The 132,416-nt window shown below is 43.8% G+C and overlaps 5 protein-coding genes and 1 long non-coding RNA gene across 9 annotated transcripts in view; 2 read left to right on the forward strand and 4 right to left on the reverse strand.

Moving 5' to 3' along the window:
* Window positions 1-5,795: 5,795 nt before the first annotated feature.
* On the reverse strand, window positions 5,796-28,001 carry LOC138800723 (lactase/phlorizin hydrolase-like). 2 transcript variants are annotated; one of them, XM_069982648.1, is made up of 15 exons: window positions 27,966-28,001; window positions 26,255-26,351; window positions 24,785-24,863; window positions 22,504-23,179; window positions 21,161-21,806; window positions 19,420-20,973; window positions 18,726-18,994; window positions 17,538-17,828; window positions 17,241-17,439; window positions 15,570-15,769; window positions 12,161-12,270; window positions 11,790-11,927; window positions 11,487-11,707; window positions 8,794-9,030; window positions 5,796-6,058 (listed from the first exon to the last, which is right to left on the reverse strand). In XM_069982648.1, the coding sequence occupies exons 2-15, from the start codon at window positions 26,343-26,345 to the stop codon at window positions 5,835-5,837; spliced, it is 4,935 nt and encodes a 1,644-aa protein (XP_069838749.1). In that variant the 5' UTR covers window positions 26,346-26,351; window positions 27,966-28,001; the 3' UTR covers window positions 5,796-5,834. The 2 variants fall into 2 exon arrangements, with proteins under 2 accessions (XP_069838749.1, XP_069838748.1); XM_069982647.1 differs by having other exon boundaries at window positions 5,796-6,061.
* An 8,434-nt stretch (window positions 28,002-36,435) lies between these two features.
* Window positions 36,436-61,793, reverse strand: LOC138801753 (lactase/phlorizin hydrolase-like). Its single transcript, XM_069984848.1, has 17 exons — window positions 61,241-61,793; window positions 55,710-55,780; window positions 55,367-55,447; window positions 53,807-53,903; window positions 51,942-52,020; window positions 50,362-51,037; window positions 49,435-50,080; window positions 47,699-49,252; window positions 47,062-47,330; window positions 46,544-46,834; window positions 46,243-46,441; window positions 44,077-44,276; window positions 43,621-43,730; window positions 42,994-43,131; window positions 42,685-42,905; window positions 40,375-40,611; window positions 36,436-36,677 (listed from the first exon to the last, which is right to left on the reverse strand). Exons 1-17 carry the CDS (start codon window positions 61,791-61,793, stop codon window positions 36,436-36,438), a joined length of 5,664 nt encoding a protein of 1,887 aa, XP_069840949.1.
* A 2,985-nt stretch (window positions 61,794-64,778) lies between these two features.
* Window positions 64,779-80,802, reverse strand: MCM6 (minichromosome maintenance complex component 6). The gene is made up of 17 exons (XM_069982650.1): window positions 80,577-80,802; window positions 76,648-76,794; window positions 76,452-76,562; window positions 74,178-74,427; window positions 73,877-74,042; window positions 71,728-71,873; window positions 70,838-70,988; window positions 70,613-70,754; window positions 69,759-69,900; window positions 69,282-69,389; window positions 69,034-69,189; window positions 68,781-68,909; window positions 68,360-68,521; window positions 68,143-68,269; window positions 67,906-68,061; window positions 67,498-67,637; window positions 64,779-66,032 (listed from the first exon to the last, which is right to left on the reverse strand). Exons 1-17 carry the CDS (start codon window positions 80,681-80,683, stop codon window positions 65,910-65,912), a joined length of 2,463 nt encoding a protein of 820 aa, XP_069838751.1. The 5' UTR covers window positions 80,684-80,802; the 3' UTR covers window positions 64,779-65,909.
* Window positions 80,803-80,805: 3 nt separating this feature from the next.
* On the forward strand, window positions 80,806-88,243 carry LOC138800729 (uncharacterized). The gene is made up of 3 exons (XR_011364508.1): window positions 80,806-81,019; window positions 84,903-85,014; window positions 88,013-88,243. It is a non-coding gene; the product is annotated as an uncharacterized lncRNA (long non-coding RNA).
* An 8,975-nt stretch (window positions 88,244-97,218) lies between these two features.
* LOC138800727 (zinc finger protein 436-like) lies at window positions 97,219-112,371 on the forward strand. 3 transcript variants are annotated; one of them, XM_069982652.1, is made up of 5 exons: window positions 97,219-97,249; window positions 101,574-101,680; window positions 108,689-108,871; window positions 108,940-109,063; window positions 111,056-112,371. In XM_069982652.1, exons 2-5 carry the CDS (start codon window positions 101,606-101,608, stop codon window positions 111,922-111,924), a joined length of 1,251 nt encoding a protein of 416 aa, XP_069838753.1. In that variant the 5' UTR covers window positions 97,219-97,249; window positions 101,574-101,605; the 3' UTR covers window positions 111,925-112,371. The 3 variants fall into 3 exon arrangements, with proteins under 3 accessions (XP_069838753.1, XP_069838754.1, XP_069838755.1); XM_069982653.1 differs by lacking the exon at window positions 97,219-97,249 and adding an exon at window positions 97,260-97,515; XM_069982654.1 differs by lacking the exon at window positions 97,219-97,249 and adding an exon at window positions 97,538-97,647.
* Window positions 112,372-115,181: 2,810 nt separating this feature from the next.
* The window catches only part of DARS1 (aspartyl-tRNA synthetase 1), a 74,129-nt gene continuing 56,894 nt past the window's right edge, over window positions 115,182-132,416 (reverse strand). The window contains exons 10-18 of the mRNA XM_069982651.1: window positions 123,481-123,592; window positions 122,427-122,561; window positions 118,671-118,818; window positions 117,739-117,885; window positions 117,140-117,182; window positions 116,931-117,011; window positions 116,039-116,150; window positions 115,722-115,793; window positions 115,182-115,647 (exon numbers count right to left, since the gene is read on the reverse strand). Of these exons, the coding sequence (XP_069838752.1) occupies window positions 115,556-115,647; window positions 115,722-115,793; window positions 116,039-116,150; window positions 116,931-117,011; window positions 117,140-117,182; window positions 117,739-117,885; window positions 118,671-118,818; window positions 122,427-122,561; window positions 123,481-123,592 (942 nt within the window). The 3' untranslated portion in view covers window positions 115,182-115,555. The remainder of the gene's footprint in view (window positions 115,648-115,721; window positions 115,794-116,038; window positions 116,151-116,930; window positions 117,012-117,139; window positions 117,183-117,738; window positions 117,886-118,670; window positions 118,819-122,426; window positions 122,562-123,480; window positions 123,593-132,416) is intronic.

Below are 132,416 nucleotides of genomic sequence, written 5' to 3' on the forward strand. Positions count from 1 at the left end.
GTATAGCTGTGGGTGGGGGCAGGATGGCGGTGGGTACACCTTACCTATTATAGTGGTCCATTCAGAGGTGTAGCTAGCTTTTCCTCCACCCGGGGCAAAGGTACAGATTTGCGTCTCTACCTGTCACCCTACACACTGAGAGCCGTAACTGCACACAGGACTGAAGGCCACAATACAACACCTACTGAGTATTGTGCTGAGATCTTATTCTTATCAATGAGATGAAGGCACAACAGTCAGTGGCCTCAGCGACTCGACTGTCCAGCGGCCTTGCAGGGCCCCTCTCTCACTCCTGGGGTTGGCGCGTGGGGAAGGGGGGTGGGGATTAACTTGAATGTCTGTATTCTGATATGTGTAAGTCTGCCACCTGCTTATTGGAGCTGATCTGTCTGGGTTTCTTTCCCTATCTCAGCCTATCAGATCTTAACCAAAATCTACTTACCCCCCTTAGCCAATGGGCTGTCAAGTTTCTTTAGGCCTCTCTCCACCAATGAGAGCTTGTTCCCTGTAAGATAAAAGGGTAGTGAGAGACAGAGAGTCTTCTTCCAGGGGCCTGACCGCTGGCCAGATCTCATGCTGAGCTGCTGGACTGCTGTTGTCCATCTTACCTGAGAACCTATAGCATTCTGTGCTAAACCACCAAGGGTGCAACTAACTCTGAGGAACTGGCCTATCCTTGCTGCAAATGTCATTGTCTCTACTCAAGTCCTGCAAACTGCAGAGGAACTACACAAGTCCAGTCAGGGGTACGAGAAGTTGCCTCTCACCAAAAGGACCCCCCTGCTTCCCATTGAGTCATGTTTCCTGCTAACTCCAAGGACGACTCCAACAAGCTTTCATGTTGATGTCAAATACTCCTGCATGCGCTTTATGTGTGTCGCGTGAAAACGAGGTTGGATTCTCCGTAAGTACTGGTTGTTTCCTCTTTCAAGTCTGCAGCGCAACCAAAGCTGTACAGACCCCTGCCAGCAGAGTCCAATACTTCCTGGACAGTTCCTGTCATGTAGTCGTCTTTCTATTTATCACCCTATTCCAAAGACTGTATCCTATCTGTAAATTGTCCCAAATTCTAAGGGGAAGTGCCTGACAGACTTGCTCTGAAGTTATTTCGCCTTGTACAAGGATTTTGTATTGTATGCTGTATCACATTTTAAATATTATTCAGTAAAAAATTTAGTTTTCCCCAGAGTCCTTGTGATTGATGTCCTCTGCCAACACAGTGAAGGAAGGGGTTAACTGAGTTCTATTGTCAAAGTGTCTGCTCAGGGCCCTGTGACAAGTGCTGCAGCAGTACCGCCCCATGTGCTACCTCTACCTTAAAGGGGTACTCCGGCGGGGGGGGGGGGCATTTTTTTGCTGGGACCGGGGAGGAGGTGGCTGAGGGAAAAGACATCTACTCACCTCGCCGGTTCCAGTGGCGGGTCCCGCGGCGCTGCGCTCCGGTCCCCGTCCGCTTCCTGGTGTCTGACGCGGGCCCAAGATGATACGTCTCAGGTCCGCTCAGCCAGTCAGTGACAGAGGTGGAATCTGAGCAGACTTGAAACGGATCCCGCCTCTGTCACTGACTGGCTGAGCGGACCTGAGACGTCACGTTTCGGGCCCGTGTCAGACACCAAGAAGCGGCCGGGAACCGGGGACCGAAGCGCTGTGATGCGGGACATAGTCATAATAGGAATCAGTGAATGAGAACCCTCATGTTTATGTCCAGAGGCTTCAAACCTGTATATACCTGGTCCTGCTGTCAGTGAATACAGAAGAAGTGTACGCTGATGTATATTCCTTTGGGACAATATAGATCCGTGTGTTGTACTGACGGCTCATACACAGAACATACAGATCAATCATAATGTGAAGGAGACACAGGGTGGTTATAAATTCCTTGTATGAGTATGTAGCGCCACCTTGTGGTAGAATAGAATTGTTGTTGTTTAATTGTCAGGTCTGCAGCTCCCCCTGATGTTAGTAGATGGTATTACTCATGATGGGAATCCTGTAGCTCCCCCTCATGTTAGTAGATGGTATTACTCATTATGGGAATCCTGTAGCTCCCCCTCATGTTAGTAGATGGTATTACTCATGATGGGAATCCTGTAGCTTTCCCTTCATACATAGTCACTATAGCAATATAAATGGAGCACCCGTATATATAGCAGTTTTATGTAAGGTTTGTTGGCAGTTTTTGTTGTTGTGTGTTTCCAATTTGAAGATATCGTTTATGGAGGTGATCTGTTAGCACTATCTGGTAGCGAACCTCTGCTGCCATTATTACTTACTAATGGGTATTTGTTTGTCAGTATTTTTAAGGTTCTGCTGGCATTATTGTTGGGCATGTTAAGGGCAGTATTTTTTATGGAAGCCCCAGGGGTGTAACTACCACCATAGCAGCCATAGCACCTGCTACGGGGCCCGTAACATTAGGAGGCCTGGTGACCTACTCCTGCAATACACTGGGCCCCCTGAGTCGTCCTCATTTGCAGCACACAGTAGCTGAGCGAGCTTTCAGGGTGCTGCAAATGTCCCTTTAACTGCAAGTGCTCCTGTTTATGGAGGCACTCTGCTGGTTATATATTTGTTGGGCACATTGATGGCAGTATTGTTTATGGAGGCTTTCTGCTAGTTATATATTTGTTGGGCACGTTGATGGCAGTATTGTTTATGGAGGCACTCTGCTGGTATAATATTTGTTGGGCACAATGATGGCAGTATTGTTTGTGGAAGCACTCTGCTGGTATAATATTTGTTGGGTACGTTGATGGCAGTATTGTTTATGGAGGCACTCTGCTGGTATAATATTTGTTGGGCACGTTGATGGCAGTATTGTTTGTGAAAGCACTCTGCTGGTATAATATTTATTGGGCACGTTGATGGCAGTATTGTTTATGGAAGCACTCTGCTGGTAATATATTTGTTGGGCACGTTGATGGCAGTATTGTTTATGGAGGCACTCTGCTGGTAATATATTTGTTGGGCACGTTGATGGCAGTATTGTTTGTGGAAGCACTCTGCTGGTATAATAATTGTTGGGCACGTTGATGGCAGTATTGTTTATGGAAGCACTCTGCTGATAATATATTTGTTGGGCACGTTGATAGCAGTATTGTTTATGGAAGCACTCTGCTGGTAATATATTTGTTGGGCACATTGATGGCAGTATTGTTTATGGAAGCACTCTGCTGGTATAATATTTGTTGGGCACATTGATGGCAGTATTGTTTATGGAGGCACTCTGCTGGTAGTATATTTGTTGGGCACGTTGATGGCAGTATTGTTTATGGAAGCACTCTGCTGATAATATATTTGTGGGGCACGTTGATGGCAGTATTGTTTATGGAGGCAATCTGCTGGTAATATATTTGTTTGGCACGTTGATGGCAGTATTGTTTATGGAGGCACTCTGCTGGTATAATATTTGTTGGGTACGTTGATGGCAGTATTGTTTATGGAGGCACTCTGCTGGTAATATATTTGTTGGGCATGTTGATGTCAGTATTGTTTGTGGAAGCACTCTGCTGGTATAATATTTGTTGGGCACGTTGATGGCAGTATTGTTTATGGAGGCACTCTGCTCATAATATATTTGTTGGGCACGTTGATGGCAGTATTGTTTATGAAAGCACTCTGCTGATAATATATTTGTTGGGCACGTTGATGGCAGTATTGTTTATGGAAGCACTCTGCTGGTATAATATTTGTTGGGCACGTTGATGGCAGTATTGTTTATGGAAGCACTCTGCTGGTATAATAATTGTTGGGCACATTGATGGCAGTATTGTTTATGGAAGCACTCTGCTGGTATAATATTTGTTGGGCACGTTGATGGCAGTATTGTTTATGGAAGCACTCTGCTGGTATAATAATTGTTGGGCACGTTGATGACAGTATTGTTTATGGAAGCACTCTGCTGGTAATATATTTGTTGGGCACGTTGATGGCAGTATTGTTTATGGAAGCACTGTGATGATGTAATTTGAGTTTGTGATGATGTAGGTCCATCTCCCCTCCGAGAAGTGAGTAGATACATTATGGGATATTGTGTGAAATCTAGTCGGTACTGAAAGGAGAGCGCTCCCGTTTTTTTGTTTTTTGCTTCCTTTTGCATATTTGTGCCGGAGACTGCTGGAATTGTCCGGAGGGTGTAGTGATCCCAGCTGAATCATTTGCGACTAAATGTTAGGCGTTGTACTGCAGTGAGTGGTGGGGTGTCACCACTCACCAAGTGTAAGTCAATAAAGTGTCACTGTGGTAAATTTTTATTTTTTTTGCAGAAATCAATAGTCCAGGCCATTTTAAAAAACTTTGTAATTGGGTTTATTAGCCGAAAAATGCATTTTTATCATGAAAAATCTGTTTGAAACTCTTCCCCCTGTCTTCATTGTTCTCCTATGGAGAGAGCTAAATAAAAGACCAAAACAGGACAACAAAGAGTTAATCTACAAATACCCCACCCTCTATCTCCTCTGACAGTCACCACTGACCTCTCTGAGCTCTGATTACAGCTGTCCCAGCTCCGTGCCTGTAATCCTCTGTTATCTGCTTTCTGCTGTCAGCTAACTCCCTCCTCCCCCCTCCCCTCTCCCCAGAACAGACAGAGTATGTCTGATGCAACAATTTCCTGATTTTTTGCAGTGGATGGAAAAGAGGAGGGAGGGGGGACCTGGGAAAAGGCTTTTTAAATGCAGATAATGGCATATTTGGCTAATAAACCCAATTACAAAGTTTCCTAAAATCGCCTGGGCTATTGATTTCTGCAAAAAAAAACAAAAAAAAAAAAACACGACAGTGACTCTTCAAGTTTTATCATTACACACACATATATATATAATATATGTTTTTTGGCAAGAACCTCGCCGCTCCCGAAGTGTTTTTTTCTGTTTTGTTGTTTAGAGCAGTGATTTTCAACCAGTGTGCCGCGACACATGGTCGCGTGTGCCGTGGGGAAAGTTCCCCAAACTATGGTGCCCCTGTGAAACAGGAGAAAACAATGGGGGAGAGACACCTGGGGATGGGGGAGAAACAGGGCAGAGAAGCAGGGGGGAGAGAAACATGGGGATGGGGGAGAGAAACAGCGGAGAGAAGCAGGGGGGAGAGAAGTTTGGTGGAGAAAAGCACAGGAGAGAAGCATGGGGGAGAGAAGCACAGGAGAGAAGCAGGGGGGAGAAGTATGGTGGAGAGAAGCACAGGAGAGAAGAAGGGGAGAAGTATGGTGGAGAGAAGCAGGGGAGAGAGAAGCACAGGAGAGAAGCATGGGGGAGAGAAGCAGGGGGGAGTAGTATGGTGGAGAGAAGCACAGGAGAGAAGCAGGGGGGAGAGAAGCACAGGAGAGAAGCAGGAGGGAGAAGTATGGTGGAGAGAAGCACAGGAGAGAAGTAGGGGGGAGAAGTATGGTGGAGAGAAGCACAGGAGAGAAGAAGGGGGGAGAAGTATGGTGGACAGAAGCACAGGAGAGAAGCACAGGGGGGGAGAAGAAAACAGGCCCAGGTTTCACACTGAGTGAGTATAAATACATTTAGAATCTATATTATGAACTATATGTATAATATGTACTGTTTTAGTGTCATTTTGTGCCATTTTGGTTGGTGGTGTGCCCCGGGATTTTTTAAGTATAAACAGTGTGCCGCGGCTCAAAAAAGGTTGAAAATCACTGGTATAGAGAATCAGTAAAATGACCCTTGTGCCTCAGGTATCTCTTCTTATAGCCAATGTCACATGACTTAGTACCGCTCAGGTCTGACCTCTATCACGCACACACATATAAAGAGAGAACATCTTTTTTTATATAGTTTATTACACCCCACTCATTTACATCCATATTTTACATGATTCTACGCTCACAACTAAAATTTATCTGCTACTTTTACTTTTTTCCGCAGTTTAACATTAAGAATGACAAACAATATGACAATCAAAACGGCGGCAAGTAGGAGCGCAAATTCCACATATAAGGCGGTCATTGCATCCGAGGTGGAGACTTTCAGGCCAAGAAAGTCTACGACTGGCGGTTCCTGCACTTCTGGGGGTGCACCCGTGGTGGTGGCGGCTGTGGGCCTGGATGTTGTGACTGCTGGAAGGAAAGGAACTCTGGGTAAATACCAAGATGAAGAAGAATGGAGATCCTATTACTATGACCGGGGTTCAGACTGACCCACTTATCAGCTGCTGTATGTTCTGCAGGAAGTGTTGTATTCCTTCCTGTCTGGAGAGCAGGAGAGGTTTTCTATGGGGATTTGCTGCTGCTCTGGACAGTTCCTGACATGGACAGAGGTGGCAGCAGAGAGCACTCTATAAGGGTGGAAAGAATACACCACTTCCTGCAGGACATACAGCAGCTGATAAGAACTGGAAGACTTTTTTAATAGAAGTAAATTACAAATCTCTGGCACTTATGAAAATATGTTTCATGAACAACTCCTTTAAGGGTAGCTTCACACGGGCGGGCTCGCAGCGAGATTCTCGCTGCGAGCCCGGCAGGTCCTGGCAGTTCCCATAAACTACATACTTGCTGCGGACCGCAGCGAGTATGTAATTGTTCCGCGCTTAACTCCTTCTACTCCCGCCGGCTCCCCCGCTGTAAGCAGCATACATTACCTGTCCTTGCTGCTCGGGTCCGGCATCCTGCTCTCCCGTCCGGCCAATTAGTGTGTTGCCCAGCCGCAGCCACTGATTGGCCGGGCGGGAGAGCAGGACGCCGGACCCGTGCAGCAAGGACAGGTAATGTATGCTGCTTACAGCGGGGGAGCCGGCGGGAGTAGAAGGGGTTAAGCGCGGTACAATTACATACTCGCTGCGGTCCGCAGCAAGTATGTAGTTTATGGAAACTGACAGGACCTGCCGGGCTCGCAGCGAGAGTCTCGCTGCGAGCCCGCCCGTGTGAAGCTACCCTAAAACTACATAAGCTGTTGAGAAATTTAGCCGTTTAACTCCACCCCCTGTGAGTCATGTGACCTAACAGCTAAGCTCTGTGTAACTGTCATCTAAGCTCCCACAATGCACTGCTTCTCTAGGAACTGGAACTAAGCAGACATTTGAATGCAGCTCTGAAGGAATATAAGGCAGCATGAAATTCTTTACCTGTACACAGATGAGGTAAGGTATGTAGTACATTAGCCTGCAGCCTACCAGGCCCATCTCTTTATGCTGGGTGGAGATATACCAGGGATTGGGAACCTTTGGCCCTCCAGCTGTTGCAAAACTACAATTCCCATCATGCTCGGACAGCCAAAGCCGAAGGTTGACTATCCCTGAGTTATACTATGATGTCATCACACTCCCTTGCATAGAGCTGCAGGCCCAGTCAAAAGAGCCATAGCGCTTTTATTTTTCCACCTACAGGGCTGGTTGGGGTCATTTTTTGCGCCATGATCTCTAGTTTTTATTAATATCATATTGGTGTAACAGAAAATTTTTGATCACTTTTTATCAATTTTTTTCTGATATATAATTAAAAAAAAAATCAGCAATTCTGCTGTGTTTTCTTTTGTTTTTGTTTAAGCTGTCCACCGTGCGGGAACAATAATGTAATATCCTAATAGATCAGCCAATTCTGCACGCTACGATATATAATATGTTTATTTAAATTTTTTTTTTTTTTTTTTTATATAATGGGCAAGGGGGTATATTAAACTTTTATTGGGGACGGGGGTATAAGGTTTTTTTTTTATAATTTTTAAAACTTTTTTTACTACCCTTTTTTTTTTTACTCTTTTTTTCACAGTAAAACATGCATGATTTAATCTATGCTATGTCATAGCATAGCACAGATCAGTGTTATCGGCGATCTATGTATAGAGCCTGCCTGAGAGCAGACTCTATGCACAGATCGCCGAACTGACAGGAGGTAAGAGGCTTACCCCCGCCCATCGGTACATGAGATCGGGATATAGCTGCGGGGGACCCGATTACTCAGTAACAGATGCTTGTTCTGTCACTGAGTACCTTAAACACCGCGATCACTATAGACCGTAGCATTTAAGGGGTTAATAAGAGGCAGCTGCGGGATCGCAGCTGCCTCTTATTACCGCCGGCCTTGGACACACTGATGTGTGCGGGACCGTTCTCACTGCAGCGGTCCAGCACACATTAAACCCCTCCACTTGGCATGTGCAGCACGAACGTATATCTATGTATTGCTGACGTGAAGGGGTTAATGAGGAGTACACACACATCTATTTGGGGCGGCATACAACACATGGGGTCTGGCCCCTCAAACGGGATGTGCTGGGATCTTATATTACTCTGTTAGATAAGCAAAACATAATGGAGCCCCCTGTAGTCTTTTTTTTTTCCCCTAGTCAACTTGATATATATGTTAAGTCCTGGGAAAAAAGAAGAAGCTGCTTTTATTGCGCCAATTCTTATTGTAGCAGGAATCAATCTATCCGTGTGAAAAAGGACGCGGGGATCTGACATAGCTACTGAGCATGTGTGACCACTAGCACTGGATACATGAGATGGATATTCTAAGAGGGAAAGTAAAGAACAGCAGGGGGCGCTGTGACTAATATGTAACAGCAATCTCTAGGCGCAGAAACACTTTTTTAAAAAAAATTATAGATAAAAACTTTATTGATAGGTCAAGCTCTTTTTTCCAACCCTGTATACACTGCCAATGTGGAATGCAAACAATTATTTTACCCATGAGCCCCCCCCAAACTCTGATTTAACAAACCACCGCCTGGTAATAAGTCTAGAAAGCTGATGAAAAACTAAACAGATCACTTTAGTAAAGGACAGCTGAGCATTATTACCAGCTTGTACCCCTCATATGGGCTCCTCTATAGAATCTTCTGCACTAACCTTCAGGTTCCGGAGCTAGACAAGGATGAGACCCGTTATCTGGATCAGGGAAGCCATTGCACCGAACCAGAGATCTGTAGTATTTCACAGACGCTTTAGGGAGGCGAGGCAGATTTGGGTCCGAAAAATTCACATAATATAAACCAAAGCGTTCAGCGTAACCTGATGCCCACTCAAAGTTATCCATCAGACTCCAGGCCGAGTATCCACGGAGATCAACATCATCGTACTTTACAGCTGAGGAACAGAAATGTAAGAGATAGAAGTATAATACTAAGCAACATTATAGTAATTACTTCTATATAGGAGCCGTAATATAGTAGTCATATTCTTGTATATAGGGGGCAGTATTATAGTAGGTATATCCCTGTATATAGGGGCAGTATTATAGTAGTTATATTCTTGTATATAGGAGCAGTATTATAGTAGTTATATTCCTGTATATAGGAGCCGTAATATAGTAGTCATATTCTTGTATATAGGGGGCAGTATTATAGTAGGTATATCCCTGTATATAGGGGCAGTATTATAGTAGTTATATTCTTGTATATAGGAGCAGTATTATAGTAGTTATATTCCTGTATATAGGAACAGTATTATAGTAGTTATATTCCTGTATATAGGAGCAGTATTATAGTAGTTATATCCCTGTATATAGGGGGCAGTGTTATAGTAGTTATATTCTTGTATATAGGAGCAGTATTATAGTAGTTATATTCTTGTATATAGGAGCAGTATTATAGTAGTTATATTCCTGTATATAGGAGAAGTATTATAGTAGTTATATTCTTGTATATAGGAGCAGTATTATAGTAATTATATTCTTGTATATAAGAGCAGTATTATAGCAGTTATATTCTTGTATATAGGAGCAGTATTATAGTAGTTATATTCCTGTATATAGGGGCAGTATTATAGTAGTTATATTCTTGTATATAGGAGCAGTATTATAGTAGTTATATTCTTGTATATAGGAGCAGTATTATAGTAATTATATTCTTGTATATAAGAGCAGTATTATAGCAGTTATATTCTTGTATATAGGAGCAGTATTATAGTAGTTATATTCCTGTATATAGGGGCAGTATTATAGTAGTTATATTCCTGTATATAGGGGCAGTATTATAGTAGTTATGACACGAACTGGAGAGAATGGAACGGCTGCACATCCCATCTATGGCTGATACTAATGCCGCTAGGCTTATATTAAAAATCAACACCAGAGTGTCTGTATATGAATTGATCGAGCCATATTGCCCCGTGTACCACCGCGCAGGTCCTCTGGTCCACACGGGTCCCTACGCTAACTCCACACCGTGTCGGTCAGCGACCGCCAACCCCGCAAAGCGTGCACGTGCAGGGAAGGGAGGCCATGGAACGGCCCTGCAACCCCAATGTCACAGGACCAGCACCACCGGCGGGGAAGGCTGCCCCCAAACGACACAAGTATGGATATGGTATTACACTTACCATTGCTGCTCTCACAGAATGGGGAAAACATAGGGTCCAGACATGTGAGCACAGGCATATCCTGCTAATTTTGGTCATGTGGGTCTTATAAAGGAGTGCTAGCGGCACTAGTATCAGCCATAGGTGTGAGGTGCAGCACTCTGTTTCTTCCCTGAACCGCATTATAGTAGTTATATTCCTGTATATAGGAGCAGTATTATAGTAGTTATATTCTTGTATATAGGAGCAGTATTATAGTAGTTATATTCCTGTATATAGGAGCAGTATTATAGTAGTTATATTCCTGTATATAGGAGCAGTATTATAGTAGTTATATTCTTGTATATAAGAGCGGTATTATAGTAGTTATATTCCTGTATATAGGAGCAGTATTATAGTAGTTATAGTCTTGTATATAGGAGTAGTATTATAGTAGGTATATCCCTGTATATAGGAGCAGTATTATAGTAGTTATATTCTTGTATATAGGAGAAGTATTATAGTAGTTATATTCTTGTGAGGGGTGTGAGCGCCCGCTATCCATCTGTCCTCCCTCACCTTTGGATTGATGTCGCATTGAGATAAATTTACTCAGCTTGCAGCATTGGGTGAGTGCCCCAGTCTTTTTTCTACGTTTTATTGCATTATAGTAGTTATATTCTTGTATATAGGAGCAGTATTATAGTAGTTATATTCCTTTATATAGGAGGCAGTATTATAGCAGTTATATTCTTGTATATAGGAGCAGTATTATAGTAGTTATATTCTTGTATATAGGGGCAGTATTATAGTAGTTATATTCCTGTATATAGGGGGCAGTATTACAGTTGTTATATTCTTGTATATAGGATATACAAGAATATATAATAGTCTGATTGTGGCCAGCTCACCCGCTATATCCCCGCAGTTGGTGCACGGCAAAAAACGAGAGCCAGGGTAACAAATTGTGAAAAGGAAATTTAGCACCAGATCAGCAGAAAATAGCAAGATAATTCTTCTTTATTGGAAAATCTTCACATAACAGGAACAGTATATACAGTATATACTGTTCCTATTATGTGAAGATTTTCCAATAAAGAAGGATTCTTTGCTATTATCTGCTGATCTGGTGCTAAAATTCCTTTTCACAATACAAGAATATATATATTGCTCCTGTGTGTAATTTATGTATAAGTGAGGATTGGATTTGGGTGACTGACATAATTCGCAGATCCATTTTGCTAGCGTTCTATATAATTCTGTACCTTTTAGCGCCTCGTTTATATAATGCTTATAATAATGTATTCTCCATTCATCATTCAGGTTTGTCCCGACCTCAGATATGCCATTTTCTGTGATATATATAGCGGGGTTGTTCAAATCTTCTTTTATCCAGCGTAATAACCTTCTTAGGCCAAATGGTGTCACTTTCAGCCAAATGCTTCCAGATCCAAGCCAGCTCCGATCTCTCAATAAATAAACCCCCCTGTAATCATATAGAAAAAAAAAATCCATAAAATCTTTGTTTTTTGTTAGAACCAAATCATCTTCTCTCTGTCAGCCATCACCTGTCCCCTTCATAAGCCTGGTAGTCTATATCATAGCCCAATACTTCTCCAATCAGAACTGTAGTGTAGTGGTTGAGGCCAAAGAAGTCGTACGTCCCTTTAATTCTTCGCTTCTCAGCTTCAGTAAATTCTGGGAGCCTGGGGATAAAAATATGGAAATTACAATAAGAGGAAAATAATTCAGCCTTGGTGGGGATCATAGATGTGTATCTAAGCCCGTACCACCTCCAGACCAAAAAACATTCCTTACATTTACTATTTCTTCATGCCCAAATCAATTGTAATGCTACTCCATCCATCATAATAAGATTTTATTTAAAGAAGCGGTTACAAGGTTAAAGCTGACCTCCCGTCATTGTCATTATACTCACCGGCTCTGGTTCAGACCTCCAGCCAGGCTCCTCTCTCGGACTCTAGACTTCATAATTTCTGGATAGTCCCCAGTTTTAAAAATCGGATATGCAAACCAGCCGGTGAAAAACTGTCGGTGAAAATAAAAGAGACTATTGTGTGATTAGTACAAAGAGACTATTGTGTGTGACTAGGAATATGCATGGAATATACATGAATATGTATTTATGCAGGCCAAGTGTTCTACAATTTATAAGACTTGTTTTCAACAAATAAAAAGTAAAACAAAAGTACAGAAACTTATACATAGCAAATCCATTGGGCAATTTCCAATGGGCTTCTTATATATGTGATATGATACAAAAAGATAACTATAATACTGCTCCTATATACAAGAATATAACTACTATAATATTGCTCCTATATACAAGAATATAACTACTATAATACTGCTCCTATATACAAGAAAATAACTACTATAATACTGCTCCTATATACAAGTATATAACTACTATAATACTGCTCCTATATACAAGAATATAACTACTATAATACTGCTCCTATATACAAGAATATAACTACTATAATACTGCTCCTATATACAAGAATATAACTACTATAATACTGCTCCTATATACAAGAATATAACTACTATAATACTGCTCCTATATACAAGAATATAACTACTATAATACTGCCTCCTATATACAAGAATATAACTACTATAATACTGCCTCCTATATACAAGAATATAACTACTATAATACTGCCTCCTATATACAGGAATATAACTACTATAATACTGCTCCTATATACATGAATATAACTACTATAATACTGCTCCTATATACAAGAATATAACTACTATAATACGGTTCAGGGAAGAAAAAGAGTGCTGCACCTCACACCTATGGCTGATACTAGTACCTCTCGGCTGCATAAAAAACATCAAAATTCTGTATTTGAATTGATCAAGCCATACTGCCCCATGTACCTCGTGCCGGTATCTCATACACATGGGTCCCTACACTAAGTCCACACTGTGCCGGTCAGGGACCACCACCCCCGCAGGCGTGCACAGTCAGGGAAGGGAGGCCATGGAACGGCCCTGCAACCCCCATGCCACAGGACCAGACCCAAAATTGCCACACCAAAACCCAGCCAGCACCACCGGCGGAGGAACCTGCCCCCAAACAGCACAAGTCTGGATAAGGTATTGCACTCACCATAGCTATCAAAGACAGAATGTGACAGACAGGAGGGATTAAAACCATGAGCACTCAGGTGTCTCCTGCTAATTGCGGTCATGTGGGTCTCACCAGGAGGAGTGCAAAACACGGAGAAAAGAGAGAAACAAAATACGGTTCAGGGAAGAAAAAGAGTGCTGCACCTCACACCTATGGCTGATACTAGTACCTCTCGGCTGCATAAAAAACATCAGAATTCTGTATGTGAATTGATCAAGCCACACTGCCCCATGTACCGCGTGCAGGTATCTGATACACATGGGTCCCTACACTAAGTCCACACTGTGCCGGTCAGGGACCACCACCCCCGCAGGCGTGCACAGTCAGGGAAGGGAGGCCATGGAACGGCCCTGCAACCCCCATGCCACAGGACCAGACCCAAAAATGCCACACCAAAACCCAGCCAGCACCACCGGCGGAGGAAGCTGCCCCCAAACAGCACAAGTCTGGATAAGGTATTGCACTCACCATAGCTATCAAAGACAGAATGTGATAGACAGGAGGGATTAAAACCATGAGCACTCAGGTGTCTCCTGCTAATTGCGGTCATGTGGGTCTCACCAGGAGGAGTGCAAAACACGGACAAAAGAGAGAAACAAAATACGGTTCAGGGAAGAAAAAGAGTGCTGCACCTCACACCTATGGCTGATACTAGTACCTCTCGGCTGCATAAAAAACATCAGAATTCTGTATGTGAATTGATCAAGCCACACTGCCCCATGTACCGCGTGCAGGTATCTGATGCACATGGGTCCCTACACTAAGTCCACACTGTGTCGGTCAGGGACCACCACCCCCGCAGGCGTGCACAGTCAGGGAAGGGAGGCCATGGAACGGCCCTGCAACCCCCATGCCACAGGACCAGACCCAAAAATGCCACACCAAAACCCAGCCAGCACCACCGGCGGAGGAAGCTGCCCCCAAACAGCACAAGTCCCTGAACCGTATTTTGTTTCTCTCTTTTCTCCGTGTTTTGCACTCCTCCTGTAAGACCCACATGACCGCAATTAGCAGGAGACACCTGAGTGCTCATGGTTTTAATCCCTCCTGTCTGTCCCATTCTATCTGTGATAGCTATGGTGAGTGCAATACCTTATCCGGACTTGTGCTGTTTGGGGGCAGCTTCCTCCGCCGGTGGTGCTGGCTGGGTTTTGGTGTGGCATTTTTGGGTCTGGTCCTGTGGCATGGGGGTTGCAGGGCCGTTCCATGGCCTCCCTTCCCTGACTGTGCACGCCTGCGGGGGTGGTGGTCGCTGACCGGCACAGTGTGGACTTAGTGTAGGGACCCATTTGTATCAGATACCTGCACGCGGTACATGGGGCAGTGTGGCTTGATCAATTAACATACAGAATTCTGATGTTTTTTATGCAGCCGAGAGGTACTAGTATCAGCCATAGGTGTGAGGTACAGCACTCTTTTTCTTCTCTGAACCATAACTACTATAATACTGCTCCTATATACAGGAATATAACTACTATAATACTGCTCCTATATACAGGGATATAACTACTATAATACTGCTCCTCTATACAAGAATATAACTACCATAATACTGCCCCTATATACAAGAATATAACTACTATAATACTGCTCCTATATACAAGAATATAACTACTATAATACTGCTCCTATATACAGGAGTATAACTACTATAATACTGCCCCTATATACAAGAATATAACTACTATAATACTGCTCCTATATACAGGGATATAACTACTATAATACTGCCCCATATATACAGGAATATTACTACTATAATAATGCTCCTATACACAAGAATATAACTACTATAATAGTAAAAGACTCATTATAAAAAGACCACTATAATATAAAAGACTTGTTATAACTTGTTATCACTCAATCCTTGTTTATTCTTGGCTAAGGAGTCCAGTGGGTGGTCCTACTCACTGACTGTTTATCTTTACATGTACTGTACACTGTCATCTGAAAAGCTGTCAATACCTCCCCTGTATGCGTGTGCATACAACTATAACTGTCAGTGAGTAAGACCACCCACTAGACTCCTAAGCCCAGAATGTGCAAAGGATTGAATGATATAAGTTGGTCTTTTCCCTCAAAACTATATCTGTTCTATAACATGGTACATGTAACCAGTGTAACTGGTTCCCTTTAATGCAGTTATATCCCTGACCCCCCCCACCCCACAGATGTTACATACCATCAAATACCTCCATGTCGCCTCCACATCCTCTTGTTTATAAGGATTAATAGGTTCGCCCCAGTCACAGTTGAGGGTGATGGAGATCAGACCGCCCTGAGAGGCTCTGTACTTATCATTATACAGGTGCCATACCTCTGCATGGGCTTTAATCAGGTTATGTCCCACCACATACACACCAATCCCTGGGGATACGACTCCTAAGAGGAACAACAATTTTCAACAACTACAAAGGATTGTGGGAAAAGAATTTAAAACCCAATGGGTCACAGAAAATATATATAAACATAGGCTGTTATATAGGAGACTACTACCCAGGCAACAGGATGAGAATGGGCAACCTGTGGGGTGCAATAGTGTGATGTGAAGGCCACAACATCTCTAGACTTGGCCGGAAGCCCTAGAAGGTCCTATATGTGCTACGGGGCTCCTGTACAACTTCTCCCTACAGCCTGGTTTCTGTGTTGGTCTCTCCTCCTTGGTGATGCCTAAGATTGGACTAGGAAGTGATGCTCCAGGATACTTTCTTGCGGGAGAACACTGAGGCCTAACTAATAGAAGGAGGTAGTTACGTCCACCTCAGCCTTCCTCACTCTACCACTAATTCTACTAGACTAGACTCCCACTCTGACAATGAACGTTTCCATCATGCAGTAGTATCGGGGAGAGTAGTTGGCCATACAGGCACCACTTGTTGAGTTCTCTGGAAACCATTTTCAGTTTGTGCATCTGAGTGTTTGCGAGCCGCCTCCCGCAAAGAGGGAAAAAGGTGGAAAGTTGCAAGAACCAGAACTGGTGAACATGACCTTAAGATGATGCTAGACAGGTGCGGCCAATTGGTGACTACAGTGTCATCTGGGTGGTTGGAAGCTGATCTCACAACCTGTGCTGCTGGGACTATTTTAGTTGCCTGTCTCTCCTGGCTGGAGATGACCAGTAAAGACGTCATAACAGCACCGCAGTTCTTCATCTGTTTCCTTATGGCCGCACTCTCTGAAACCTGGCTGTGACCATCTCCTCACCTGGCTAGTCATACGGCTTTGCCTCCAGACTGTACTGTGCCTGCATTTGTTGGACACCCCTATGTTTGTGCTTTATGGCAATTACAATAGGGTCCATTGGTCAAAAAAAGTGCCTACAGTCCATTATGAAACTCTAAGAGACCAGGGGGAGGTAGAGTTGCTGCATAAAGAATCTTACCTGCATGTACAATGTTACTATCTTCCCCTGCCTAGGCCTAAAGCACTACAATAAAGATGTCATCTTTTATTATTTCTTTCACTCTCTAATGATAATGAGATGACTCTGCAGACTTGGCTCCAGTCTACACAGCAAAGCTTAAAAGTAGTGTGCAGAAAACAGAAAACGCCTGCCTATTGTGTGCAACCCAGTGTGAAATCTGGTATACTTCAGGGTCCACTTTGATGATCACCTATGTCTTTATAACAAATATACCATGTACTCATCCCTTTTGATGATGTCTGCCGGGCTATTATGTGTTATTGTGCATTGCTCTTCACTATACATAATAAAAGCATATTGGTGGCATTGTATGGAACACATACATATCCCATTAAACCAGTAGACACCTCCTAAAGTCTGGTATGAGAAGGGTATCAGTTCTCACTGGAGTTTTTTTTTTTTTAAATAACTATAATGTATAGTGATTACCTGGTGCAAGGCCTCCTTCTCCATAGCCCACATTGGCAATGATATACGGCTCATTCAGAGTGATCCAGAATTTCACTTTGTCACCCAGTCTTTGGAATAGAACTTCAGCATAGTCCTTAAACCTGTCTATTATGGTCTCGTTCTCCCAACCACCGACATTCTGCAAAGCTTGAGGAAGATCCCAATGGTATATAGTAACCTGCATAGACGAAAGCATGTTGAGTATTGTCAATGGATATAGTCACCTACATTGTGGATTGGTTAACAAATTGGAATCACGTATGGGGGTTGAATTACCAGTGGTGTAATACCAGCAGCCATCATGCCATCGATCAGGCGAGAGTAGTAACTTAGTCCGGCTTCATTTATGTGATTTGTGGTCCCATCAGGAAGAATTCTGGGCCAGGAGATTGAGAATCTGTAATTTGAGACTCCAAGATTCTTGAGAAGTTCTATGTCCTTGTCAACCCGGTAGTAGCTGCCGCACGCCACGTCTCCGTTACTACCATCATGAATCTTATCTGCTGTATGAGAAAACGTATCCCAGATACTGAGGCCTTTTCCATCCGCCCTCCAGGCCCCTTCAATCTAAAAAGAAAGAAAATATTTTCTTTTGAATTTTTTCTTTAATATCATTTTCTCGCCGGAAGCAATTTCGAATGGGAAAAAAAATTGCTAAAGTTTTTCAATGCATTCACCCAAAAAGACAAAAAAAATTTGCGCAACACTGTAAACTGCGTAAAACAAGAATTTTACAATTTTTTAAAACAATTTTACACCAAAAGCCTTGATAAATTACCCTACAGATGGCAACACTGAGCACAACAGAAGATCCTTCCAGGGTGAAGTATGAGATGCATATAGCTGCAGGTAATAAAATGTCAAGTACTCACCTATCTTATTCCCATCCACTCATGCCCTGATGTTACTGTGGACCCTTGCTTGCTTTTGCTTGAGCATTACATCATTGCTCTGGCTGGCGAATAAATGTGTTGGTCACACGTTGAGTACGTCAAGACCAAGGAACCACAATGTGGCAACTTAGTAAGCCTCGGTTCACACAGCATTTTGCAATCTGTTTTATGCAAATAAACTGATGAAAAAAAACAGATGCACTTTAAGAAAAGGATCAAAAAACAGATCAAAACGCATCCTTTTTTTAGCATACACAAAAACGGGGTCAACCACATTTCTGTGTACGCTAAAAAAGGATGCGTTTTGATCGTTTTTTTCATTCTTTTCTTTATAATGGACGTCAATGGGAAAACGGATTAAAACGGATGCACACAAATGCATGCGTTTTTTTTGTTGTTGCATAAAACGGATTGCAAAAACACATTGTGAACCCAGCCTAGTATACATATATATACCGTGTGGGAATTTGGTATTTTCAGCCAGATGCAACGCTGAGGTTTCCTACCAAATCTAGATAACTATTCAGCCTAAAGTTAAGACGTCTCCTATAGCTCCCTTTACCTACTTTACCTGAAAAGCTGAGGAGGCTACACCCCAAGCAAAGCCATCCCGGAACTCTCCATATAGAAATTCCTCATCCTTCTCCATGGGGATGCCATTATTACCAATGACTTCAGCATAGTAAATAGCTGTGCGTTTTGCAGCCCTTGCACGTGTAGGGTGATTGAAATCCACATGGTGAAGACCAAACCGGAATCTGTATCCTTGAATCCACTCGAAGCTGTCCATAAGAGAGTTGATAGAGTAGCCTCTCAGATTCACACCGTCTAAACTGAGAGCTTATAGGGAAGAAAACAGAATCATTGTAGTTGCATCCCGTACTGGGATCTACCTATGTATAACTAGCAAAGAAAGTCTCTCCACATCTACTCAACAAAAAATCTATCACTTTATTATTATAATAGCCTCTAGCAGGGTGTAATAGGTCAGTAGGCCGTTTCATGGCCATGGCTGACATCACAGCTTAACCTAACTCATTGATTATGTCACTGAAGTGGGCGTTTGGGGGGGAGGGGTCCAGCACAAGGAATCTGTCTAGAAGATGATGCCGCTACTACTGACCATAAGATTTAGACAATGAAGTATCTGAGATATCTCCTATCCCAGCTGTTTGGACAGCAAATGTCAATTTTTGACGGAACCATTGTTGTTTGACATTTGACACTCTACATTATATCCTCGCTTGGTGAACTTTGCTACTAACCTTTAAGAGCTTCATCAATATATGTCTTATGATAAGAAATTCGAGCAATGTCATCAAAATCGGTGCTCCTGTCCATTGCAACTCCATTCTCAGTGATATATATAGGGGCATCTTCGTACTCTTCTTTCACCCAGTTAAGAAGCCTCCTGAGGCCCCAGGCTACTGCTTTGACGTTCTCATCAGCCGTGTGCGGCCAGCTAGCATCAACCTCTTCTGTAATGTCAATGTCATTTTGGAAAGATGGGGAAGAAAGGATTGCAGTTTTATGTTGAACTATTTTTGTGGAGTAGATGTTTATGGAGAAAACATCAGCTGTCCCTTGAATGTAGGCCTTCTCCTCATCAGTAAAAGCTGGAAGTCTGGAAGATTGGAGACCTTGTAGCTCACTCTTGCTGGCCATCTGCCATTTCATTACCTCTGGGTAGTCACCATTTTTGAAGATTGGGTGTGCAAACCATCCCAAGGTGAATTGCAGGTAGCGATCTGCAGCTTCTATGTCCCTTGGTTCTGTGTGGTCTTTGGGTTCCACCCAGTTAGTGTTGAGGCTCAGAGAAATGACACCTCCTTGACTTTTTCGATGTTGCTCATCGTAGGTATGATAGACTCTGGCATGGACTTTGATAAGATTGTGAGCCACTCTGTACGGAGCATAACCAGGATCATCTTTCACTCCAGGTGGATAGAGACCAGTCCCATAACCAGCAGTAACAATGGTGTGGGGTTGGTGAAAAGTCATCCAGAACTTGACCCTATCTCCAAATGTTTTAAAACAATAGACTGCATAGCTGTGAAATGCCTCAAGGACTATATCACTCTCCCAGCCACCGATGTCCTGGAGAGCCTGAGGGAGGTCAAAGTGGTAAAGGGTGACCATTGGTGAGATGTTGTTTGCCAGTAGACCATCAATGAGCCTGTTATAATACTCCACACCCTTAGCATTGACCGTGCCCTGTCCAGTTGGGAAGATTCGAGACCATGAGATGGAGAAACGGTAACTGTTGACGCCTAGACCCCTAAGCATGTACAAGTCCGCATCTAGCTGGTGGTAACTATCACAGGCAATGTCTGCGTTGCCATTATCGAAAATATTTCCTGGGATATGTGTAAAAGTGTCCCATATACTTGGTCCTTTTCCATCTTCATTCCATCCTCCTTCAATCTGAAACGCTGAGGTCGAGACTCCCCACTTAAAATCACTTGGAACAGTAGAATAATGGTACATGTCCCTTTCAAAAGCCGATTGTCCTGAGAACCTCTCCCATACCACTTTAGCCTTTGAGGGGACTTCTGATGCTGGTAGAGCTGATGTGTTTCTCATACCTGCCCATTGTGCATGATAAACTTTTTTGGCCAGTTTCGTGATTGGGAAGCCATTATTTTCAGCAATGCTGGAAATGAGATAAGCCGATTGCTTGGGGGTTCTTGGTCTGTTTCCATTTTCAAAATCTACATGATGTAAACCAAATCTTTGACTGTATCCTTGAGGTCCCTCAAAGCCATCCAGGAGGGAGCGGACTATATAGCCATGTACAGTCACATTGTCAGTATGTACAGCTGTAACAAAATTAGAATTTATGGAGTGAGAACAACACACAAAAACTAACATGAATTAAAAATACTAAAATATGTATATAATAATAATATAATATATTATTAATAATATATGTATATAATCTATTTCCCTCTGGATACCTTCCAACAACAGTTGTGTAGAATAAACCTGAAAACACCACAAGTTTACCTTTCAGAGCTTCATTGATGTAAGCCGCCAGGTACTCCACCCTATCCTTGTCATTGTACACCTCTCCGGTGTATGGTGTTGGCATACCATTTCCGGTTATATATATGGGTAGCTGTCCTTTTGTGTATTCTTCCTTGACAAAGTTCAGAAGCCTCCTGAGACCCCATGGCACCACGTAGAGCCATGGAGAAGAAGTGGACGGCCATGAAGGATCCACGTGTGGTGCGAATCCTCCAATGTTATCATAATGAGCCACACAGCTACCACTTTCGGAGGCATTGACCATTCGGGAAGTATAGTGGGAGATGCCAAGGAAATCTGCAGTGCCTTTGATATCGGCCTTCTCCGCCTCAGTAAATGTGGGCAGCTGAGCCACTGTAGAGGAGCACTGAGTATTTATGTGATTGACTTGTGTCTTAAGAACTTCTGGGTAGTCCCCATTGACAAGAATTGGATGGGCAAACCACCCAAGCATGAACTGGAGATATCGCTCGGCTGCACTCACATCATCTGGATTAGTAGGGTCTTGTGGTTCTGCCCAGTCTGAATTCAGAGAGATTCCCACCTGACCTTGTTGCGAGGCCCGGTACTTGTCATTATATACATGCCAGGCCTTAGCGTGAGCTTTCACAATGTTGTGTGTCACCTATGAGGTACAATGTAGAAGACTAAATCAGTGAAATGCTCATCCATTCCATGTAAAAACAGCTTATAAAGACTAAGGGCTAGATGGGTCTCAGCATCTGGAGCACCACTAATCCAAACTTCTGACATGTCTCTATGATATACCTTGATACACTATTAGGCTATGTTCACACTACGTAAAACTACGGCCTTAGTTCTCGCCGCAGAGCTACGGCCGTAGTTTTGCGGGGTGGAACATAACCTTACTTTCAATCGGATCCTGGCCGGAGCGTACACACATCGTATATGCTCCGGCCGGGATCTATGCGGCGCCGCAAATAACTGACAGGTCAGTTTTCTGCGGCCGGAATTCAGTGAATTCTGGCCGCAGAAAGACCTGTCAGTTCACACAGTGAAGCGAACGGCTCCGGCAGCTTGCTTCACTGTGTACTATGGGAAGCTCTGATACGCCCGCATCAGAGCTCCGCGGCCGAAGGATCATCTGGCCAGTACTTAAGTACCGGCCGAGATGATCCGGCCAGAGACCCCGGGCGGGTCACGGAGCGGCCAGTCTCTTATGTAGTGTGAACATAGCCTAATATAGGACAAATAGGAACAAGGAAAATAATTAAAAATACTTTCTAAAGATTCTTTTTTAACTAATTTTGTATTTTCTAAAAGAATTTTTGCAATACTCAGATCTTGCTTCCTGCTTGTACCTTGAAGGAGGCAATTCCTGGATCACTGACCATGGGCGCATGTTGTCCGGTGCCATAACCAGCGTAACTCACCACCCAAGGTTCATGGAATGTTATCCAGTGTTTTACTCTATCTCCGAAAGTGCTAAAGCAGAAATCTGCATATTCCATAAACGCCTGGATGGTGGATTCATCCTGCCAGCCCCCGGACTCCTGCAGAGCTTGGGGCAGATCCCAGTGATACAACGTCACCATCGGTGTGATGTTTTCTTTGATTAACCTATCAATTAATCTGTTGTAATACTTCACACCAGCTGCGTTGACTTTGGATTTCAGTCCTGTTGGGAATATTCTGGACCAGGAGATGGAGAAGTGATAGACCTTAGACTGGAGGCCCTTCAGGAGATACACGTCATAATCAATCTTGTGATAGGTGTCACAGGCCACATTGGCAGTTGCATTGTTATCAGCATTACCATTTTGCCCAAAAACATCCCATATAGATTGTCCTTTATCCCCCTCGGCCCAGCCTCCTTCTACTTTGAAGGCTGAAGAGGAGGAGCCCATACGGAAACCATTGGGGAATGTGCCCTGCAAGAAGGCGTCCCTCTCTGCTGGTGTCTCGCCGGAAAATTTCTCCCAGACTGTGGTAAATGCCGAGCGGGATGATAAAGTCTTCTCCACAGGATTCTGAGATCTATAAGATATAGGACAAAAGGTTAGTATATAGAACATTAAAACAAAGGTCTTTACTTACTAAAGAATATATGCTTCTTATGGATATGGAGAGGGATATCTGGCTATTCCCGTGTTTTGAGACTCGTAACTGAGGCTCCACGGACCCCTTTTTTGCATATTCAAATTTTGTATGGGACAATCAATGGAGACTCGTAAATGAGTACTCCATTGGAATTTTTCACTGTTCTCCCTGAGTTCAGTGATTGTTGTGTTTTTTTGGTCTATTTATCATTGCCCCAGTAGCCAGAATCCTACTCCACACTGACGAGGGGCAAATACCCCGAAACTGCAGTCTGTGGGTGGATGCCTACCCTTGGTAACCCTTGTCTTATGTCGTTATACTCGCCACAGAGTTAGACTTTGACTTACAGGGGCCACCCTGGTGTTTCCCTATTTAGGTCCCAAAGCTCGCAACAGAGTGAGGACCTGAGGGACTAGGTATCAGGGTGGTTTGGTGCTCTCCCCACTAGGAGGCACCCCTTGGCTTCCTTCTCTGGAGAGAGGGATATCTGGCTATTCCCGTGTTTTGAGACTCGTAACTGAGGCGCCACGGACCCCTTTTTTGCATATTTATATGCTCCTTATGGACTTTGCTTTGACCACTATTTGTTTCTTGCATCATCTACAATTTGATGGTTCTTGAGTCTCTTGGGACTTGTCATTACTAACAAGGTTGTTTAGGCTCCTGATCCTTCTGCACACCACAAAAGCTAACATGACTATGAATGGAGAGGTGTCTGGGCATGTGCTCGTTTATCTATATTGAAGCAATGGGTAGTTACCCCCATAGACTTCAGTGAGTCAATGATAAGCATGGTCAATTTCCATCTGGTCTACTCCTCTATGTCGTTTTCTTAAAGAGTCACTGTCGTATTTTTTTTTTTGCAGAAATCAATAGTCCAGGCGATTTTAAGAAACTTTGTAATTGGGTTTATTAGCCAAATCTGCCATTATCTGCATGTAAAAAGCCTTTTGCCAGGTCCCCCCCTCCTTCCTCTTTTTCATCCACTCCAAAAAATCTGAAAATTGTGACTTGTTGCAGGAGACGTCCCCTGTCTGTTCTAGGGAGAGGGGAGGGGGGAGGAGGAAGGAGGGAGTTAGCCGGCAGCAGAAAGCAGATAACAGAGGATTACAGGCACGGAGCTGGGTGACAGCTGTAATCTGAGCTCAAAGAGGTCAGTGGTGACTGTCACAGGAGATATCCCGTGAGGGATTTGTAGATTAACTCTTTGTTGTCCTGTTTTAGTCTTTTCTTTAGCTCTCTCCATAGGAGAACAATGAAGACAGGGGGGAGAGCTTCAAACTGCTTTTTCATGATAAAAATGCATTTTTCGGATAATAAACCCAATTACAAAGTTTCTTAAAATTGCCTGGACTATTGATTTCTGAAAAAAAAATTCACGACAGTGACACTTTAAGGTCCCCATTGATGCAATGTTGAATTGAGTTGAGTTCAGTGATTGTTTTTTGGTCACGGGGTTAGGGTATGCACCTATTCTACGGCATGAGGAGCAGGAGGAGAAGGAATCACTTTCTGGCAGATTTTACCATAGCTATGGCTCACCTTACATTCCCAGCAGGTGGGGTAGGTAACAAATAACTTATGTCGTATCCCACGAGTCGGGGGAAGGAATCGCTGATTCCTGTAATGATACAACACAGTTTAATTGCTAACATAATTCTGTTTATCACATTTTTAAATAGTAAAACCTGTGTGAATGCAACAGTGACAAGCCCATACTACTTATCAGTAATGCAGTCATTGTGTCTGCATGAACAATACCGACCTATTGGCATCGAGGCTCCCTTCAGCTCATCCAGGTAACAGCATCATTAGGGAACAGCTGCTGGGGACTGGGAAACCTTAATGAAACAGCTGCCTGATACTGGGGACCTCACATGGAGCGGCCACTGGAGACTGGGGGACCTCACATGGAGAGGCCACTGGAGACTGTGGGACCTTACATGGAGAGGCCACTGGAGACTGGGGGACCTCACATGGAGAGGCCACTGGAGACTGGAGGACCTTACATGGAGAGGCCACTGGAGACTGGGGGACCTCACATGGAGAGGCCACTGGAGACTGGAGGACCTTACATGGAGAGGCCACTGGAGACTGGGGGACCTCACATGGAGAGGCCACTGGAGACTGGGGGACCTCACATGGAGAGGCCACTGGAGACTGGGGGACCTCACATGGAGAGGCCACTGGAGACTGGGGGACCTCACATGGAGAGGCCACTGGAGACTGGGGGACCTCACATGGAGCAGCTGATGGAGGCTGGGGGACATCACATGGAGAGGCCACTGGAGACCACGGGACCTCTCATTGAGTAGCTGATGGAGACTGGGGGACCTCACATGGAGAGGCTGCTGGAGACTGGGGGATGTCACATGGAGGGGCTGCTGGAGACTGGGCAATCTCACAAGGAGCGGCTGCTGTAGACTAGGGGACCTCACATGAAGGGGCTGCTGGATACTGGGGGATTTGACATGGAGTGGCTGCTGGAGACTGGGGGACCTCACATAGTGAGGCCGCTGTAGACTGAGGGGACCTCACATGCAGAGGCTGCTGGAGACCGGGGGACCTCAGATGGATTGATTTGCACTCCAGACCTGAATCCAATAGAAAACCTATAAGAGTAGCTAAGTGGTTGTGTAGAGGCTTGTAGCTCTGAACCCCAGAGCCTCAATGACCTGAGGTCCTCCCTTTAAGTAGAGGATACCATGAGGGATACCATTTTATAAGTAGTGTGCATAAAAATATATAAAAATGTTAACTTAAACATAAATGAAGATACCATATGATGATTGGCCTATAGGGCTGGGCTGGTCCACACTTTGCATTTGGATCAATTTTTTAAGCCAAAACTAGAAGTTGGTCTAAAACAGAGAAAAAGGTGCAAATCTTTCAAGTATAATTATGTTGATTCCATTCCTGGTTTTGATCAGAAATACTATATGTGACTCCAACCTATACTGTATCATCCTTCTCTATAGCCAATAGTCATTGACACAATGGTCGTTGTCTCACCCGAGTATACATGGAACATGAAAACATATTTTTCATCCTCTGGTAAAACATTGCAGTCAGTCAGGGATAAAGTGAAGACGAGAATCTCCATGTTCTTCTGCAAAACAAGTCGAATAATATCCATGATATTCATCTTAATTGTCACTGTCCATGATGTCCATAAAAGAAGCAAAAATTAAGAAATATATGAAAAATTAATGTCTGGCTGTAAGGAAACTGGTTAAGCCAGGGGCTCTCCCCCAGTTTCCTATAGATGTACAAGTTAACCCCTTGACTCCACATCTACTTTTGGGGATAAGGACGAAGCCCTATTTTTGAAAGCTGACCTGTCTCCTTGTACGTGCTAATATTTTTTGAAATTTCTTTGTGAAAAACTCTAAAATGTCTCAATTTTTATTTTAAAGTTTGCATTTTTGTGTATAGCAACAGGAACAAAGATCAGTTACAGCAACAGGAGACGTGGATGACTATCGGGTACACTAACGGGTGTTTTTAGCTACAATAATGGGGCATAGGGCGGATCAGGTACAGCAACAGGGATGACTGTTAGGTACAGCAACAGGGGTCAAGGGCGACCATTAGGTACAGAAAAAAGGGGCAAGGGCAAGGGTACTGTACATGACTGTGCTGGTGCTGTTCTTTCTTAGCTTGGAACTCCTCCCACACACAGAGAAGATCAGAGATGGGAGAGCTGTCAAAGGCCGGATTCTCCTGTCATTCATACTGAAATTGATCCACCTACAATGACCAAACTCTGCAAGGCAAGCGCGGATAGGCCCTTTGCTGGTTGCCGCCACTTGCTGGCATTACTGAAAGTGCGCTGCGACAGTTTATCCAATTCATGCACATGTATGTGTGGGGTTGCGCTAATGTAAATGTTTTGTCAATGTAATGGTAAGTAAAGGTCACTACTCCTGACCTATCTGTTTTAGTGAATCTTTGCGTTCCTTATGAAATAATAATTCTGGATCATGTTCTCTTGTGTTGAGTTGCGTCTGCCATCAAACTGTGTAGGGACTCCCCTAGGCGGCTATTCAGTTAGGGCTGTAATGGTTTAAACCGTGGTGTAGGGGTAAATCACCTGTCTAGACATCAACAAGGTTTTTTTTCCCCCAGGGTTTAATTCCCCTGATAGAAATGAAATATAGTCATTTATTTTTTCTTTCTTTTCTCATTATTGTATTATTTTTAAAAGTGCAAAGAATTCCCAATCAGGTCCAAATTAGTTTTAAAATTCAGTTTTTTTTATACAATGATGAGAAAAAATAAAAATTAAATAACAATACTTCCTTTCCATCAGGGGAAGTAAACCCAGGAAAAAAAAACACTTGGTTTCTAGACAGGTGATTGACTCTTTAGGTCCCAGCTCAAATAGAGTTAAGCTTGGAGATTCAACTATATTTAATTGCAGATTATTCCTTTTTAGGCAGTTTAACTATGTCAGGGGAGAAGGGAATACCCCTTTAAGGGACATTTGCACTGCTGAGATTCCAGACTGGTTATCTTATATACCTATATTATTGTTGAGTGGATTTGTCCAAACATTTTGACCGATCCGCTCCATACTACCAAGGAGAACTCATTGGACCTCTTTGTCCATAGTGACCAATCACTGTGAGGCTTTAATGTCTCCAGAGTGGTTTAGGGGACTAAAGCTGAGCTCTGATTGGTTGTAGTAAATGAGATCCATTTTACTCCATTCCCTACCGACCTTGTCTGTTATCCAGTCCTGCGGCTCCTGGGAATCCCGACAGTCATTATGTATATTCAGGGCAAGGAAGTCGACAGATTTCTGAAAGAAAAGTAGAAGAACCTACATAAGAATACATATATACGTCTGAATGCTTATAGGGGTGCAGGGTAAGAAGTCACAAACGGGAGGTGGATAAGTGAATATTCATCAGAAATCCTGTTCAGGCCAATTTTAATGCAACTATTTCCCACAGTGTGTGGAAGGGAATTTTTAAGATTGTATCCCCTCTACTTTAGTTTCAGATCCAGATACAAAATCCGCACCACCCCCGCTACATGTGCTATCATTGTATTTACCAGAAAACTCCCTCGAAGTGAAAAACCAGCGTCTAGGAGGGGCGGGGGCAGCGCAATGGAGATCCGTCCACCTGACAAAACAAGAACTCAGGATCTAGAACCGCACTGTAAATTATCATTACTATATAAGTAGAATACATGTGTTTTATTTATATACAGTGGGATCTGGTCTAACACATGTATACATGGAGGGTCTGGTCTGGAGTCAGTATACAGGGATAAACTGGGCTGGGATCTGTATACAGTGGTCTAAGGTAGAAGGAGGGGCTGGTTGTGGGTCTGTATGGTGAAAGGGTCTGATCTGGGGTCTGTTTACAAGGAAGGGCTGCTCTGGGCTCTGAAAACAGAGAAGGTCTGGTCTAGTGTAAGGTACAGTATGTATACAGGGGGTATGGTGTAAGGTATGTATACAGGGGGTCTTGTGTAAGGTATGTATACAGGGGGTATGGTGTAAGGTACAGTATGTATACAGGGGGTCTGGTGTAAGGTACAGTATGTATACAGAGGGTCTGGTGTAAGGTATGTATACAGGGGGTCTGGTGTAAGGTACAGTATGTATACAGGGGGTCTGGTGTAAGGTACAGTATGTATACAGGGGGTATGGTGTAAGGTACAGTATGTATACAGGGGGTCTGGTGTAAGGTACAGTATGTATACAGGGGGTATGGTGTAAGGTATGTATACAGGGGGTCTTGTGTAAGGTATGTATACAGGGGGTATGGTGTAAGGTACAGTATGTATACAGGGGGTCTGGTGTAAGGTATGTATACAGGGGGTCTGGTGTAAGGTATGTATACAGGGGGTATGGTGTAAGGTATGTATACAGAGGGTCTGGTGTAAGGTATGTATACAGGGGGTATGGTGTAAGGTACAGTATGTATACAGGGGGTCTGGTGTAAGGTACAGTATGTATACAGAGGGTCTGGTGTAAGGTATGTATACAGGGGGTATGGTGTAAGGTACAGTATGTATACAGGGGGTCTGGTGTAAGGTACAGTATGTATACAGAGGGTCTGGTGTAAGGTACAGTATGTATACAGAGGGTCTGGTGTAAGGTATGTATACAGAGGGTATGGTGTAAGGTACAGTATGTATACAGGGGGTCTGGTGTAAGGTATGTATACAGGGGGTCTGGTGTAAGGTATGTATACAGGGGGTCTGGTGTAAGGTATGTATACAGGGGGTGTGGGGTAAGGTATGTATACAGGGGGTCTGGTGTAAGGTATGTATACAGGGGGTCTGGTGTAAGGTACAGTATGTATACAGGGGGTCTGGTGTAAGGTATGTATACAGGGTGTGTGGTGTAAGGTATGTATACAGGGGGTCTGGTGTAAGGTATGTATACAGGGGGTCTGGTGTAAGGTATGTTTACAGGGGGTCTGGTGTAAGGTACAGTATGTATACAGGGGGTCTGGTGTAAGTTATGTATACAGGGGGTGTGGTGTAAGGTATGTATACAGGGGGTCTGGTGTAAGGTATGTATACAGGGGGTCTGGTGTAAGGTATGTATACAGAGGGTGTGGTGTAAGGTATGTATACAGAGGGTCTGGTGTAAGGTATGTATACAGAGGGTGTGGTGTAAGGTATGTATACAGGGGGTGTGGTGTAAGGTATGTATACAGGGGGTCTGGTGTAAGGTATGTATACAGAGGGTGTGGTGTAAGGTATGTATACAGAGGGTCTGGTGTAAGGTATGTATACAGAGGGTGTGGTGTAAGCAGGGCCGATTCTGGGGTTTCTGCCGCCTGAGGCAAACCTCAGGCGGCCGCCCCCTGACAACCCCCCCCCCCCACCGCCGTAACCGAATCACCCGCGCCTGCACCCCCCGCACCCCCCCCCCCCGCCGTAACCGAATCACCCGCGCCTGCACCCCCCGCACCCCCGCACCTCCAGAGAGTCGTGAGTGCCTGGGGTCAGCGGGGGCATCGCGGCCCCCGCTGACCACGGGCACTCACGACTCGCTGGAGGGCGATGACAGCTGCTGACTGACGGCGCGGGACAGCGGTAAGCGTTGGCGGCGGGACCGGACGGCTGCGGCAGGACAGGTGAGCGGCTGCAGGCGCAGGGCTGCTGTCTGCCGCCCCCTGCAGGGGCGCAGAATCTGCCGCCTGAGGCGGAATACTCATTCCGCCTCATGGCAGAAACGGCCCTGGGTGTAAGGTATGTATACAGAGGGTCTGGTGTAAGGTATGTATACAGGGGGTCTGGTGTAAGGTATGTATACAGAGGGTCTGGTGTAAGGTATGTATACAGGGGGTCTGGAGTAAGGTATGTATACAGGGGGTCTGATGTAAGGTATGTATACAGGGGGTCTGGTGTAAGGTATGTATACAGAGGGTGTGGTGTAAGGTACAGTATGTATACAGAGGGTGTGGTGTAAGGTATGTATACAGGGGGTCTGGTGTAAGGTATGTATACAGGGGGTCTGGTGTAAGGTATGTATACAGGGGGTCTGGTGTAAGGTATGTATACAGGGGGTCTGGTGTAAGGTATGTATACAGGGGGTGTGGTGTAAGGTATGTATACAGGGGGTCTGGTGTAAGGTATGTATACAGGGGGTGTGGTGTAAGGTATGTATACAGGGGGTCTGGTGTAAGGTATGTATACAGAGGGTCTGGTGTAAGGTATGTATACAGGGGGTCTGGTGTAAGGTATGTATACAGGGGGTCTGGTGTAAGGTACAGTATGTATACAGAGGGTCTGGTGTAAGGTATGTATACAGGGGGTCTGGTGTAAGGTATGTATACAGGGGGTCTGGTGTAAGGTATGTATACAGGGGGTCTGGTGTAAGGTATGTATACAGGGGGTCAGTGCCACCCCTGTCTATAGGCTAGTATGGCAGCTCTCCGTTATTTGCCATTTTTAACCTATACACCCTTAACCATGCCGAGCACTTGTCTTGCAGGTAGAGGCTACTACATCCCTCCTAGCAGATCCCTCTGTGCACTGTACCAGATATATACTGTATATAGTAATGTATGTGAGTGTGATGTATATAATAATGTATGTGAGTGTGATGTACTGTATATAGTATATAGTAATGTATGTGAGTGTGATGTATACTGTATATAGTAATGTATGTGAGTGTGATATATATAGTAATGTATATGAGTGTGATGTATATAGTATATAGTAGTGTATGTGAGTGTGATGTATACTGTATATAGTATATAGTAATGTATATGAGTGTGATGTACTGTATATAGTATATAGTAATGTATTTGAGTGTGATGTACTGTATATAGTATATAGTAATGTATGTGAGTGTGATGTATACTGTATATAGTAATGTATATGAGTGTGATGTACTGTATATAGTATATAGTAATGTATATGAGTGTGATGAATACTGTATATAATAATGTATATGAGTGTGATGTATACTGTATACAGTAAATAGTAATGTATGTGAGTGTGATGTATACTGTATATAGTATATAGTAATGTATGTGAGTGTGATGTATACAGTATATAGTATATAGTAATGTATGTGAGTGTGATGTATACTGTATATAGTATATAGTAATGTATGTGAGTGTGATGTACATCTCCAGTGCATTATGACACTCACCTCCAGCAGAATACTCCTGGTGATATAGCCTGTATACCTTCTCATGGGCGTCCAGCAGAACCTGCAGGGATTGTGAGTCTGTGACATCTGCAGGAACATTGAATGTTATCCAGGTCTGGACCAGATCCCCGAATGAACGGAATGCAAGTTCAGCGTATTCTGCATAGGAATCAATAGGGCTGGGGCCACCTGTAGAAAGTCTATGGAGGTCAGCGCCATGTAAGATCACGATTGGTCTAACATTGGCTCCGTACAGCTCCTGGAGAAGGGTCCTGTAACACTGCAGCCCCCCCTTATTCTGGCTCCAGTCCAGCCGTACCTTGTAGTGGGTGACGCCATACTTCCGTAGGGTCTGGATCTGATCTCTCATGTTATTCAGAACCTCATTGTTACACCCAGCCACCATACGTGACCTATGTCCATTGTAAGAAACGTCTATATGACTCCATAAGGGTCCGCCAATGGCCATGATGTTGGTCTCTGGGAGCTTTAAGATCCCATGACATAGTGAGGGAATGAGGACGAGGAGGACCCCTCTCCACACCGCTCCCATCTTCACCAGTGTTATCCAGCACATACAGCTCTGACACTTATATAATGGCCGGGGCTGTAAAACACACAGTATCTCCTCCACAGATAAGAAGACTGCTCAAAACTATTTATGAACAGACTTTTATTAATATTTCACATGATGGATGGAACGGCCGATTGGGTTCATTGTAAATTATTAGCAGGGTTCCCGTGAGCTCCGACCTGAGATGAGCGTAATACGAGCGATAATGTTTATGTAACACTAATACAACCTATAGGTGATGGCTGGGGCAAGGTGACCCATGAGGTATAGTGGGGTACCCGGAGCTTGCAGGCTTCGCTTTAACTTGTGTTCTGTATCAGTATTTCCTTTTGTTTCTCTCTCTGAAGATAATGGAAGTTAAAATCCTGGTTAAGATCAGCGGTGGGATCAGTATCCACTCACTGTTCTGCCTGGTAATATATCTCCCTCACGTAGGTTGCAGAACAGAAGAGAAGAAGCCGGCCTATATTCAGGTATGGATATCATGGATCAAGATCTAGACTGAGAACAGAACATGAAATTCTTAGCAGGAGATGTGTCATCGTAAAGCCTCATGGAGAAGATAACTTGCAGGCTTATTGGGTTATTGCCTCCACACATCATCTCACTAGAAGGGGGTAACTCGGAACTTTCTGATCCTTCTTCCTCTCAGTAGAGAGGCAAGCCCTGATTAAGTTCCTCCCATACTTGAATACTTGAGTCCTCAGGTCCCCAGTGCTATAGACTTGGGGTGATATTTGTAGGGCTTTTATGGACTTAGCAGGTGTATATTCTTAGTTTAAGGCCATCTGAACCTGGCAAGTTAGCTGAGCAAGCTTGTGTATGTGAGGTTCAGGAGTGAAAGCTGATGGGTATCTGAAATGTAAGGCCTACTCTTGAATGGCCAACTATAGGAAAAATACCTCATCCTATAGATATATACAGAACATCTGCAAGGCCACATTTACAAAGAAGTCTCCGGATGGAGTCACATTTGGTGGAATTCATGAGCCCTTTCGTGGTTGGTCACCTTTATCTATTCAGAACCTGACTCTACTATAGAATCATCTTGTCTTCACAATAACTTTATGGACATAGCGGGAGATTTATCAAACTGGTGTAAAGTAGATTTGTCTTAGTTGCCCCTAGCAACCAATCAGATTCCACCTTTCATTTTCCAAAGAATTTGTGAGGAATGAAAAGTGGAATCTGATTGGTTGCTAGGGGCAACTGAGCCACTTCTACTTTACATTAGTTTAATAAATCTACCCCTATATAATGTCTTTGTCTCTAATGTGAAGTAATGTCACTAAATGAAGCAACAGATGGAGAATGTGTAGCCCCCTATAATCCCTCTATAACTAACACCCCATAAGATTTTACTACAGCATCATCAGACATAGATGACAATGGACGTCACTAATGCAACAAGATGGCCGACACCATATGTCCCCACAGAGATGTCATAACTAGGGAGACACCAGGCATTGACAACTGATATCATTGTTTTTTCTTGGCTGACATATCTTATCAGGATCAATTTGCTCTTTGATACCAGTTATAAAGTCCATATTTAGTATTTATTACTTTCTGGTAATCGGCAGATCAGTAATCGACCAGTCTGTCCGCACATACTGGGAGATACTAGAACATGCAGCTTTGTGTAACAGTATAGCTGTGGGTCGGGGCAGTATAGCGGTGGGTACACCCTACCTGTAATAGAGGTCCAATAGGTCAGGTCCTGGCACCGACTTTGGGACAAGTGACATCACTGTGACCACACGAGGCCTTAACCCCTTCACAACCGTGGCAATTTTTGTCCTAGAGAGCGGTATAGATCTTTATGTAGTGAGCTCCACATAGTGCCGTCCATAAGGAGTAAAAAATGTTATTAATATAGTCTATGTCTGCTAATGGGGAAGCTCTGTGCCAGCATCATTTATCAATGGGCACACACTGCTGGCACTGTTTATGGGGTGCCCACTGTGTACAGTATAGTTTATCAGAGGGCACTCGTCAGTATTGTTTATGGAGGCTGTTCTCTGACAATATTGTTCATAAGGCGGCACTCTACCAGCCCTGTTGTGTGGGCACTCTGTTGGCAGTGTTGTTTATTGAGACCCTCTTCTGGCATTATTATTTTTTGGCTCTTTGATAGCATTATATTGTTCATAGAGGTCCTGTGCTGAGTGGATGATGTTGGCATGTGGATAGCGGTATTGTTTATGGATGTAATCTATTAGCATCTATGAATGAACCTCAGCCACCATTATTATTTACTGAGGGGTATCTAGATGGCAGTATTTTTCATGGAGTACATAGGCTGGTATTATTTTTGTTGAGCACTTTCATGGGAGTTTTGGTTATGCAGGCCTTCTGCTGGTATTATTTTTGTTGGGAACATTGATGGCAGTATTTTTTTTTATTTTTTTCAATACATTTTTTAATAGTTTCCAAAAATACATTTTAACAAACTTTGGAACAAAAGAAAAGTTGCATAACCAGTCATACACAAAAATATAGTTATACAAATAAGGGGCAAAACAGGGCACAAACAGTATTAAAGCGAATGTACCACTAAGTACATCGCTTTACATGAACAAACCGGAGCCAGCATCAGGATGCTGGTGCAGCCGTCCTTTTTTTGAACCACGGCCCAGTTCCCTTATGCGGTACTGGTCCATTCCCGAGCACCGACTCGGCATGAAGCACAGGAGGCAGGCCTGTCGGCCCCCAGTGTGATGAATGCCCCTCTGTGACCCGGCACCATTAGAATCAAGGAGACACCTCATAGAGGGGAGATTGTTACACTAGGGGCCAACGGGCCCACCTTCAGTGCTTCATGCCAAGCCGGTGCTTGGGAATAGCCAGCACTGGTCTATTCATGTAAAAAAAAGACACTAAGCGATGTACCTGATGAACCCAATGTCGCTTAAAATAAAGTTAGCATTTAGAAGTGCAGAGGTCCCAGCACCAACTCCGAAATACCCTCCCCCATCACAGATGCAGAGTGAAACCCCCTATTTTTTAACATCTAAGGTTGACCACCAGATCCGGGTGCCCATGAAAGGAGACATCAAATTTGCAATCTCCTAATCAGTCAGGAATTTCTCTACAAATTTTCTCCACTTCTTGAAGAATTTTAGAGCACTAGTCTCCTTAGTTCTTTCACGTTCATGTCTATCTAGAAAGAGATAATGTTGCATCTGAAGAAGCACCTCCGTCATTGACAGGAGAGCCGGCTGTGACCATTTTTGCAAAATACATTTGGCAACCAGAAAAATGTCATGGAACACCAATGGTATCGGTGGCATCTATGGAACAGCTGCAGTATTTTTTTTATAGAGGTCCTCTGCTGGCACTGCTTTTGTTAGGCACATTGATGAGAGTATTATTTATGGTGGCCCTCTTCTGGTATTATTTTTGTTAGGCACATTGATGAGAGTATTATTTATGGTGGCCCTCTTCTGGTATTATTTTTGTTGGGCACATTGATGAGAGTATTATTTATGGTGGCCCTCTTCTGGTATTATTTTTGTAGAATAAATTGATGGCAGTATAATTTGTGGAGTGTTTCTGTTGGTATTCTTGTTGGGCACATTGATGGCAGTATTGTTTCCAGAAGCCCTCTGATGATTATGGGGAACACTGATAGCAGTATTTTGTATGGAGGCAATCTGTTGGCACTATTTATGAGTGTCCCTCTGTTGGAATTATTGTTTACAGGCAGTTTACCAGATAGGGTTTCTCTGCCGGTACAGTTTTATAGGGTGCACTCTGCTGGCACTGTCATTGAGGGTCCTATGTTTGTAAGCAGAAGTTACATAAAATTGGTAAAATGACCCTTGTGTCTCAGGTATCTAATATTATACCTAGTGTCACATGACTCAGGTCTGATCGCCACACTGATCACGCACACACATACAAGAGATGAGTTTTATTTTATAGTTTATTACACCCCAGTCATTTACATCAATATTTTACATGAATCTACAATCTACACTCACATTAAAATGTCTCTGCTACCTTTACTTTTTTCCGCAGTTTAACATTGAGAACTACAAACAATATGACAATCAAGACGGCGGCTAGTAGAAGCGCAAATTCCACATATAAGGCGGTCATCGCATCCGAGGTGGAGACTTTCAGGCCAAGAAAGTCCACGACAGGCGGGTCCTGCACTTCTGGGGGTGCACCTGTGGTGGTGGTGCTGGTGCTATTGCTGACTGTGGCCCTGGATGTTGTGCCTGCTGGAAGAAGATCAAGAAGAATGTCAATCACATTACTATGACCAGGGCTGGACTGGCCTATCAGAAAACCAAAGCTGTTTAACCAGGGGATCTGACATAGCTACTGAGCATGTGTGACCACTAGCACTGGGTATGTGAGATGGATATTCTAAGAAGAAAAAACAGAAAAAACGCAAGGCAGAGCGCCTCATAGCATGACACTGAGTGGGTAGATGGCAATCATGCAACGTATAAAGGTATAGGCTCACCTGGTGGGGTTGTGAGAAGTCACAACCACTATAAAGCGTATTCAAATTAGCAGAGTAAGTGATGGTCGCTGCTGAGGACTCTCCACCGCAGACTCAAGGTGTGCGTAATCAATGGCAAATTCAAAAACAAAAAAGGAGAAACTGTCCTCGCGCAGACCAAGTGTAAATTTCTAATTTATTAATACATACGAATCCATAGGTAACGCGTTTCGAGAGTCTTATGCTCTCTTTATCAAACCTCCAGGATGAATAAAAGCAACACATTAATCCAGTCCATATATACTCTCATATAAGCATTAGACATGCCCACAGGCGGGGCATACCAGAAGTCCAGTCATATTCTGTAGTGTGCCGGGCTGCACCACAGTCATGCGGCCTCACTATCCATCATATATTGTGATACTAGGATGTACCATAGTTCGAATAACATAAATACATGAATCAAAATTAAAATCAATCTCACAAACTCACCACACGCTCCCACGTAAGTTCTGTGTCCGTCGAGGACCTTTGCGCGTGCGCACTCTGATTCTGTGCGCCTAGCTAAAGGACGCGTCCGTCAAGGACCTTGGCGCATGCGCACTCGGGTCATGCGTGCCTAGGTAACCATGAACGCCAAAGATCCTATGTCTAATGACCGCAGAGGGAAGAGGGAGATTGGATTAACCCTTAAGGATCTAGAGGAAACTTTCTATATTACTGTACTCTGCTAGTATATTAAAAAGTCCATATTATCTTTTGCTTAAAAAGAAGGCTATAGAATAGGCTAAATAATAGCACATCCCCCCCAGTTAACTCATATAGAGATCTGTGTGAAAGATATATACAATAAAATAAATAGATGATTAGGTAAATAAATAAATATTGGGATAAATAAATAAATAAATACATGAATGGGTAGATAAATAACTGGGTCTATTTATACCTAGTATGGGCATACCCTATCCTAAGTATCCTAGTGGACCAAAAAATTACATATCGGGTGCATATATAGAAATATGTGGATAAATAGATACATAAATAGGCTCATACATAATGTGAGCTAATAAAACTCATATATATACACACACCAATCGATCAATATTAAAATACACGTATACACGAGTTCGTAGAAAACACCACTAAAACTTCATCATAATGTTATGAGGAAACAAAATGCATATAACAATGGATAAATATATATATATATATATACAGACACTATGTAACCAGAAAAGGTGGGGGGATCATATACCTCTTACCAATCTACATCATCCATCCTATATATTGCTCTCGATGGCCTCATTCAATCCCCAGGGAATCAGTGAGGAGATTTTATATATCCAATACATTTCTCTACGTCTCAACGTAGTGAACCGATTATTGTGCTCCTGGGGGACATGTTCAATTGGCAGAATACGGAAGCCACCGAAAGACCCATTTTGACAACTGCTAGCATGACGTGACACACTATGTTTCTCAAACTTATTAATAACATTAAATCTATGTTTGTTTAGCCTGGTACGTAGACTCATCTGTGTCCTCCCTACGTACTGTAGCCCACACGGGCATTCTAATAAATATATAACGAATGTTGTGGAACAGTTCATAAAATGGTTGATCTCAAAGGAATCACCAGTAGTGTTGCTCTGGAACCTATATTGGTTGTGTTTTATAGTGGAGCAGCACTTACACCGTACATTATAACATAGGCTCTAAACCATGTGGTAGCTATAGATGTTATAATGTACGGTGTAAGTGCTGCTCCACTATAAAACACAACCAATATAGGTTCCAGAGCAACACTACTGGTGATTCCTTTGAGATCAACCATTTTATGAACTGTTCCACAACATTCGTTATATATTTATTAGAATGCCCGTGTGGGCTACAGTACGTAGGGAGGACACAGATGAGTCTACGTACCAGGCTAAACAAACATAGATTTAATGTTATTAATAAGTTTGAGAAACATAGTGTGTCACGTCATGCTAGCAGTTGTCAAAATGGGTCTTTCGATGGCTTCCGTATTCTGCCAATTGAACATGTCCCCCAGGAGCACAATAATCGGTTCACTACGTTGAGACGTAGAGAAATGTATTGGATATATAAAATCTCCTCACTGATTCCCTGGGGATTGAATGAGGCCATCGAGAGCAATATATAGGATGGATGATGTAGATTGGTAAGAGGTATATGATCCCCCCACCTTTTCTGGTTACATAGTGTCTGTATATATATATATATATTTTTATCCATTGTTATATGCATTTTGTTTCCTCATAACATTATGATGAAGTTTTAGTGGTGTTTTCTACGAACTCGTGTATACGTGTATTTTAATATTGATCGATTGGTGTGTGTATATATATGAGTTTTATTAGCTCACATTATGTATGAGCCTATTTATGTATCTATTTATCCACATATTTCTATATATGCACCCGATATGTAATTTTTTGGTCCACTAGGATACTTAGGATAGGGTATGCCCATACTAGGTATAAATAGACCCAGTTATTTATCTACCCATTCATGTATTTATTTATTTATTTATCCCAATATTTATTTATTTACCTAATCATCTATTTATTTTATTGTATATATCTTTCACACAGATCTCTATATGAGTTAACTGGGGGGGATGTGCTATTATTTAGCCTATTCTATAGCCTTCTTTTTAAGCAAAAGATAATATGGACTTTTTAATATACTAGCAGAGTACAGTAATATAGAAAGTTTCCTCTAGATCCTTAAGGGTTAATCCAATCTCCCTCTTCCCTCTGCGGTCATTAGACATAGGATCTTTGGCGTTCATGGTTACCTAGGCGCGCATGACCCGAGTGCGCATGCGCCAAGGTCCTTGACGGACGCGTCCTTTAGCTAGGCGCACAGAATCAGAGTGCGCACGCGCAAAGGTCCTCGACGGACACAGAACTTACGTGGGAGCGTGTGGTGAGTTTGTGAGATTGATTTTAATTTTGATTCATGTATTTATGTTATTCGAACTATGGTACATCCTAGTATCACAATATATGATGGATAGTGAGGCCGCATGACTGTGGTGCAGCCCGGCACACTACAGAATATGACTGGACTTCTGGTATGCCCCGCCTGTGGGCATGTCTAATGCTTATATGAGAGTATATATGGACTGGATTAATGTGTTGCTTTTATTCATCCTGGAGGTTTGATAAAGAGAGCATAAGACTCTCGAAACGCGTTACCTATGGATTCGTATGTATTAATAAATTAGAAATTTACACTTGGTCTGCGCGAGGACAGTTTCTCCTTTTTTGTTTTTGAATTTGCCACGGATATTCTAAGAAGGAATAAAAACAACAGCAGGGGGTGCTGTGTAACTTCAATATCCAGACCCAGATATGATTATGTAGATATATTATTATAGGTAAAAACTATTGATAGGTCATAGACCTGTAATCCAACTCTGTAAAATCTTCTGCACTAACCTTCAGGTTCCGGAGCTAGACAAGGATGAGACCCGTTATCTGGATCAGGGAAGCCATTGCACTGAACCAGAGATCTGTAGTATTTCACAGACGCTTTAGGGAGGCGAGGCAGATTTGGGTCCGAAAAATTCACATAATATAAACCAAAGCGTTCAGCGTAACCAGATGCCCACTCAAAGTTATCCATCAGACTCCAGGCCGAGTATCCACGGAGATCAACATCATCGTACTTTACAGCTGAAGAACAGAAATGTAAGAGATAGAAGTATAATACTAAGCAACATTATAGTAATTACTTCTATATAAGAGCCGTAATATAGTAGTTATATTCTTGTATATAGGAGGCAGTATTATAGTAGTTATATTCTTGTATATAGAGGGCAGTATTATAGTAGTTATATTCTTGTATATAGAGGGCAGTATTATAGTAGTTATATTCTTGTATATAGAAGTAGTATTATAGTAGTTATTCGGTTGAGGGAAGAAACAGAGTGCTGTACCTCACACCTATGGCTGATACTAGTGCCGCTAGGCTAAATATAAAACAGATCAGAATTTTGTGTATGAATTGATCAAGCCACACTGCCCCATGTACCTCGTGCCGGTATCTGATACACATGGGTCCCTACACTAAGTCCATACCGTGCCAGTCAGTGGCCACCAACCCCGCAGGCGTGCACAGTCAGGGAACGGGGGCCATGGGACGGCCTGCCAACCCCCATGCCACAGGACCAGACCCAAAAACACCACACCAGAACCCGGCCAGCACCGCCGGCGGAGAAGGTCACCCCCAAGCAGCACAAGTCTGGATAAGGTATTACACTCACCATAGCTGCAGCAAACAGAATGGGAAAAAACAGGAGGGATTAAAACCATGTGCACTCAGGTGTCTCCTGCTAATTGCGGTCATGTGGGTCTCACCAGGAGGAGTGCAATACACGGAGAAAAGAGAGAAACAAAATGCGGTTCAGGGAAGAAACAGAGTGCTGCAATGGTAAGTGTAATACCATATCCATACTTGTGTCGTTTGGGGGCAGCCTTCCCCGCCGGTGGTGCTGGCTGGGTTTTGGTGGGGCTTTTTGGGTCTGGTCCTGTGACATTGGGGTTGCAGGGCCGTTCCATGGCCTCCCTCCCCTGCACGTGCACGCTTTGCGGGGTTGGCGGTCACTGACCGACACGGTGTGGAGTTAGCGTAGGGACCCGTGTGGACCAGAGGACCTGCGCGGTGGTACACGGGGCAATATGGCTTGATCAATTCATATACAGACACTCTGGTGTTGATTTTTAATATAGGCCTAGCGGCATTAGTATCAGCCATAGATGGGATGTGCAGCGGTTCCATTCTCTCCAGTTTGTGTATTATAGTAGTTATATTCTTGTATATAGGCGCAGTATTATAGTAGTTATATTCTTGTATATAGGAGCAGTATTTTAGTAGGTATATTCTTGTATATAGGAGCAATATTATAGTAGTTATATCCCTGTATATAGGAGCAGTATTATAGTAGTTATATTCTTGTATATAGGCGCAGTATTATAGTAGTTATATTCCTGTATATAGGAGTAGTATTATAGTAGTTATATTCCTGTATATAGGAGGCAGTATTATAGTAGTTATATTCCTGTATATAGGAGCAGTATTATAGTAGGTATATTCCTGTATATAGGAGGCAGTATTATAGTAGTTATATTCCTGTATATAGGGGCAGTAATTTAGTAGTTATATTCCTGTATATAGGGGCAGTATTATAGTAGTTATATTCTTGTATATAGGAGCGGTATTATAGTAGTTTAGGGTTAAACGAGCGTAATGAATTTGCACCGTTTGTTTAACTTTTATTTTAATCTGTTTGTATCACTTACACTTATATGTATTTAAGCACCTCCTTAGTGGCATGGCGTCATTCCGTAGACCGGAAGAAGCGTGGGAACACGTGAAACAATTGTTGTCTACACCTGAGAATACACCTGCCTCCACTCCCCCCTCCCTGCATGTTTGGATGTAACCTCCAGTAAAGTACCCCAGCGGCACACTATATCGGTGAGTGCACGTATCTTTGACTCTTTATTTGTACATTATAGTAGTTATATTCTTGTATATAGGTATTATAGTAGTTATATTCCTGTATATAGGTATTATAGTAGTTATATTCCTGTATATAGGGGGAGTATTATAGTAGTTATATTCCTGTATATAGGAGCAGTATTATAGTAGTTATATTCCTATATATAGGGGCAGTAATTTAGTAGTTATATTCTAGTACTTAGTGGTGGACAGTATTATTGCTAGCGTTCTATATAATTCTGTACCTTTTAGCGCCTCATTTATATAATTCTTATAATAATGTATTCTCCATTCATCATTCAGGTTTGTCCCGACCTCAGATATGCCATTTTCTGTGATATATATAGCGGGGTTGTTAAACTCTTCTTTTATCCAGCGTAATAACCTTCTTAGGCCAAAAGGTGTCACTTTCAGCCAAATGCTTCCAGATCCAAGCCAGGTCCGTTCGCTCCATAAATAAACCCCCCTGTAATGATATAGAAAAAAAACCCATCAAATGTAATTTTTTTTTTTTTTTAAACAAATTACTGTATATTCTATTTGTCAGCCATCACCTGTCCCCTTCATAAGCCTGGTAGTTTATATCATAGCCCAATGCTTGTCCAACCAGACATGTAGTGTAGTGGTTGAGGCCAAAGAAGTCGTACGTCCCTTTTATTCTTTGCTTCTCACTTTCCGTAAACTCTGGGAGCCTGGGGATAAAAAAAACCCCATATATATATTGAAATTATTATTCATACTATCAGATGAATTTGATACAGTCAGCTGTGGTAGGGATCACGGGTATGTATGAAGAATAAGCCAATGTACACACAGAGTTAAAAAAAATTATTATATATATGGTTGTAATTGATGCCACATCACTTCCCCTGCCCTCCATCTGATAGTTGACTGCCTATACACAGTATGAATAGATAACTGCCAAGTAGCAGCTGGTGGGTGGAGTTTGTTGTTGCTCATGTATATCCAGGACTACTGAGCACATGCACATAATGAAGAGGACTGCTTATTGTCCATGTTATTCAGATCGATAACTCTCAATCAGCTGCACAGAACAATGTGATACATCATTCTGTTCAGCTGCTCTGTCACTAGTTTATGCTTCCCTTACAAAGGACAGCATAAACCTGCTGACAGAGTGTCTTTAAAGCGGAACCCTCTGTCATTGTCAGTATACTCACCGGCTCTGGGGCAGCCCTGCAGCCAGGCTCCTCTCTCGGACTCTAGACTTCATAATTTCTGGATAGTCCCCAGTTTTAAAGATAGGATATCCAAACCAACCCGCGAAAAACTGCATGTCAATGAAAATAGAAAATTATCAGTACATTAACACTATTATGTGTGGTGATCCAGAGGAAGGCAAAAACCTTTATAAGGCAAATGTCAATTGCCCCATCACATGGAAAAAATTCTTCCCGCCTATCAGTGAGTAGGACCGCCCACCAGACTCCTAAGACCAAAATTAGTTATACCTGGTTATTTCCCTCTAATATATATATATATATATATATATATATATATATATATATTATATATCAGTCTGCTCAGCTCCTCCTTCTCTATAACATGATGCCTACTGGTCTGCAATTTTAATGTAACAGGTTTTATCCTTGATCCCTCAAACAGATGTTACATACCATCAAATACCTATATGCGGCATCCACGTCCTCTTGTTTATAAGGATTAATAGGTTCGGCCCAGTCAGAGTTGAGGGTGATGGAGATCAGACCGCCCTGAGAGGCTCTGTACTTATCATTATACAGGTGCCATACTTCTGCATGGGCTTTAATCAGGTTATGTCCCACCTTATATATACCAATCCCTGGGGACTGGATTCCTAAGAGGAACAAGAAACCAGTATAACAATAAACCACAAATATAAAGATTTGTAGGTAAGGAGATAAAAGCCAATGTAGCAGAGAACATTATACACATGGGTTGTTATATAGGAGACTACTACCCAGCAACAGGGTGAAAATGAGTGTATGTATACGTGGGGGGTGCTTTTATATGCCAGTCTAGTGCCACTTTCACACCCTGGGCAGATGGACAGTGGCCCTTGATGTAAGTTGTGGATAAAGTGAGCCAGACAGGAAAGTAGATGAACACAAGGCACATTTCTTTACTGAATAACTTGTAGGCAAATCTTCCAGTATAAGGAGGTACAGTTGGGGAGTGCGCTAATAGAAAGCAAGGTATTTGGAATCTACAGAATCGGTCTATACACCACTCGAGCCCATTGGAAATAGTATACTAGTCCATTGCTTCATTACTGAGAGGTGAATACTAGTAGGCTCATAGCAGATATAGTAGTAGTCAATGGTTTGAGCTGCAATGCCGCCGACCATGGGGTGCAAGTAATGTGTTGTGACAGCCATATCTATAGACCTGGCCTGAAGCCCTAAAAGGACCAAAATGTGCTATAGGGCTTTTGAAAATGTCTTTCTAAAGCCTGCTTTGTGTGTTTGTATCTCCTCCTTGGTTATCCCTCAGATTGGACAAGGTGTTTACTGTATTCTACGTCAGTGAACTAGCCAGACCTTCCCTCCGGGAAGGAACAACCAAGCCAAAGCGTTCTCCAGTCAAGGAAACCACCTCAGCAAGGTATCCATCCACAGACAGCTGTAGACGATTTCCCAGGGGGCAATGTTCTAGAATACACTGACACGTGATGGTGTCTCTGCGGTGTTTTGGTTGATCTCCCTGAGGTCAACCAGCGTCCTTTTGCATGCACTTACTAGTCATTGCTCCCACTAGCCAGAAACCTACTCCACACTGATGAGGGGCAAAAACCCCGAAACAGCTGTCTGTGGATGGATACCTTGTTGAGGTGGTTTCCTTGATTGGAGAACACTTTGACTTGGTTGTTCCTTCCCGGAGGGAAGGTCTGGCTAGTTCACTGACGTCGAGACATGTGATGGTGTCTCTGCAGTGTTCTTTTGCATATTCGATTTCCCAGGGGGCAATGTTCTAGAATACACTGACGTTGAGACACGTGATGGTGTCTCTGCTGTGTTTTGGTTGATCTCCCTGAGGTCAACCAGCGTCCTTTTACTGTATTCTAAGCAGTCCTGAGCATTGAGGCCTAACTAATAGAAGAAGGGGAAATACCCTCTTGAGCCTGTCTCATTCTACCACTAATGCCACTAGACTTGACAATGTCTGACAATCAACATTTCAACCAGTTGGAGCTGCCATACACGAAGCACACGTTAAGGTCTGGGGGAACTCATTGTCTGTTTGTTTGTCTGAGTGTTTGTGAGCAGCTTCCCGCATAGTAAGAGATAGAACAGTAGAAAGCTGCAACAACCCGAGCTAGTGAACACTGCCTTACCTGCATGTACATTGTAACTATCTTAACTTACCTAGGCCAAAAGAACTACAATAAAGATATTGGGGGAGATTTATCAAACATGCCGTAAAGTAAAACTGGCTTAGTCGCCCCTAGTAACCAATCAGATTCCACTTTTAATTCCTCACAGACTCTTTGAAAAATGAAAAGTGGAATCTGATTGGTTGCTAGGGGCGACTAGGCCAGTTTCACTTTACAGCATGTTTGATAAATCTCCCCCATTATCTTTTTAAGTGTCTCACTCTTTGCCGGTAATGAGATGACTCTGCAAACTTTGCTCCAGTCTGCACAGCAAAGCTGAAAAGTAAGCTGCTGAAAACAGAAAATGTCTGCCTATTATGAGTGTTGCAGTGTGTAATCTGGTATATTTAAGTGTGAATAAAAATATATTATAGTAAATCTGCCAGTTTTTACAACAGGTTTTTCAATGACTATAATGTATAGTAATTACCTGGTGCAAAGGATCCTTCTCCATAGCCCAAGTTGGCAATGATGTATGGCTCATTCAGAGTGATCCAAAATTTTACTTTGTCACCCAGTCTTTGGAATAGAACTTCAGCATAGTCCTTAAACCTATCTATTATGGTCTCGTTCTCCCAACCACCGACGTTCTGCAAAGCTTGAGGAAGATCCCAATGATATATAGTGACCTGCACAGATAAAAGCATGTTGAGTAGTGTCAACGGATATAGTCATCTTCATTGTGGATTTGTTGTTGAATCAGGTTTATGAATGGGGGGCTGTTTTATCACCTGTGGTGTAATACCGGCAGCCATCATGCCATCGATCAGACGAGAGTAGTAATTGACTCCAGCTTCATTGATGTGATCCTTTGTGCCATCTGGGAGAATTCTAGGCCAGGAGATTGACAATCTGTAATGTGAGACCCGAAGGTTCTTGAGAAGTTCCACGTCATCGTCAATCCGGTAGTAGCTGTTGCACGCCACGTCTCCATTAGTACCATCGACAATCTTATTTGGTGTATGAGAAAACGTATCCCAGATACTGAGGCCTTTTCCATCCGCCCTCCAGGCCCCTTCAATCTAGAAGGAAAGAAATTTTATTTTTCTTTAGTGCATTTTATTTTAGTACATTCAAATCAATTTCAAATGGAAAAAAAATGCAAGAATTCTTTTATGCTTTCACGAGAAAAGACTGGTTTGAAATTTGAAAAAAAAATTGAAAATTTTCCAATTTTTAAAACTATTTCACAGCAAAGGTATCTAGTCTAAAGTGAAGATGTCTCCTACAGCTCCAAGATATATTTTACCTGAAAAGCTGAAGAGGCTACACCCCAAGCAAAGTCATTCCGGAACTCTCCGTATAGAAATTCCTCATCCTTCTCCATGGGGATGCCATTATTACCAATGACTTCAGCATAGTAAATAGCTGTGCGTTTTGCAGCCCTTGCACGTGTAGGGTGATTGAAATCCACATGGTGAAGACCAAACCGGAATCTGTATCCTTGATCCCACTCGAAGCTGTCCATAAGAGAGTTGATAGAGTAGCCTCTCAGATTCACACCGTCTAAACTGAGAGCTTATAGGGAAGAAAACAGAATCATTGTAGTTGCACCCCGTACTGGTATCTACCTATATATAACTAACAAAGAAAGTCTCTCCACATCTACTCAACAATAACTATTTCCCTTTGCAGACATTTTCTATTTTTGTTTGTGTTACAGTATATACCTTCTTGCCATATATATATAGAGGAGTGTCGCACTTCAGTGCAGTTTACAGCCATTTACTTCAATAGAGATGATCTGCAATACCCAACATGGACAAATGTGGCGCTGGTTTTCAAGGAACCATTATTGTTTGTCATTTGACACTCTATACATTATATCTTGTCTTGGTGAACTGTTAACAGATCTGTTGATTCATCCCCCAAATTTTGCTACTAACCTTTCAGGGCTTCGTCAATATATGTCTTGTGATAGGAAATTCGAGCAATGTCGTCAAAATCGGTGCTCCTGTCCATTGCAACTCCATTCTCAGTGATATATATAGGGACATCTTCATACTCTTCTTTCACCCAGTTAAGAAGCCTCCTGAGGCCCCAGGCTACTGCTTTGACGTTCTCATCAGCCGTGTGCGGCCAGCTAGCATCAACCTCTTCTGTAATGTCAATGTCATTTTGGAAAGATGGGGAAGAAAGGATTGCAGTTTTATGTTGAACTATTTTTGTGGAGTAGATGTTTATGGAGAAAACATCAGCTGTCCCTTGAATGTAGGCCTTCTCCTCATCAGTAAAAGCTGGAAGTCTGGAAGATTGGAGACCTTGTAGCTCACTCTTGCTGGCCACCTGCCATTTCATTACCTCTGGGTAGTCACCATTTTTGAAGATTGGGTGTGCAAACCATCCCAAGGTGAATTGCAGGTAGCGATCTGCAGCTTCTATGTCCCTTGGTTCTGTGTGGTCTTTGGGTTCCACCCAGTTAGTGTTGAGGCTCAGAGAAATGACACCTCCTTGACTTTTTCGATATTGCTCATCGTAGGTATGATAGACTCTGGCATGGACTTTGATAAGATTGTGAGCCACTCTGTACGGAGCGTAACCAGGATCATCTTTCACTCCAGGTGGATAGAGACCAGTACCATAACCAGCAGTTACTATGGTGTGGGGTTGGTGAAAAGTCATCCAGAACTTGACCCTATCTCCAAATGTTTTAAAACAATAGTCTGCATAGCTGTGAAATGCCTCAAGGACTATATCACTCTCCCAGCCACCGATGTCCTGGAGAGCCTGAGGGAGGTCAAAGTGGTAAAGGGTGACCATTGGTGAGATGTTGTTTGCCAGTAGGCCATCAATGAGCCTGTTATAATACTCCACACCCTTAGTATTGACCGTGCCCTGTCCAGTTGGGAAAATTCTAGACCATGAGATGGAGAAGCGATAACTGTTGACGCCTAGACTCCTCAGCATATACAAGTCCGCATCCAGCTGGTGGTAACTATCGCAGGCAATGTCTGCGTTGCCATTATCGAAAATATTTCCTGGGATATGTGTAAAAGTGTCCCATATACTTGGTCCTTTTCCATCTTCATTCCATCCTCCTTCAATCTGAAATGCTGAGGTCGAGACTCCCCACTTAAAATCACTTGGAACAGTAGAATAATGGTACATGTCCCTTTCAAAAGCCGATTGTCCTGAGAACCTCTCCCATACCACTTTAGCCTTTGAGGGGACTTCTGATGCTGGTAGAGCTGATGTGTTTCTCATACCTGCCCACTGTGCATGATAAACTTTTTTGGCCAATTTCGTGATTGGGAAGCCATTATTTTCAGCAATGCTGGAAATGAGATAAGCCGATTGCTTGGGGGTTCTGGGTCTGTTTCCATTTTCAAAATCTACATGATGTAAACCAAATCTTTGACTGTATCCTTGAGGTCCCTCAAAGCCATCCAGGAGGGAGCGGACTATATAGCCATGTACAGTCACATTGTCAGAATGTACAGCTGCAACAAAATAATAGTTGATAGGGTAAGGGTAGTGTATCAACACACAAAAACTCACATGCATTAATACTAGAAATTTAATTTGTTTCTAAATTCTCAGATATTTGTATATCATCTATTGTTCTCTGGTTACCTTCCAACCACAATTGTCTATATTAAACTTTAAAACACCATGTGTTTACCTTTCAGAGCTTCATTGATGTAAGCCGTCAAGTAGTCCACCCGATCCTTGTCATTGTACACCTCTCCAGTGTATGGTGTTGGCATACCATTTCCGGTTATATATATGGGTAGTTGTCCTTTTGTGTATTCTTCCTTGACAAAGTTCAGAAGCCTCCTGAGACCCCATGGCACCACGTAGAGCCATGGAGAAGAAGTGGACGGCCATGAAGGATCCACGTGTGGTGCGAATCCTCCAATGTTATCATAATGAGCCACACAGCTACCACTTTCGGAGGCATTGACCATTCGGGAAGTATAGTGGGAGATGCCAAGGAAATCTGCAGTGCCTTTGATATCGGCCTTCTCCGCCTCAGTAAATGTGGGCAGCTGAGCCACTGTAGAGGAGCACTGAGTATTTATGTGATTGACTTGTGTCTTAAGAACTTCTGGGTAGTCCCCATTGACAAGAATTGGATGGGCAAACCACCCAAGCATGAACTGGAGATATCGCTCGGCTGCACTCACATCATCTGGATTAGTAGGGTCTTGTGGTTCTGCCCAGTCTGAATTCAGAGAGATTCCCACCTGACCTTGTTGCGAGGCCCGGTACTTGTCATTATAAACATGCCAGGCCTTAGCGTGAGCTTTCACAATGTTGTGTGTCACCTATAAGGTACAATATAGAAGACTTAATCAGTGAAATGCTCATCCATTCCATGTAAAAAAAGCTTAAAAAGACTGAGGACTAGATGGGTCTCAGCATCTGGAGCACCACTAATCCAAACTTTTGACATTTATCTATGATATACCTTGATACACTATAATATAGGACAAATAGGAACAAGGAAAATAATTGAAAATACTTTCTAAAAATTATTTTTTAACAAATTTAGTATTTTCTAAAAAAAAAATAATAGCAATATTCAGATTTGGTTTCCTGTTTGTACCTTGAAGGAGGCAATTCCTGGATCACTGACCATGGGCGCATGTTGTCCGGTGCCGTAACCAGCATAACTCACCACCCAAGGTTCATGGAATGTTATCCAGTGTTTGACTCTATCTCCAAAAGTGCTGAAGCAGAAATCTGCATATTCCATAAACGCCTGGATGGTGGATTCATCCTGCCAGCCCCCGGACTCCTGCAGAGCTTGGGGCAGATCCCAGTGATACAATGTCACCATCGGTGTGATGTTTTCTTTGATTAACCTATCAATTAATCTGTTGTAATACTTCACTCCGGCTGCGTTGACTTTGGATTTCAGTCCTGTTGGGAATATTCTGGACCAGGAGATGGAGAAGTGATAGACCTTAGACTGGAGGCCCTTCAGGAGATACACGTCATAGTCAATCTTGTAATAGGTGTCGCAGGCCACATTGGCGGTTGCATTGCTATCAGCGTGACCATTTTGCCCGAAAACATCCCATATAGATTGTCCTTTTTCCCCCTTGGCCCAGCCTCCTTCTACTTTGAAGGCTGAAGAGGAGGAGCCCATAAGGAAACCATTGGGGAATGTGCCCTGCAAGAAGGCGTCTCTCTCTGCTGGTGTCTGGCCAGAAAATTTCTCCCAGACTGTGGTAAATGATGAGCGGGATGATAAAGTCTTCTCCACAGGATTCTGAGATCTATAAGATACAGGAGAATAGGTTAGTATATAGAACATTAATACCAAGGTCTTTATTTACTTAAGTATCTACAGTTTGAGGGTTCTTAAGTAAGGATGGTCCGAACCTGCCGAGGTTCGGGCTCGTACGAACCCGAACTCTCTGCAATGATTCCCGCTGTCTTAAACCTCCATGCAGAGGGTGGATACAGCGGGAAGACCGCCTGGAAAACTGGGATACAGCCTATGGGTGGGCTGTATCCCGGTTTTCCAGTCGGTCCTCCCGCTGTATCCACCCTCTGCACGGAGGTTTAAGACAGCGGGAATCATTGCTGAGAGTCCGGGTTCGTACGAGCCCGAACCTCGGCAGGTTCGGACCTTCCCTATTCTTGAGTCTCTTGATTTGTAATCAATATTAGGGTAATGTGGGCACCTGACCTCTGTTCTGCGCACCACAGAAGCTAGCAGGGGATGGCGAGGTATCTGGGCACATGCTCAGCTATGAAGCCATGGGTGGTTACTCCTATATACTTCAGTGAAACAATCACAAACATGGCCAATTATTCTCCATCTGGTTTCCTTCTCTATGTAGCCTCCTTGGCTTGAAGGTCTGGGAAGTGAATGGAAGTTGAACTGGAGTAACCCAATATGGCCACATGAGTTTCACTCACTTTTACTGTGTATGTAGGCATCTCAAATTGTTGGCCATTTGATGACTACCCAGCAATCTGCAATAAATTTAGCCTGGATAACCCTTTTAAGACATGTCACAGGAGATGCCACCTGGTCTTATGGCTCCTTTGGCTTTTATCTCTGAGCAAAACAGACCAGACATAATATACATGAGGAGCCAAGTTTGCCAAAAGTTTATTGACCCCAGAAGGGGGGAGGAGGAGTCGTTTTTTTTAACAATAGCTATGGCTCACCTTACACTCCCAGCAGTTGGTGTAGGTAATAATTGACTTATGTCGTATCCTATGAGCCTGGGGAAGGACGCACTGATTTCTGTAATGATACAACACAGTATATATATAACATTATTCTGCTTCAAATCTTTAATAAAAACTGAGTAACTGGGTAAGTAACTATGTCAGTACAGTGGTGCCTTGGATTACGAGCATATTTTTTCTAGGAATTCAAATTACTGTTAAACCAAAGCAAATTTTCCCATAGGAAATCATTGAAATGCAGAAAATTGGTTCCACACTCCAAAATAATGATTTTTTTTTAATTCTGTATAACATGTAAAACAAATGAAACAAACATTTAGAAACAGCTAAATATGTTGTAAGTGCATAAAGCTGACAAAACAGCAGTTTGTAGGTACAGGATGGAACTGCAGATTCCCATAATGCAGTAGTACAAAAGGCTAGAATAGAGAAGCAGGGATGCTGTTACAGGTCTGTGTGGTCACATGACAGCAGTGGGAAAGGGTGTGTGTGTGTGGGGGGGGTCTACATGGACCAATCAGGAAGTGAGAATCACAGAAGTAGGCAGGAGGACAATAACAGAAACTTGTCTATACAGCAGTGTGAATGGCTGAGTGTAAGTGCAGACAGACTATAGCAGCAGTGTGTACAGCTAAGTGTAAGTGCAGGCACATTATAGCAGTGTGAATGGCTGAGTGTAAGTGCAGGCACATTACAGCAGCAGTGTGCAGGGGCGTAACTACCACTATAGCAGCCATAGCGGCTGCTATGGGGCCCGCCGCATCAGGGGGCCCGCCGCATCAGGGGGCCCCATGGCCTGCTCCTGCAATACACTGGGCCCCCTGAGCCGTCATCATTTGCAGCACTGGGTGGCCCTGCTGGTCTCCTGGGTTTTGCAAATGTCCCTTTAACTGCAAGTACTCCTGACCACAGCTAGCAGTTATGTAGTTATGACTTCACTTGACCGTTTAGTGGTCAGTCGGGGGGGGGGGGGGCAATCAAAAGTTTGCTATGGGGCCCAGCCATTTCTAGTTACGCCCCTGGCAGTGTGTATTGCTGAGTGTAAGTGCAGGCACTGGAAAGGATGGGAAACACAAGGGCTGACAGACTGCAGGGAGCATGAGGGAATGAGCAAGGGCAGATGTAGGCACATAGAGAGGTTACAGCTATGAAGAGATTATCTCCACAGTCCTGTCCCCTGATGCAAGCCCCAGCCTTAAGTGGATCTGCTATGATTTGGAAGGTGAGGGAGACTTCCTGGGTCAGAGTACAGGGCTGTAGACCACGCTAAGTAGACCATGCTGCTCCCCCACTCGCCTTTCCACCCAGGACAGGGAGCTCTTAAACCAAAGCAATGCTCTTAAACCAAGTTACAATTTTGGAAAATTGTGAGCTCTTCTTGCAAAACGCTCTTAATCCAAGTTACTCTTAAACCAAGGTACCACTGTACTTAGTTTTATCGTTCTCATATAGATTTTGGGTAAATTTTCACGTGTCCCTTTATGTACATAGCTGCTCTCAAAGTTCTGGTGGTTGCCACTGGAAACAGTCAGCAGTTTAGCTCCACCCCCTTGACAGTCATGTAACCTAACTGCTGTTTTATGTGTAACTGTCATCTGAGTTCCCACAATGCAATGAAAGCAGCAAAAATTTAAATTTAGAATTGAATGGAGAGTAAAACCTCAACAGAAGTGATTACATCAGGATCTATGTACAGTGCAGATACCCTCAAATATAATTTTTCTCTATCTTGGTTCTATTCCTGGTTTTGGGTAAAAAAATCCTATGTGTGACTCCAGCATATACTGTGTCATCCCTCTCTGTAGGCTACAAAGTCATTGTCACAATGGTCGTTGTCTCACCCGAGTATACATGGAACATGAGGACATATTTTTTATCCTCTGATAAAACATTGCAGTCAGTCAGGGATAAAGTGAAGACGAGAATCTCCATGTTCTTCTGCAAAGAAAAATAACCGTGATATTCATTTTAAAGGGAATCAGAAAATGACGTACAGTTTAAATAATGTTTTTATGTTGAACATATTTATTCAGATTTTTTTTTCCCTCCATCTATATTATAAAATATTCCTGATATCTTGCAGTTTTCATTCTCTTCACTGGGGCTAAATCTAAGCTGAGACTTCCTGTTGTGTCTGTGGTGATGAGAGGAGGCTGCTGTAAAGTGATCTGTACAGCATTGCAGCGTCATGTGACACCAGTAGTTACTGCAGATAGCATTAATACAAGACAATAGCAGCTCCCTGTGAAATGACCTCTTCAAAGGTCACAGAGTGTGCTCAGTAATATTTCACATTCATCTCAAGGGTATAAAGTATTGTCGTCTATGTCCATGAGTCTTGTAGTAAAGCATGTCTTTAACTCCTTCCCTCCGCAGGACGTACTGGCACGTCCTGGCGGTGGGGTGGGGAGGTTCAGAGAGGCCCCGCTTTGAACCTCCGTGATCCCAGCTGCTTACTGCAGCACGAGACCGAGGCTAATTAGAGGGTGCCGCCGATCGGACAGTTAGATGCAGCTGTCAAACATAAAAGAAAATCATCTTCCCTTTAAGGAATGGTACGCCCTCCTTTAACTTGGTTGGTTTTGATGGGAATACCCTTTTAATGGACACTCGCATTGCTGAAATTCCTACTTCCAGACCGATTATCATATATATATATATATATATATATATATATATATATATATATATATCTTTATTGCGATATCAATTGCTGACTAATATGAACTCCGGTCAAAGATGAACTGAAGGGCTGTAAATGTTAGATGATTTGTCGGCTATCAGGCTTAAGGAGAACAGGAGTCTTAGTAATCTTGGAATATGAACTTCAGTCAACAAGCAAAGGATTAGAGCTGCGAGAAAGCAATTCAGCTACAATAAAGGATTCCCCCACGGTGAGAAAAAAAAAGGAAACTGCCTTCGAAATTGAGGAGGGGAGGGGACAGCACATCCAGCTTTATAATAATAATATTATTAATTATTGTCATGTAGAATTTTAATGGCTGAATCAGGTGATAGAGCCCCCCCCATCTGTCTTACAGCCTAAAAGCTGTGGCATCTATGGGTGGTTTATATGGCCGTGATCAAAGTTATCTTCAATCCCAGCCATAGCCAGAACCTGCCGCATATAGAGCAGGCTCAGCTCCTCAGCCTGCCGCATATTGTCTTAGATGTTGCCAATGAGTAGTGTTGAGCTGATCTGTCCAAATATTCGGGTTCGGAATAAACCCAAACATTTTGACATATGACTCAAACCTTCCAAGGAGAACTCATTGGACCTCTTTGTCCATAGTGACCAATCACTGTGCGGCTTTAATGTCTCCAGAGCTGTTTAGGAGGTTAAAGCTGAGCTCTGATTGGTTGTAGCAAATGAGATCCATTATACTCCCTTCCCTACCGACCTTGTCTGTTATCCAGTCCTGCAGCTCCTGGGGATCCCGACAGTCATGATGTATATTCAGGGCAAGGAAGTCGACAGATTTCTGAAAAAAAAGCAGAAGGAAATAAATAGGGAGGTACAGGGTAAGCAGTCACAACAGTGACAATCTGAATGGCTATAGGGGGTGCAGGGTAAGCAGTCATAACCAGGCGATGGGCAAAGGAATATGCACCAGAAATCCTCTTCAGGCCAATTTCCATGCTATTTTCCCCTTGTGTGGATGGGATTTGTTAGATTCTCATCCACTTACGCTGATACTTTATTTAGTTGAACTGATTGTTCAGAAAAACTATAAGTGTATTTACCAGAAAACTCCCTCGAAGCGAAAAACCGGCGTCCAGGAGGGGCGGGGGCAGCGCAATGGAGATCCGTCCACCTGACGAAACAAGGATGTAGACCTGCTCTGTTAATCATTATAACTATCATTTATAAGAAGCATACACATTTTATTTTTATGATCCTTTAGGACCACAGCGTCTGGTCTGGAGTTGGTATACAGTGGGATGTGGTCCAACATTTGTATACAATGAGGGTATGGCCTAGAATCTGTATACAGGGATCATCTAAGCTGGGATCTGAATACAGTGGGGTCTGGTCTAACGTATATACAAGGAGGGATTGCTCTGGAGTCAGTATACAGTAATCATCTGGGCTGGGATATGTATACAATGGGGTCTGGTCTAAGGTATGTGAACAAGGAGGGTCTGTATGCAGAAAGGGTCTGATCTGGGGTCTGTTTACAAGGAAAGGCTGCTCTGTGGTTCAGGGCTCTGTATACAGGGAAAATCTGACCTGTGGTCTGTATTCAGGGGGTCGGGGTCTATATACAAGGAGACTCTGGACTCTGGTCTGTACACAGGGGTCTAGTGTGGGGCCCAGGGCCGGATTAAGGTTGGTGGAGGCCCTGGGCGACAACCCCCCCAATAAATAAAATAACTATGCCACGATCTATACAGATGGCAGCTTACTGTAGGCGACTTAGCACAGGCCCTCCTTGCTCCCGGCTGTATTGCTTAGCATCCTCCTCTGTTGCGCACGTGATGGTCACTAGAGGCTGCAGTGCAGAGGAAGATGCCAGATCCTAGAGACAGGAGCGGGGAGGGCTAAGTATCAGAGTTTATTCCCACATTGTGTTTGTGTTAAAAATGCAATGTGAGAACACAGCACTTTCTGTGCGCTGTTGCCCACCGATCTACTAGGATTCCTGCTGGTGGGGGCCCCTAAGTGGTGGAGGCCCCGAGGCACGTGCCCCTGGTGCCCTCCCTTTAATCCGGCCCTGGTGGGGCCTGTATACAAAGGATCTGGCTTGTTGCAAGTCAGATTTGTGATAGAATTTAATACGAAGCCTAAGTATTACAAACAGTGCCACTCCTGTCTATAGGCTAGTACTGCAGCTCTCCGTATATGCCATTTTTTAACCTATACACCCTTAACCATGCCGAACACTTGTCTTGCAGGTAGAGGCTACTACATCTCTGTGCACTGTACCAGATATATACTGTATATAGTAATGTATGTGAGTGTGATGTATACTGTATATAGTAATGTATGTGAGTGTGATGTATACTGTATATAGTAATGTATGTGAGTGTGATGTATATAGCAAATAGTAATTAACTGAGTGTGATGTATATAGTATATAGTAATGTATGTGAGTGTGATGTATATAGTATATAGTAATGTATGTGAGTGGGATATATACTGTATATAGTAATGTATGTGAGTGGGATGTATACTGTATATAGTAATGTATGTCAGTGGGATGTATACTGTATATAGTATATAGTAATGTATGTGAGTGTGATGTATATAGTATATAGTAATGTATGTGAGTGGGATGTATACTGTATATAGTAATGTATGTGAGTGGGATGTATACTGTATATAGTAATGTATATGAGTGTGATGTATATAGTATATAGTAATGTATGTGTGATGTATATAGTATACAGTAATGTATATGAGTGTGATGTATATAGTATATAGTAATGTATGTGTGATGCATACAGTATATAGTAATGTATGTAATTGTGATGTATATAGTATATAGCAATGTATGTGAGTGTGCTGTATATAGTATATAGTAATGTATGTGAGTGTGATGTATACTGTATATAGTAATGTATATGAGTGTGATGTATATAGTAATGTATGTGAGTGTGATGTATACTGTATATAGTATTGTATGTGTGATGCATACAGTATATAGTAATGAATGTGTGATGTATACTGTATATAGTAATGTATATGAGTGTGATGTATTCTGTATATAGTAATGTATGTGAGTGTGATGTATACTGTATATAGTAATGTATGTGAGTGTGATGTATACTGTATATAGTAATGTATGTGTGATGCATACAGTATATAGTATATAGTAATGAATGTGTGATGTATACTGTATATAGTAATCTACGTGAGTGTGATGTATACTGTATATAGTAATGTATGTGAGTGTGATGTATATAGTATATAGTAATGTATATGAGTGTGATGTATATAGTATATAGTAATGTATGTGAGTGTGATGCATACAGTATATAGTAATGTATGTGAGTGTGATGTATACTGTATATAGTAATGTATGTGTGATGTATACTGTATATAGTAATGTATATGAGTGTGATGTATACTGTATATAATATATAGTAATGTATGTGAGTGTGATGTATACTGTATATAGTATATAATAATGTATATGAGTGTGATGTATACTGTATATAGTAATGTATGCGAGTGTGATGTATACTGTATATAGTATATAATAATGTATATGAGTGTGATGTATACTGTACATAGTATATAGTAATGTATGTGAGTGTGATGTATACTGTACATAGTATATAGTAATGTATGTGAGTGTGATGTATACTGTATATAGTAATGTACATGAGTGTGATGTATATAGTATATAGTAATGTATGTGAGTGTGATGTATACTGTATATAGTAATGTTATATGAGTGTGATGTATATAGTATATAGTAATGTATGTGAGTGTGATGTATACTGTATATAGTATTGTATAGGAGTGTGATGTATATAGTATATAGTAATGTATGTGAGTGTGATGTATACTGTATATAGTATTGTATAGGAGTGTGATGTATACTGTATATAGTAATGTATATGAGTGTGATGTATATAGTATATAGTAATGTATGTGAGTGTGATGTATACTGTATATAGTAATGTATGTGAGTGTGATGTATACTGTATATAGTATATAGTAATGTATGCGAGTGTGATGTATACTGTATATAGTTTATAGTAATGTATGCGAGTGTGATGTATACTGTATATAGTATTGTATGTGAGTGTGATGTATATAGTATATAGTAATGTACTGTATGTGAGTGTGATGTATACTGTATATAGTATATAGTAATGTATGTGAGTGTGATGTACTGTATATAGTATATAGTAATGTATGTGAGTGTGATGTATATAGTAATGTATGTGAGTGTGATGTATACTGTATATAGTAATGTATGCGAGTGTGATGTATACTGTATATAGTAATGTATGCGAGTGTGATGTATACTGTATATAGTAATGTATGTGAGTGTAATGTATACTGTATATAGTATATAGTAATGTATGAGTGTGATGTATACTGTATATAGTAATGTATGTGAGTGTGATGTATATAGTAATGTATGTGAGTGTGATGTATACTGTATATAGTAGTGTATATGAGTGTGATGTATACTGTATATAGTATTGTATAGGAGTGTGATGTACTGTATATAGTATATAGTAATGTATATGAGTGTGATGTATACTGTACATAGTATATAGTAATGTATGTGAGTGTGATGTATATAGTAATGTATGTGAGTGTGATGTATACTGTATATAGTAATGTATATGAGTGTGATGTATATAGTATATAGTAATGTATGTGAGTGTGATGTATACTGTATATAGTAATGTATGTGAGTGTGATGTATACTGTATATAGTATATAGTAATGTATGCGAGTGTGATGTATACTGTATATAGTATATAGTAATGTATGTGAGTGTAATGTATACTGTATATAGTATATAGTAATGTATGTGAGTGTGATGTATACTGTATATAGTATATAGTAATGTACTGTATGTGAGTGTGATGTACTGTATATAGTATATAGTAATGTATGTGAGTGTGATGTATATAGTAATGTATGTGAGTGTGATGTATACTGTATATAGTATATAGTAATGTATGCGAGTGTGATGTATACTGTATATAGTATATAGTAATGTATGTGAGTGTGATGTATACTGTATATAGTAATGTATGTGTGATGTATATAGTAATGTATGTGAGTGTGATGTATATAGTATATAGTAATGTATGTGAGTGTGATGTATATAGTAATGTATGAGTGTGATGTATATAGTATATAGTAATGTATGTGAGTGTGATGTATACTGTATATAGTAATGTATGTGTGATGTATATAGTAATGTATGTGAGTGTGATGTATATAGTATATAGTAATGTATGTGAGTGTGATGTATATAGTAATGTATGAGTGTGATGTATATAGTATATAGTAATGTATGTGAGTGTGATGTACTGTATATAGTATATAATAATGTACATGAGTGTGATGTATACTGTATATAATAATGTATATGAGTGTGATGTATACTGTATATAGTAATGTATGTGAGTGTGATGTATACTGTATATAGTATATAGTAATGTATGCGAGTGTGATGTATATTGTATATAGTATATAGTAATGTATGTGAGTGTGATGTATATAGTATATAGTAATGTACTGTATGTGAGTGTGATGTATACTGTATATAGTAATGTATGTGAGTGTGATGTACTGTATATAGTATATAGTAATGTATGTGAGTGTGATGTATATAGTAATGTACTGTATGTGAGTGTGATGTATACTGTATATAGTAATGTATGTGAGTGTGATGTACTGTATATAGTATATAGTAATGTATGTGAGTGTGATGTATATAGTAATGTATGTGAGTGTGATGTATACTGTATATAGTAATGTATGTGAGTGTGATGTATACTGTATATAGTAATGTATGCGAGTGTGATGTATACTGTATATAGTATATAGTAATGTATGTGAGTGTGATGTATACTGTATATAGTAATGTATGTGAGTGTGATGTATACTGTATATAGTAATGTATGTGAGTGTGATGTATATAGTAATGTATGTGAGTGTGATGTATATAGTATATAGTAATGTATGTGAGTGTGATGTACTGTATATAGTATATAATAATGTACATGAGTGTGATGTATACTGTATATAATAATGTATATGAGTGTGATGTATACTGTATATAGTATATAGTAATGTATGTGAGTGTGATGTATACTGTATATAGTATATAGTAATGTATGTGAGTGTGATGTATACTGTATATAGTATATAGTAATGTATGCGAGTGTGATGTATACTGTATATAGTAATGTATATGAGTGTGATGTATACTGTATATAGTATATAGTAATGTATGAGTGTGATGTATATAGTATATAGTAATGTATGTGAGTGTGATGTATATAGTAATGTATGTGAGTGTGATGTATACTGTATATAGTATATAGTAATGTATGAGTGTGATGTATACTGTATATAGTAATGTATGTGAGTGTGATGTATATAGTAATGTATGTGAGTGTGATGTATACTGTATATAGTATATAGTAATGTATGAGTGTGATGTATACTGTATATAGTAATGTATGTGAGTGTGATGTATATAGTAATGTATGTGAGTGTGATGTATACTGTATATAGTATATAATAATGTATGTGAGTGTGATGTACGTCTCCAGTGCATTATGACACTCACCTCCAGCAGAATACTCCTGGTGATATAGCCTGTATACCTTCTCATGGGCGTCCAGCAGAACCTGCAGGGATTGTGAGTCTGTGACATCTGCAGGAACATCGAATGTTATCCAGGTCTGGACCAGATCCCCGAATGAACGGAATGCAAGTTCAGCGTATTCTGCATAGGAATCAATAGGGCTGGGGCCACCTGTAGAAAGTCTATGGAGGTCAGCGCCATGTAAGATCACGATTGGTCTAACATTGGCTCCGTACAGCTCCTGGAGAAGGGTCCTGTAACACTGCAGCCCCCCCTTATTCTGGCTCCAGTCCAGCCGTACCTTGTAGTGGGTGACGCCATACTTCTGTAGGGTCTGGATCTGATCTCTCATGTTATTCAGAACCTCATTGTTACACCCAGCCACCATACGTGACCTATGTCCATTGTAAGAAACGTCTATATGACTCCATAAGGGTCCGCCAATGGCCATGAGGTTGGTCTCTGGGAGCTTTAAGATCCCATGACATAGTGAGGGAATGAGGACGAGGAGGACCCCTCTCCACACCGCTCCCATCTTCACCAGTGTTATCCAGCACATACAGCTCTGACACTTATATAATGGCCGGGGCTGTAAAACACACAGTATCTCCTCCACAGATGATAAAACAGCTATTTATGGACAGATATCGGTTAATCTATCACATGATGGATGGAACGGCCACTTGGGCACATCGTAAATTATTAGCAGGGTTCCTGTGATTGCTAAAACTGATGCATATGTACTCCAACCCCTATTCTGCACTATATGTTTCCTTATAGAAATGGCTAGCCAGTGAATAAAGAGTGGACAGTACAGAGACCTGGTGGATGCATCCACATTAGTATTCATGGAACCCCAATGGAACATATAAGGCCTTATTCACACGTCCCGCAATTATTCACATGATTGCGGATCCGCAATTACAGATCAACTTATTGACCCTTCTTTTCCATTCGCCTATTCATACAGTCTTGTGGATCTGCAATCCGTACCGCAAAAAATAGGACATGTCCTAGTGCGAATTGTCATTGCGGTACGGATTACCAATAGAAGTCTATGGGATCTGTGTTTTTTGCAGAAGTCTAAGCAAACTAGTTGATTTATTTTTTTTTTATTTTTTTCACCAGTTCAACATTTTTGCTGATGGCCTAAGGACGCAATTACGGACCATATCTCACGGATCACGGAGTAAAAATAGTGGATCTTTTTGCGGATCTGAAAAATCACTGAACGTGTGAATGAGGCCTTATGGTCCTTTAACAAGGGCTGATATGTTCTGCTTTTCAAGTATTCTGATTTCCCTGGAATGAAACTACCAGAAATCTCAAAAGAATTAAACACTTGCAAAGCAGACTTATACACTAGTTTCCATGGTTACAGACTACAGACAGTCTTGTGTAGTCAGACCCTGCAATCACACTTCACTTGTGCCCCCCCCCCCCCACCCCCCAGAAGCATCAAATGGAAAATCTTTACAGCATGACCACAGGATTAGATTATAGTGATTTTTTTTGTTGTTGTTGTTGTCTCTAACCATGGAGACAGAGTTGTGCCCAAGAGCTGCATGCACAAAACGGTACTGGACTTTGGTAACCGAGACTGTTAAGTAAAGTGTCATAAAAGGCAAAAGTAATACAATGTAGTATATGATATGCAAAGTCTGCGTGCCAGAGAAGCAGTGCTCTGCAGCCTCAGATATGTTTTGTTTGGAGTGTTCCTTTAAAGGCATTATCCTATCTCAAAAAGGTGCAGCACAGGGTCTCCCTTACTGTTTATGTGGCTGGCCATAGTTCCCTGTGACGCATGATGGCTGGAGGCATCATGTGTAATATTAATGAATATAAATTATGGCAATACATCTACAGGACATGTGTGTATTCCTATGATCTGTGTCATATAAAATCAAAGGGCTTATTCCCATGCCCTGTATTTATGGATGCTACAGACAGGGAAGCCCCAGAGCCTGGTAAACACTGCAGACAACATAGAGTCCTGTTAATGTAGCAGCTGCAGCACTACCAGCCTCATCACAGCAATATTTTTTTTATTTTTGCATTTTCTTTTTTGTTCCTCCCATTCTAAAATTCTCAAAACTTTCATTTCTCCATCAAAAAAGTCATACGAGGGCTTATTTTCTGCTAAAGCAAGTCTACTTTGTGATGATACATTTTATTTTACCATACAATGCATGGAGAGATGGAAAAAAAAAAATCTTATTGGAGGTAATTTTGGGTTCTTTCATTTTAACGCAATGCAATTCACAGTAAACGGACATATCTCCGTTCTCTGGGTTGCTATGATTACAATGATATCCAATTTATATACAGTAGGTTTTATTTAAAGGGGTTGTCCAGTGAAAAACGTTTTCTTTCAAATTAACTGGTGTCAGAAAGTTATATAGATTTGTAATTTACTTTATTAAAAAATCTCAAGTCTTCCCATACTTATAAGCTGCTGTATGTCCTGCAGGAGATGTTTTATTTTCAGTCTGACACAGTGCTCTCTGCTGACATCTCTGGCTGACACAGGAACTGTCCAGAGCAGGAGAGGTTTTCTATGGGGACTCAGAAAACAGAGACAGAGTTCCTGTCTCGGCCAGAGGTGTCAGCAGAGAGCACTGTGTCAGACTGAAAATAAAAAAAAAAAACATTTCCTGCAGGACATACAGCAGCTAATAGGTACGGGAAGACTTGTGATTTTTTTAATAGAAGTAAATTACAAATCTATATAACTTTCTGACACCAGTTAATTTGAAAGAAAAAGATTTTCGCTGGACAACCCCTTTAAGTCTCCAAGCTAAAAAAAAAAAAAAAAAGTAAGAACATTTTCCCAAAAAATTACTAGTCCTAAAAGTTCTCTATTCAGACCCTTTCATTTTTTTTTTTTACCTATGGAGCTTCATGAGGGCTCATTGTCTTGCACCATGGTCTGTACTTTACATCGGTATAGTTTTCTTCTAAGCAAAAATTCACAAATTCGGCATTTGGAATGTTCTTCATTTACACCATTTATGCGTTCAATAATGTTATATGTTAATAGTTCAGGCCATTACGCACGCGGCGATGTGATATATTTGTTTACACTTTTTTAGCTGGAAAAAGGAGGATGATTTGAACTTTTATTACGGCTTTCTCTCTTTTTTTTTTAAACATACATAGGAGACTATTATAAGGAATCCTTCGATTCCTTATACTGAACATAGTATCGTTATAAGAAAGCTATGATCAGTATTATCTGCGATGGACTGGCTGTCCAGGCATGATGGGAATTGTAGTTTCGCAGCAGCTGGAGGGCCTGAGTTGGACACCCCTGCTCTGCACAGTCCAGCATAGAGATGCAGCTCACACTGCTAAAGCAACCGCTCGACACCCAGCAGGTTACATACATAAGTCCTATTAATTAGAACCATGCATGGACTGCATCTCTGGAGTGACACTTTAAACATTGGAGGACAATATATCAGGTCATAATATATAGATGAAAGAGAGAAAAAAAAATACTACAGACAACTAGTTGTATACAGTTAAAATTGTAATAAACTTTGTCAAATCTACAGCACTTACTGTAAGCAGTATAAAATGATAAATGACCCTGCTCGTCATACACGGGATAACATCCAAAGTAAGATGACAAAGTAATGACACCAAATAAAACATAATAAAAGATGAAGCGTAAAAATTATTATTTTACAAACCAAGTTAAAATAAACAGAATTAAAGGGGTTATCCAGGATCAGAAATATCACAGATACTTTCTTGTAAAAACAGCACCACTTCTGTCCTCAGGTTGTATGTCGTATTAGAATTTATCTGCATTCACTTCAATGGAACTGAAAAATGACACCAAAACTGAAGGCAAGAATGGTCCTGTAAGTGGAAGAAAATCCCTTTAAACGCAACATGTCAGTCCACTATGGGTTTAAAAGAGTGGTCTGGGATTTTACACTAATAGCTATAGGGCAGCATACCCCAATCTGTGGCCCTCCAGCTGGTGAAAAGCTACAATTTCCATCATGCCTGGACAGCCACAGCTTTGGCATGATGGTAATTGTAGCTTTGCTGTAGCTGAGGGGCTGGAGGTTCCACATCCCTAATTTAATGAATGATACTGAGCTGCAGTACCAGACACAGCCTGAAGTGTAGGGATGTCGCTATCAGTACAACAGATGTGGGGAGGCTGCTGCTTGCTTGTTCAGCTGATTGGGGGGCATACCCCATCAATTTTACAATGGTGGTCTACCCTACGGAGAGATCATCACTGTGAAACCCCAGAAAGTCTTTAACAAATAAAAAATTCTGATATTAGAAAAAAAAAATCCCCAGATTGTATGGTATCCCTATAAAAACACAACCTCCACAGCACTGCTGCATTACCAAACAAAGACATTTCTCCTTCAAACTAGAGAAGTCCAGGACCCTCCTCCTGTTCACGAGACGACGGCCGCAGAAAAAACAACAAACAATATTCCTTCTGACCTTTGGCCTCCGCTGTACTGAAGACAAATCTTACAAGTGTCCTTAAAACTTAATGAAATGTGTGATCTTCATTCCAAACAGGAAATCCCAAAAGATCCAAAATGTAGAAAAGTCTGAAGATAAAAGTTCTAGAAGTCTTTAGATGGAAAATAAGATCCTAAGTGTCCATGGCTTGTTAGTCCTCCAGGATGTAGTTGGGGTTCACTACCAGGTAGGGGTCCTCCTCCTTGGAAGCGTCTCCCTCCTCCTCTCCTGATCCCCTCAGGCTGCTCTGTGTCAACTCTATCAGGATGTGATCCTGAAATACAAGAAAGAGAAAGCTTAAAGGCTTGTTTCCTTATACACAATGCATTCATGTTTGTCCCTGGGATAGGTCAATGGGAAATTTGGGCTAAAGAGGGTGGAGGATATAAACTTCTTTATATCCATCTATGAACTCCTCCAGTCTTTAAAAGACAGGTCACAAGATGTGCCAAGCAGCTGATGAATGTGTAAAAAACAAAAAACAAAACTTTATACATACCTAACCATACTCCCGGTGTTGTTCTCGCTTCTGCCCGCTCCCCGCAGCCGCCACTGAAGCTTCTACACCGGTCTTTTAAGTGACAGGCCACTCAGCCAATCACTTCAGAGACCTGCAGTTCCAGCAGCGTCAGAGAGAAGCTAGAACACCACCGGGGAGCGTGGAGAGGTAATGTATAGACTTTTACTATTTACAGCAAGGGATGCACGGACATCACTACCTATATAGTATACCTTTACTAAGTAAGCATCGATTTAGCAGACCGGCGCTCGCTTGCATTAGTGATAGGGCTGTGTAATAGGGCCCTAACACTACAAATGAGAGTTCTGCTGAAGCGTCAGATTCATAGATAATCTTAAAGTGAATCTACCACCAAGTACATTGCTTTGTTTTTTTTTACATTAAAGCAATTATCCAGCGCTACAAAAACATGGCCACTTTTATCCAGAGACAGCACCACTCTTGTCTCCAGTTTGGGTGCAGGTTTTGTAAGTCAGTTCCATTGAAGTGAATGGAGCTTAGTTGCAAACCGCACCTAAACTGGAGACAAGAGTTGTGCTGTCTCTGGAAGGAAGTGGCCATGTTTTTGTAGCACTGGATAACCCCTTTAACAGACTGCTGCTTTTTTGAACTGCCGCCCTGTGTCTCCCCATGGCGGTGGTCTATTCGCGATATTATATATCATATCGGGAATAGACCACCGGGTCTGTAACTACAAACATATCGGGAGATATATATATATATATATATCTCCCGATATGTTTGTAGTTACAGACCCATCCCGCTCCGCAGCACTGGGGGATAAACTACCCTCCCTTCCGTGACGTGGCTCCCTTCATTCTAAAGGAACCTCATCACAGAGGGGAGGGGGTTTTGTCACTCTGGGGGCCGATGGAAATAGAACGGCACCGTACTCAGGATCCGGGCAGTGGTTCATAAAAATGACCTGATGGTACTTTCGCTTTAAGGGTGCACTCACACGTACAGGATCCGCAGCAGATCTGATGCTGTGTTCAGTTATTTAGATCAAATCCGCTGCGATACGGTACATGTGAAGCTACCCTAAGGCAAAATGCACAGATTCCTAAGGACCAGTGTTCTCCAGCCTGTGGCAAACTCCCAGATTGTCAGTGCATGCTGGGGGTTGTAGTCTTGCAGCAGGTGCTGAGTCACAGGTTGATGGACACAGCTATAGACTCTCTCAGCCTCCTTATCTCTTATCTGCTTTATAAGGACTCACATAATGAACCAGCCGGTGAATCACTTTCTCAATGATTTGCTTGCGGTTAACAAGTTCCTCTTCAGAGTCAATCTCCGATTCGATCTCCTTCAGGTACCAGTTAATAAGTTCACTTTTTTTCTGGGAGGCTTCATCTTCATCTGCGGAAAATAAGGACAAAACATTAACCCCTTAAACACTGGTCTATACTGAGCCTTTGTATTATTTTTTTTTAGGGATCCATTCAGAGAGCCAAAACTTTGTTGTATGTAGCCTTATGGGGACTTTGGGTGTCTAGGCATGATGGGAATTGTAGTTTTACAACAGCTGGAGGCCGCAGGTTGTGTACCACTGGGTTAAAACCTGGCTATATCTGTAGCATTCTGAATCCATATGTTATCATGATAAAACAAGAGAAGTCATACTGACCTTCCATTTTTCTCAGCTCCAGAACCAGCAGGTTGGAGATTCTCTTGTATTCTGTAAAGCTGAGGCGCAGGGACGGTTTTGACGCGGCCTCCTTAGGTTCGGTATCTGCGTGGCCATTAATTCCATTCACATGACCATTGGGTATTTCCGCATGACCTAGAAATTAGTATAGTACAGGCGATTTAGTATAGAGACTATCTCAAGCCAATCGTTGCAATATCCAAAACCAGATCTCACCATTCACTTCTTCTTGAGGTTCTTCCTCCATTTCTTCATCCTGATCTAAGTTCACATCTGGCGTCTCCACTCGGATAATCGACTTGTTGAGTAACCGGAAAGCTTCCTTCACGTGTTTTGGATGAACCTGCGGTGGAAGAGGTTATATATTATATCCATGGATCTATCTCTGCGTATATCTATCAATGGTATTGTTATCCAGTGTGTGAATGCTGACCTCATCGCAGCAGTGCATCCTCGCCATCGCCTCGGACAGGCGGATCATGCTCTCCAGCTGTCGCACGGTAATTCTCCAGGCGGATTTGGTGACACCGGATCCATCTCTCTGCCGCAGACGCTTGTACTGTTCCACTATAAAATTCTCGGAGTCTTTGGAGATCTGTAAGAATAACAGAGAACCTGGTAAGCTAAAACCAAGTAAGAAAAGCAAAGACTGAGGCTGGGTTCACAAAAAAACAGATTAAAAACGGATGGAAAAAACGCATGCGTGTGTGCATCCGTTTTTCCATTGAATTCCATTATAAAAAAAACAACAAAAATAAACGGATCAAAATGAACACGGATGAACACATGCAACAGATTGCAAAAACGCAGTGTGAACCCAGCCTGAGCGGTGATCTATTCATTGGAAAATTTACCTTGGGCTTGAACTGGCGGGCAAAGAGCATATATCTGCGGAGTTCATCGAGGGTGTAAACCCTGTCGATAGACTCTTCAATCCTGGAGTGGAGGTCCACAATACGCCGAGCAATGGCGTAATCTGTCACCTAAAAAACATCGGGCTTTTACTCATCAACCTACATGGTTTCTGTTTGCTCAAAGCAAAAAGAGATCTTGAAAGTTTTCACTAACTATTACAAAAGTAGTGAATTCAAAAACGGGATTTGTTACCTCATTACATTCGTCGACCAGGATGAAGAAAAGGTCAAATCTCGACATGATGGGAGCCGACAAGTTTACGTTTTGTTTCAGGGACTTTGCCCGTTCGTAACGGCCTCCAATGGGATTTGCAGCAGCCAAGATGGACGTCCTTGCGTTCAGTGTGGCCTGGTGTAAAAGAAGGGAGTTAAAGAGGTCAATTTACGGCAGGCAATAATAGCCACGTCCTTGCACTATGAGCCGAGGATGAGCGTGCTTACCTTAACACCAGCTTTGGTGATGGAGATGGTCTGCTGTTCCATAGCTTCATGAATGGCAACTTGATCCTTGAGGTCCATCTTGTCAAACTCATCGATGCAACATACACCCTGAAGGAATAATAATGCATCAATGCCTTTCAGCTGTATGGGGTATTGCAGCAATGAAGAGAGTTATCAGAATGTGCTGGAACATTGGGCTAACTTTAGGCATTGGATTCTTACAGTATGCCACAACCTGTGACTTTCTAGCTGATGCCAAACTACAACTCCCAGCATGCCCTGACATCCTTCGGCTGTCAGGGCATGCTGCGAGTTATAGTTTTGCAACAGCTAGGGAGCCACAGGATAAGGAAAAAAGCCACAGGCATGATGGGTGTTGTAGTTCTTCAATAGCTGGAGGAGCACAGGTTGGGGGAACAAGTGCAATTTAACTGCATTTAATGTTATAGATGGTTAATAGACAGATCCAAATCTTACATTGTCGGCCAACATCAACGCTCCGGCCTCTATCACAAACTCGTGAGATTCCTCGTCTCTCACTACGGCCGCAGTCAGACCGGCAGCACTGGAAGCCTTCCCGCTCGTGTACACCGCCCGGGGGCTGAACTCCTCCACGTGCCTGGCGGGAACAGAGGATTACAGAAATAAATACACATGAATATTAAGAAAAATAAATAAAATAAAAATAAATTAAAATACATGTATACAATTTTTCTTTAAGGACTGATGGTACCATTCTCTGTCACCTCTAATACAATTACATTCCAGGTAGCATTAATATCATGTCTGTATTATATAAGGCAAGTTTCATTACATAGTGTATTGTTATCTATGACAGAATTATATAATCATTACATATACCAAACATAAATTATATAAGCTTTACATAATGTATAGTTATCTAAGGCAGGGATGACCGGACAAGGTTCGCCCTTGTGTAATATTGCTTTGGGCTAAAGTATCAAACACATCACACACTATAGATTATTGATTTATTGCAGCAAGAGATTGTAGCGGTAACAACAGTGTCTATGTGTACATCAACATGACAACCATCATTGTGTAACTATATAATTATCAATATTAATATTATTATATAGACTGTTTTACAGATTTCCTAGAAACACCAGAGGAGACTTAGCAGTGATTTCTAACTACAGATGAGCGCATCTCAAGTCCGATTCCGATTGCTTGGCATTTGATTACTGGTGCCTGAGGTTGGATACAACCCTAAGGCTGCCTGGAAGACATGGATACAGCCATAGGTGGTATTAATGTTTTCCTGGACTCCCTAGGGATGCATATAACTTCTATCTCTGACCAATACTCACTTGAGGAACTGACTCTTGGCTGTACTTGGATCTCCAACAATGCACACATTGATGTCACCACGCAGGGATGTGCCCTCCATGGTGGTCTTGGGTACACCACCGAACAGCATAAGTAAGATGCCTCTCTTCACCTCATCATTGCCTGCACCACAATAATAGAAATAGCATTAACGTGATAGATAGACCCATAAAATCCTCCAGCAGTACTCAGAGGGTCTTCCTTACCATGCACGGTGGGGAAGAGGCTGGTGCACAGGTTGTGGTACAGGTTCTTGTCTTGGCTCATTTCAAACACCTTCTCCCACTCCTTTGCAGACATCTGGTTCTTGATGCTCTCCGCTGTCATGTCTTCTTCATGAAGATCTTTACCACCAAACTGAAACAAAGGCCGAATTAGTCCTTGTTCTAAACTAGAAAATAATTTCCCCCGAGTGATGTAATGTGGATCCTTTCATGCTGAACATGGTAAAGGAGTTTTCTAGGATGAGAAAACACATTCTTCTTCGGCATGTGGACTTTGCAGCTCAGTTACATTGAAGTGAATGGAGATGAGTTATGATACTAGTACAAAACAATTGATGAAAACTCTTAATCAAACACAAAGTCCCTCACGAATTTTGTAGCCTAAACGCGTTTCCCCCTACCACCCAGTGCAGGGTTTATCAGGATAACAGCTCTATTACCATTGATGGGACAGACCATAAATATGGCCATTATCTGGTCAGTACAGAAATCTAAAGTCCAATGCAAAGCACGTCAGACCAAGCGCAGATAAACTCAGATCAAATACCAATTTAAGACCTTAGTCGAAGATTAAACAGACAGGCTCCCATCAGTTCATACAGGTCATCACAGCAGCTGTAGTCATTCTGCAGGGAGCACCAGGTGGAAAGTGACACATCGCAGTAAGCTCAGGCTATGTGCAGGAGATCACCCGATTACAGCAATGTTTCCCTTCCAATCTAATGCTACCTACAGAATGATAAGTATACAGCCACTATTATGGTCTGTATGGTGGCCAAATCTAATGCTTTGCTTACAGGAACCTCCACTGCTGTGTGATACAACTCTACTAAAAAAAAACATCCGTCCTCTATCAGCTTTGTGATACTCACCCTGGGATTTGTAGGAGCCACATAGCAAGCAAGGAAAACAAGTCTGTAAGACAGATCCCTGACTCCGAGGGCTCGGAGACCACGGACGCCTTCCGCTTCATAGCCCTCAGTTCCTCCGACCCTGGAACTGGTCTCAGCACGGACACCTAGGAGGACATTTAAAAAAAAAAAAATTTTTACTATAACAATATATATATGACAATACAGTGGTACCTTGGTTCAACAAAACCAGCAATCATAGTACAGCAGTCACTAACTCCTCACTCATCCTTTACTGTATAGAGTCCCCCCCCCCCATCCCAGCTCTGTAAGGGATAGGAGATGGTGGTGCACTGACTGTACTACTACTGTACTGTATATGCACTCCAGCAGTCTTATACAGTACAGGATGGGAGATGGCGGTGCACTGACTGTACTACTACTGTACTGTATATGCACTCCAGCAGTCTTATACAGTACAGGATGGGAGATGGTGGTGCACTGACTGTACTACTACTGTACTGTATATGCACTCCAGCAGTCTTATACAGTACAGGATGGGAGATGGTGGTGCACTGACTGTACTACTACTGTATATGCACTCCAGCAGTCTTATACAGTACAGGATGGGAGACGGTGGTGCACTGACTGTACTACTACTGTATATGCACTCCAGCAGTCTTATACAGTACAGGATGGGAGACGGTGGTGCACTGACTGTACTACTACTGTACATGCACTCTAGCAGTCTTACACAGAACAGGATGGGAGATGGTGGTGCACTGACTGTACTACTACTTTACTGTATATGTACTCCAGCAACCTTATACAGTACAGGATGGGAGATGGTGGTGCACTGACTAACTGTACTGTATACACACTCCAGCAGTCTTATTCGGTACAGGATCGGAGATGGTGGTGCACTGACTGTACTACTACTGTACTGTATATACACTCCAGCAGTCTTATACAGTACTGTACTGTATGTGAAGCCTCACCAGTGCTAAACTCACCAGGTACAACCCACCATCCACGCCCGCAAAAACGTTCAGATACCAGGTACTTCAAGACTGGGGGCCCGAAAAGTGTTTGAGAACCGAGCAGAGTTTGAGAACCAAAGGGAACTTTCCTTAAAAATTCAGTTTGAGTTCCAAGCAGTTTGAGAACAGAGGTACCACTGTATAGTGCAATTATAATACAAGATATGGGAGAAATTACCCGTTAGTTGATCTGTTTAGAAGCAACATGCAGAGTGACCGCTGTTGATACTTTCAGATCTTGTTGCAAATAGTATGAACAAATGAGCAATTTTCTTTAAAGTGACTGTACCACCAGGCCCAGGCTGAAGCACTGGAGGCGGCCGACCCACCCTTAGTGGGAGGAAACCCCCGCCCCTCCATGATAGGGTTCCATTGATTCTAATGGAGTCACGTCATGGAGGGGCTGGGGTTTCTTCCTACTAAGGGTTGGTCGGCCGCCTCCAGTGCTTCTGCCTGGGCCTGGTGGTACAGTCACTTTAAAAAAAAAAAATTTCAGACTTACGAAAACATGGCCACTATATTCCAGAAACAGCACCACTCTTATCCTCAGTTTGTGTGTCAGTTTTTCAGCTCAGTTCCATTGAAGTGAAAGAAGCTGAGTTGTAACACCACACACAACCTGATGAGAGGGGTGGTGCTATTTTTGTATAAAATAGCTGTGGGTTTTCTTTTTCTAAGCCTGGATAACCCCTTTAATGGCGCCACAATTTCCCAATGTAGGCAGAACTGCTCTTGATGCAAACAGTGGCAATGCCCAGCGAGTACAAGACTATGTTCACACAACATATTTTTTATGACAAGAACGGCCGTTCTTGTCAGAAAAATGTGTTGCAGTGAAGCCAATGCAAACAATGGCCGTTGCTCAGTGTATTGAACAACGGCCGTTGTTTGGTACAGCTGTGGAAATAAGTCACGTGTCAATTATTTCCGACCGTTGTGCATTGAAAACAATGCAATTTTCAGTGCCATTGTTTGCACACTGTGTGAACATAGCCCAAGACTGCTGTTTGCAAATAAAGTTGCACCCATAGTTTTTTTGAGAGTCCGTGTACAGCAAATTGGCCCGATGTAAAGTAATGTGGCAGCTTAGACACGATTCCAGTCATGATGTCATCTCACAGATCACTTACCTGGGGTAGCTAGCTGAGCTACATCAGGGACAACAATCAGACACCCTGTGAAATCACATCTGTCCCCGGCCTGACACGACTCAACAGCTTCAGCGCGTAAAATGATTTCAACGCTACGAGGAATACTGCCACGTGGAAGCTCGGCCTGGGTCTCCTGGATACGAACCTGCAAGAGCAATGCTGGCGTCAGCCATCATACTAAAGTAATGGATAATAGGCCGAATATTTAAAGGGGTTCTCCACTATGGCCGGTAATGGCCCAGCAGCAATGGCAGAACATGAGGGAGCCGCCTAACGTTACCTTTTGGAAATCGACAAATCTGGACTTGTTGGTGTCCAGCATGAACCTCCTCCTGTTGGCGCACACGGGGTTCCTGCAGATACTTGGCTGCGTGTACTTGAACTGCTGCTCCACATCTTTGACCAGAGTCTGACAATCCAAACACAGGAAGGTGCCGCTCACCAGCTCTGGGTGCACAGGATGAGTCCGGACCACCTGACCGCTGATCCTCATCAGGGAGCCAATACGAGGGGTGGTCAGCTCTCTGATCCTGTGGACATATTAGATAATTTAGCATCAACAATGACCAGTGTAGAGAGTATGCGAAGCACCTGTACAGTCAATGAAAGTTTTATTATGGGCTAGACCAAGCAATATGCCTCCACTTCTGGGATAGGAAACCGTCTGACCTCCAGCTGCTGCAAAACTACAATTCCCATCATGCCAGGACAGCCAAAGCTTTAGCTTTGGCTGTCCTGGCATGATGGGAATTGTAGTTTTGCAACAACTGGAGGGCCGAAGATTCCCCATCCTTGCTTTATATGCCAAGATGGAAATATCCCTTTAATGGTGCGTTCACACCTACAGGATCTGCAGCTGATTTTCTGCAGCAGATTTCATTTAAATAACTGAACACAGCATCAAATCTGCTGCAGATCCTGTAGGTGTGAACGCACTCTTAGGGGGTAAAGTCGTAACTTATCACTAGACACATGATAACTATTTTCAGGATCAATAGGGGTCAAAAGATTCACCCTCACCAGCCATAAAGCACAGTACTTTGTACAAAAGGTGGTTATGTAGACGTGTCCATGAAGATGAGCAATGACTTGCACAAACCTGACATCTATATCTGCACATTAAAGCTGCACTGTGGCAATAAATATTTTTTTTAAAGATATCAACAGGGGTTGTGATCGCAAGCAGTTTTGCAATATACTCGCTTTACTTATTTTTTTTTAAAGTTTTCTATGTTTAAATCAATGTTATACAAATGGCCACTAGGTGTCTCCCTCCACTCTACATGTGTACACCTGCTGCACATCCATATTCAGAGGCAGAGAATCCTGTGGGTGCTCGCATTCTACGGTCAGCTCTCCTGTAACACCACCCCAAATCCTCTATAACCACATAGTGACATTATACTAAGTGAATAGTTGCATAACAGAGTATTCTCTCCTGGGAAGCTGCAGAGCTGATAATGGAATTAGCCTCTGTTGATATACAACCAGAATGGTGAACGGGTGTGAGTGCACAAAGGACGGGGACCTCCTGTGTTTGGTCTCTTTTTATTTTAATAGAGAAAAGACCAATTATCGGCACAGGGGGAGCACGGAGCACAGTTTGGCCACATGTAGAACATTGATTTAAACATAGAAAACATGAAAAAGCGAGTATATAGCAAAAAATCCTGTGAAAAAAATTCACAAGGGTTATGCTTTAAAGGGGTAGTGCGGCGCTCAGAAATTATTCACAGAATAACACACATTACAAAGTTATACAACTTTGTAATGTATGTTATGTCTGTGAATCACCCCCTTCCCGTGTCCCACCACCCCCGCCCGTGTACCCGGAAGTGTGTGGTGCATTATACATTACCTGATCTGTGTCGCGCCCGTCCGCCATCTTGTGCCAAACGTCATCTACAGCCGAATTGCTGCCGCCGTCCCCCCTCTGCCACGTCATCAGCCGCGATTGGCTGAGCATAACTGCTGAGCATAACGGCTGAGCATAATCGCGGCTGAGCACAGTTATGACGCGGCAGAGGATGGACGGCGGCAGCGATTCGGCCGTCCGTCCGAAGATGACGTTTGGCACAAGATGGCGGACGGGCTCGACACGCATGAGGTAATGTATAATGCACCAACACTTCCGGGTACACGTGCGGGGGTGGGGGGACACGGGAAGGGGGCGATTCACAGACATAACATACATTACAAAGTTGTATAACTTTGTAATGTGTGTTATTCTGTGAATAATTTCTGAGCGCCGCACTACCCCTTTTAAAGACAATCTAGAGTGAGCCGCATTACAGCCATGTTCTCTCCATCCGCTGCACATCACTATGGGCATTGCACAAGATATTGTGGCCATGCTCAGAGCATCAGTCTTACCTCTCTCTCCTGAGTTCCTGTTAGCACGATCATCTATACACACACACACATTATAATATATATATATATATATATATATATATATATATATATATATATATATATGCACACACACCCACACATATAATGTTGTATCTGCACTAGTAATACCAAGAATCTTCCTATATCTGTGAGCTCTTACTTGTGTCTGGTTGGCAGGTCTTGGAACGCCAGGTAGAACTCCTTGTTTTGTGGCACATTTCCATGGTCCCTGGCGAAGGCCCTGATGGCTCTGCACAGATACGGGTAGACTCTGCAAGGGAGATACATCAGGATGAATGAGGGGTCCACAGGGCACTGGGGGTGTGTGTGGGTGACGGCGCCATCAGCAGGCTCACCTGTAGAACTCCTCCTGGACGGTGGTCGCCAGCTGCTGGTTGTATTGCTCCAGGTCCAGGAAGCTGACCAGCAGGGTGTTCCTCTCTGGGCGGATCAGCTCCTCCGCGTCACTCTTATACTTCAGTTCTCCGTCTGCATTCTGGAACCTGGAGTTTATAGAGGAAGAATCCTATTAAAGCCACTTATAGAGATGGCCGATCTGAAGTGCACAGATGGGACGGACATACTAGTACTACTGATTTTGAAATAACAGACGTTATTCGGCCTCAAATTGTCGTGCGTCCAAAAAGGCAGCAGTTAAGCAGCCAAAAAAAATAAATAAAAAAAGACTGTGTGTGAACCTAGCCTTAGAGAGCTGTTAGGTTAAGGAGACACATAGTACCTTTTATATATCCGTCTGTGCTTCCACAACATGGAAGAATGCTTGTATTCTCCAAGTGTCAATAAGGCGTTCCCAAGCCCCTAAAGTGCTGAAGTCTATCACCTCCTTGCTCCCCCTCCTATCCCTGAATCTGCTTGATTGACAGTCAGCTGGAGACTGAGCCCCAAGCAGGAGCTGGGATGGGAAGGGTAGTGAGGAGGTGTTAGAGGGCAATCACATGAACATTGGACCTGCACACTGGACCTCAGTGATCCTGGCATCATGCTTCATCATGATGCAGAGAGTTTCAAATCATTTTAAATCTTCACGTGCAACTGATTCAGAGCTCCCAGCATCATAATTGATGATTCCAGGAGTTCCACATTCCGCCCCCTAACCCTTAGTCTCTGGCTGTACAGGAACTGCAGCACCACAGTAGAACAGGGAAAAACTACAATTTCCATCATGCTTTGGCTGTCTAGGCATTATGGGAATTGTAGTTTTGTAACAGCTGGAAGGCCGCAGGTTTGACATGTCTGCTCGAGCCTGAGTGTCACACTCACGGCCCTTCAGCTGCTGCAGAACTTCACCTCCCAGCATGCACAGTCACCTTGATCTGAACGGAGTTGTTCTGGTGGCAAGCACATCGCTATCTACAAGCCTCATTCAGGTTGTAGATATCTGTGCAACAAACCTGGCCTGTGTGAATACAGCCGTATAGCTGCAAGGCCCAGTGCCCTTCTGTAGGAAAGCATATTCTGATCAGCAGAAATGTTGGTCACATGAAGCCTGGCTAAGACTATGTGGATTACGGCTCCACAAGCTGAAACCAAACAACAGCAGTGGCTGGATGATGATAACATTTATTTGTATAGCGCACACTCAGACAAACTTCAGCATGCTCCACTCATCTTTAGCCTCTTCTTAAAAGAATAGTTCAGCAAAGGAGTTTTTTTTTTTTCTTTTCCTTCAAATCAACTAGTGTCAGAAGGTTGTAGCTTACTATTAAAAAGTCCCCAATACTTATCAGCTGCTGTATGTCCTGCAGGAAGTGGTGTATTCTTTCCAGTCTGACAGTGCTCTCTGCTGCCACCTCTGTCCATGTCAGGAACTGTCCAGAGCAGAAGAGGTTTTCTATGGGGATTTGCTGCTGCTCTGGACAGTTCCTGACATGGACAGAGGTGGTAGCATAGAACACTGTCAGACCGGAAAGAATACACCACTTCCTGCAGGACATACAGCAGCTGATAAGTACGGGAATATTTTTTAATAGAAGTAAATTCAAATCAAACCATTTGTAAAGATTTTTTTTCTTCGTTAACTACCCCTTTAATATGAGAACCAGTTCTACTATTCTTACACATTAGATCTGGTGACTGTGCAGTATGGAAAGTGTCCTAGGCGTCTGGTAAGATGAATACACGGGGTTAGTAGTGAGAACAGAGACCAAGAACAGCAGACGGACGCAGCGGCTTTTATTACAGGACAGACATGGGGCATGTTAGTCACATAGAAAGCGGATGGTGCAGGACACACAGGAGCAGAACAAAACTAACTTTATTAGTGCAGGAACTTAGACTCATCCCCCAAACTCCATAGATGACCTCACTGCTATATATTATACACAATCTGCCACATGAATATATAAAGTGATCATGTGACCACTCAGCCAATCACTGCAGAGGGGGCACAGTGGAGTTACTGGACCAGCTGATCACATCTGGGGGAGCAGCAAGCTGATTGGTCACCAGTTCTGTATACAACAGACATGTCAAACTCAGGGCCCCCCCAGCTATTACAAAATTACAATTCCCATCATGCCTGGGCAGCCAAAGCATTAGCTTTGTAACAGCTGGAGGGCCCGAGTTTGATACCCCTGGAATACAAGCCCCAAGTGTCCTAGAACCTGTAACACTCCAGCTGCTGCAAGACTACAACTCCCATCATGCTCTAAGCAGCGGCCACAACTCCCATCATGCTCTAAGCAGCGGCCACAACTCCCATCATGCTCTAAGCAGCGTTATAAATTGTGTACAAAATCTACAACTCCCCCCCCCTCCCCCAATAGCAATTTTTTATAGCCCACCACAACATTGCCAGGTCATGCTGGGAGTTGTAATTTAGTCATTGTAAACACTGCCCAGAGCATGCTGGGAGTTGTAGTTCACAACAGTTGGAGTCCCAGAGTTTGGCTACAGTTTTTTTGTACTGTGTTCCCGAGCTGTTTCAGAACTACAACTGCCATCATGCAGTAAGCAGAGAACCTATAACTCCCAGCTTCCTGGCTGCAGGCGCATGCTGGGAGTTGTAGTTCCTAGAGGACCCCACTGTATATAGAGGCAGGCCCGGCTGCAGGCGCATGCTGGGAGTTGTAGTTCCTAGAGGACCCCACTGTATATAGAGGCAGGCCCGGCTGCAGGCGCATGCTGGGAGTTGTAGTTCCTAGAGGACCCCGCTGTATATAGAGGAAGGCCCAGCTGCAGGCGCATTCTGGGAGTTGTAGTTCCTAGAGCACCCCGCTGTATATAGAGGCAGGCCCGGCTGCAGGGCATTCTGGGAGTTGTAGTTCCTAGAGCACCCGCTGTATATAGAGGCAGGCCCGGCTGCAGGCGCATGCTGGGAGTTGTAGTTCCTAGAGCACCCCGCTGTATATAGAGGCTGCCCCGGCTGCAGGCGCATGCTGGGAGTTGTAGTCCCTAGAGCACCCCGCTGTATATAGAGGCAGGCCCGGCTGCAGGCGCATGCTGGGAGTTGTGGTTCCTAGAGGACCCCACTGTATATAGAGGCAGGCCCGGCTGCAGGCGCATGCTGGGAGTTGTAGTTCCTAGAGGACCCCGCTGTATATAGAGGCAGGCCCGGCTGCAGGCGCATGCTGGGAGTTGTGGTTCCTAGAGGACCCCGCTGTATATAGAGGCTGCCCCGGCTGCAGGCGCATGCTGGGAGTTGTAGTTCCTAGAGGACCCCGCTGTATATAGAGGCAGGCCCGGCTGCAGGCGCATGCTGGGAGTTGTAGTTCCTAGAGGACCCCGCTGTATATAGAGGCAGGCCCGGCTGCAGGCGCATGCTGGGAGTTGTGGTTCCTAGAGCACCCCGCTGTATATAGAGGCTGCCCCGGCTGCAGGGCATTCTGGGAGTTGTAGTTCCTAGAGCACCCCGCTGTATATAGAGGCTGCCCCGGCTGCAGGGCATTCTGGGAGTTGTAGTTCCTAGAGTAGCCCGCTGTATATAGAGGCAGGCCCGGCTGCAGGCGCATGCTGGGAGTTGTAGTTCCTAGAGGACCCCGCTGTATATACATGAGTCGCCGGCTGCAGGCGCATGCTGGGAGTTGTAGTTCCTAGAGGACCCCACTGTATATAGAGGCAGGCCCGGCTGCAGGCGCATGCTGGGAGTTGTGGTTCCTAGAGGACCCCGCTGTATATAGAGGCTGCCCCGGCTGCAGGCGCATGCTGGGAGTTGTAGTTCCTAGAGGACCCCGCTGTATATAGAGGCTGCCCCGGCTGCAGAGCAGAGCGGCCATGAGGCCCGGGGCACAGTATGGGGGATGGGGCGCCGCTCCGGGACACTCACTCCTCCAAGAAGTCCTGGAACAGCTTCTGGCACTTCTCCGCCACCTCGTCCTTGACCAGCGGGGCAGCGGCGGCCGCGGCGGTCACACTGGGCTCGGCTACGTCCATTCTCCGTCCGGTTCTGATAAGAGGCGCCGCTTCCTGCACGGTGTAGGACAACGCTGGAGTTTCGCGCCAGTCTCTGTTCCCACGTGATCCGTTTCGCGCCAGTCACAGCCAATGGCAGAAAGGGGATGGTGCAGGATTTCGCGCCACTGAGGAAAGGGGCGGGGCTATAACGTTATCCGCGCAGAGGAGACCGCTGTAACTCTTTATTCGCGGAGGAGAATTTTACAGATGAGTGAAAGTGAGAGCGCCAGCTAGTGGTGGCGGGGAGGAACTTCTCAGGATGAAACTATTCTTTCGGTCACTGCATCCCAAAGGGTTAATTCAAGTGTCCCTCTGGTGTGGATTATTTTGCATTTTTACAAAATAGCTGTTTGGCAGACACTTAAAAAAATGTTAAAAAGGGGTTGTTCAATTTTTTTTCTTTCAAATCAAATGATGCCAAAAAGTTCCAGAGATTTGTAATTTCTATTAAAAATCTCCAGTCTTCCAGTACTTACCAGCTGATGTATGTCCTGCAGAAAATGGTATTATTTCCAGTCTGGAGAGCAGGAGAGGTTTTCTGTGGGGATTTGCTGCTGCTCTGGACAGTTCCTGACATGGACAGAGGTGGCAGCAGAGAGCACTGCGACAGACTGGAGAGAATACACCACTTCGTGCAGGGCATACAGCAGCTGATAAGTACTGGAAGACTGGAGATTTTTTAACAGAAGTAAATTACAAATCTCTGGCAATTTCTGGCACCAGTTGATTTGAAAGAATTTTTTGGGGGGGTGAACAACCCCTTTAATGGTTATGGTGTGGCACTATTCCTTATTAACTGTATGACTATTAGCAGTATATATTATAGATGCATAGATATTTATGTATGGACAGGGGCGTAGCTAGGATTCATGGGGCCCCCCTCCCCTATGCACAACACAAAGCACTGCACATACATACATATATATATATATATATATATATATATATATATATATGCTTTACTGCTGGTGCACTGATAACCCCTGACCTCTGCACATTTTCCTTTCCTACTTGATTGCCAGCTGGAGAACAGAGGTCAGAGGTTATCAGTACAGTGAAGCAGAGATCTTTGTCTTCTGCTTGTTAACCCTTTTTTTGTGTGTGTTGCAGCATGTAAGCAAACACTGGGTCACTTACACACTGCAGTACATAAGGGCTTAAGCAGAAGGACACACACTCTTACCTTCTCCCCCGGGCCCCCTCCTGCACGGGCCCCATAGCAACTGCTTACCCTGCCTGTATGGTAGCTACGCCACTGTGTATGGATTGCGTCTCACATTACACTTGCCCCCATCACTGGCAGTTCATTGTTCCCTTATTTCTCCTCTGATGTATACTTGGTGTAAAGGCCGTATTACCCTTAACGATCATTGGACGTTTTCGACCGATAATCACCCGGTGTAATAGAAGGCAACTCATAGCTGTAGAAGTCCAGTTTCTGCATCTGGAGCCGGATAAAGAGTGAAGACCTAGAGGGCACTTAGACTCCACTCCCTGGTGTGGCCCAAAGCCAAACCAGTGGGGAAGCACAGCAGGTCCACACTCACTGTCTGTTACGGGCTCCATCTGTGATGAGGCAAGATGAGCATCTCACCTCAGGTGGCAGATTGCAAAGTCTGGGAGAGGGCAGCATTGGGGCCTAGATGGAATCAGGAGCAGCCAGCAGTCCACTCATCTGCTGCTCCTAAATTACACAAGTGTTGGGCGGTACATGCAGCTCAGCCTCCTCATACTGAGACATCCGGTTACCTGATGATCCTGCTGATCAGTGAGGAGAAGAGACAGTGTACGGGGAGTAAGGGGCCTATTCCACGGAGCGATAATCAGCCAAATCGGCCCAATTCGGACGATTATTGCTCCGTGGAATAGAGAAAATGATCAGCCAATGATCGTGTCATCGGCTGATCGTTCATTTAGGTTCAGACCTAAAATCATTGTTCGCCACCAGCGCATCGCTACGTGGAATAGCGGTGCGCGGCGGCGACTGACGATTTCAGCAGCATCATACATTACCTGTCCGGGCTGCAGGTCTTCTCCTTCTTCCTCCCGGTCCTGCACCACAGCAGCTTCGGAGTGGCCTGTCTGAATCACTGTCCGGAACCGCCGCGGCCAGTGATTGGCTGAGCGGTCTGTCAGTTCAGACAGGCCACTCCGAAGCTGCTGCAATGCGGCACTGGGAGAAGGAGAAGACCTGCAGCCTGGACAGGTAATGTATGAAACAAGGGCTGCAAGGACATTGTTCTCTGCCCGGATCATCCCGGCCGGTACTTAAGTACCGGCCAGATGATCTTTCCGGCCGCAGGATTCTGATGCGGGCGCATCAGCGCGCCCCCGCATCAGAGCTTTCCACAGCACACAATGAAGCCAGCGGCCGGAGCTGCTCGCTTTATTGTTTGAATTGACAGGGTTTCCTACGGCCGCAATTTATTGAATTGCGGCCGCAGAAAACTGACATGTATGTGTGTATACGCTTCAGCAGGAATCCCATAGAAATGTAGGCAAAGTTCCACACTGCATAAAGTATGACCCCCCTCCCCCCCCCCACACACACAGTCTATGTTCACACAACGTTCTTTTTTAATAAAGAACGTACGCTGATTGCAATTGCCTCAGCGTCCGTTCTTTACTGCAGGGGTTGAATTGCATTGAAGTCAATGCAATGCCGCCCGCTGTGTTCTCACATCGTTATTCTAACGTTCGATCTTTAGAACGGGCGTTAGAATAATGTGCCTGTCAATTATTTCCGGACGCTGTTCAGTGAAACATCAGCTGTTCACACAACGCAATGTGCAGCGCGGCCGCACATTGCATTGGAGTGAATGGCTAATTGATTTGCGGGCATAGCAGCCGATGCCCGCAAATTAACTGTGAAAAATGAATGTGCCTGCAGCCGATACGGAGGTATCGGCTGCAGGAACGGGCTGCCCGATGGCCGGCTGTTTGTGTGTGAACCTAGCCACACACACCTTTCCCCTCAATTTTTTATTTATGGAACTTTTCCTTGTTACATAGAGACACCTGGGGGGGGAGGGGGGGGGGAAGGGGATATATACAATTAAGATAAGCCCAATCTGGTTATAAAGGCCCTATTCCACCAACAGATCTGACGACAGATTATCTGCCAAAGGTTTGAAGCCAAACCCAGGAACAGACTATAATCAGAGAACAGGTCACAAAGGAAAGACTGGATTTCTCCTCTTTTTAAATCCACTCCTGGGTTTGGCTTCAAATTTTTGGCAGATAATCTGTCGTCAGATCTGTTGGTGGAATAGGGCCTTTAGTGCCAGGACAGCAGACAAGGAGTCCAGAGATGTGAGGTCTCCTGTGAGGTGTTAGGGCCCTATTACACAGGACGATTATCGTGCAAAAAATCGTTAAATCGTTCAAATTTAAACGACAATTGTTCTGTGTAATTGCAGGCAACAATCGAAAAATCGTTTGTATGTCGTTGATCGTTCATTTGATCAGATCTGAACCTAAAACTATTGTTAACCGTTCACTAATCGTTCGCTGTAATTCCATGTTTGTTCGCTCAATCGTACGATTAACGATTTCGGAGTAACAATTTTTTTTAATAACGATCAGCCGTTAGACGGAACGATATTTCATACGCAAAATTCGTTTTGCGTTCGCTTAAGCCTATCTCGCACATAGGAAAAATCGGTGAACGACTGTTTACCTGGAATGATCCGCGAATTTTTTACGAACGACGATTTTAGAACATGTTGTAAGATCAAAATAAACGCTTTCTCGCTCGTCGCTTGATCGTTCGCTGCGTTTACACGTACGATTATCGTTCGAATTTGATCGTTATCGTGCAAATTCGCACGATAATCGTTCCGTGTAGACGCAGCATAATTGCACATTGTTCATTGTTTTTCTGGGATCAGAAGGAATAAATGATCATAGTAACGATCGCAATAACGATTATCGTTCTGTGTAATATGGTGAACAATTTCAGGTTAACAATAAACAGTTTGCGATCGTTTGTGTTAAACAGTTTGCGATTGTTTATCGTTAGTCGTTAATCATTAAAAATCGCTCAGTGTAATAGGACCCATAGGTTTAGCAGTGTAATGGCTCCCCGGGGGTCCGGCCTCCTTGTTTTCCTGTGTCTGTACGTTAATCCTGTACCGTTCTATATGTACACTCTCTGTATTCCTCCTACAACTCACTTCTTCACTTTGCACACGTGCAGGATATCATCATCTGAACCTCAGATTTCCCCCAAGAAGATGGACGGACGGAATGAGATTCCAAAGGGACTACTAAGCCTGACGCTGGAGATGGTCTACCTACTGAGTGGAGAGGTGAGAGACTCTATGGCTGCCAAGCCTCCTGTATGAAGATGTACAGTACTATAAGACAGGATTGTATACACTATACAGTATACTGCAATAGACTCTCCATGTTCCTCCATAGTTCCTATGGGTTCTGGGGTGCTCACTTGTACATGGGTATGAGAACATCTTCATGAGTAGCAATATAGAATAGCGTAGAGGGCACTCACCATGAAAACTTTTTCTTTATTAACAACTTCTTAAAAACGCTATAGAAGGATTAGCAGTAGCGAGGATGCTAGTACTCTCGAGGACGTGTGACGCACATTAGAGTGTTTCCGAGCATGAACCCCTTTTTTAAGGTCATGATACAGCATCTCAATCTTATTATTAACATCCTGGAGACTAATAGTTTTTTTCCCGTACCTTTTCAGTCTCCTTCGCCCAGTTCTGAGCTTCTGCTTTCTGCTGAAGACACAGAAAACTGTGTGTGAGCTGTTCACTGTGTCTTCCCCTCCTCCTTCTGGCCCGGTATCCTGACTGTCTGTCTCTGCACTCCGTAATGCAGGAAGGATTAATCTCAGTGAGGTCATCAGCAACGTGATGCAAAAACAGCCGTCCAGGGACACTGTTTACATAATCCATCTCGGAAGGGAGGAGGAAAGAAGGGGGAGACGGAGTGAACACCTCACACACGATTTTCTTTGTCTTTAGCAGAAAGAAGCAGCCACCACTGCCAGTTAGTGGGCCGCCCATGATTCACCTTAATGAGAAAACATTTCCATCACTAGTCGATCCAATAAGTTTAATATATCGGAGAACAATACATGCTGATGTATTTCACTGCGTGATCCATTCATATATTCAGTATGCAGAACACAAGCTGAGACTATGAGCACACACTGGATTTCAGTCTATTCTGTGATTCTCATTATGGTCAATTATTTTAAAGGGGCGCTCCGACATCAGGTAAGAAAATAATCATACTGCAGAAGCATATATCATTGCTTATTAATCTGCCTCAGTTCATAAACCAGTTCTGAAAAACATTTGTTTTTGTGCTTTCTGGTTGAGTGTACTTCAATTCCCAGAATGCGTTGCTTTCCCTTAGCTCTCTATCACAGCCCTCCCACCCTTCCTACTCCCCCTCCCATAGCTCTCCTGCCAGTTTTTCACCCTGATTCCGAAAATCTCAATGCAGACTGTTGCACAGTGAGGTTGTGGCCCCTGCTGCATTCACTCCCTGTCTTATCTTTCTGTAGCATCATTCATCACAGGGCAGCATGCTGTATTCACACCTAACTTTTCCTAAATTGTCAATAAAAATATATATTTGTGTATATGACAGAGAGGGGGTGATGAAGGCTGAAGGGGCTGTTCCGAGATGGTGACATCACTGCTATCAGAGAATGTTGTGTACAGGGAGAGGGAGGAGCCAGAGAGCTGAAGACAATACACAATTCATGGTTGTTCTGTTTTCCCTTCCTTCTGTTTCCCCTTCCTTACACGAGACGATTATCGTGCGAAAAATCGTTAAATCGTTCGAATTTAAACAATAATCGTTCTGTGTAATTGCAGGCAACGATCGAAAAATCGTTCGTATGTCGTTGATCGTTGATTTAGATCTGAACCTAAAATTATCGCTAATCGTTCGCTGTAATACCACGTTCGTTCGCTCAAGTTCTGCATTTGTTCACTAATCGTTCAGTGTAATAACACATTGCCCATTGTTTTTCTGTGATCAGAAGGAATAAACGATCATAGTAACAATCGTAACTAACAATTATCGTTCTGTGTAATATGGTGAACGATTTCAGGTTAATGATAAACAACCTCGTTTGCAATCGTTAATCTTTAATCGTTAAAAATGGCTCAGTGTAATAGGACCCTAACTAGAGATGAGCGCAATTAGAGCATGCTCGAGTCTGATCATTCAATATTGTCAGTCAATATTGTGTCAATAAGGCCTATTTTATGACCGTAAAATCAATCTAATTGCATTCCCCTTTTAATAGAAAAAAAAAATTTTGTTACCCCCAAAAAAGGCTAGTACTTCCAGACTCTAAAAAAATGTCAGTTTTTATTCTTAAAGAGGTGGTGGTGATGGCGGTGGCGATGGTGATGGCGGTGGTGGAGGTGGCGGTGGTGATGGCGGTGGCGGTGGTGGCGGTGGTGATGGCGGTGGTGGAGAAAAGAAACGGTAAAAAAATCTGGGCCATTTTTGCATGAAAAACAGCGTTTGTTTTTTTGGGGCTGAAAATACAAGAAAACAGTGTGGGAGCATAGCCTAATGCGGCATGCACACATCCGTGATATACAGTCTGCAAGCGGACTATATATCAGAGACTGAACTCTTGACCTCTTATGGGACTCCCGGCATCATGATTTATTATGATGCCGGGAGCTCCGAGACAGGTAAAGCCTTGTGCTACTATATTGACGCAGCCGTGTCAGTTCAGCAACATGGAACTTTTCGGAGCTCTTAGCATCATAATCAGAATTCTATAAGAGGTCGAGAGTTCAGTCCGTGACATATAGTCCGCTGGTATAAGACCAGCTAATGTAAGTGCTGATCAAGACGCTAATTTAAAGGGGTACTCCAGAGACTCAAAGAACATTTCTTTTGCTAATATTTCAGGACAGTGTTGCCGCTTGCTGCTGCCAGTCAATGGAAGTATATAAGTTAAGCAAAAAAGTTCTATCATTCTTATTTATTTTATATTTTATATATTTTTTTTTCCTCATGCTAATGCACTTAGGTTATTTATAGTAAAGTGCCGTGTTAGTGTTGTTAGTCTTTTTTTGTATTTTTGTTTGTCTTACATTGTATTGTAAAAATGGAAAAATATTTAATAATAATAATAAAAAAAGTTCTATTAGAAATTAATATAACTTTATTAAAAATGGAGTCTCCAGAGTACCCCTTTAACTATCCTGTTACATGGCTTGGTTATTGTGCAGGCAGGGCTGTATGAACGATCCTCCTGTATGTCTGAGCACTAACATTTCGCTTTTATTCCTGTCACAGATAAATCTCATGGAGGGCCGTGTACAGACAATAAATCCTCCGCCGTCTGTAATGATGAACCTGAAAGTCTTATCCACAAGTCAAGCAAAGCAAATGCTCCAAAACCAAAGGGATTTTCCAGGAGGAAACACAAACCAGAAGGAAACTCCACAGATTCGGGTAACCGCTTATGGGGTGGATGTGATATGGATGACACAAAGCAGAACAAAGATCGTCCCCACATCAGCTGCAACCGACACAGTACAAAGATAAAGTTAATAAGTTGTTCAGAATGTGGCAAATGTTTTTCAAAGATAGAAAGCCTTATCGAACATCAGCAGACTCACATAGGAGAGAAGCCATATTCATGTAGTGAGTGTGATGGACACTTTACAACTAAGCGGAGCCTTAACAGACACATGATGACCCACACAGGAGAGCGGCCATATTCATGCTCAGAATGTGACAAAAGTTTTTCACAAAAAGGTAACCTCATCAGTCATCAACAGACTCACACAGGGGAGAAGCCATATTCATGTAGTTAGTGTGATGGAAACTTTGCAACTCAATCAACTCTTATCATACACATGAGGACCCACACAGGAGAGAGACCATATTTGTGCACAGAATGTGGAAAAAGTTTTTCACAGGAAGGAACCCTCAGGAGCCATAAACAAACTCACACTCACAGGGAGAAGCCATATTCATGTAGTGAGTGTGACATACGCTTTGCAAATGAAACCGTTCTCGTCAGTCACATGAGGAACCACTCATGAGAGAGGCCATTTTGTTCTGAATGTGGAAAATGTTTTGCCAGAATGGAGTCCCTCGCTGTGCACTTTCATACTCGATTTTATATTGATGACCTATCGTGAGGACAGGCCATCAATGTGTTGTAATTGGAAAAGAAGTAACCCTGTTAAATCCCCACCCATAATCTAAGATTGTGTATAACAGGTTTCTATTACATGAGTTGGGTCGTTTGTCTGCAGCTCAACCCGACTTACACCCTAAAGCTGCTGAAAATATTCACTACCCAGTCCTCTCCATCTCCACTCCTTTGTCCTCCTCTCCCTTCTGATGGAGGACATGTGACCTGTGTCTCTTCTGTGGGTAAGGCAAGCTGTAATGCCTCATCTGTAACCCCACCCACCACCCAGCCCACAACCCAGCCCACCACCCAGTGCAGGGTAACAACAATATCTCCTGAGCAATATAGGGGAAAGGGGACACTGTTGTTTTCTTGGAAAAGGCCTTTCCCTAATAATTAGCATCTATCTCCATCCGTCCTTTTATTCCATGTTTATTTCACTCAAAAGCTGCAATATTTTAATCCAACATTAGGATCGTTTGTAAGCAGTGCCATCTATCTTTTTGTGTGATCCCTGTCCAACCCTTAAAAGTCACAAGAGAAACCAATCACTGATCTCGGGAGACCAGCCAAAGATAACACTGCCGGCTGTTGGTTAAAGCGCTCAATGCAGTTAAATCCGAGGTGCATTTCTCCCTGGGAAACATCAATATGCAAAAAAGAGGCTTCACAGGCTTTTTTATTTTGCAACCCTTAAAAGTGTTTACAATGGGCATCACAACTGGAGCAAGGAACAATGGTCTGATGGATCATGTGGATGACCGGGGGTGTGTGCGCGTCACTTATCTGGGGAAGAGAAGACAAGATGGCGGGGGCAGTAAATGTTACTGTGACACCGACCACCTGCCTAACCATTGTACACACCAAGTCCCTTCCCCTCCATGGCAGTAGGACCCTCTAATGGCAGCAGTCAGCAGGATGATGCCCCGGGGCCGCACTGCAGACATTGTTCAGGAATGAGGAACATGGCAAAAAGGTCAAGATGGTGACTCATCCTCCAGATTCACCAGATCTCAATCCCGTCCATCATCTGTGGGATCCATGGAGGCCGTACCTCACACCTTACAAGATCTGGTGCTGATACCACAGGGGGCATTGGAGACCACTCTCTTACAGGACATGGGACCCTATTCAACCGGACGATTATCGTTTGCATAATCGTTAACGATTAACGATCTCAAACGACCGCTATTGCGAAAGACCTGAAAACGTTCACTCATTTCCATGGAACAATAATCGTTACTTATGATCGTATTTGCGTTTTTTCTTTGCTATTTCTTTGCTATTGCGTTCGTATCTACTGCGAACGACCGAGCGATGTTTTATTCAATGTGAACGATTTGCGAACGTTTTGCAAACGAGCAACAATAAAAATAGGTCCAGGTCTTATAAAGCAATCAACGTTTTCTCGTTCGGTCGTTAATCGTTAACTGCATTTCAACCGAACGATTTAACGATAATCTGAACGATAATCGTCCGGTGGAATAGGGCCCTTAGGCAAGTTTCAAGATCTGAAACTTTCAAGATCTGTCCAGTAAGTGAGCAGCGATCTGCCTATTACACAGCTCGAGAATCGTGCAGCCCTTGCTTTAACCCCTTAACGACCTCGGGCGTACCCATACGCCCCCGCAGGGTGGGCTTTAACGCAAACGGGCGTATAGGTACGCCCGATGTTTCCCCGATCGCTGTGTGTTCACACACAGCGGTCGGGGAAGATGGCCTGCTATAAATCATAGCAGGCCATCTTAGCTTTACGGCACGGGGGGTTAACCACCCCCCGTGCTTACGATCGCCGCTATAGGCTGATCAATTCAGATCAGCCAATAGCGGCGATCAGAACCTTTCCGGGTCATCGGCGACCCGATGACCCGGAAAAAAATGGCGGTCGGTGCTGTCAGAGGACGGCACCGACCGCCATTACTGTAAAAAGTAATGGTGATCGCCGTGCCACCGTGTTCACGGCGATCGGGCCGGTGGCACGGCGATCAGAGTCCCACAAAATAGTAAATACCTGCCCTGGACCCCTCAGCTAGGTAGCCGAGGGGTCCAGAGCAGGTATTTGTACATTACTCACCTGTCCCGGGCTCCTGATCGGCGTCTTCCGGGTTCGCGGCGTCCTCGTCTTCGTTCGGGTCTTCGGCTTCCTCCGTGACGTCACGTTGGGCTTCTCTCGGCTATTTTCGGCTCCAGCGTCGGCTTTTTCCGTATTTTGCGCTCTGCTGCCCTCTAGCGGCTGATATGTGTAATACACTTATCAGCAGCTACAGGGATGTTCAGAATGTAGAAAGTTTTTTGTTTTTTTTTCAAATTTTTTTTTTTCTATTTTCCGCACCCTATCGCTGCTGAGTGTTGATCAGCATCGCACGAAAGTGCGCTGCTAATCAGCAACTCCTCCTTTTTGGTGTAGGGTGTTTTTTTTTTCTATATCCTACTGCCACGGTCTGCTGATAAGTGCCGCACATAAGTGCGGCATTTATCAGCAACTCCTTTGTTGGCGTAGGTTTTTTTTTTTATACTTACTGTAAAAAAACACGTAAAAAACACTACATTACACCACACTACATTGAATAAAGTTTGACACTACACCACTACATACCCCATATACCAATCCCCATATAAAGATGGCCCCCAGGGTGTTTTCGGCGTCAGAGGGATACGTTATTATTGCCTCCGACACCGAAACAGCCAGTGAGGATGAATGGGGGGATCCTTCTTTCCTCCATTCATCCTCATCATCCAGTGACGTGTCTGGGGGTAGCGTAGCGTACGCTTCCCCCCAGACACGTCTTTTCCGCCAGTACCGTCCCAATAAGAGATGACGGTATGGTGTGAAATTCTACAAACTCTGTGAGCGTACCTCAGGGTACACTTACAGATTTAGGGTACGTGCACACTGCGGAATGGCAAAGGATAACCCTTTGTGCATTCCGCAGCTGGCACCCGCCGGCGGACTGATGCGGGCGCATGTCTCTACCCGTGTCATAGACTCCATGTTATGCACGGGCGGATTCCATCGTCCGTCCAAAGAATGAACACGTTGGACAGAGAGTGGAATCCGCCCGTGCATAGAATGGAGTCTATGACACGGACGGAGACGTGCGCCTGCATCAGTCCGCCTGTGGGTGCCAGCTGTGGAATGCACGAAGGGTTATCCTTCGCCATTCCGCAGTGTGCATGTACCCTTAGAGTGTATGTAGGAAGGGACACCCGAATCCAGCCCCCAGCTGCCCCCCCCCCCCCCATCCTCTGAACAAGTGGGAAGATCGTCCGGGAACTGATCTTCCCACTGCTGGATAAAGGTCACCACCTGTACGGGGATAACTTTTATACCAGCACCCCCTCTTCCAGTCCCTCGCTGCCCTGTAGCTTGGGGCACGATCCGAAAATATCAGAAGTAGTAATAGAGCCCTAATATTTAGCAGCCATGGAGCGGACCCATCTCTTCTGGATATGAAGGACCCCGTATCGCACCAGGACAACATTTTCCAGGTGACGTCCCCCACACTGGAAAACAGGAGACCCCAGAAGAAGTGCAGAGTGTGGCGTAACAGGGGGATCAGGAAGGACACCATTTTCCAGTGTGACACCTGTCCTGATCACCCCGGCTCTGCATACTGGATCGCTCCAAGGCGCACCACACGTCACTGGGGTTCTACATTATCTAAATTCTGTCCCTTATTCCTATTTCAGGGGTCACGTTGATCCAGGGATTATTCTGATCGCCATTATGGAGTCGGGAAGGAATTTTTCCCCTGTGATGAGGCTACTGTCGTCTGCCTCACGAGGGGTTTTTGCCTTCCTCTGGATCAACACAGGTTGAATTTGATGGACACCTGTCATTTTCAACCTTATAAACTAATAATTGGCCTAATACCCCCAAATAAATTAGAATGGTCCCTTTTCCCCAGCTAAGTAGGTATGGCCGCCATTCCCATTAGAGGATGCCATGATGCAATTATAAAGCCTCTGTGCGGCCAGGACAGTAGAAACCCCCCACAAGTGACCCCATTCTGGAAACTACACCCGATAAGGAATCTAACAAGTGGGGCAGCGGGGATATGGCCCCCTGGTGACGGCCACATTTGGGACGTGAAAATGAAAAAAATTGTATTTTTTATTTTCTCGGCACATGTTCTACGTAAGTGCCCGTCACCAGTGGGGTCCATATGCTCACTGCACCCCTTGTTAGATTCCTTATGGGGTGTAGTTTCCAGAATGGGGTCACTTGTCAGGGGTTTCTACTGACCTGGCAGCACAGGAGCTTTGTAATTGCGACATGGCCTCCATCCTCCATTCCAGCCTCTAAATGGCGCTCTGTCCCTTTGGTGGCTTGCCCTGTGCCCATATAGCACATTATACCCACATGTGGGGTATTTTCGTACTCAGGGGAAACTACCCTACACGTTTTGTGTTCATTTTCTTTTTTAACCCCTTGTGGAAATGGAAAAAAATCAAGGCTAGACCAACATTTAGTGTAATTTTTGTAAAATTTTTACTCTAAATCATTAATCTTGTCATGATTTTTTCATTTTCATAAGGGGTTAAAAGATAAAAAAAAAACATTTAATGTGTAGCGCAATTTCCCCTGAGTACGGAAATACTCCACATGTGGACATAAAGCGCCATGCGGGTGCAGGGTAAGCCTCCGAAGGGAAGGAGCGCCATTTGGTTTTTGAAGGCTGGATTTGGATGGAATGGATTTCGAGGGGCCATGTTGCATTCAAAAGGCCTCTGTGTTGCCAAGACAGTTGAAACCCCCCACAAGTGACCCCATTCTGGAAACTGCACCCCTCAAGGAATGTAACAAAGGGTGTAGTGAGCATATGGACCCCACTGGTTACGGGCACAAATGTGGAACAATGTGGCGTGAAAATGAAATATTAAATTTTTTACACTATAATGTTGGTTTAGCCTTGAATTTATCATTTTCACAAGGGGTTAAAAGAGGAAAAAAAAACAAAATGTGTAGAGCAATTTCCCCCGAGTCCGTAAATTCCCCACATGTGGACATAAAGCGCCATGTGGGCGCAGGGCAAGCCTCCGAAGGGAAGGAGCGCCATTTGGATTTTGGAGGTTGGATTTGGCTAGAATGGATGATGAACGCCATGTCGCATTTACAGAGCCCTCGTGCTGCCAAAACACTGGAAACCCCCCACAAGTGACCCCATTCTGGAAACTGCACCCCTCAGGGAATCTAACAAGGGGTGCAGTGAGGATATGGACCCCTTGATGACGGGCACATTTGTGCCATGAAAGTGAAAAAATGAAAATTTTCCCTTTCACGTCACATTGTTCCACATTTATGCCCGTCACCAGTGGGGTCCATATGCTCACTGCCCCCCTTGTTAGATTCCTTGAGGGGTGTAGTTTCCAGAATGGGGTCACTTGTGGGGGGTTTCCAGTGTCTTGGCAGCACGAGGGCTCTGTAAATGAAACATGGCCCTTGAAATCCTTTTCAGTGAAATTCAGCTTCCAAAAGCCAATTGGCGCTCCTTCCCTTTGGAGGCTCGTCCTGCGCCCCCTTGGCACTTTATCGCCACATGTGGGGTATTTCCGTACTCGGGAGAAACTGCGCTACACATTTTTTGTCTTTTTTTCCCTCTTATCCCTTTAAGAAAATGAAAAATTGAAGGCTAGAACAACATTTTAGTGTAAAAAATTTTTTTTTCTTTTTTCAAGCCATATTGTTCTGAAAATCTGTGAAGCACCTGTGGGGTCCAGATGCTCACCGCACCCCTTGTTACATTCCTTGAGGGGTGTAGTTTTCTAAATGGTGTCCCTTTAGGGGTGTTTTTTAGGTTTTGGCACCCCAGAGCCTCTGCCAACCTGAAGTGGTACAGTCAGAAATGACCAAATATAACGGAGGCGTTGAAATTCACTAGGCGCTCCCTTATATCTGAGGCTTGTGGTTGCGTCAAATAGCGCAATACGGCCACATATGGGGTATTTCTATAAACTGCAGAAACCGGGCAATCAATATTGGGGTGCATTTCTCTGGCAATAGGTTTATAATTATGAAAAATATTGGATTACAATAAAATCTCTGCACAGAAAATTAAAATTTTCAAATTCCTTACACACTTAGCTTTTATTTCTGTGACTCCCCTAAAGGGTTAAAACACTTTCTGGATGTGCTTTTGCAGAGTTTGGGGGGTGCAGTTTCTGAAATGGGGTGCTTTGTGGGGCTTTCTAACATACAGGCCCCTCAAATACACTTTAAACCTGAACAGGTCCCTAAAAATATCTGATTTTGAAATTTTACTGAAAATTTGGAAATTTGCTGCTAATGTTTTAAGCTCCCTATTGTCTAAAAAAAATGAAAGATCGTTTAATAAATGCCGCCAACATAAAGTAGACATGTTGCTAATGCTATTTAATATATAATTTATGTGGTATAACCACTTTCTGTATACGCAAAAAAGTTTCAAAGTTGGAAAAATGCATTTTTTCACATTATTTGGGTTTTTTTCATAAAGATTTGTTATGAGTATCGACTCCAATTTACCAGAAATGTAAAGTACAATATGTCACGAGAAAACAATCTCAGAATCAGCCGGATAGGTAAAAGCATCCCGAAGTTATTAATGAATAAAGTGACACTGGTCATATTCATAAAATTTGTCTCTGTCATTAAGGCCATTTCAGGCTCTGTCCTTAAAGGGAACCAATCACCGGAAAAACGCATATAGAGCTTTTGAAATGTGCTGTTAGAGCACACAGCACACTTGCCACACGTGTTTCCATAGCCTCCATGCCTTCCCCGTGTAAGCCGCAAAGTAACTTTATAAAACTGGCGCCCTGTATGCTAATTACCTGAGGTAGTCACCTGGGCGGTGTTTGGCTAGCAGGTAGTCACGGTCCCCTGGGCGTTCTTCCGCTGTAATCACGCCCCTCTGGGCGTGATTCAAATGGCCGAGTAGCTGTGACATTCTGATGCCGGACGCCGCCGCACATGCGCAGTGCAGCCGCTTCCATTCCGGCGGTACTGCGCCTGTGCAGAATAGCCTCGAATAGCCTGTTAGTCGGAGTTCGAGGCTTTTCTGCACAGGCGCAATGCAACCGGAATGGAAGCGGCTGCACTGCGCATGTGCGGCGGCGTCCGGCATCAGTACGTAAGCCCGCCGACGTTGGGCACGGCGCGCTCCCGAGTGACGCCACAGCCACTCTGCCATTTGAATCACGCCCAGAGGGGCGTGATTACAGCGGAAGAACGCCCAGGGGACCGTGACTACCTGCTAGCCGAACACCGCCCACGTGACTACCTCAGGTAATTAGCATACAGGGCGCCAGTTTTATAAAGTTACTTTGCGGCTTACACGGGGAAGGCACGGAGGCTATGGAAACACGTGTGGCAAGTGTGCTGTGTGCTCTAACAGCACATTTCAAAAGCTCTATATGCTTTTTTCCAGTGATTGGTTCCCTTTAAGGGGTTAAGAAGGGGTACAGTGGATTTTTTCCCTCTTTATCATAGCTGGGGGGCTTGGATACCTAAGTGCAGAATTGTATCTTTCCGTGTAATCTATTTAAATGGGTGTATCCAGGATTAGATAAAACAGAGCTACTTTCTTCCCAAACAGCGCCACCCCTGTCGTCAGGTTGTGTGTGGTATTACAATTCAGCTCCATTAACTTCTATGGAACTGAGCAGCATCACACGCAACCTGGGGACAGGATAGACGCTGTTTCTGGAAGAAATCAATCATGTTTTTCTAAGCCTGGACAACCCACTTAACCCTAAGACTACATAAGCGTGGTCTACGAATCGTAAACCATTATAATGTTAATTATAATCTTAATTTCCTATGAGCATTCCATGGTGCAAGGTGCTGACTTTACACAATAAGTGCACATCTCCTCGCTCCCCCTCCTCTCCCTATAAGCTTTATGCATCATATAAGGTTGTATTTTTGATTCAATTATCATTTCGATTGGCCATTTTGCTGTTAACTACAATGGCCTACATGGCGCTGTCTTACAGTAAGAGTCTCTTTGTTGCCCGTAGCAACCAATCACACTTCAGTTTTCATTTTCACTTTGCTCTAGTAAAATGAAAGCTGAGCTGTGATTGGTTGTTATGGACAATGAGAGCTGAGCTTTGATTGGTTTTTATGGAGAATAAGAGCTGAGCTGTGATTGGTTGTTATGGAGAATGAGAGCTGAGCTGTGATTGGTTGTTATGGAGAATGAGAGCTGAGCTTTGATTGGTTTTTATGGAGAATAAGAGCTGAGCTGTGATTGGTTGTTATGGAGAATTAGAGCTGAGCTGTGATTGGTTGTTATGGAGAATGAGAGCTGAGCTGTGATTGGTTGTTATGGACAGTGAGAGCTGAGCTGTGATTGGTTGTTATGGTCAGAGTGAGGGACACACCTAGGCAGCAGTGTGTACAGGTAACCGCGGCCTATGACTAAGAGCAACACAGTAAAAACACAGCAGTTTTATTCTCTGAACAGATCTCAAATCCACCGGAGACGCAATAAATCTGGGATCCAGTTGATTCTCCCCAGTATATATGGAGAGAATCTCCGCCCACAGTCTGTCCCCAAGAAACCTGAGAATAAAGGAGGACTTAGGGTAGCTTCACACGCAGTGTCGGACTGGGGTACCTGGGGCCCACCAGAGGAAATGATCCTTGGGGCCCACCAATGAAGAATCGGTAAAAAGCGATATACTGACCCGGCCCTATCCTGGATTCATCTGGATCTGTGATAACTCCCTTGTGAATCACATGTTTTCAGTCGAACTATAACTCTCAGAATACCCTACACTTATGAAGCTTTAATGAAGGGTATGTTGGGAGTTGTAGTTTCAGACAGAACAAACCTTTAATAATTGATTGTTGTGCAGAAGCTTCTGGTGGCCGTAATCTGTTACAACCATCAGCCCTCATGGTCCAGCACTATATGGGGGACATGTATCGTCGTGCGCTCCGGGGGTTTTCGGCGGAAATTGCCGATTTGCGCAATATTTTATTCACAACTGGACGATTTGCGAATAAAATATTTGCAAATCGGCACTTTCCGCCTGGTACGCCGGGGGGCGGGGAGTGAAGGGGGGCGGAACGGAGGGCGCGGACTCAGAGTCCGCGCGATTCACCATCCGTTCGGCAAAAAGATACGCCGAAAACCTACTCCAGTCCTCAGCTGGCGTAAGTTTTCGGCGGTGCGCACGGGATTTATGTAGAGGCAGTCCGCCTCTACATAAATCCGCGTAGCGCCGGAGATGCGGGGACATTTATAAGTCCAACGTAAAAAACGCCGGACTTAATAAATGTCCCCCTACAGTATGTCTCTACAGTGGCAGCTTATATGTACTACAACTCCCAGCATATCCTGAGGGATGCAGACTATCAGTAAATGCTGGGAGTTGTAGTGCCTGCAGCTGTTGTACCTGGAGGATTCTTGGTGTATTGTATACTGGAGGCTTTGTGGGAGATCAGAATACAGAGTTATGTGGGGGCTCAGTGTGTGGAAGTGACCCCAGAACATCACTAAGATATATATTATCCCCATACTGTACCTCTTAACATACCATCACACTGTTACTGGCCAAATCATCCATCATCATACTACTACCCCCTTCATCCTCCTGCACCTCCATCATCATACTACTACCTCCTTCATCCTCCTGCTCCTCCATCATCATACTACTACCCCTCTCATCCTCCTGCACCTCCATCATCATACTACTACTCCTTCATCCTCCTGCACCTCCATCATCATACTACTACTCCTTCATCCTCCTGCACCTCCATCATCATATTATTACCTCCTGCACCTCCATCATCATAGTACTACCTACTTCATCATACTACCACCCCTCTCATCCTCCTGCTCCTCCATCATATTATTACCCATGCAATATCCTACTACCCCATCATACTACTACTCCTTCATCCTCCTGCACCTCCATCATCATACTACTACTCCTTTATCCTCCTGCACCTCCATCATCATACTATTACCTCCTGCACCTCCATCATCATAGTACTACCTCCTTCATCCTCCCGCTCCTCCATCATCATACTACTACTCCTTCATCCTCCTGCACCTCCATCATCATACTATTACCTCCTGCACCTCCATCATCATAGTACTACCTCCTTCATCCTCCCGCTCCTCCATCATCATACTACTACCCCTCTCATCCTCCTGCACCTCCATCATCATACTACTACTCCTTCATCCTCCTGCACCTCCATCATCATACTATTACCTCCTGCACCTCCATCATCATAGTACTACCTCCTTCATCATACTACCACCCCTCTCATCCTCCTGCTCCTCCATCATATTACTACCCATGCATCATCTTCCTACCCCATCATACTACTACCCCCTCTCATCCTCCTGCACCTCCATCATCATACTACTACTCCTTCATCCTCCTGCACCTCCATCATCATACTACTACTCCTTCATCCTCCTGCACCTCCATCATCATACTATTACCTCCTGCACCTCCATCATCATAGTACTACCTCCTTCATCATACTACCACCCCTCTCATCCTCCTGCTCCTCCATCATATTACTACCCATGCATCATCTTCCTACCCCATCATACTACTACCCCCTTCATCCTCCTGCCCCTCCACCATCATAGTAGTACCCCCTCATCCTTTTGCCCTTCCATCATCATAGTAGTACCCCCTCATCAGCATACCAGTACCTCCCTCATCATTCTCCAGCCACTCCATCTGTATTTAAAACAACAAACAGATATACTTACCTCACCTGTAAGGTTCCTCTTGTGCCCTAGCGACTCCTCTCCCCGCTCTGCTTGAGTGAGAACGAACGCCGGAGGGGGCGGGGCTTCCCGGGACTACCCAGGACATAGTTTTGCCGGGGCTGTCTCCTCGGGCAGAGTCGGGCAGACCCGGCAAAACCATGTATTTATCCTGCTGCAGCTGGGGGCCCACTAAGGACAGGCAGCATCATCCTATGGCTGTCTAGGGGCCCCAGCTGCTGGACAGGCAGTGGGAGTGGGGGAGGGGCCCACCGGAGGATCCTCCGGTCCTCCGGTGGCCCAGTCCGACACTGTTCACACATACCGACTCGCAGCGTTAATAACGCTGCGAGTCGGCTAGGTCCTGGCAGATCACTTTCACTACATACACATGTATGTAATTCTGCCAGCCGCTTAACCCCTTCAGCTTCCGCCCGCCTACCGCTACGCTCCCGCTCTGTATACATTACCTGTCCTCGCTGCACGGGGTCCCGGCGTACTGCTCTCCCGCCAGGCCAATCAGTGTGTTGCCCTGCCACAGCCACTGATTGGCTGACCGGTAGAACAGTACGCCAGGACCCCGTGCAGCGAGGACAGGTAATGTATACAGAGCGGGAGCCGGGCGGCAGCTGAACGGGTTAAGCGGCCGGCAGGATTACATACACGCAGCAGTCGTTCAGACCGCTGTGTGTATGTAGTGAAAGTGATCTGCCAGGACCTAGCCGACTCGCAGCGTTATTAAAGCTGCGAATCGGTACGTGTGAAGCTACCCTTAACGGGGTTATCCAGCTCTACAAAAACATGGCTACTTTCTTCCAAAGGCAGCACCACGTCTTTTCTTTGGGTGTAGATCTTACAACTTAGTTCCATTGAAGTGAATGAAGCTTAATTATAAACCACACCAGAACTGGAGACAAGAGCGGTGCTGTCTCTGGAAGAATGTGGCCATGTTTTTGTAGCACTGGATAACCCCTTTAAGGCCTTATTACACTAAAGGATTCTCAGTCTTACTTGGCAGATTACTGGCCGTTCAGGTCGATAATCGCTTAGTGTAATAGCGAATATTTAAAGGCTAGCACTAGCCGACATGTACAATGTCGACTGATCGTGGTCTTTCAACATGCTGAAAGATCAGGATTATTTTAGCTACTGTGCGACGCTCCGTGTAACCAAGGTGGCAGCAGCTAACTGCCGCTGACTTTGGTGGACCACCCAAACAATCTAAGGGTTGTTCGGCCCGCCCCTGATTCCCGGTCGCTGTCTGTGCGTGTAATAGCACAGTCAGAAAGAGGGGAACGAGAGGGAAGCGAGTGTACAGTATATAGGTGCCTGACTCTATCTTTGTGCCTGTATGTATGTATGTATTTATCAAACATGGTGTAAAGTGAAACTGGCTCAGTTGCCCCTAGCAACCAATCAGATTCCACCTTTCATTTTCCTAAGAGTCTGTGAGGAATGAAAGGTGGAATCTGATTGGTTGCTAGGGGCAACTGAGCCAGTTTCACTTTACACCATCTTTGATAAATCTCCCCCATGTGTATACAGTTTGTGCCTGAATTTATGTGGCTACTTGTCTGTATATACATATATATGTGTTTGTGTCTATGTGAATATGAGACGGTATACAGCTTTTCATACACATAAGCCTGTCAGGTGGAAAATGCCACAAAAGCCAAGTATATCCGCCTGCATGTGATTTATATTCAGTAACAATATGGCGGTATAAAAATCATCAGGCAGTCTACTATACGGTCAGGATTTGTTCTGTATATAACATTGGTCTCAGTATACAGGATTTGGTCAGTAAGTATGGTGGTAATATGTATGGTGATGTTATATGTTCCTTCTATACAGCTATTATTGCTGACTGTACAGCTATTATATAGAGATAGGTCGGTTACTTTGCTGGTACTGTTGTATATGTACACGCTTTGTCTCCCTCCTACAATTTATTTAGCTATTGTTCATTTGTCTTAACACATTACAGTCGTGTCTGAATCTCAGATTTCCACCTAGAAGATGGACGGACGTAATGAGATTCCAAAGGAGATCCTAAGCCTGACGCTGGAGATGGTCTACCTACTGAGCGGAGAGGTGAGAGGCTCTATGGCTGCCAGGCCTCCTGTACTATGAGGCAGGTAACACATGGAGATTGCATACAGTATACATTTAGGCCTACATTTACATGTTCAGTCATTTTTCAGGACCATATATTATGTCCACAATCCTGAAAAACATTCATCTGTAGTGCCTCCGTATCTTTTTCAGATCGGCAAAAGATTTCGGATGTAACATCTATTATGTTCGCAAAAAAATGCAGATGCCATAGACTTCTATTGGCTAATTGTTCCACAATTACGGTCCGTAATTGCTGATCCGCTATTACGGACAAGTATAGAGAATCCTCTTATTACTTTAAATTGTGTACAATAACTCCTGGACTAGGCAAGGGTATATATATATATATATATATATATATATATATATATATATATATATATATATATGTTGTAATACTAGACACAACCTGGCTCTGACAACCGTATAAACGTGGGATAGGTAATAAGCTTTTAATTATAGAGAGGTGTTCCTCATGTTGGGATCGTATATATATATATATATGTATGTGCAATGCAAGATACATGATGAGCTGGTGTGGTGACCCTTGAAGGATGTTGTAGTGGTGGGACGGATGGTGACTTGCTAGGTGGAAGCGTGACGCCACTTCTTGTGGTGGATGGCCAAGATACAGCTGGACCTTAAAGGGGAACTCCGGATAAGGAAAACTTGTTTTCTATTAAAAGAACATTAAAAGTTATATAGATGTGTCAATACAATGTATTACTGTATCAGTGCGGTTCTGCATGGCTGGATCGCCCAATCCCCTGAGTGATTCACCATCTCTGACCGGCCAGAAGCAGCTGCTGCACTGATTTCGCTGATTGTGCAGAAGTGTGCAGGGAAATTAGGGCTGTGTTCACACATGTTGGAGTGTCATTGCAGTACTGCAGCGTATTCACAAAAATGATGCAGTAACACAAGTAAATGATGCTAAACGGCAGAGAGGATCAGAGCCTTATTGTGAGGCTCAACTTTAAAGATAAAAGATGCTTGATCATAATATGTGCGTGAAAATGAAAAGAAAAAAAAATTCAAAAAGTTCTTTACTTTATTCCAATATCAGCGTTACAGGTAGAGAACACAGCGTGCTGTGTGGTGTTACAGGTAGAGAATACAGTGCTGTGTGGTGTTACAGGTAGAGAATACAGAGTGCTGTGTGGTGTTACAGGTAGAGAATACAGCGTGCTGTGTGGTTACAGGTAGAGAATACAGTGTGGTGTGTGGTGTTACAGGTAGAGAATACAGTGCTGTGTGGTGTTACAGGTAGAGAATACAGCATGCTGTGTGGTGTTACAGGTAGAGAATACAGCGTGCTGTGTGATGTTACAGGTAGAGAATACAGCGTGCTGTGTGGTGTTACAGGTAGAGAATACAGCGTGCTGTGTGATGTTACAGGTAGAGAATACAGCGTGCTGTGTGGTGTTACAGGTAGAGAATACAGTGTGCTGTGTGGTGTTACAGGTAGAGAATACAGCATGCTGTGTGGTGTTACAGGTAGAGAATACAGCGTGCTGTGTGATGTTACAGGTAGAGAATACAGCGTGCTGTGTGGTGTTACAGGTATAGAATACAGCGTGCTGTGTGGTGTTACAGGCAGAGAATACAGTGTGCTGTGTGCTGATACAGGTAGAGAATACAGTGTGCTGTGTGGTGTTACAGGTAGAGAATACAGAGTGCTGTGTGGTGTTACAGGTAGAGAATACAGAGTGCTGTGTGGTGTTACAGGTAGAGAATACAGCGTGCTGTGTGATGTTACAGGTAGAGAATACAGCGTGGTGTGTGGTGTTACAGGTAGAGAATACAGCGTGCTGTGTGGTGTTACAGGTAGAGAATACAGCCTGCTGTGTGGTGTTACAGGTAGAGAATACAGCGTGCTGTGTGGTGTTACAGGTAGAGAATACAGTGTGGTGTGTGGTGTTACAGGTACAGAATACAGTGTGGTGTTACAGGTAGAGAATACAGCGTGCTGTGTGGTGTTACAGGTAGAGAATACAGTGTGCTGTGTGGTGTTACAGGTAGAGAATACAGTGTGCTGTGTGGTGTTACAGGTAGAGAATACAGCGTGGTGTGTGGTGTTACAGGTAGAGAATACAGCGTGCTGTGTGGTGTTACAGGTAGAGAATACTGTGTGGTGTGTGGTGTTACAGGTACAGAATACAGTGTGGTGTTACAGGTAGAGAATACAGCGTGCTGTGTGGTGTTACAGGTAGAGAATACAGTGTGCTGTGTGGTGTTACAGGTAGAGAATACAGTGTGCTGTGTGGTGTTACAGGTAGAGAATACAGCGTGGTTTGTGGTGCTACAGGTAGAGAATATAGAGTGCTGTGTGGTGCTACAGGTAGAGAATACAGAGTGCTGTGTGGTGTCACAGGTAGAAAATACAGTGCTGTGTGGTGGTACAGGTAGAGAATACAGCGTGCTGTGTGGTGCTACAGATAGATAATACAGCGTGCTGTGTGGTGTTACAGGTAGAGAATACAGCGTGCTGTGTGGTGTTACAGGTAGAGAATACAGTGTGCTGTGTGGTGTTACAGGTAGAGAATACAGCGTGCTGTGTGGTGTTACAGGTAGAGAATACAGGGTGCTGTGTGGTGTTACAGGTAGAGAATACAGTGCTGTGTGGTGTTACAGGTAGAGAATACAGAGTGCTGTGTGGTGTTACAGGTAGAGAATACAGAGTGCTGTGTGGTGTTACAGGTAGAGAATACAGTGTGCTGTGTGGTGTTACAGGTAGAGAATACAGTGTGCTGTGTGGTGTTACAGGTAGAGAATACAGTGTACTGTGTGGTGTTACAAGTAGAGAATACAGCGGCTGTTTGGTGTTACAGGTAGAGAATACAGCGTGCTGTGTGGTGTTACAGGTAGAGAATACAGCGTGCTGTGTGGTGTTACAGGTAGAGAATACAGTGCTGTGTGGTGTTACAGGTAGAGAATACAGCGTGCTGTGTGGTGTTACAGGTAGAGAATACAGTGTGCTGTGTGGTGTTACAGGTAGAGAATACAGCATTCTGTGTGGTGTTACAGGTAAAGAATACAGTGTGCTGAGTGATGTTACAGGTAGAGAATACAGCGTGCTGTGTGGTGTTACAGGTAGAGAATACAGTGTGCTGTGTGGTTTTACAGGTAGAGAATACAGCATGCTGTGTGGTGTTACAGGTAGAGAATACAGCATTCTGTGTGGTGTTACAGGTAGAGAATACAGTGTGCTGTGTGCTGTTACAGGTAGAGAATACAGCGTGCTGTGTGGTGTTACAGGTAGAGAATACAGTGCTGTGTGGTGTTACAGGTAGAGAATACAGTGCTGTGTGGTGTTACAGGTAGAGAATACAGCGTGCTGTGTGGTGTTACAGGTAGAGAATACAGTGCTGTGTGGTGTTACAGGTAGAGAATACAGTGCTGTGTGGTGTTACAGGTAGAGAATACAGCGTGCTGTGTGGTGTTACAGGTAGAGAATACAGGGCTGTGTGGTGTTACAGGTAGAGAATACAGCGTGCTGTGTGGTGTTACAGGTAGAGAATACAGCGCTGTGTGGTGTTACAGGTAGAGAATACAGTGTGCTGTGTGGTGTTACAGGTAGAGAATACAGCATGCTGTGTGGTGTTAAAGGTGGAGAATACAGCGTGCTGTGTGGTGTTACAGGTAGAGAATACAGCGTGCTGTGTGGTGTTACAGGTAGAGAATACAGCATGCTGTGTGGTGTTACAGGTAGAGAATACAGGGTGCTGTGTGGTGTTACAGGTAGAGAATACAGGGTGCTGTGTGCTGTTACAGGTAGAGAATACAGCGTGCTGTGTGGTGTTACAGGTAGAGAATACAGCGCTGTGTGGTGTTACAGGTAGAGAATACAGTGTGCTGTGTGGTGTTACAGGTAGAGAATACAGCATGCTGTGTGGTGTTACAGGTGGAGAATACAGCGTGCTGTGTGGTGTTACAGGTAGAGAATACAGCGTGCTGTGTGGTGTTACAGGTAGAGAATACAGCGCGCTGTGTGGTGTTACAGGTAGAGAATACAGCGTGCTGTGTGGTGTTACAGGTAGAGAATACAGCGTGCTGTGTGGTGTTACAGGTAGAGAATACAGGGTGCTGTGTGGTGTTACAGGTAGAGAATACAGCGTGCTGTGTGGTGTTACAGGTAGAGAATACAGGGTGCTGTGTGGTGTTACAGGTAGAGAATACAGGGTGCTGTGTGCTGTTACAGGTAGAGAATACAGTGTGCTGTGTGGTGTTACAGGTAGAGAATACAGCGTGCTGTGTGGTGTTACAGGTAGAGAATACAGCGTACTGTGTAGGTGGGACAACAATGAAATGATAAAGTACTGCAAATAATTCAACAATGAAAAAATAATTCAACAATGAAACTGCAATGTGTGAACACAGCCTAGATGTTCTGCAACAGATTTGGGCGGGGAATGGACAGGGTGGGGGACTGTGATGAACAGCTTAGGGAAAGCATTGCATTCTGGAACCTGTAGTACTGTGTACAACTGATAAACCAGGAAGTGCAGAAACACAAAACAGAAAAAACCCCCAAAACAAATGGATTTTTGGTAGTTTCAAAACTTGAATAGAAAGGTAAGTAATGCTTTATGCTTCTACAGAAGTTTCATTTTTTTTCCACCTCTACCTGGAGTTCCCCTTTAAGGGTTTTGTCACGTGACGCCAGTGCCTTGTGGGCACACAGTTGTGATGGTACACCTGCTTTTAGAGTGGAAGGCCGGTTGTACTCTTCTCCCCTGTGGTCAGTGTCCTGTCGGGTTGCTGCAGGGTCCCTTGGAATAGTGTAGTCACAGGTGGTCAGAGCGGTGTAATGACCCTCCCGAATAGTGGTAGGACCCCGCAGCCACAGAAAGGGGAGATGTCCCAAGGTTGCGGTGTATATGCTGTGCAGGTGGTAGTGAGTAATCACAGACTCAGGTGATAACGGTGACTTGGTGACTATGCCAGAAGTATGAGGAAGGCATACGGGACTGCAGGGGCATGTAGCTAGCACACAAGGGGTTACCTGCCCAACATAGCTCTGTACCTCTCCCTTATGTTATTGGTCACAGGTCAGGTGTCCGGCGTGTGACCCAAGGCAGCCTATCCATGACAGGCTTAGTATGCTCATATAACTGGTGCTGGCCCCTGCACTTCCTCTTTCCTGCTTGACCTTCGCCAGATTCCCTCCCTCCCTAATTGTTTTGTTATATGTTTTGGTTTTGTGTTTCTGATATGTGTCTAATTGTAGATGCTATAACTCAAGTCACAGCTGGCGGATGATGTGGTCTGAATAGTGGAGGAACGAAGTTGGCAGTGCCCATTGGAGTTTACGGCCGGCACACCCCTTGTTGTTCACCTCCTGTTTAGTCATGTGATGATTCCTGAGAGTAAGGAAGTTTGTGATACAAATTTAATAAAGCTGTGGCCTACCTCCACCCAACAATGAAGTTATTGTTCGTGTCTTATTAAAGGGTTTTATTTATGTGGCCAACCGTTTGTTCAGGTTGGGTGGCTCTCTGCAGTCTACTGAGGTAGCGTAGTAGAGAGGAGGGTGCCGTGAGAGTCTCAACCCAAGTAGTAAAGTGCTCTGCCGGGATGTTGGAGTGTATAGGGAAACACTTGTAGAAGAAGAAGAAGACAAAAACCTGTGCCTGTGTTTTGACCTTTCCTATAGTCACCACCTTATGCCCACCAGCTTTGGCTGAACCGTACTAACGGGTGACACAGGCCCCAGATCATGCTACCTGGGATGTGCGTAATGGTCAGAATTTTCTGGTTACACTTGCGTTGCGAGATGGAGTTCATCAACTTTCAGTAACTTTTCTCCACCCGGATCAGTTCCTGGCTCTTTAGTGAATACTGTGCTGCACTGTAGTGACTCCTATTCCTCGGCGTGGGTTGAGATGATCTGTTGGCTAGTCCTCTCCTTAAGGGCTTAGCAGTGCATCAGACAGCGTGTTTGATGCTTCAAGAAAGAGGTTGGTAAGAGGGCTCTGTCCTGCGTCCTACCCATGCGGGGTACTGACTAAGGGCCCTATTTCACCAGACGATTATCGTTTGCATAATCGTTAACGATTAACGATCGCTATTGCAAAAGGACTGAAAACATTCACTCGTTTCCATGGAACGATAATCGTTACTTATGATCGAAATTGCAATCGTTTTTCTTCGCTATTTCTTTGCTATTGCGTTCGTAGCTATTGCGAACGACCGAACGATGTCTTATTCAATGCAAACGATTTGCGAACGTTTTGCGAACGAGTAACGATTTCTCGTTCGGTCGTTAATCGTTTACTGCATTTCAACCGAACGATTATCGTTTAGATTCGAACGATTTAACGATAATCTGAACGATAATTGTCCGGTGGAATAGGGCCCTAAAACTATCTTGTGAACTCCTCCCCTTTCTGTCCAACGTGTAAGGTGCACTGTGGTTGGGTGGAAAGAGTGCAACAGAAGAGTGGAAAGGACAGATCCTACTGGTTAACAGAATCTGGTACACGCACATACAATAACCCTTTGAGACACTTGAGCTGTGCAGCTTCCATACTTCAGTTATACAATACAGTGACATCTAGTGGTCATCTTTAGTAATACTGTAGCTGCAATAAGACCACAAAAAGTACAGACTTTTACGAAGGGTGTGAATAGGAGCTACACCCGTAGTGGGACACCACACTGGTTGATATCCATTTCATACTAACTAGATCTATCTCACCTAATTTCATATCATAAGTCTCGACTGGTAGCCCAGCTTTTAAAGATGCAGAGTGGCCCTTTACTGTACATAGGGGAAATGGGATCCTGCTCTGTATAGAGCTGTGTGGCAGTGGTTTATCAGAGCAGGGGATTGGTAATCGCAGGGTTTAGACAGCCCTGCAGTTCCTGTGACTAACATCGGTGGCAGCAGATATGGCCGGGTCCCTCCTTACTGTAAATAAAAAAAAAACAAAAAAAAAACATACATTTACAACTGTGTTCAAATGTTTTCCAATCTTACAGGATTACACCATAATGAAGAAGTCTACAGACCGTGTTACCCCCAGCAGTGACCCCCAGACATCAGAAGGAGTTTGCAGGGATCACATCCCCATCATGGAGATGTCGCCCCCAACACTGACACATGAGAAGAAGAATAAGATCCTGGACCTCACCAACAAGATCCTGCATCTGCTGACAGGAGAGGTGAGTGCTGCCGGGATCTTATACAGTGATATCAGGGGATGGATGATGACTGTACCGTTGTCTGTCAGGTTCCTGTAAGATACGAGGACATCGCTGTCTGTTTCACCTTGGAGGAGTGGGAGTATGTGAAAAGTCATAAGGATCTCTACAAGGACGCCATGATGGAGGATCAGCAGTCTTTCTCTTTAGCAGGTAAAGTTGGGGAATGTTCACACTTAAAAAGCAAGATAAAAAGGAAATATTATGGTATATGTCAGCAAGTTGGGAGAACGATATATATGCTGATGTATACCACTGCGTGATCCAATAATTTCCATGTGCAGAACACAATCTGAGGCTATGAGCACACACTGGATTTTAGTTTTTTCTGTGATTCTCATTTTGGTCAATATTTTAAGGGGTACTCCGACATCAGGTAAGAAAATAAACATCCTGCTGTTACAACCGCAGGCAGGGTTTGGCCAAGGAAGGGATGCACTGTCCCTGCCTCTTTGCCTTGGATAGCTCTAGCCGACTGCGGACAACTGGGTGACAGTCCCTAACCTGTGATAACATGAAACACAAAACAAAGACAAGACGAACAAACACAAAGGGTAGTAGTGTAAGCCGAGGTCAAACCAAACAAGCTATGCGGTACAAAAACAGGATCCAACTAGCAAGGTCAAAGGGTACAAAAGGTCACAAAACCAGATATAGCAGACAGAGAATCAAGATGTAAGGGGTGCGCTTAGCACTAATTGCCAGCAGAAACTGTCCAGAGCAGCAGAGGTTTTCTATGGGGATTTGCTGCTGCTCTGGACAGTTGCTGACATGGACAGAGGTGACAGCAGAGAGCACTGTGTCAGACTGGAGAAAATACACCACTTCCTGCAGGACATACAGCAGCTGATAAGTACCAGAAGACATTTAATGTAGTTGGATGCCCCCCCCTTTTTAAAAAAAAATCTTTTTCTGACAAAAAAAAGCAAGTCAGTACTTTTAACCTTTAACCCTTTAAAGGGGTACTCCGTCAAAAATCTTTTTCTTTCTAATCAGCTGGTTTCAGAAAGTCGTCCAGTACTTATCAGCTGCTGTATGCCCTGCAGTAAGTGGTGTTTTCAGTCCACAGTGCTCTCTGCTGCCACCTCTGTCCATGTCAGGAACTGTCCAGAGCAGCAGCAAATCCCCATAGAAAACCTCTCCTAAATTTGAACAGACCGGGTCCCCTTGGCGGCAATATAAGCTTAACCACAATATTGGGCTCTGATCCAGGCTGGACTCCCGAAGCAGCCATGTTTGTTGCCTGCTTATTGTTAGATGGCGCTCAACAGCTTCATAGAATAAATCTTTTACACAAAGACACCTCCCCCCCCCCCTTCCTGTCTGACTGTGTTTTGTGTCCTGGATGATCTCTCTTCTGGAATTCTTCTTTACTATAACGTTATTGAAACAATCTACAGTGGTGCCTTGGATTACGAGTATAATTCGTTCCGGGACCGCACTTGTAATCCAAATCCACTCTTACACCAAAGCAAATTTTCCCATAAGAAATTATAGAAATGCAGACAATTGGTTCCACACCCTAAAAATAATGATTTATTATTCTGAATAATATGTAAAACAGATGAAGCAAAGATTCAGAAACAGCAGAATATGTAATATTATAAATTACTGTACAGTAATGGAGAGGATGGGAAACACTAGGGCGGACAGAGACTGCAGGGAGTATGTAGGAATGAGCAGGGCAGATGTGGGCACATACATGCAGAGCTCTCTGTCCGGGGAGAGAGGGGTTACAGCTATGGAGAGATTACCTCCACAGTCCTGTCCCCTGGTGTAAGCCCCAGCCTGAAGTGGATCTGCTATGATTCGGAAGGTGAGGGAGACTTCCTGGGTCAGAGTACAGTGCTGTAGACCCCGCTATGCAGACCCTGATCCTCCCCCACTCCCCCTCCCACCCAGTACAGGGAGCTCTTACACCAAAGCAATGCTCTTAAACCAAGGTACAATTTTGAAAAACTGTGAGCTCTTAAACCAAAACGCTCTTAAACCAAGGTACCACTCTATTAGCAAAAAATAAATAAATTATGGAGTCTCCAGAGTACCCATTTAACTATCCTGTTACATGGCTTGGCTATTGTGCAGACAGGGCTGTATGAACGATCCTCCTGTATGTCTGAGCACTAACGCTTTTGCCTGTCACAGATAAATCTCATGGAGGGCCGTGTACAGACAATAAATCCTCCGCCGCCTGTAATGATGAACCGGAAAGTCAAGAAAGAAACTCCACAGATTGGGGTAACCGCTCACGGTGTGGATGTGATATGGATGCCGCAAAGCACACCAGCTGCAACCAACACAGTACAAAGATAAAAGTGAAAAAATGTTCAGAATGTGGCAAACGTTTTCCAAAGCTAGAAAGCCTTATCGAACAACAGCGCACTTACACAGGAGAGAAGCCATATTCATGTAGTGAGTGTGATGGAAACTTTACAAATAAACACAACCTTGTCAGACACACGATGACCCACACGGGAGAGCGGCCATATTCATGCTCAGAATGTGGCAAAAGTTTTTCACAGAAAGAAAACCTCATTATTCATCAACGAACCCACACGGGGGAGAAGCCATATTCATGTAGTGAATGTGAGAAACGCTATGCAGAGAAAGGTGGTCTTGTCAGACACATGAGAACCCACACAGGAGAGCGGCCATATTCATGTAGAGAGTGTAACAGACACTTTACAACACGAGCAAATCTTATGAGACACATGAGGACCCACACAGGAGAGAAGCCATATTCATGCAGTGAGTGCAAGAAAAGTTTTTCACAGAAAGGAAACCTCAGCAGACATCAACGGACTCACACGGGGGAGAAGCCATATTCATGTAGTGAGTGTAAGAAAGGTTTTTCACAGAAAGCCCACCTCGACAAACATCAACGCTGTGCCAATAAAGCCAATCCCATCGGTCACATGAGTACCCACATGGGAGAGAGACCGCTTTCTTGCTCAGAATGTGGAAAATGTTTTGCTAGAAGGGAATCCCTCTCTGTGCACCTTCATACTAATTAACAACATTCAGGATAGTGACACCCTTAAGGACTATAAGACTAAGTTCACACACCGTTTCCTGAGATTCATTTTGAGGTTTGCAGCTTGTTTTGTTCTATTGTTGGCACATTTATATACCCTCTACACCTACTTGTATATGTGCTGCTATAGTCTGTTAGGTAGGTTTGCCATAGTTATTGCATTATTCTTACCACAACATCTTCTATTTCTCAAACTTACAACCTGGTCTAATTTTCCCTGATAAAACTGTCTCCACAGGGGAAACCCGTTGGGAAGGAAGAAAACTAAACCAGAGTTGTAACATTTATTTTTTATTATTTTCTTACATGATAGCAGCCTCTATAACAAGGGGGTAACACTAACCTGTGGTTCTTATCCATGTCATAGTATAGGTGTGTTATTGTAAGAAAATATTCTGTTACAGTAATAATTATTATCAAGAGTCTGCATGGTCTGTATTGCTTTTTTGGCTTAATGTGTTTTGTCTAAATTTGTTAATTGCCTAATTTCGTCCCTTAAGGGTCGAGTTCACACTGAGGAATCAGCACCGAAGTTCTGAGCGGAATCTCCGTCACAGTCTCTGCTCAGAACTCCAGTGGAGTCCCGCCTCGGCCGCTGAATGGCTGAGCTGCCTTGAGACGTCACGTCTCATGCCGCAGCTCACACCAGGAAGTGTCCACAGGATCGGGGTACGGGGCGGCGCGATCCAGGACCAGGCACTGGAACCGGGGAGGTAAGTCACTTGCCCCGTTTATAACCACCCCCTCCCCATTGGTAAAAAGATACCCCTGACCGGAGTACCCCTTTAATTCCAGAGCACTAGTCATTACAAGTCTGTAAGTAGATTAGTTTTGGGACACCTGGATGAAGATAGCAGGGAAGTGACAAGCTTCTGCCACTCGTTCTGATCATCAGGTTACAGGCACTGCTGACATCTCCGGCCGAGACAGGAACTCTTGTCTCGGTTTTTTATGAATCCCCATAGAAATCTGTGTCAGACTGAAAATAAAACACCATTTCCTGCAGGACATACAGCAGCTAATAAGTATGGGAAGAGTTGAGATTTTTTTTACAGAAGTAAATAACAAATCTATATAACTTTTTGACACCAGTTGATTTGAAAGAAAAAGTTTTTCGCTGGACAGAAAGAGCTGACAACAAAATGATAGCACTTTTCCTATTAGGCCATGTTCACACAACGTAAGGTTCATATTAATCACGGCCGTTGTTGCCGTTTTGAAACAACGGCCGTGATTAATATAAACCTTACATTGTGCTGCCGTCTATGGAATCCCAGCCACAGTCTATACACATAGTATACACTCTGGCCAGGATTCCTAGTGGCGCAGCGAAAAACTGACATGTCAGTGCTCACAATGGAGCGTGCGGCTCCGGCCTTACACTCCATTGTAAGCAGCAGGGAATTAAAATGCAGGCACTCACTGCAGTACCAGCCGGGATGATCTTTCTCTGACACCGGCCATTCCATGACCCGGCCGGGTCACAGAACGGCTGGTGTCTTACTACGTGGGAACATGGCCTTAGAGTTAGGTTACACACTGCTAGCAAAACATTATGGGGAAATCTACCCAACATGGAGTTATTCCAGCTGGATCAACCACGTTCATATATTCTATAAAGGATGTCAGAGGGGCTGCACCTGTGATGACCCCTATATGAGCCAGCGAGGAGAGCAGCTGTAAGCATCACTCATGTATTACATAGTCAGCCATTCATCTGTACGGGGACCTGTAATACCACGTGTGTCCTGGAGAGGCAGCAGCTTCCCTCTCCATAAGACCTGATCACCATAGAATCCTATCTAGAAAAGGGACGCCTCCTGTAAGGCCGGGATCACACATGGCAGACCTTGTTCTCTATGGCGAGATAACACAAGGGCCAGATGTGCACATGGTAGGAAATTTATCAAACATGGTGTAAAGTGAAACTGGCTCAGTTGCCCCTAGCAACCAATCAGATTCCACCTTTCATTTCTCACAGACTCTTTGGAAAATGAAAGATGGAATCTGATTGGTTGCTAGGGGCAACTGAGCCAGTTTCACTTTCCACCATGTTTGATAAATCTCCCCCAATGTCTATAGGATCAGATCCAGGACAATTTCTTGTGCTTCCTGTGGAGAATAGTTCTGCCCATCACCCGAGTGCTGAGATATTAGGACATAAAGAGTACAATCCCCCCCCTCCCGGCTACACCATGTGTGATAAGGTCTCAGCATTTAGTCCGGTTTTTCTCCTTCATAGAAGACAATGGAGAAGATGCAGATGAGAAGTTTGCGGCTGAGGACTCGGCCGGGTGACATTGAGGTGCGGCTCATAAATCTCAGTTATCTGGACGTCGTCTGCTCTCCGCATAACAACTTTATTCCTGTAATATAAAGTGATCCTGACAAGTGCTGGGAGATAGCAGGGTAAGCGGCAGCGTCGCACGTCCAGGGACTGGAGATATGGAGACTGTGTTACTTACCCCCTGACATACAGAATTTGTTCATTTACATTCAAGGAGAGGAGGTTGCACAATGAACTTTGATTAGCTACCATTAAAGGGCTTGCACATAGAAGAACAGCGCCACATCTGTCCACAGGTTGTGTGTGGTATTGCAGCTTGGCTCTGGTTACTTCTATGGAGCGGAGATGTAATACCAGACACAACCATAGACAAGTGTGGTGCTGTTTCTGAAGGAAAGAAGTCATGTTTTGGTTCAAGTCAGGAACAGATCGATGCTGCAGTTTGCCTCTAGACAACCATCTTGGTGATCAGGTATTTGCATATCCAGGTGCAGAGGCCCCTGGTGGTCAGCTGCTGTAGCTGCGGTCGGCCATGTATTTCCCCTGCAGCGCCCTTTACAGGAACAATATGATATCACACACTATTAGTATAATGCAAGGGTGGGGAACCTTTGTCCCTCCAGGTGTTGCAAAACTACAGTTCCCATCATGCCTGGACAGCCAAAGCTTTAGCTGTCCCGGCATGATGGGAATTGTAGTTCTGCAACAGCTTGAGGCCTGAGGGCCCCCTCCCCTTCTGAAGGTCGGACCCCCGCATTCACTCATTGCTTACTCTGTGGTTAGGTGATACATTTATATGACTGGTGGGGATCAGACCGTATAGGCCCTAAACCAACGTTTCCCTGACTCTGAATAAAGTTTGGTAGCCCCCTTTAGTTTGGACACTGGTGGGGGTCCCATAACATATCACAATATGCATCACCCCAGGAGCCAAAAAGGGTCACGTGACCTCAGAATGTATCCAATAACTTTAATACTTGTTAGAATTCACTTGCTATTACAGCGGTTTGCACTTTACGGCACTGTCCTATGATTGTTACAAAAGGCTTTTAAGGCGATGGTGTCAATTTAAAAAAACGTTAAAATCCTGCGGTGCTGGGCGTTAGGGAGGTGGGGTACAAAATACTGCACCCGTTTCTGCTATCGTCTGTGCGGAGTGTACGGCTTCTGGCCCAGTGGTCAGCAATGGATTTCTAACAGGATTATCTACAGGTAACTTGTAGAAGAGGAGGAGATCTATCAGGACTGGCGGCAGCCCGGTGTACGACTTCCAAAAGTGCAGAGTAAGGTGGCGGCTAGCAGGTGATTCCAGCTCCGGGACACGTTATGGGGTGAGCCTCTTGGGGTCACGGGGGAACATGGAGGTCTGACGTACATTGTGCAGTCCTAGGAACAGCATGGTGACGCGCTCCAGACCTGGAATAGAGAAAACATGGAGTTATGGGAGAGAAGAGCAGAGATGAAGAGGTCGCATCATATAGTCTCCTCACCAATGCCGCCACCAGCGTGAGGGGGAGCCCCGTAACGGAATGAGTCGATGTATGCCTTGATTTTCTCCAAGTCTTGAGTAAAGAAAAGAAAAACAAAAACATATAAGCAGAGGTAAAATGCTTTCCCCGTATTGTGTATCCAGCCCCCATGCAGAATTGTGTAAGGTTACAGATGGGTCATGTGATCCCCTTGTCTCCTCTCCGCTGTCTGTAGGTCGGGGATGGATCATCAGCTTTGTGCTATAAACCTTATATGTTTATCTGGATGTGACCACTGCGCAGCATAGGCCTTGTATGTCTAATACAGGATTTCTTACCTATCCCATGATGCTTTGCTCTTTCCGTCAGCAGATCGGCGTCATGCACTCTCTGGGCACCGGACAGGATCTCTTCCCCCCGCATGAACATGTCGTAGGAGTTGGAATATTTCTGTGCGAATAAAACTTATATTTTACTGGGGCACACTGACACTGGTGGGTGCAAGGACTGGGGCACACTGACACTGGTGGGTGCAAGGACTGGGGCACACTGACACTGGTGGGTGCAAGGACTGGGGCACACTGACACTGGTGGGTGCAAGGACTGGGGCACACTGACACTGGTGGGTGCAAGGACTGGGGCACACTGACACTGGTGGGTGCAAGGACTGGGGCACACTGACACTGGTGGGTGCAAGGACTGGGGCACACTGACACTGGTGGGTGCAAGGACTGGGGCACACTGACACTGGTGGGTGCAAGGACTGGGGCACACTGACACTGGTGGGTGCAAGGACTGGGGCACACTGACACTGGTGGGTGCAAGGACTGGGGCACACTGACACGGGGGGGGGGTCCTAGGACTGGGGCACACTGACACTGGTGGGTGCAAGGACTGGGGCACACTGACACTGGTGGGTGCAAGGACTGGGGCACACTGACACTGGTGGGTGCAAGGACTGGGGCACACTGACACGAGGAGGTCCTAGCGACTGAGGCACACTGACACTGGTGGGTGCAAGGACACGGGGTGTGTGTGTATGTGTGTGTGCAAGGACTGGGGCACACTGACACGAAGAGTCCTAGGACTGGGGCACACTGACACAGGGGGGGGTCCTAGGACTGGGACACATGGACAGTGGGGATCCTAGGACTGGGGCACACAGACATACAGAGAAGCCCTGAAAATGCCACACATGCCCCGGATCAGTACTAGCTGTATAATACTCACAGGGTCCTGAGGGTCCGGCATTGTGTAGAAAGGTCTCACAGCCAATGGATATTTATCCAGGATGTAGAAATCGGTGTCGTACTGAGAGATAAACAGAACATTTCATGAAATCAAATAATAATAAAAGGAAATGCAGGCAAGGAGAAGATGTACAAGATCCACCCATCAGCCATGTCATTACATGCACAGGGAATTAGCGAGACATCTACCTTTTCTTTGACCATCCGTCCCAGGAGCTTCTCATTGGGAGTACTGGGGGGATGGAATGAGAAATACGGCAAATATTAGAGGTTAAGATTATTCCTCCTAATAATAATAATAATAATTTGAATAGCAACAGCAACAAAACATCATGTACAATAAAATATTTAAGGTATTGTCTGGCCTGAAAAGACTGATGGCTTCTTCTCACTATGGACTATTACTATTAGATTGTCGGGGTTCTGCAGCTCTGTCCTATTAAGGGCTCTCAAGAGTGGGACCCCTGATGTGATAGTGATGGCCCATGAAATTTTTAGGAGCTAAATTGCATATAGCACCGGGGATACACATTCTCACCATCTAGGTATATGGAGTTATAAGCAATGGCTCATAGGACGATGCAAGTGGAGTATCTCTTCTCTGTTTTCTTCCTACTGGAGGACATTTAATTTGCACACTCCTAATTTCAATAAATGTGATGCACATTAAACCCACTAAGTGGCGACAGCTTCATATGTCGTGGCACCCAATTACAGATAAGACCATGCTTCGGCTAATGGCTGTACAGTCAGGCTACATGTGGCAAAGACCAAGATATAATACACACCTGAGATCTTCTTCATCTCCCATCTCCACTCCAGCCTCACGTAACATGGCAACCCCCTCCTGGTACTCCAGGCGTAGTGTGGGCTCCAGGAACTTGAATGGCTCAGAAGGGAACTGTTTGCCCACCGTCTGAATTTCTGTCTGGAATCTACAGAAAAATATCAAATGAATACAAATTAATTTATTTTAATAAGAAAGCTGCAAGTCAGAGGACCACATGTGCAACGCACTACAGAGCTGCCTGCAATAACTAATACCAGCACCAGAGGGCGCTGCTGTCCTGCAGAACGAATATCACAGATGTCGCCTTATTTATCACCACTGCCGCGGCTCTCACAATAGTACAGTAAATGTATTTAAATTGGCAGAAAAGTGTCGCTCCCACAATGGAGGTACACGGTCCTGCCGTAATAATCCCCCCGTGAAGTGTCAGAGTAATGCGGAATGTGAGGCTGCGTGTGTGGCTCGGTAATGGTCACTCCCCTGTTGTTCTTACATAACATTGCCATAGGCAAAGAGCAAGGAAATTCTGAGAGCCAGAGCTTTTGTCATAGCAATTTAGCAACTCTATTCAAGGTTGATAAATGCTAAAGCACAAGAAGTAACAGCGGCGAAGAAATGTCACAGCGGCCTGCAGAACAATGCAAACCTGCAACCGCACCTGACGTCCTGCCCACTGACAGGTGAGAGGTCTCCGCTGTTACCTCCAGAGGAATACAGGGAGATAGACTGAATGGCCATTTTACCAGAACCTGCAGATCTTCTCTGTATGGAGATTAGACCCGGAGCCCAGTATAAAATCCAATAATCAAGGATCAATAATTTTATCATCCAATGATCAGGGATCAATGATGAATTGCTGCTGTTCTGGAAGCCCAAGGGGATCAAACCCCCTACCTGATAGGTGTGTACAGAGTGTACCAGAGTGATTACCTTTGTTGTAATCCCTTAAATATCTGAACCAGAGTGTCCGCAATCTCATCCACAACCTCGTGGTAATGGTAGCTGAACGCCATCTCAATATCCAGACCCACGAATTCTGTCAGGTGCCGATGAGTGTTGGAGTCCTCTGCACGGAAAACTGTAAGAAGTGCAGATACATTATCAGGAATTCATCATTATCACTTGTTTATAATTAAAAATTATATATATTATAACAAGGACACAACAATATGAATAAATGAATAAATGGTCTCCAACCGGTGTCCCATAACTCCTAGCAGTCACCAGAAATGCCAACATAAGGTTATAGTTCTAAAAATATTTAATTAATTTGTGTGATAAAAGAGCATATTATAGAAAAAAGGCGGAATCTCAGTTACAATAAAGATCCACTAGATGGCTCCAGACTCCACTATAGATCACAGAATGCACACAGCATACAATAAGAAATATAGTGGCGCTACCTCTGAGGGAATGCAATAACTTTTTGTAGGGGACTATGGACCGTGTGACCTGTTACAGCATTGATGACAGAGATACTAGGCAATGGTGACGCCAGCAACCTTCTGTTTTCAAAAACTGAGGCTATTCTTTAACTGCAAACTACACGTAATTATCTAATCTGACACCTTATATAAAGAGGTTTCATCATTGCATAATAAAAGGTTCTCCAACTTTCTAAATTATAGTAGTTATATTCCTGTATATAGGGGGCAGTATTATAGTAGGTATATTCCTGTATATAGGAACAGTATTATAGTAGTTATATTCTTGTATATAGGAGCAGTATTATAGTAGTTATATCCCTGTATATAGGAGCAGTATTATAGTAGTTATATTCTTGTATATAGGGAGCAGTATTATAGTAGTTATATTCCTGTATATATGAGCAGTATTATAGTAGTTATATTCTTGTATATATGAGCAGTATTATAGTAGTTCTATTCTTGTATATAGGGGCAGTATTATAGTAGTTATATTCTTGTATATAGGGGCAGTATTATAGTAGTTATATCCCTGTATATAGGAGCAGAATTATAGTAGTTATATTCCTGTATATAGGAGCAGTATTATAGTAGTTATATTCTTGTATATAGGAGCAGAATTATAGTAGTAATATTCCTGTATATATGGGGCAGTATTATAGTAGTTATATTCCTGTATATAGGAGCAGTATTATAGTAGTTATATTCTTGTATATAGGAGCAGTATTATAGTAGTTATATCCCTGTATATAGGGAGCAGTATTATAGTAGTTGTATTCTTGTATATAGGGGCAGTATTATAGTAGTTATGTTCTTGTATATAGGAGCAGTATTATAGTAGTTCTATTCTTGTATATAGGGAGCAGTAGTATAGTAGTTATATTCTTGTATATATGAGCAGTATTATAGTAGTTCTATTCTTGTATATAGGAGCAGTATTATAGTAGTTATATTCCTGTATATAGGAGCAGTATTATAGTAGTTATATTCTTGTATATAGGAGCAGTATTATAGTAGTTATATTCTTGTATATAGTAGCAGTATTATAGTAGTTATATTCTTGTATATAGGAGCAGTATTATAGTAGTTATATTCTTGTATATAGGAGCAGTATTATAGTAGTTATGGTTCAGGGAAGAAACAGAGTGCTGCACCTCACACCTATGGCTGATACTAGTGCCGCTTGGCTAAATAAAAAACACATCAGAATTTTGTGTATGAATTGATCAAGCCACACTGCCCCATGTACCTCGTGCCGGTATCTGATACACATGGGTCCCTACACTAAGTCCACACTGTGTCGGTCAGTGGCCACCAACCCCGCAGGCGTGCACAGCCAGGGAACGGGGGCCATGGGACGGCCCTGCGACCCCCATGCCACAAGACCAGACCCAAAAACACCACACCAGAACCCGGCCAGCAGCGCCGGCGGAGAAGGTCGCCCCCAAACAGCACAAGTCTGGATGAGGTATTACACTCGCCATAGCTGCAGCAAACAGAATGGGAAAAAAAAGGAGGGACCAGAGGACCTGCGCGGTGGTACACGGGGCAATATGGCTTGATCAAATCATATACAGACACTCTGGTGTTGATTTTTAATATAGGCCTAGCGGCATTAGTATCAGCCATAGATGGGATGTGCAGCGGTTCCATTCTCTCCAGTTCGTGTATTATAGTAGTTATATTCTTGTATATAGGAGCAGTATTATAGTAGTTATATTCTTGTATATAGGAGCAGTATTATAGTAGTTATATTCTTGTATATAGGGGGCAGTATTATAGTAGTTATATTCTTGTATATAGGAGCAGTATTATAGTAGTTATATTCCTGTATATAGGAGCAGTATTATAGTAGTTATATTCTTGTATATAGGGGGCAGTATTATAGTAGTTATATTCCTGTATATAGGAGCAGTATTAAAGTAGTTATATTCCTGTATATAGGAGCAGTATTATAGTAGTTATATTCCTGTATATAGGAGCAGTATTAAAGTAGTTATATTCCTGTATATAGGGGCAGTATTATAGTAGTTATGAACTGGAGAGAATGGAACGGCTGCACATCCCATCTATGGCTGATACTAATGCCGCTTGGCCTATATTAAAAATCAACACCAGAGTGTCTGTATATGAATTGATCAAGCCATATTGCCCCGTGTACCACCGCGCAGGTCCTCTGGTCCACACGGGTCCCTACGCCAACTTCACACCGTGTCGGTCAGCGACCGCCAACCCCGCAAAGCGTGCACGTGCAGGGAAGGGAGGCCATGGAACGGCCCTGCAACCCCCATGTCACAGGACCAGACCCAAAAAGCCCCACCAAAACCCAGCCAGCACCACCGGCGGGGAAGGCTGCCCCCAAACGACACAAGTATGGATATGGTATTACACTTACCATTGCTGCTCTCACAGAATAGGGAAGACATAAGGTCCAGACATGTGAGCACAGGCATATCCTGCTAATTTTGGTCATGTGGGTCTTATAAAGGAGTGCGAGCTGTTCAGAGAGGGAGAACTGTAAAACACGAACTGGAGAGAATGGAACGGCTGCACATCCCATCTATGGCTGATACTAATGCCGCTTGGCCTATATTAAAAATCAACACCAGAGTGTCTGTATATGAATTAATCAACCATATTGCCCCGTGTACCACCGCGCAGGGCTTTTTGGGTCTGGTCCTGTGACATTGGGGTTGCAGGGCCGTTCCATGGCCTCCCTTCCCTGCACGTGCACGCTTTGCGGGGTTGGCGGTCGCTGACCGACACGGTGTGGAGTTAGCGTAGGGACCCGTGTGGACCAGAGGACCTGCGCGGTGGTACACGGGGCAATATGGCTTGATCAATTCATATACAGACACTCTGGTGTTGATTTTTAATATAGGCCTAGCGGCATTAGTATCAGCCATAGATGGGATGTGCAGCGGTTCCATTCTCTCCAGTTCGTGTATTATAGTAGTTATATTCTTGTATATAGGCGCAGTATTATAGTAGTTATATTCCTGTATATAGGAGCAGTGTTATAGTAGTTATATTCCTGTATATAGGAGCAGTATTATAGTAGTTATATTCCTGTATATAGGAGCAGTATTATAGTAGTTATATTCTTGTATATAGGAGCAGTATTATAGTAGTTATATTCTTGTATATAGGAGCAGTATTATAGTAGTTATATTCTTGTACATAGGAGCAGTAATATTTATCTCATAATAGATGGTAATACCAGTTTTTGCACTGCACACACTGGTTTCTAGTCATTTCTTACCTGGACCGATGCAAAACACCTTCTCAAAATCGGCACAGATGCACATTTGCTTGTAGAGCTGAGGAGACTGGGCCAGGTAGGCGCTGGTTTTGAAGTATGACACTGTGAATACATTGGCTCCTCCTTCGCTTGCCGCTAGTAGGAGAGCATACATTATCATTAGTCAGGGACTTTCATACACACACTATACTTTACCAAGGTTTATGCCATCAATGTTCATAAAATATCTATAACTAAATAAATTCTATTGTTTGTTCTTTGAAACTGACAATAATTTGACTCCACCCCATTGTCAGATATATGATGTAGTGGGACTAGAGATGAGCGAACCTGGAGCATGCTCGAGTCGATCCGAACCCGAACTTTCGGCATTTGATTAGCTGGGGCTGCTGAAGGTGAATAAAGCCCTAAGGCTATGTGGATAACATGGATACAGCCAATGACTATATCCATGTTTTCCAGACATTAGAGCTTTATCCAACTTCAGCAGCCACTGCTAATCAAATACCGAACGTTCGGGTTTGGATGGACTCGAGCATGCTCCAGCTTCGCTCATCTCTAGGTGGGACCTGTTCCATAAGGTCATGTAGTAAAAGGACTGGCACCAGGAAACTAATCAAAAAATGAGTGCAAATCCTAACAGCCAAGAATACATGTATACCGCAAGAAAAGAGGACTGAAAAATTGGACTGCACCTCACAAAATAATGTAAATTAATAGAAATTTTTATTATACATAAATGCCGGGAACAAACAAAAAACATAAAAACAATTAAAAATATATATATACCACCAAACCACCGGCCCCAATACGGCCAGGTGGTTCAGGCACCACCTGGCCGTATTGGGGCCGGTGGTTTGGTGGTATATATATATTTTTAATTGTTTTTATGTTTTTTGTTTGTTCCCGGCATTTATGTATAATAAAAATTTCTATTAATTTACATTATTTTGTGAGGTGCAGTCCAATTTTTCAGTCCTCTTTTCTTGCGGTATACTGTTCCATAAGGTCAGCATGTTGTCTTATATGATTAGAATGAATCAGTATTGCAAACCTGAGATAATTTTGGGGGTCTGAATCTCGACAAATCCCTTGTTGCTTAGTGTTTCCCGGAAGAGCTGACAAACACCGGACTGGAGGGTGAAGACAGCCTGACTGGTGCACGTCTGCAAGAGAAGACAAAGACCTGAGCAACAAGTCATAATGATCATGTGACCAGACAACTGTCTAATGTGCATGGGGGCCTCCTGACTCTCTCTCTGCCCAGGGACAGAAGGATTAGGCAGTGAAATCCATCATGCCTGATCCTTTTCTCCTTGGGGAGATAAGCTGCCACCAGAGCTGTCTGACTTACACCTCCTTTCTCCATTCATAATCAGCCAGGCTGAACACTTACGTGTATGGAGGGAGTGGGAGAGATAATGGTGGCTTTTTCCATTGAGAATACATGTAGGCTCATGTGAGCTGAGTGTCCATACGAATGAGGAGAACATAGGAAAGATGTCTGGTCAACAGTGTATAGGTACAGTAACTAGAAAACATGGGGAATAATAAACTGGACCTAACCTAGAGTGAATACGGCTACATATAGAGCAGGGGTGGGGAACCTCCGGCCCGCGGGCCGCATCCGGCCCCTGAGACCTCCCGATGCGGCCCGCGGCTCCCCTGTGACACGCGCTGCTCTGGAGGAAGGAAGGAGCCGGCGCACACAGCATCCTCTGTGACAGCTGCCGTGCTGTCTGTGTCGGCTCCTTCCTCCTCCAAAGCGGCGCGTGTCTTCAGTCTCCTGCGGGCCGCGCGCGATGACGTCATTTCATCGCGCGCCGCCTGCAGGAGAAGACCGGCACAGAGGACCTGGGAGAGAAGAGGACCTGGACAGCGTGGGAACGGAGGAAAGGTGAGAGGGATGTTTATTTTTTTTTATTTGTGGGTTAAATAGGCTACCAGGGACATGCCTGATGGGGGGGGGGATAACTAGGCTACCAGGGACATGCGCATGCCTGATGGGGGGGGGATAACTAGGCTACCAGGGACATGCCTGATGGGGGGGGGATAACTAGGCTACCAGGGACATGACTGATGGGGGTGACAACTAGGCTACCAGGGACATGACTGATGGGGGGGGGGGATAACTAGGCTACCAGGGACATGCCTGATGGGGGGGGGGTTAACTAGGCTACCAGGGACATGCCTGATGGGGGGGGGGGGATAACTAGGCTACCAGGGACATGACTGATGGGGGGGGATAACTAGGCTACCAGGGACATGCCTGATGGGGGGGGATAACTAGGCTACCAGGGACATGACTGATGGGGGGGATAACTAGGCTACCAGGGACATGACTGATGGGGGGGGGGATAACTAGGCTACCAGGGACATGACTGATGGGGGTTAACTAGTCCACCAGGGACATGAGTGATGGGGGGGGGATAACTAGGCTACTAGGGACAAGACTGTTGGGGGTTAACTGGTCCACCAGGGACATGACTGTTGGGTGTTTACTGGTCCACCAGGCATATGACTGTTGGGGGTTAACTGGTCCACCAGGGACATGACTGTTGGGGGGATAACTAGGCCACCAGGGACAAGACTGTTGGGGGTTAACTGGTCCACCAGGGACATGACTGTTGGGGGTTAACTGGTCCACCAGGCATATGACTGTTGGGGGTTAACTGGTCCACCAGGGACATGACCGTTGGGGGTTAACTAGGCTACCAGGGACATGACTGTTGGGGGTTAACTAGGCTACCAGGGACATGACTGTTGGGGGTTAACTAGGCCACCAGGGACATGACTGTTGGGGGTTAACTAGGCCACCAGGGACATGACTAATGGGGGTTAACTAGGCCACCAGGGACAGGCCTGATGGGGGGTTAACTAGGCTACCAGGGACATGCCTGATGGGGGGTTAACTAGGCTACCAGGGACATGCCTGATGGGGGGTTAACTAGGCTACCAGGGACATGACTGATGTGGGTTAACTAGGCTACCAGGGACATGCCTGATGGAGGTTAACTGGTCCACCAGGGACAGGCCTGATGGGGGTTAGCTAGGCCACCAGGGACTTGACTGTTGGGGGTTAACTAGGCCACCAGGGACATGACTAATGGGGGTTAACTAGGCTACCAGGGACAGGCCTGATGGGGGGTTAACTAGGCTACCAGGGACATGACTGATGTGGGTTAATTAGGCTACCAGGGACATGCCTGATGGGGGGTTAACTAGGCCACCAGGGACATGCCTGATGGGGGTTAACTAGGCCACCAGGGACATGACTAATGGGGGTTAACTAGGCTACCAGGGACAGGCCTGATGGGGGGTTAACTAGGCCACCAGGGACATGACTAATGGGGGTTAACTAGGCTACCAGGGACAGGCCTGATGGGGGGTTAACTAGCCTACCAGGGACATGACTGATGTGGGTTAATTAGGCTACCAGGGACATGCCTGATGGGGGGTTAACTAGGCCACCAGGGACATGCCTGATGGGGGTTAACTAGTCCACCAGGGACAAGACTGATGCGGGTTAACTAGGCTACCAGGGACATGACTGATGGGGGTTAACTAGGCTACCAGGGACATGACTGATGGGGGTTAACTAGGCTACCAGGGACATGGCTGGGGGTTAACTACAATAGCAGGGGCACTAGGCGAACAATACTTTGCCTTGCCCTGGGTGCTGCAAACCCCCGCTACTAACTGCCTCGCACGGTATGCGGCCCTCGAATGATTTTATAAATGCCCGACCGGCCCTCGACATGGAAAAGGTTCCCCACCCCTGATATAGAGCCACAATGCAGCCACCACTAGGAGAAGCTTAGTATAGATGGAGTCTAATGGAAATGGTAGAAATTAGTATAGTGAGCGCCCCCTAATGGTGACTGAAGGATGAAAATGTTTGATATATAATAAAATGACACAGCACATGATCCGGGTCTGATGAGGATACGATGTCAGGCCTGCCCTTTGTTCTCTAGCCATCTAGCATCACATACAGGACAAACCCTGAGCGGGGTGACCGAATGATGCTGGGGGCAGATATATCCACCGCAGGATCTTAGATAAAAGATTACGTCTTCACTCTCAGTGGTGACAATAACTCATAACCCCGTGTCTTCTGCTGTGTTTCACTTTTTTTTTCCACCTACGTCATCCAGTGACACACTTCCCTATCTGTCTGTACCCGGTTCGGCGGTGGGTTAGCAGTTTGTTGTTTACTTGGTTGCACATGTTATTCTCTCTCAGTGAAACATGTGACGGCGGGTTCAAGATCAGAGAAGTGTTAAAAAGAATGGCAAAAGGAGGACGAGGGAGGGGGGAGGGTAAAAAAAAAACAACATAAAAATCATAGTTATGTACGTTAGTGTGCGACAGTATTACTATGTAGGAGTGATGTCCAAACTGTGACCATTCAGCTACAAGAACTACAATTCCCATCATGCCTGGACAGACAACTGTGGGAATGATGGGGATTGTAGTTCTGTCACAGCTGGAGGACCAGAGGCTGAAAACCCCTGATAAATAGGAAGTTTGTTATATTTTCCACGATTCTATTAGATCTTTTGTCTATTCATTTTTTTAACCCTCTGTGTGCCACAGCTTCTGTGAACTCTTTAACCAATGATAGATTATATTATATATATATATATATATATTCTGGTTACCCTTTCAGGTTTGTGAAAGTTGAGGTAGGAAGTCCAGGTCTGAAGAGTGAGGTTTATAAGTCAGAGCAAAAGCCGTGGAGGTCACAATGATGGAAACATTCTGTATATAGAAGAGCACAGAGACCAAGAACTGCTACGACACAAACTGCTTAGAGGGGCTATCCAGAGCTACAAAAACATGGCCACTTTCTTCCAGAGACAGCACCGCACTTGTCTCTAGTTTGGGTGCAGGTTTTGTGACACAGTTTCATTAAAATGAATGGAGCTTAACTGCAACCCACACCTGACCTGGAGAAAGGAGTGGTACTGTCTTAGGAAGAAAGTGGCCATATTTTTGTAGCCCTGGATAACCCCTTTAATATATAGATGTAGGAGATTGGACTCAGTGATGGAGAACCTTTGGCCCTCCAGCTGTTGTACACTACACTTCCCATCATGACTTGACAGCCAAAGCTACGACTTAATAGGAATTGTAGTTGTGCATCAGCTGGAGGGACGAAGGTATCCCATCCCTGATTTAAAGTGTACCTGTCACTACAAAAAAAAATTGATGTCGTAGAGCATGGTGCACAACCTTCGCAACCTTGAAAAATTACAATTCCCATCATGCCAAAGAGCGTCTGGTTATGATGGGAATTATAGTTTTAACAGCTGGAGGGCCGCAGGTTGCGCACCCGGTCATAGAGACACCAACATTTTTGCCTGGTGGAGGAGGAGCATGCAGCTGAGCTGTGTGTGCGACACAACATGATCTCATAGACTTACTATGGAACATCATCAGCCCCATGCACAGAGCTGGGAGAGCACACGCTGCACCTTTACCAATAGTTCTAGCACACAGATGCCACAAAGCAAAACTCTTGAGGCATCTCTATGACAGGTCAAAAAAAACCTTTTTCTAAAAGTGACAGTACCAGAAACAATTCAAGACCAGATTTGTCATTTGTTGTCTTGGCAAAATTCAAAGTAGCCTTACAGACTCCTCCACTAGTGCAACTATATAGAAAGAGTGGGGTCCTTCACAAAATTCTGATCCTGGTCTCCATAGTCAGGACACAAGCATACACAGCACATATGAGGCAGCAGCTGCATACGTAATGTATATGGCCAGGTCAACATAACCAATGACTAGGCTCCCCTAGCAGCGCTGCGATGTCCTGTTCTTTTATTGCGACAGAATATATATATATATATATATATATATATATATATATATATATAAATATATTCATATTCTACAGCGTTAAAGTGCACCTGTTGCCTCCTGGGCCCCAGACATGCATGTATGTGAGGTGTCCCAGTCTGTGGTGGTTTACCATAAAGAAATGCCTCCTTATAAGATATAATAGATAGACCTAACTAAGGAGACCCCGGATGACTCAAGGACAGAATCCAGGACTTGCATTTTCATATATTTTTAGTGTTAAAGGGAAACGTGCTTTAAGAAAACAACAATAACATATTGTGCCATTTCCTCCTTATTCTATGAAGCGCGGCCATTGTATTGCACCTCAGGCAGCACACGGAGCCTCTCCTGCTGATGGACTGAGAATTATTCATGAATGTAGAATACGGATTTCCTGGAGAGCGGAAGATGCACGGAGCAGCTGAAGGTGGGAACGTCAGGCTGTGCTAGAAGCCTTCAAGTATTTATTTCTCACTGCTCCAAAGATGAACCCTATGGCAATCCCCGCCACCCGTGTAGGACAACCTATGCCATATATCCGGAGAACCTTTACTCATAACATACACAACTCACAGTAAACAAAGGAAAAATGTCTATAAACCAGAATTCCAACTATGTGGGATCAGTGATAGAAGAGACAGCACCTCCTGTACAGCCACAAATAACCGGGAACCGGAACATATATAAGGATGCTAAGTGCAAGCAAATCATCTGTCATATATACATATATACAGCCTGTCAAGCTACAGAGCTGAAATACACAGATATATACTGCACTAACATTACCTGCTACCATGATGCCCCTTATATGTAATACAAAAATTGTACAATAATATAACTACTATAATACTGCTCCTATATACAAGAATATAACTACTATAATACTGTTCCTATATACAAGAATATAACTACTATAATACTGCTCCTATATACAAGAATATAACTACTATAATACTGCTCCTATATACAATAATATAACTACTATAATACTGTTCCTATATACAAGAATATAACTACTATAATACTGCTCCTATATACAAGAATATAACTACTATAATACTGCTCCTATATACAAGAATATAACTACTATAATACTGCTCCTATATACAAGAATATAACTACTATAATACTGCTCCTATATACAAGAATAAAACTACTATAATACTGCTCCTATATACAGGAATATAACTACTATAATACTGCTCCTATTTACAAGAATATAACTACTATAATACTACTCCTATATACAAGAATATAACTACTATAATACTGCTCCCTATATACAGGGATATAACTACTATAATACTGCTCCTATATACAAGAATATAACTACTATAATACTGCTCCTATATACAAGAATATAACTACTATAATACTGCTCCTATATACAAGAATATAACTACTATAATACTGCTCCTATATACAAGAATATAACTACTATAATACTGCTCGTATATACAAGAATATAACTACTATAATACTGCTCCTATATACAAGAATATAACTACTATAATACTGCTCCTATATACAGGAATATAACTACTATAATACTGCTCCTATATACAGGAATATAACTACTATAATACTGCTCCTATATACAGGAATATAACTAATATAATACTGCTCGTATATACAAGAATATAACTACTATAATACTGCTGCGGGTGTAGAGGCTGTATCCTGGTTCGTTAGGCATAATGAGGCCACGACATCGATGGAGGATTTCATTCGGGAAGCTTTAAAATTCATTCTCACTAACAACGTGTTCCTTGGTGAGGGCAGATGGCATCGACAGGAGATCGGCACTGCCATGGGCACGCCGGTCTCCTGTACGTATGCCAATCTGTTTCTTGCTAAAATGGAGCACGATATTGTTTTTACCCCTAGCAACCCATACATAAAATACATTAAAACCTACTACAGATTTGTAGACGACGTTTTTATGATATGGCAGGGATCTGAAAAAGATTTTTCAGATTTCTTACAGTACCTCAATGAGTCCAACAAGGTTAACATGCTCTTTACATCGAAATTTGGAGGACTGACCCTCGAATTTCTAGATGTATTAGTGGAGGTCAGAAATGATTCTCTCTGTACCTCCGTATACAGGAAGCCAACGGCCTGTAATTCTCTCCTCCACTTCGAGAGCTCCCACCCTGAGCACACAAAGAGAGCCATTCCTTATGGCCAAATGCTCAGGTTACGTAGGGTTAATAATACCGATGAGTCATTCTCACGGCAAGCTCTCGAATTGGAGGAGAGGTTCTTAGACAGGGGTTACCCCCCGAACATAATACATGAAGCGAGGCGTCGAGCTGTATCTGAAACCAGAGCTTCCCTCTTTAAATCATCTCAGAAGAATAAAAACAGTGACAGGAGGTTTAATTTTATTTTCCAAAATTCTCCAATGAATACTATCCTGAAAAACTCCATATTACGCCATTGGCATCTTTTGGAAAGTGACCCTGACCTCAGCGAAATAGCCTCCCGTAGACCCTGCATATCATACAGGAAGAACAAAAATTTGGGAGATTGTCTTAGTAACAACACACACACAGAACGTACAGCCACCAGCCAGACACAATGGCTCAATTCCACCCTACCACAGGGAAATAAAAAATGTGGACAATGCAGATACTGTGCACACATGCTAAACGTAGCCTATGTCCGCCTAGGCGGTAATGATTGCTTCATACGTGATTTTATAACTTGTAAATCCTGTTACGTAGTTTATGCCCTAGTTTGTAGCTGTCAAATGTTTTATGTAGGCAAAACAAAAAGGGCGTTATGGGTCCGCTATAAGGAACATGTTTATTCTGTGAAGACAGGTAAAGGGGTCCCCCGCCTGATTGAGCACATCAGAACTGTCCACAATGGTAACACCTCCTCGTTAAGATTTCTAGGCCTTGAACGGGTTGATCCCCCTAAGGACGGATCTGACAGGCATTTAACCCTATTGAGGAGGGAATCTACATGGATCTCACGCTTGAATGCAGTTGGCCCGCTCGGTCTCAACGAGCGTAACGATTTAAGCGTATTCATCTGATACCTGAGAAATGTTTTTATTGGTTGTTATACATCACGTGCACAGTGTATTTTGTATATCACACCTTTCCTTGCATCCTGACGTCATCACCTGGTCGACAAAGGGGGCGTATCCCCGAAACGGCCGTCCCAGGACGCGTACACACCTGAACCCTCTCCCTCCCCGAATTCTGTGAATTGCAATAAAGCCGCTAAGCTGAAAGTCTAAGGGTGAGTGCGACTGCATATTTCTCCTTATCTACTACATAACTACTATAATACTGCTCCTATATACAAGAATATAACTACTATAATACTGCCCCTATATACAAGAATATAACTACTATAATACTGCCTCCTTTAAACAAGAATATAACTACTATAATACTGCTCCTGTATACAGGAATATAACTACTATAATACTGCCCCAATATACAAGAATATAACTACTATAATACTGCTCCTATATACAAGAATATAACTACTATAATACTGCTCCTATATACAAGAATATAACTACTATAATACTGCTCCTATATACAGGAATGGTCAATGGTACATGCAGGAGATCGGCACCGCGATGGGCACGCCGGTCTCCTGCACGTACGCCAACCTTTTTCTCTCTGAGGTTGAGAAGACTGTCATTTTCTCCTTGCACAATCCATACATCGCCCACATTAAGCTCCTCCTTAGGTACATTGATGACCTTTTTATTATATGGGAAGGCACGGAAATGCAGTTTCAAAATTTCATCCAATACCTGAATGAATCCAATAAGTCCAATATGCTTTTCACATATAAATTCGGAGGCCATAGCATCGAATTTCTTGATGTCTGGGTGGAAGCAAAAGAGGGTACCTTGCACACCTCAGTGTACCGTAAACCCACTTCCAGTAACTCACTATTACACTACCACAGTTCCCACCCCTCTGCAGTACGTGACGCCATTCCGTTTGGCCAAATGACCAGACTTAGAAGAATCAATTCCTCCCTTGAAAGCTTCTGCACACAAGCCAAACAGTTAGAGAAAAGGCTCCACTTTAGGGGTTACCCTGATAAAATAGTATCTGAGAGTGTAAAAAGGGCCGCCGATCTAGATAGGAACACCCTTCTCTA

The sequence above is a fragment of the Dendropsophus ebraccatus genome, chromosome 9 (assembly GCF_027789765.1).
Source record: "Dendropsophus ebraccatus isolate aDenEbr1 chromosome 9, aDenEbr1.pat, whole genome shotgun sequence".
NCBI classification, from domain to species: Eukaryota; Metazoa; Chordata; class Amphibia; order Anura; family Hylidae; genus Dendropsophus; species Dendropsophus ebraccatus.

Coding starts and splice junctions, on each gene's coding strand:
- MCM6 (XM_069982650.1), bottom strand. CDS start 80,683: ATGGACGTAGCCGAGCCCAGTGTGACCGCCGCGGCCGCCGCTGCCCCG. Junction 68,522..68,780: donor CCCGCCAGTTCAAGCCCAAG/GTAAATTTTCCA, acceptor TTATTCTTACAG/ATCTCCAAAGACTCCGAGAA. Junction 66,033..67,497: donor TTCACCGGCTGGTTCATTAT/GTGAGTCCTTAT, acceptor CTTGTATTTCAG/GATCACATCCTGATAGAGTT.
- LOC138800727 (XM_069982652.1), top strand. CDS start 101,606: ATGGACGGACGTAATGAGATTCCAAAGGAGATCCTAAGCCTGACGCTG. Junction 108,872..108,939: donor TGCATCTGCTGACAGGAGAG/GTGAGTGCTGCC, acceptor GTTGTCTGTCAG/GTTCCTGTAAGATACGAGGA. Junction 109,064..111,055: donor GCAGTCTTTCTCTTTAGCAG/GTAAAGTTGGGG, acceptor TGCCTGTCACAG/ATAAATCTCATGGAGGGCCG.
- LOC138800723 (XM_069982647.1), bottom strand. CDS start 26,345: ATGGAGATTCTCGTCTTCACTTTATCCCTGACTGACTGCAATGTTTTA. Junction 24,864..26,254: donor CATGTTCCATGTATACTCGG/GTGAGACAACGA, acceptor GTATCATTACAG/GAATCAGCGATTCCTTCCCC. Junction 23,180..24,784: donor CCACCTGCTGGGAATGTAAG/GTGAGCCATAGC, acceptor TATATCTTATAG/ATCTCAGAATCCTGTGGAGA.
- LOC138801753 (XM_069984848.1), bottom strand. CDS start 61,793: ATGGGAGCGGTGTGGAGAGGGGTCCTCCTCGTCCTCATTCCCTCACTA. Junction 52,021..53,806: donor CATGTTCCATGTATACTCGG/GTGAGACAACGA, acceptor GTATCATTACAG/AAATCAGTGCGTCCTTCCCC. Junction 42,906..42,993: donor CAGGCTTATGAAGGGGACAG/GTGATGGCTGAC, acceptor ATATCATTACAG/GGGGGTTTATTTATGGAGCG.